Here is a 144,179-nt window from a genome sequence, read left to right on the forward strand (position 1 = left end):
ATAAATAACTAATTACTTAACTAGTTACTAATAAGAAACAAATAGTACCTAATCATGAGCTTTCTACTGTATGCATATGAAACACGATACACAACCGAAAAAAATAATTATAATAACTGGATTAACGGTGAATAAACGTGTAAATTTCCAAACTTACTCCCCTAATATACCAGGACTTCATACCCAGTGAGCAAGTCCAAACTCGAAACTAGGAAAAAAAGCACACGCTTCTGTTATCCCATTACACGTAGCCACATAAACATCTAATTCTTTCCTGCGCACCTGTGCCGTCCCTTTCCCTCACACGTCCCGCTCTCCCACTCGGGATTTGGAACACGAGAAGCGCCCAGTTTCTGCCGCCGGCTCGCACGGGACGGACGTGGCTCGCTGTGCTGTTTACCCGTTCCGACACGTTCTATCCGCGTTTTTAAAGGACCTTAATGAAAAATTGACGAAAACGCTCCTAACGACTCCTCAGAGGTGTCCCTGTGGTTTCTAATTAAACTTTGTGCGCTAGGATTTAAAAGAACATGTAGCGATGCCCGGTGAGTATTTTCAGTGGCAGTTTCAGGTAGATAAGGCAGACGATTTTGTGCGTTATGTTAATTTAATTTGCTCTTTGGTTATTTAATCCTGCTAATTGCGTTCGGTTTGCTTTGATAATTTTTAGCGCGTACCTGAGGTACCTGTTACAACATGTTACGGTCTAGTTGATTACGAAATTATTTATATGGACTTGTTTAACTACAAATGTGTACTGGACAGTAGAGCGTAAATAAGACTTGGAAAATCGTTGAAAGCTTATTATTCTTGTTTTATCAAGAAGTAAACAAACACTCGTAGGCCTGGGGCTGTACTGTTATCGTTCTCGCCATACCCTCCTAAGTCCCGATGTCCTTTTAAAAGGTCAAAATGAAATCAAAACTTGAACTAAAATGGAATAATAGAAGATTCCAAATTCAAAACTGCAACAATGATCCTGGGACTAAAATTTAAGTTAAATACAACAATACAAACAAATTATAAATATTTCAAAGAGAAATGTGCTCTTTCATTTATGCATTTGGAAGGAATTCTAGTAAATTCGTGATAGGAAAAGTGTCGTTATTTCTTTGCACTTAGTACCTACTTATTCATACATCCTTTTATATTATATAAATTGTATTGGTAATAAGCCGAGAGTCCTGTAATAAACATTTTATGTCTTCATCTCTTATTTAACTTGTAGAATTTCCTTTCCAAACTCCGAAGAGCTATAATACTTTTTATTATTCCCTCACCTCCATTTTTCCTAAGCTAATATATCTTCAGGGTATTTTTTATTTATTCTCTGTGGTCATTACTTTATTTTGTCTTTTATTCATCTATCTACATACATAACAAATACAATACACTGTGTTGGCATATTCTAACGCTCGTAGAAATTTATTTTTGACCCATTTATAACTAAAGACATTCAGTATTTTGTAGCAAATTAGAATACGGTCATCAACCCACTAAGTAACGGCACGATTCGGGAAATGAATTAGAGATTAACTAGACACGATATAGTAAAGATATGTGACGTCCTACGGGTAAAGATACCATATGGCGGTTGACGCTTACGCTATTATTAACGCCACTCCAATATTATTGCGGCGCTATGCGACGTAAGCGCCAGCCGCCATAAGGTACCTTTTGCCGTGGAACGTCACATATCTTCACTATTTCATATCTAGTGAGTCTCTAATTCATTTCCCGAATCGAGCCGAAAGTCTAAGTACTGTAAGTATTACATCTTATAGAGTGTCACATGCGCGTGACCTATGCTTTAACCACGTAAAGTACTTACCTTGTATTTAATTTAGTTCTCAGAAAAAATATCTAAAGGAAAATTAATTCATCAAATGCAAATATTTAGGTAAAATATTTGCATTTCTAGGTTCCTCCTGTAAAAGTAGTTATGTACGAGTATAATAAATGAACCGAACCTCGTAGCTCTAGCGTAGCACTTGTTTATACCTCACCGCTACGCCGTAGACGCAACCCACATTTTATTTTATTATTATACCTCCTTCACATTGTTATTTTCATTATTCTTTCATCGTCGATTCTTTATAGCACTTTTATTATGAGATAAAATGGGTTACTGTTCTGCGTTCCCATCTTTGTATTGTATTTTTTTGTGGGAAATGCCGTAGTCAATCGATTTGCCGTTGTGGTATACTACGACAGATTAGCTGACTTGTATGTTTTTAAACCATTTTCATTTAACACTTTTAGGGTCGGTTGTACAAAAGAGAGTTTAGTGCGAGTTCATATAGTTAGTTGATTTTAGTGGCGAATAATATGAACTCGGACAAAATACTTATCATCGTGTAAGGGTCGGTTGTACAAAAGAGAGTTTAGTGCGAGTTCATATAGTTAGTTGCTTTTAGTGGTGAATAATATGAACTCGGACAAAATACTTATCATCGTGTAAATATGGCTTTAACTTAATTTTATTGCATGGTAACTTTCATAGTTCACTGTTGAATGACGTTGATCAGTTCGCTTATTATTGTTTGTGCAACTGGCCCTTATCTCCAATTTTACTATCAATGTAGGTATGTATTTTCTAGCAATAATTATATTACTCGTATTAATCATATAAATATTTATTTTGATTTCTGAGAAAAAACACATAAGACATTCTATTATTTTACTATAGGTAGGTATGCGGGGTCCCTTTGTTTCCCATAAAGTTTTAAGTCATAATGTATTGTTTGTCATATTATCGTTAGTCATAAAACTGAAACCGTTAACTTTTCAGGATTTTCGTAAGGTTATTCTATAGATAGGTTAGGTTAGGTTAGGTTTGTATTATGGCAATCCTGAAAAGTTACGGGTTTCTGAAAAAAAAAACAATTATGACTAACGAAAATTCGAACAAACAATACATTATGGCTTAAAACTATTTGGGAAACAATAGAGACCCTAGGTATGCATATCAAGCAGTAATGTCATCATCTTCAACGAATAATAACAGCCGGTTTTAACGATCATATCTTCGCTTATTACTTCATTTATGACTAATACGTAATTTCTGCGCAACCGTGGACTTGGGCCAATAATGCATATTCAGAATCGCAAAACATGATACCAACTCGATTTCAATATCGGTGTCGTGCTCATATGAACGCGAGTGTGAATGCGTCTAACATAATACATTGATATCAAATTGATATTTTACGATCTAAATACGCCTCAATGTCATTGACATGATATCTGCCAGTTCTTATGAATGTATTATTGCAATGATAAGAAATGGCGGCCAAGGGTGCGATAAGCTTCCGTTATAAATGACTCATCATTGTATTTTTTTTAATGCATCTCAGTGCAGCCACTGTTGACTGGTAAAAATAATTAAAAAAAACATTTATTCAAGCGAAATAAACCCTATTTGTACAGTTTTTTCTTCTGCCAAACTGCAGGACAGTTTGTTGGCAGGGGGAACTCCCTTAAAATATTGATGGGTAGACTTGCTAATTGCTAATAGCTAATTGCCTAATTAATTGTTTACTTAAGTAGGTTCATCTTATTGCTTATGGTGGTAACTTTAATTTAATTTTGTTTAATAGAAACATTTTCATACTTAATATTGATTTATCTGAATATATTTTATAAAATGAATTGTTTAAAATATGCATTATTTCCCTAACTAAGAACTAATTTGGAGCAAAATAAGACCATTTTACGTAAATAGACATTGGAAATTGCTCATAAGGATAATTAGCGAATCCGAAATGGTGTAATTTCCACTACGACAAAACAAAAAAAAGCATTTTCGACTCTATTGCAACGTGGTAAGACTGGAATTGGAATAGGTTAGTGCAGGTTAGTTGCACCTCGGGCTCTGCCTGGCTGCGCAATTTGGCAGTGAGCTGACATTTGCCGCGGCGCAAATTTACTGCCAGCACATTGAACATGACTTATTCGCGTATCTTGCCTGTGGATTCATATTAGTAGGGGTCGGAAATGGAGCCTACAATTATTTTCTTTTTCTTTCTTCTCGGTTTTTGTATTGCACGCAGGTACTTATAATATATATGTATTATATTATTTAGTTTATTTTTAGGACCGATAACGCAGTTACTTAACGCAGCGTTTACGCATTAACCTCCTAAGGCCCAGCCATGCAAATGAAAGATTCAAAATTTGCCACTCAAATTTGAACCTACTCTGTAGGAAATAGAGTTGACTTTTCGTTGTTGGAAAATTGAACGAAACAAAGCAAAAGCGACTCTGTTCCAATTGAATAGGATTTAAATTTCATCGAACTGAAGAGGTACTATAGGTAGGACCTTGGGCCGAAATGATATCTTCTTTTGTGAACGGTTCATTCAGGCACCAAGCAGCCATTTCTCTTTTTTAATGTTTGCTTGTAGATATTAAAGAAATTCTGTAACTTTGTAAATAATGTATAAATAAACTTTATGAACGAATGTCGTAGTAGTTGCTTGAACAGGTAGCTAGCATGTCCAAAGCACTGACGAAACCCTCCCGAGTGCGGAGACTCTAATCCTTTTGCCAGTTTCAAAAGAACCCACTCAAAAAGCCTGAAACGTCCCCTTTGTCTGTCGATTTAAAATCCTATTCGAATGTGATTGGAAATGAAGGTATACGCTTTGCCTTTTTACACCCGTGGCAGGTAGAGCTGAGCGAAAACTTTCGTATAATAATAAAAAATGCAGCTCATCTTACAAAATATACCTAACACCCATCTCTAAGATTTCTCCGTTACTTATATTATTTTTAGTTGCAATAATTTAGTTACAACGCAACTCTCAAGGCGGAACTGTTTCTAATGTTCTTTGATTGTAATGTGATTTAATTTGATTGTGGCATAAAAATAACATTATTTTAAAATTTATTGGTACTCGTACCTACTACGTAAAAAACCGGTTACGTTTCGTTTCACAGAAAACCCGGAACGACCCAGCCCTAGCGGCAGGGAGTGCAGTGAAATTTGCGCTCCATTATGGAGACCTGACATAGCGGAAATGAATTTAGTGTCACGTTCAATTTACTTCTTTGGTAAATTCGCCACGCATGATAATTTTAAGAACCAACAGGCATTGTGTTAGAGGGAAGAAAAGATGATTTGTAACTACGAAGTAAGTGTGAGCTGCCCTTTGTATTATTGGAAGTACTTTGACTCAATTTTTTTTTGCGATAGTAGGTATTGTTACAACGCTGTCCCTCTAGCACATTAAAGGAGATTGACACTGCCACGCGTTGTCCGGTTATGGTTTACTCAACTTAAGGTGACAGTCCATTTCCAACGACAGCAGCACTACCATTCATTTTAATATGGAAATTCACAATAACACCGACGCGTTCGTACTAATAGTGCAGCTGCGGTCAGAAATGGAATGTTACCCTTAGTGACGGAATGAAAGTAGGAACTGCAATAATGTGGTGGCGAACGTCACTCATTTTATCAAGGAAATTGACAGACACAGCGGCGGCAACATCGACACCACAACAGTGATTCAGCTGCAGTTGACATCTTAACATCACTTAAAGGCGTCGACCAAATAATTACCTCTTTCTCTGAAGTCCTCTTACCATGCCATTTTTTTCTAGAATTATAGGGTCCTAATATTATTTAAATGTATAAATTAATGTCATAGATAAGGTATAACAAGCTAGCTTTAAAATTCCAGCCATTCTCTAGCACATTAGAACTCCGAACATCCATTAGCTTATCTCGTGCTGATTTACAGTAACGTTATTATCATATTTCCACTCCTCTAACGCTCCGATGGAATTTTAAATCGCTTTGAAATTGCACTTTCAGAGACGTCTGTTTTGTAAAGGAGTGTTTTATGGCGATATAAATATTTCCTTATTCTTGATTCTAGAAAAATACTATTCATTAATAATATACAATAATTAATTTGGAAAATATTAAAATGTATTATTTGGAATTGACATAAATTCAATCATTTTTAACTGACAGGTGCTTGTTACAATTGCTAGTGTCTATTTCACCAGCTCCACTCTACCGGAATAATAATAATTACAAAAGTCAACAACGCTCAATTAAAAAAATTAAATTGATAAATTTCATATGTACCAAAGAGGTATAGGTACATAAGTACGGTAGCGGCAACATTTTATTTACTCAGAAAATTCAGAATTATTCCAAGGTTGCGTCAATCCCTTCAGTGTATCGGCGTTATGCCAGTCACGACTGCACAGCCATAAAGCGCTGTTTGCTGAAAATTGAAAGTGACTTTGGTTGTAAAACGTATCCCAGCGAATGGCTTGAAGCGCTTACGGAAATATCAATTTAGGGTTACGTTTTTGTATTATCTTTTTACTTACTGTGGGGGGATAATATACTTGTAGTCTATGGGATATTTTAGGATTCAGTTTTGTTTTTAATATTGCACCTAATGATAACTGTAATGGATGGATTCTTAGTTAGGAGATAAACTGTTGTTTTCGAAACTTTAGTTTTCATTTGTTGATCAAGCGAAGAGTTTTACCCAAACTGTTTTAGTTTGGGTAAAAATTATTTCGTATGGCTGTCCGGCTATTGTGATTCCGTTATTGGCTAGTATAATAAAAATTATTATTGCTTTTGGTTGTTTCTTGTCCGTTTTTTAAGGTATACCGAAATATGGATAGTAAGTAGATTGGTTAAACATGCATAATATTTGACAACTCATCAACAACTCCAGGCACATGATGGAATAACGATACAAAGCACAAACCTAGCTCCTTCAGACCAGACGACTTTTGAATAACTCAGTTAGCAAACCTAATAAATTGTATTGGTTTGAAACAAGCGGTTTATTCGAAGGATTATTATTGCAGCATTACTTTTCGATGCCAACTTAGCAATACTCACGGTATAACTATATTTATTGATGAATCTTGATATTTACCAGAGCGCCTCCGAGAAGGATGCTTAATATCGTGAGAAAATGTGCACAGTGCACACAGATGTCAATGAATTCAAAGGCGTATGAAGTTCCCAATCCATCACTTGTGCAATGAGCAGTAGGACGTATGCCATCTGTGATATTTCAATAAAGAAGGCTAAGGGTTATGTAAAAGTTATAGTTTTTGGAAATCATATCGCATTATGCTTCAGGCATCCTTCAAAATAGTGCATAGGTACCGTTAAGTATGGGCATGGGAACGAGACATTTTGTACTTTAACTAAAAAAAGCGTTACTAGCTTGTGATTTAAGTATTAGATATGATGTTATGATACGTTTTTAAATGTTTATTAATAAATTTAATTAGGCTGACACATTTGGCACTAAAACTGGGTCACAATACTGTGTTTTTCCGACAAACCCACACTTTACAACTTAAAATTCAACACGTTTAGCCGTAATGCCTCGTCAAAGCATTTAATAAACGTCGCTTTAAAACTGAGAGAGATTTCCGCGAGTGGAGTGGCGACGTGAAAGCATTATTCTGCAAGGTGAGAGTTTCTTTGCAAAGACGAGTGTGGACGACGGTGGTGGTCTGAGAGTCGAGAAAATGGAGGAAAAATAAAGATACATCAATAGAACTGGTTCAAAATGTTAATAAAGATATAACAGCCAATAATAAGCACATAGTTAACCTTAAAATTAATATCTAAATCTAAGAATAAATAAAACTAACCAAATTTTTTTTTTTTTTTTTTTTTTTTTATTATCAATAAAACATTTATTTACATACAATATATATACAGTGGTACTACTAAACGAAATTAATAACTAGCTTAAATCTAAAATAGGCCCTTGAGGCATTGTACCAAGGATGCTGGCGGCATTTCCTCGCTGTATCGCAATGCTGATACGTTGTGCGAGGTAGCCGCCAGCTCTTCGGTCACCAGTTACGTCAACCAGACGCTTCGCGATTTCTGCGAAATTTAAATGTTAATCTAAAAATAAATGAAGCTAAACTTAAATGAAAAAAGATGTAGGTACATAGTTGATACATTAGCACACAATTTTAAGTAAGTGAGTAGGTAAGTGAGTAAACATAATTATTTATTGTACGAAAAGACAATATTGGTTACATCAGATAAAACATAAAAAATGTGTAGTACAAAGGTGAACTAATCCCTATTTTAATGACTAACAAACATTTTTATTCAATTTTTTTAGGAACTCCTAAAGCCCGTGTTTTATGTTTTTTTACAAGAAAAAGTTCCTGTGGAAGGTTTATTATAAGAAATAAAATGATTGTTAGAAAAAAAATTCAAACCGCCATTCGCTTTTGTTTCGCTCCGCACGGAACATCTGCGAAGATTTATTCGTGGCTCGCTTTTGACACTATAAAGGTCTTTCATACTTCTAAAACGTTGTTTACTCGTAATATTTACGGACACCCGCTAGCAAAGCCAGGTAAATACTGACTTCTTGTAGCAAAATAGGTACTGTGTAGTTTTACTTTAGGATGGAGAAAAGTTATGCATGCGACCTCCGTGCAAATGCCCTGAATGACGGCATTCAATATCTTTCTATGATATACTCAAATTACCAACCAACTGTCATCATTAATGCTTTAGTGCAGTAGACTGGTCAACTCTAAGGTCTTTGTAATTTATCTAAAATATATATAATTATGGTATTTTGATGGTAGGTAATATTTAGTCAACTAAGTAATCTAATAAAGTCGGTGTAAACACTGTGCCACATAAGTCAAAATTAAGTCATACAAACACCAGTGTGTATCAGTTAATTTTGACTTGTTTTTTTTTACTTGTAAATACAAAAGGGTAAATCCCCTCATTGGTATAAAAGGGATTTACACGACCACATTTACTTTTTGACATACCTACCTGGCCAATTTGGATTTCGAGATAATCACAAGATCTTGAGACGATTTAGAGATCAACTAGATCTACATTAGATATCGACTAGATGTGACTTGGATATCTAAGTCATAACTTGTCGAAATCGTTCAAGAGGATCTCCAGAATCGCGGAAACGTCACATTTGACATATCTATCTTACAAATATCCCTATCGTAACTTGTTGAAGTCTAGTAGAAATCTAATTCATTTTCCGAATCGAGCCGTACGTTTATTTGGCTAATCTATACATATAATAAAGCTGAAGACGGTCGAAAGTCTGTACATGGAAGATATTTGATAAAAAGTTGGCTGGGGATACTTAGAATCGATAACAGAACACGTTCCAAAAGTTTTTAGAATTTTTGTCTGTTTATCTGTTTATCTGTTTGTCTGTTTATTTGAACGCGCATCACGTGAAAACGGCTAAACGGATTTTGATGAAAACTTTACTAATCTGTCGAGAAAATCCCCGGCCAGGTTATAGGCTATAAAAATTCAACCCCTAAAAGGGGGGGTAGCCACAACACTCGATTGACTTAAGTTTGCCCCTGAATCGTATGGCGCTACTTAGGAAGGAGAGGCAAACTTTTTTCAAAAATGTGCACCCTGGTAAACTAACAGATGGCGCTGAATTTAATACGATGTGACATAATTAACTCTAAGTTTAGAAGACCCCTTTTCTAAAATTTCAATCAATCGTACGGATATCAACAAATTTAATAGAATAATTGTGTTGATTTAATAATACAACAAAATTAAACGACAGTAAATTAATTGCCCCTCATTGCACAAATGCACAGTGCCATCTTTTGGGGAGCTGAGTAAACATTAAGTAACCAAGAAAACTAAAAATGGGTTTACACAGTTACGAAGTGGTAAAAAAAACACACATATCAACACACGTATAATTGCATAAAATTATTTATTTTCTCCGTGGTGAATTATACCTAATCATAATTATATCGCATCCATATCAAATCCATATTCATACGTATCGCCTCCTTAAGCACTTAATAATGGCCACGAAGGTGGGTACTTTGAAAAAAAAAAAACATTGACCTCTGTCATTTGCAGTGCCGGATTAACCCTTTTAAGCAAAATAAGCACTTGCTTAGTGCACCATGTCTAGGGGGCACCAAAAATTATCGAAAAATTGTCGCGCTCGCTTCGCTCGCGTTTTCAATAACTTTCTAAGATATGATAAAGGTGACATTCGGGTGGCGACTGCAGCAGCATTAGGTACTCTGTTGCAACGTTACTGCTGCAGCACTGTCAATTTTCGTGATAAAATGATGTGACTGATTTCCATACTAAAAGTAAAAATGTACAACTATCTATCAAATTGCGTTTTTATATCGAAAAAATTTCGCGCTCGCTGCGCTCGCGTTTTCAATTACTTTCTAAGATATGGCGACTGCAGCAGCATTACTCTGTTGCAACGTTACTGCTGCAGCACTGTCAATTTTCGTGATAAAATGATGTGACTGATTTCCATACTAAAACTAAAAATGTACAACTGTCTATCAAATTGCGTTATTATATCAAAAAAATTAACATTCTAAGATATGATAAAGGTGACATTCGGGTGGCGACTGCAGCAACATAGTAATGTTGCAACGTTACTGCTGCAGCACTGTAAATTTTCGTAATAAACTAATTTCCATTCTCAGCTGTAATGCGACAATGAACGTCACTCAACTTACCAAAAAAATTCAATGTAATCTCGATGACCCTAGGGAGAGTGGGCACCATGGTCTAGAAATGCTTAGGGCATCAAAATATCTTAACCCGGCACTGGTCGTTTGCGGAGTCAAACGATTTGGGACTCGCATTTAACATGCATTACCATGCCTTCCAGAAAAAGTCCAATCATTCGCGAAAGTCTCGCAACGCATTGAGGTTACAAGGGGCACGTGGTCTTCCTCAGGAGTGTGAAGAAGATCACGTTGAGTGGCGCTCTAGCCAGGCAGGCCGCTTCGCTTTCGCTCGCGCGCGTATACCTTACTGTATCGGCAGGGGCGTATTTACCCTAGGGCCATCCGGGCCATGGCCCGGGGCGCCAACCTCCTGGGGCGGCATATGCCAACCCCCAGGGGCGGCATATGCCGCCCCTGGCGGATTGCATTTTGTTTTTCTTCCTTTACTTCTGGGGCGGCGAAACGTATTGACCACCAAATTTCAAAATACGCCCCTGCTGTATCGTCCGATATACATCTACTACTCTGTCGTTTAAATCACGTGTAAAATTTGAATAAGGGCGAACAAAACTATTGATTTTGGAGTGTAGTTTTATTTAGTGGTACCTAATTGTAAAATATTTTATCTGGACTGCAGTCCTCTAGCATATCCATCTGTCAACTTTACTTCAAGTTCCGCCTCCAGGGGAGAGGGGGAGAAATTAGGATTAGAAATTAGCCGCTTACTGACACAGACCAAATTCCACGCGGGCGGAGCCGCGGGCACAGCTAGTATCTTATAAAGGTTTTAACAAAAATGCTTTTATTTTATGAAGCAATAGATAGATAACCTTAAAACTACGTAAATCAAAAGCGTTGAACCCACAAACTATGCGACACACTGCCGTATTTGAACTTCAAGATATTCACAAGAGACGACACGTATTAGATCCATTCTAGATACGTTATAGTTTAGATATCAACTAGTTCTCTTTTGCAGCGCAATTCGGGCAACCAATGTCACTTTTACGTTAGATAGAGTAAGATACTCGTATCTATTAGATGTGAATTGGATCTCTTAGTCATATCCTGTGGAAATCGTTCAACAGTATCTCCAGAATCGCGCAAATGTCAAATTTGACAGGTTAGATCTTAAACATATCGTTATCGTATCTTGGTGATGTCTAAAAGAAGTCTAATAGATGTCTATTCCAAAATCCGAATCGGGCCCACAACCACGTGCACTCGATCAGATTGAGCGAAAGCGACTGCAACTCACAGTTACGAGTCAGCAGGCACGCATTTGCATTTGTGAGATGCTTGAAATGAACCGTCAGTGTAAAGACATTGATAAACTTAAGTATGTTGTTTGATTAAGACAGATATTTTAAAATAATGTGCCATAAAATAATGTTACTAGTTGAATGATAATAAATGCTTTAATTTATTTATTTATAGGTATTGTAGTGGAAAAAATTACAATAAAAGTTTGGAAAGTGCTAACATCTTATTACTTATAACAAAACTGGAAACAATTATGTTGTAAATTGCATTGTATTATGACTAAACTTTAAAAAATAACACAATCAAAATTATATTTCTACTCGAGAACATTTAGTAACTACTTTAGTTTTTAGTTTCTTTGAAACAAATGTATGTCTACTTTTACTCGTTAGTGCTAAAGTTTTACGACAAAGTTCTGAAAGACAATCTAAAATTCGTAGAAAAATTACATAGGTTTTTAAATTAAGTTGTATTAGGACCACTTGTTTTCACAACTTCGTATCCTTTCTTTCAAAAATATAATTGCACGAAATTGGGTGCTTATTGTGCAAAAACAATAAAGATTATATTAGTACAAAAACGTAGGTAAATAACAGTGAATCAAAACGTTTCAACTTTGACAATATAAATAATAACATAGGCCGTTTTTTTAGAAATAAGTAGTGCGGCATTTTAAGAGCCCTCATAGTAGGGTGATTCACTTTTGTATGGAGAAAAAAAAGTTGTAATATTTTTCCTGACTTTGCTCACCAATGGAGTCTCCCCACCCTAAAAACTATCTATTTCAATTTTCAAAAGAATCGAATAACGTTTAGAGGTTGCACAAGTTGAAAAGGTAGAGTGAGAACCCCATACATTGCGTGAAAATGAACTATGTTCTAAAATGACAAAATATAATGAACTGATACAAAAATCGAATGAGAAAACTGAATTTTGCGTCTAAAACACGATAAAAGCACTTTTCCTTTGGAAACAGGTGGAAAAACTGAAAAATCTTAATTAGAACATTTATCGAGTAACCAAAATCCAAGTTTACTACTAATTTTAAAATTTATGTATATGTAGAAGGTTCAGTATCACACTACTCTCCGCTTTGATGGTAGCCGCTTAAACCATTTTCTACCCTCCGATGTAGAGTCGTTGGTTATTTGAAAAATCTTTGTTGATGTTGTGCAACCTCTAAATGTTGACCGATTTTAATTTTTTTTAACGTATAATATTTTTTTATCAGTTAGAACAAGAATTCGAGCAAAGTCAGATGAAAATCGAAAATTCGGAAAAATGAAACACCCTACCTCATAGTCTATGTTATTTAAATGTCTTATTTGAGCCCTTTTCTCGCTGGGCACTGCTCATCTCCGGTTTTGTGGTTGGAAGGTGTTTTGAAACGCATACACGTAGCGAATTTCGAAGGTTCAGACAGTTTAGTGCATTCTTTGATGGTGTGTCCTGATAATCCGCGACGCTGCGCTATAGGTGCCGGAGAGGGCACAGTCGGGTCTGTATTCGTAGGTCTTCCTTCGGGATGAGGAGTCCTTAAATAATTCTAGAACTTCTATTAAATGCGTCTCCCATGTTTACGTAATTTTATACCCATTACACACTATGATTTGCAAAACGTAAAATTCACAGTTATTGAAAAGTGCTGTTGTTGGTTTGACACAGTTACACAATTATTGTTATTTAAAATAAATTCAGAATTTTAGATGACACGATCGGCCAACGACGGCGTCCGCGAATTGAAATCGAATGAAAATAATATAGAGATCGAAAAAGTAACATTATAAAAAATACAGACCGAAATATTCCTATATGTATTTCAATTTAATACATAAAGAAATAAGTAATAGTAAAGTTAAAAATAATAGAGCCTATAAATGTGGGGATCAGAACAAGTGGAAATCCGGTATCTGCCTATTCTCCTCTTTCAGGAAATGGGCGTGATTGTGTGCATAAATCAGTCCGTTTCATGGAAAAGTCACACGTTGCGTTGAATTTTTACGCTGTGCACCTCGCGGCGAGCGATCTCTCGGTCGATATCTTAGAATAGACTCAAAATGGGTCATCGCTCGACGACAACAGACGGCCGAAGCTCCGGATAAATTTATCGGACGACTCTCGTATGAACTAATAGATTGTTTTGTCGCGGTTCGTTCATGCTCTTTTTTTGGTGTTCCTATCGAGTTAAAAGTTGCGGGCCGAAAATGGGTTTTTACTTTTTCGCTAAATGAAAAAAGTCGGAGCAAAAGCGATAGTTCGAAAAGTTTTATCGTTGGCGTTGAACCCGATTGTTTTATTGAAATGGGCATGGAAGTTTAACCTGTTATTAACTTTAAATATATTTTTAGTTTTATATATTGAAGCTTTTATATTGCGTGAGTATGAATATATTTAACTTTAGTTTAGATTTAAAAAGGCGAGGCCTCCTCTCACTCGCGATAGGGCTTGGGCTCTCGCGAGTGAGAGGAGGTCTGTGCACAGCAGTGGGACGCATAAAAGCTGAATAATTTTATTTTTTAATTTATTTATTTTTCTTCATCAGAAACCAGCTTTATGCGTTAGCTAGCTCTATGCGTGGCAGTTACATTAAAATTACTGGAATGTCAACGTAATTTTGGTGCCAGCAGCAGTTTGTCGTAATATCATAACATAATAACTCAGACACAGATCATAACACAAAGTCGATTTGTACCAAGGTCGCATACCTCAGATGTTGACAAAAGTTTCTTTCAGTAAACGTTAATGAGATTCTTATATGCAGAGATAATAAGCCACTTGTTTATATTTAACGATGTCATTTTTAATGTCATCGATGTCAAAAAAAATAGAACATAGGTAATCCTGTAACTACAGTTAAGTAACTTTAGTAACTAAATGTAAATAATCTACAATTGCTACAGAACCTTCATTTTGATTTTCCCTTACTCCTTTCGACTGAACTAAACAATCGAAAATCGTAAGAGTCCATTATTTCGACGAATTGCCTGTCAATTCTGTGAAAGCTTTGCCGTGTAGACCAAACAATAGGTATTTTTCCCCACACCAGCCGACCATTTCGATTTTACATTGTTCCCTTGATAATTAAGATAAATGATCGGAGTATGAACGATTTTATCGTACAATGGACAAATTTGACAAATCAATTTGAGCCTTTTGTTGATTGACGTAAGGTGTAAATTGGTGCTGATTGAAATGTTGACGTTATCTGTCTCAATTAGTGGCCAGTATTAAAACTAGCTTATGCTCTATTAGCAACATTGTATGCTTTTGGTGGGGATGTGTTTTAGGTAAGAATGTCAATTATCGTTACATGTCCCTTTGGGCACAATTCCTCAATGTTTTGATAGCACATTAATAATAGCAATCATTTTTTGCCAATTCATAACCACTTCCTGATTTTATGATAATAATGCTTCGAAATGCAAAAATCATTACTATTCGCCTGTGATTTACATAATATGGTTATATATTTTAGTAATTGGAGGACTTATCATGTCAATTCAAATCCAATTATATCGATTTAGATTTTATTCTCAACGTGACAAGAATTACCCTCAAATATTCCACATTAATATTAAGCAAAGGCTTGCAAAATAGTATAAAAATTGAAACTTTAAAATGTCTATATACCCAGCGAAACGTTTAAATTCTTAAAACAGCTTACTCAACAACCGAATCAATTAACATTTTAAAGTTCCCCGTAAACTTACATCCCCGCAGTTTGGGAAATTTTGAATTATTAAATCTTCATTAGACACAGTATCTCAAACTTGGCATCGTAACTTGGCGCTAGTATTTTAATATGCCGGGAATATTTACTGTGCAATTTTGAATATTGCGTCTGGATTATTTAAGTTAGATGGAAGATTTATTAGGTTGTACAGGTTGCTTTTAATTTAAAAGTTTAGGGTTACAGATGTTAATTAAATTAAAAGTTAAAGAAGTAAGATGACAACTCGTTTTTATGTATAGACTTTCCTTGGAATAGTAGTAAGTCACCTGGGTTATTATTTTTTATTAACTTAAATATTTTTTGACATCATATTTATCTAAATTGGCTTATTCGTATATTGATACTACTCACTAGGTACTAACTGTAGTACATATTCAACTGCTGAAACCACAATCCTTCATTTTGGTATTTCTATAGTTCAATAAACATTAGTAGTACCTAGTATACAACTTTTTGATTCGAGTTCGATAATATGTATTTTTTGTTCTGCAGAAGACTACATAATATATAATCTGCAAACCTACACATAATCTGATATTTTATGACTTATTTGTCTATGATTAATGCGATGTGATTAATTTAGTAAAATATACTTAAATAGATCTATAATCATACACTATCAATAAATACAAAATGACCTATATGTATTACAAACAATTGAAAGCATGGTTGTAAAAAAGTTCGGGCTTATAATACAAACATGGCTGACCGCAGTTTCACATAGCTTAAACTATGAATACTTGACGGTGTTTTTTTTAACGTGTAACTATAGACACATATTTTATAGTAAAACTTACAAACTAAGGGGTTAGTAGATAGGTAGATATAGCGAGACTTAAATTTAAAACAAAACAACACTGACGGGAGAATGCAATATCTCGCAGTAACCCTATCCGCTAAGATTGCATACTTAGTTAAAAAGATAAAAACATGTACTCAATACTACACCCATAACTCAGGAACAAATATTCGTAATAAACACACAAATAAGTCCTTACCTTTAAAATACATATAAATACTGATTGTTGACATTATAGTGTTATCGGTAACCGCGGGCGTTTTTTAAACAAAAAGGGAGCGTAAACTTGCCAACAGCGAGGGGAACTGGGGTTTATGGCACGATCATAAAATAGGGGCAAAGTGCATTACATACAAATATTGGTGGTGGAAATTTGATGATTTTATTAAGAAATATAAATTGAGGTTCGTGCTATTTGGGAAAAAGGGTTGGTTGGATTAATTTAATTTTGGAAAATATATATTTTTGCATTAATATTTGTACAACAAAGAAGAATTTTATGAAGACCTAAATTTAATAAATAAACTCTGTCTTTTGTGTCACACTACCCCTATGTCAACTCCTACTTACAGGTGCAATGCACTTTTATACTGACTAACTCAACAATAGTACTTTGCAGGCATCAGCCATCATTTTGTGTTCTAAGTACATATTTATGTCGATAAAATACGCCGTCTTAAGTAGAAGTTATCCTAAAAGTTTAGGCCAGTCACCACTAGATCAAAAATGTTTATAAACTGAAGCTAACGCAAGCAACTAAACTGTGTTAAACGCATACGAATTATTGATCAAATCTTTATTTCCCTAATTATTCTCCAACTTCCGATCGACTTCCGACTTTAAAGCCCAGTCACGCTCACGCGCTCGTTCCGAAGTTGTAACGTTCAAATTGAATGGTGCCTTGTAACGCATTCAGGGGTGATTACAGCTTATTGCTTTCAGTATAGGCCCCCAGATTTCATTGAAAAGTTAGGCCTGGTAGAAATCTTGGCTGCCGAAGCTTTATTTGGTTTAATACTTTCTTGTCTTTCGTAGTCGAAATAAAGTGGCAGTTTTTTCTGTAGTACTCTACTCATACATAGTAGTTTCTCGAAAGGTTCTCGAGTGGCGACCACGTACCGGAAGGCGCAAAATGGGTAGACCCCCCACAAGGTGGACTGACGACCCGGTAATGGTCGCGGGAGTCCGCTGGATGCGGGTGGCGCAAGACCGGTCATTGTGGCACTCTTTGGGGGAGGCCTATGTCCAGCAGTGGGCTAGGTACTATAATGACTGATACTATAGATAGGTAACTGTAGTGTTTTCCATTCCTTGAGATTCTGTTTGAAGTCCAGACAGTAAAGAAATGAATAATATTGTTAGTCCTTAATTTTTTTTCAATTCCATAATATATCATTTTAATTCAAACAATATAGCTACTGTCTATAGAAATAAAATTACTTCAAGATATCAGTTAGGTACCTATTCTTAGGTAAAGTACCTAACTAATAGACACTAGTCTAATCCGCCATAAGAAATCTCGGCTGGTAAATGTACATAACTTTCATATATTCTCATTCTTTGTATTCTGTTCATAAAAACACCGTTTGAACAGTGCGTGGCTTGGCAAAGGTTTGGATTTCGAGATAAGCCGATATCATTAATTTTCAACATACAAAAACAGTTAATTTATTTAGTAAGTAAAATAACAAAGAACTGAATGAATGTCGTCTAGCAGCTGCTAGAACTTTTATTAAGGTTAGGTTAAGTTAGTAAACCTTAGTTCATTCAACCTATGCTGATCTTATCAAATAAAACCGTAACACATGCAACCGTCCGTTGACCTGCAGAAGTGAATGAAACTCAAATAATGTTACTTTTACGGAAAAAATTCACACTTTTCAGCATTTACTTGTTTGATATTACTTTAACCCTACCGTTTTCCATTAGCGTAAGCTGTTCACGTATAAACACATAGTTCAGAAAGGGTGAATAGGATTAAAAAACCCCATGCCGTGACGTCAGCAGTTTACGGAAATATTGGAAAAATATTGCTGCGGAACAGAACAGGCTTAAGCGCCTCAGCGTTTTAAAAGTGATATTACCTAATCCCTTTTTATTAGCTTTAAAACGAAAGGGGTTATACCTACAAAGAGTGGATAACGTCTCGTGTGCAAAAAGGGACCATTAGGCCATTCTGCGGCCCTCACCGTGGCGCATGGTGCTTGGGCCATGCTCCGCTGGCGGCGGCAGCCTTGGTTAGTTTATTTATGTGATTATATGTATTGTGTATTATTATTATATTTTACTTTTATATTCAAATAATAAATGATCTACCTTAAGAAAAATAAATAAATGTAAGTCTAAGTACTTACAACATTTTAGAGGTGGTGGCTGATTAGTGATTATTAACTCTCATAAAGTAACAGTTATATTTTTATACATAAATATTCGCATTACAAAATTTGTATCTCCACAAAACGTCGTGTCTATTGATTTTAGAGCATCGTTGATAATTAGGTAAATTTTCTTTGAGAACAACACAAAGTCACTTGCGCTTTTATGGTACCGGGTCCCGTGGTCCAGGGATGACCCTTTAGGGCGGCTCATCTCGTGATATTTATTGCCCTTATGTTGAGTGCCTCGGTTTTTTGGAATGGAGGTTTCAGGTGCCATTTGTTTTAGGTGTCTATGTTTTATGTAAAATTTACTGGGCGGTAAGAATGCGCCGTACTTTTAGGGACTAGTATGGATTTATTTTTATTTACTTATTTGACTTTAGAAAATCGAGATTGGTTCCAATCATATCTACAAAATCGTGAACAGATTATTGAAGTGGATCACTTCAATACCATAAGCAATACTGTAACTAAAGTACGATCGAACAAAATAGTAACGACGTGTTCTATACCTCAAGGAAGCGTACTTGGATGCATCTTGGTTTTACTCTACGTAAATGACCTTCCTGAGGTAATAAATACTCAAATCTCAGACGCAGAGTGTTTCCTCTATGCGGACGACATATCTCTTGTACTGCCTTGCCTAACCAGTACTGAGCTAACTGATAAGTTGGAATCTACTCTGAATGTCATGTCAACTTGGCTGAGCGAACATAACCTATGCATAAATTAATCAAAAACAAACTTAATCGAGTTCAGGCCTCACCAAAGAACAGCGTTAGAAACCGAAATATCCTATAACGACACCAAACTGGAGGTTGTTAAAACATGCTCTCTGCTTGGTATTCAAATTGATCAGCATTTAAATTGGAAAAACCATATAGATAAGATTTCTTCAAAGTTATCCCAATTTACTTACGCCCTGAAAGAAATTAAAAAAACTTCGGACCTAACTACAGCAACTTCCGCTTATCATGCATTTGCGCAAGCGTGGTTACAATACGGCATTATTTTATGGGGCGATAGTACTAATGCCCCTGACTTATTCTTAATCCAAAAAAGATGCATTAGAATTTTGAGCAATATATACGTGGACGAATCATGTAGACCCCATTTTATTAAACTCAAAATACTAACACTGACATCCTTGTACATTCTCGAGTCATGCAAATTCGTGCGGAAATATTTTTATCTCTATACCCAAGCTAAAGACCTTTGTAAAGGAAACCATAACTTGAGGCCAAGGAACAAACTGGTGCCGATTGGAATAGCCAAACTCAAAATGATCTCGAACGGACCACATTCCATGTCGATGAAAGTCTACAATAACTTACCTAGTCACATAGTAGCTGAAGAGAAATACACTATTTTTGTTACAAAATTAAAACAATATTTAATATCTAAAGCTTTTTACACTCTCGAAGAATATATGAATGACGGAGCTGAAAATATGTATTAGTTTTAAGTGTATTTTTTTTTTTCCTAGGTTAACTTATATTTTAAGATTTGTCACGCCCTAGCAGGGTCCATGCTGTACTTTATAATGTTATTATTATAGTATGTAAACACCTTGTAATACCATGGTTGGCATTCAATAAATGAAATGAAAATCACAGTAAAAAAAACAGCTAATATAATTATGTTTCACGTGTAGTTTTCAAACAAACTAGCTTCTTCTTGCGACTTTGGTTGCGTAGAATGACGATTTTCGTGATAAAAACTAGGTAACCTACGAGTAGGTAAGGTCCTCAGGACTCAATATAATCTCCATTCCAAAAATTTCATCTAAATCGGTTTAGGTAACAGGCAAAGTTACTTTCGCAGTTTTAATATTAATTTATAGTAAAGATGTGTTTACGTCATCTCATCAATCATATTATGTTCTCTAACCAGTTTATAATGCTCTAGAAAGCTCCATTTGCCTTCGGAAATCATACGAGTCAGGAACTATGTCACATCGGGCATTGAACTTATCTATTTTAGGATGATATATTCGAATCACTAACATTGTATCGTTATTATAAAATATATAGTAATTTTTGAGGCATAATTAAGTGTTGATAAATGGGTCAAAATTATTTTCGTTGTTTTGTTTTTGTCCCCAAAAATGTGACTGAGTGGAGCTTTTTGTCGTCATCATCATCAATATTTAAGAGCTATGCTCTTGTTAGTGGAGTAATCGCCACTCTTCTCTTTGCTGGGCCAGCCTTTTAACTCCCTCGTACTTTTGGTATTTGGCTGAGATATGTGAGCCTGGGCTTTCCTCTGCGTCTTTTCCCCTCAATTTTGCCCTCCAGGATGTTGAAAAATAATCTGTTATGCCGTATCAGGTGGCCAACCATCTTGCCCGTCCTGTTAGCTTTTGTGTCTAACAGGCATCTCGTCCCTCCTGCCGTGCTCAGTACCTCTTCGTTCGTCTTTCTTTCTGTTTTTTTGTATGGAGTGAAATTTAGTTTTTATTTTTTCTCAAGATAATTATAATCTACAGCTAGAAACACATCCAATAGCACTAAACTTTTTTTTAAACAATAAATCACGATATCAGGTCACTAGAAAAATATGAAAATTAATTAATATGAAAATTATAAAAAACTACCAAACTTAAAAAAAATCAAATAATTCTTGTAACTACCAAAATGAAAACATACAAAACCTACCATAAAAACTAAACCTCACGATGTTTCATAAATAAGTATACATGCTAAAACGATTAGTAAAAAAATACTAAATTTGAAAACAAATCATGTTCCTCCATAATATAACTGTAGAGGAAACAAATTATTGCATAACAGACTACGTAATTGCATGCCGTACAGTACTGGCCAATTAAACAATTCTGTATCGACGTTTAGCAACAAATTGGGCTATTACAAAGTAATTGACAAACTATTAAAAAGATGGACATTCCGTATCCATTATGGACAAAATATAGAATTGTCGACTTTATAACAAGTGCGTTTTGACTCAATTTCCTTTAAAATGATACGACTGCATTAGACACCGTTCTATACAATTCCACATTATTGCGAGTAGGTGTGGCAGTAAATGGCCTGATTACCCTCACACTAGGTCTCGCATTAAGAAGCATTTTACGACAACTCACCACGTATATGAACGTTAGCTCATAACGTAGGCCTTTCTTACAATTTTTGCATTTGTAGGTAATTATGAATTTGTACGCGTAAAAAAAACATTATTTAAAAAAAAATACAATGATGGAGGCCGATCTTGTTACGGTTTGATCTGGTTTTGATGTGACCTTGAAGTTCGCTCGCGCTAATTAGTGCATACAAAATTAAGTGTAAGTAGTGCGTGAGACGATAGTATAAAATAGTGTGCTATGCAACTGCAAGGCATATTACAGCATATTATATTTTACATGCAACTTTTTTTAAGTGAGTGAGTTTTTTTCGTCAGTCTTTCTATTCCATCTATGTATTTTTAAAAAGTTATTTCAGTTATCTGTAGTACGACCATGAGAAAAAATGTTCGGCTAAGTCCTTATTTGATTTACAGTAAGGTCAAATTATTGTCTGGCTCAGTCGCTGGAACTCTTTGGTTCGCTTTAAGTAGATTTCAGTGTAAGTTCTTGGAGAGATTTTCTCTCTAGGGAACCTGCCATTTGTTAAAATTTTCTTTTCACAACAGGATTGTATTATGTACAAATTCCTCTTATGTTTATTTCTTTCAAACGGAAATTTGTTATAACGTTTGTTAGGTAGTGTACCTTTCTTATAAGTACAAAAAATGTACAGGGAAAAGTTTGACTTTGTTTCATCTTTTCCGTCCTTTAGTGCAGTTGTAAAATAGCACCTTTTAGCTTTCTGTTTACCTCGTTTAGTAAAAGGAATAATAAAATTGTTATTCACTATAACGGGACTTAAACGCTTATTAAATTCACTTGAAATTTACCTCCGAACGACATTGTCCTTGTGGTCTCGGGGAAAGACAAACAAATCAATGTTTTAATAGGAACAAGTACTTAAAGTAACCCGGGTATGTCCTTAAACTACGTCCAAGACCATCGGTGGACGGGCAGCAGCGTCCCTCAAATTCGGTGTACTCGACTGCGATCGTCAACCCGCCTGCCAAGCGTGGCGATTATGGCATTCACCCCATCATACAGAATGGAGGTCCAAGGGGGAGGCCTATGTTCAGCAGTGGACGTTTTATGGCTACGCAACTCTACGACTACGTCAATTCTTGGGTTTAGTCGTCAAGCGGACTCCAGGCTCCCATGAGCCATGGCAAAATGCCGGGATAACGTGAGGAAAAAGGAAGGACGTCTTATGGCTGAGATGATGACTTAAAGTAAAATATCTAAATCAAAATAAGCTAGGTATACTTTTGACATGAGCTAAAGCTTTATCTTTATTTAGGTACATCATATTCTTGTTTCTGCATTGAGACTCATGAATATTCAAACTTCACACAGAATTCCCACTTTAACAAGCATGTTCCATTGTTTCAGGTACAACCGTCATAATGTTGTGACAATGAACACGGATTAGTGTTGTGCACGTGGCGATATCCGTGTCGATAAAATGGCCCGGTGGTTCCTGTTGCTGTTGCTGCCCGCGCTCGCGGCGGCACTGCAGCCGACCGACAGTGACGCGTGTAACCCGGATAAGATGACCGTGTACCGGATGGTGCTGCACACGTATTGGACGAGGGAAAAGTTTCCGAAACATTATCCGGACTGGCGGCCGCCGGCGCAGTGGTCGAGGGTTTATGGTGAGTACAGTTCGTTCACTCAATTTCATGCACTGCTATAATCCTTCCGGCCGATTTCAACCAAGGCGACCACTTCGACTCCTAGTTAGCTCGGTGCTCACATAACATATACGTATTATAATTATTCACAAGGCACTATACCTTGCGGTAGAAAATCGATTTACTTACTGTTTTTTTTTCCGTTCATAGAATAATGTTTTCACAAGGTAATAGGTATTTAAATACCTATTACAATTATCCCAGGTCTCATTTTACAAAAGAATAAACATAAGTATAATATAGATACCCATTGGACATGCAATACCTTCGACATAGGCTGGACTATAATATAGTTGTAATAATTTTATTTTGAGCTAAGTGTTTTTTTCATTCATAAATACAATTCGTATAAATAACTACTTATTTTACGTAATGTAACTAAAAAAGCCTTGAATAATGATGTTATCTTAATTATTTATTACAAATGTATATTTTCGAAAGAAGAACAGAAATTAATTAGCAAACTAAAAGGAATAACCACTTACGCTTATTCAATTACTACGCATCTTAAACTGCTCATTTTATAAAGATGCAATAATAAATAAAGGTAAAAAGTATCATAATTGCAAATTATCCATTCATTCGCAGATTTGCGATGTTCAAAGTTTTGAGTTGATGCATAAATTTTCTCAATTATGTGAATTCGGTCGAAATAACTAACAACGAATGAAATTTATTGCCCAAATTTACATTCTTAAAAGCTTCGTGTTGCTTCTCTTACTTGTTCGGAACAAATTTAATATATTCTTCAAGTTTTTTTGTTGTATATTTTAACGATTATCCATATGTTTTACCTGACTGTGACACTGGCTTACATTAGATATATTAAGAACAGGTCACTCACGTACACTACTGGCTACATGCTGGGTACGTAATGGCTTATATTATGTAGATATTTGTCAGTTGATAATTGTCAAATAATACAATAAAATGCTCCATGAACATTTATATTTTTTCTACGGCTAGTGCTGTCATGTTTTAGGGCGTTTCTCAGAGATGACCTTCGGTGCCTGACTTCGGTGCCAAATTTTTTTTTTTACTTATTTGATATGCGACTTTATTTCCTAAAATCTAGCCTTAGAATAAAAAATATTGGTAGTGGAGGCCTCCATTAGAACCTTATAGTTTTTAAGATATTTGAGATTGAAAAAACACCGAAATCATGTGCAGGCACTGAAATCAATTGGCGTCACCGAATTCAATAATGCATACACAAGAATCACATTTCAATTTTATATTTCAATCATATTACATTTTAATCATATTTTTCATTCTTATTTGATTATAAGCGATGTAATAAGGCTAATGATCTCGAAAGATTACATAAATTTAATAGATATAGACCCAAGATTTTAAAATAACCTAATTACGGCTTGTAAAATAACATCTCTAGAAGATATCCCACACTATTTGACTGTCCTCTCATATAATAGGGTGGTGGGCGATGTATGGTCCTGGAACGAGTTTCAGACATGTCGACCACAAATTCGCACATTAGTGCCATAAAGGAGAAGATGTTTGTTTCACACAATCCGACCGCACACGCATCAAAAAGAAACTTATGTTACCTACACTCGATAAACAAGAAACTTTTCAGTGGTGTTCAATGCTCAAAAAATATTTAATGCACTTATAAAGCAATGTGATGCAATACGGAAAACAAGTATTTTTGAATAACAGAGTTTTAAAGCGTGAACTCCATCAATTTAAAACTATTTGAAGTGGTCGACTAATGCTTGAAGATCTAATAACCTGTTAATTATTTGAGGGTGCTGGAGATCTCCAGCATTCTGAAACACTTGAGCTAATTTGTAACTCCTATATTTAGACATAAAGACGTAAGACATTGAGGATTGTTAAAACGTTTGCTATGTTCAATTTGTGTCTATGGCTATCCTTTAGAAATATCTATCAGTAAAGTACGCTCAGTGCCTTTGAAGCGATCTCGACATTAGAAGGCCACTTTATTTTTAATCCCTTGTTCTGAACATCCCGTCCCTTGGGTGCATAATACTTACATACACAAGTTATTGTAAAAGAAGTGGGATCTGCATTCATTTAACACGGCTGACACGTTTAAAGTTATCGAGGTGTAGGGCCTCAGGTGATACAGAGGACAATTAACATAATTTACTTCATTGGTTTGAAGAGAACATCAAGACAGAGAAAGAAACATTGGGTCTACAAGTTTCAACACACGTCTGGTTTAAAAAACTACTCATAGTAAACTAGTGATTTTTTGTACCTATTATGACTTAATTTACTTACAAACATAATTTTACGTTTATACAACGTATCTTGCACTTTTTAGGTGTGATAAATTAGTACAACAAGCTAGTTTACAAAGCAGGATTTGAATTCAGTGATTACTTTTTTGATATCGGTGGTCAAAAAATCCACCGAATCCAAGGAAATCAACACCAGTGATGTCAAAATTAATCGCTTTTTAGCAATTACAGAAATAGCATGAGTGATACAGAGGAGATGTAATAATGATGGATTTACGTACTTTCGAGGATTTCTTAAGCACTTGCATAACGATAAATGCACTGAAACTTTCGGAGTAAATTGCACCACCGATCTCAAAAAAACATAGAACCAAACCCACCGAAGGACGGTGAAACCTTTAAAAAATCACTTTAATATACTGTGACTGTACCTCTACTCTATTCAACGGTTAAGGCACAACTAAAGCATACTATGTTTGAGACACTGAGTTCCTGGTTTACAACTTTGAAGGAGTACCGACATGTTTTGCAAATTACACCGAAATCAGGCACTAGCCCGGGACACATCGTAAATTTGGTTTTATTCAATGAGTTGAGCAAACACATTATTGTGATATAAAGAATATGATAAGTTAACTAATACCTTATGCGTGAATACCCATAATAACTGCGATCTAATGCCCCATCTTGAGTAATAATTTTTTGTTTCATAAAATCTGGGTGCGGGACACTCCCACCGAACATCATTTTTGGCATTTGAATTTTTTTTTCTTGTATTATATAAATAATAAATAAATAATTTGATAGTGTCCCAGACAGAACATAGGCTGAAGATCATGCCTAAATTAATTCAGATTTATTGAACAGTACATTCAATCATTTATTGCCCCGGACACGTAAAAATGGCCCTCCTGAGAAATGCCCTTTAGTTCCCCCCCCCCCCTCATTTTTTTATTATATATACTTAATCAGAATCACAGTCATACATTCAATTTTAATAGTAGCCAGATCTATAAAGGATTACTTATATGATGAATGGCGAGAAATCGTACGGCAAGCAACATCTGTGCCTGGTGTCAGCAGTTGACCACGACACTCTGCAAAGAGTATAACGACTAAAAAGATAGTATAATATATTTGTTATTCAGTTACTAAACTGCAAGTGCGACAAGTTTCCATTCTATGGCAGCCACTTATTTTTAACTACAACTATTGTCGATACACGTATACGTACCTAAGAATCCTTTGAACTAACAATTACATTTTTTAATTATACACCGTGTTTTTATTGAATTCCGTTAACTTCGGGGTATGGTTAAGTACGTTTAAGAGAACTAAATGGCATAGTTAATTTTCAAAAAAAATATTTTTTTTTTCAAAGGATTCTTAGGTACGTATACGTGTATCGACAATAGTTGTAGTTAAAAATAAGTGGCTGCCATAGAATGGAAACTTGTCGCACTTGCAGTTTAGTAACTGAATAACAAATATATTATACTATCTTCTTAGTCGTTATACTCTTTGCAGAGTGTCGTGGTCAACAGCTGACACCAGGCACAGATGTTGCTTGCCGTACGATTTCTCGCCATTCATCATATAAGTAATCCTTTATAGATCTGGCTACTATTAAAATTGAATGTATGACCGTGATTCTGATTAAGTATATGTAGTAAAAACGTAGAAAAAATGTAAATGTTCATGGAACATTTTATTGTATTATTTGACAATTATCAACTGACAAATATCTACATAATATATTTAAGCCAGTACGTACCCAGTATGTAGCCAGTAGTGTACGTGAGTGACCCGTTCTTAATATAATTAATGTAAGCCAGTGTCACAGTCAGGTAAAACATATGAATAATCGTTAAAATGTACAACAAAAAAACTTAAAGAATAAATTAAATTTGTTCCGAACAAGTAAGAGAAGCAACACGAAGCTTTTAAGAATGTAAATTTGGGCAATAAATTTCATTCGTTGTTAGTTATTTCGACCGAATTCACACAATTGAGAAAATTTATGCATCAACTCAAAACTTTGAACATCGCAAATCTGCGAATGAATGGATAATTTGCAATTATGATATTTTTAACTTTCTTTATTATATTATCTTTATGAAACGAACAGTTTAAGATGCGTATAATTAATTGAATTAGCGTTAGCGTAAGTGGTTATTCCGTTTAGTTTGCTAATTAATTTCTGTTCTTCTTTCGAAAATATACATTTGTAATAAATAGTTAAGATAACATCATTATTCAAGGCTTTTTTAGTTACATTACGTAAAATAAGTAGTTATTTATACGAATTGTATTTATGAATGAAAAAAACACTTAGCTCAAAATAAAATTATTACAACTATATTATAGTCCAGCCTATGTCGAAAGTATTGCATGTCCAATGGGTATCTATATTATACTTATGTTTATTATTTTGCTTTTGTGAAAAAAAAAATTAAGTTAAAAAAGTAATTAAATGTAGCATATAGCGTTGTTGTAACACGGGCATTAGATTTAACTCAACCAAACAATTGAAATCTGTGACATATTAATGTCATTTCGAACATCGATCGACCGAGATTGTACTTAAGTTTAGTAGCAAATGCATGAACTCATTCTAAACATGTAAATATGTAAACCGGCCCTAAGGCAAGTGTACACGCTTGTAGAGGCCTTGTAGGAAAAAAATTAATTATTGATTATCTCCGAAATGGAGTTAATTAGAATATCGGTGTCTTTGACAACGTTACTTGATTTAAGCTCAGGAATGCACCCCTGAAATTAACGGAAATCAAAAAAAAACACGGTGTATACAAATTAAATTATCCTTCTTTCAATCACATTTATAAAAATATTGCGTCCGATTTGATATTCCTTGCAGAGTTATTCCGAGAAGCTTCTGAATAAACAATAGGATATGATTCAATGCCGATGCCGCTATGATTCATTTTGCAGCGACCAGAGCGGCTCGTCTTGATTAACTGCGTACAAAATGCATTCAGTTTCAATTACGAGAGGGACTAATATATATTATCTTGTGGACACGCCTTTGTAGTTTCCGTTTGGGTGCTTCAATGATGTTTTTTTTGCTTATTTGTCACACTTAGACATAGATGGTCAATCAAATCTTGTCAGTAGAAAAAGGCGCGAAATTCAAATTTTGTATGAGACGATAATAATATCTCTTCGCACCTACATTTTTCAAATTTGCCGCCTTTTTCTACTGACAAGATCTACTTGACCAACTATAGTAATTATATCTTTTTTTATGGATTAAATCTTAACACTTAAATAAGAAATGTATTAGGTAGGTACTTAGTATCAGTAATTTTTTGCACTTTTTGATACAACCATTACTGGTCGATTTTCCATACTTACGCAATAATTCAATGTTTTGTTTACACAATAGAGTTATATATTTTTCACCTCAGCAGCTCGAACAAGGGTACTTTGCTTCTTAAAAACAGTGAGCAAAATGCGATTTTGCTCACTGAGTCATTTTGTCTCACTCAGTGAGCAAAATCGCATTTTGCTCACTGAGCGTGTTTCACTCAGTGAGCAAAATGCGATTTTGCTCACTGAGTGAGACAAAATGACATTCAAGTGACCTTTATAGTCAAATGTCATTTCAACATGCGGGGTCTAATACAAGTTCGATATACTTGGGTTCTATTATCTCTGTCCCTCTAGGTATGTTCTCACTGCTTAGGGTGAAAAATTTTGTGTACTACACGAGATCAAAGTTATTTACATCTCGTGCGCTTTTGAATCCCTTACTACGCTCAAGATTCTAAATTAGATTCACTCGCTACGCTCGTGAATCTATTATAGAATCTTTCGCTTGCACGGGACTCAAAATAAGCACTCGAAGAAATATCAAACTTTGATCTCTTGTTGTACAAATAACTATTGGTATAGTAGGGCCATTCCATAAAACGTAAAGTAGTTTAAACACTTGTAAACATCAAAACTTCATTGTGCTGCAATATCGTAAGAAGTTTGTTGCACAACTGTAAAAAACACTCGTAAAAATGAAGCGGCATCGTACTATTATCTAATCTTTTGATCTATCATTGTTATTTTAAAATACGTGGCCGCATACTCAAAGCAATCGTAGTAAAAATAACCGCAACGCCCATTATACAGTTTAAGATAAACCAATACAAATACGCTCCATTCATAAATAACTTCAAAGCTACAAAAATCTCAGAATAGACGATTAATTTCCACACGCTGCCTAAGTCGTTCGGTTTGGCGCCGTGCCAGCGGCAGGCGTTAAAATAGCTTCACTTATCGATAGTGACAGGAAATACGGCACTGTCACAACACTATTATATGACGGGAAGCGTTGTGAAGGGATGCACATGGAGACAAAACTATCGACATTGTCGGAAGCCTTTGAGACAGCTCTATTAGGTTACACGGGGCAATTTCAACAATTTCAAGTTTCAGAATAGGACAGATTTGGTCCTGTAGAATTAGGCTAGGATAACTATGAACTACTGCATCTGGAAGATAGATTTACCTACAATAAAACTTTATGTTAAACTATACAGACACAAAACGAATGAGAAATAATGTTGTGAGCGTAGATACACTTACGTATCTAGTTTGTAAATTGCAACTCGTAATTCGGTCATTCTAACGTTCAATCTGTTAAAGCAGACAATAAATTATAATAATATAAGTGAATTTGCTTACAGAAGTACCTTTACAATATCACGCATATTAGAAACTAAAATGTAGAAACAAAATGTAAAATTCTTACTTAACTGTCGACTGCCAGCCTAAATTGAAAAACTTACTCTTATTGCTAGAAATACGAAATATTATAAATCTTGGTACTTATGGTACTTTGGTATAATATTATACTCTGAGACCCTACATAATTTATCGCTAAACTTATCACTGATTTTTCTTAATAAATATTCCAAACTCGCTGCAAAAGCGTAGCTAATAAAATTTAATGTAAAAGGTAGGTAAATCACTAAACGATCTTTTAGTCTAAAATCCCATAAAATCGAATGAAAGCTTTGAAGTTGCGAAATCTATTTAACTCTGAGATTTTCCCGGGTCGCTTTGAGGCCAAAATTATTATTTTATTAAATAACTACGCTTCGGATTGAGTACTGTCGTAACTTTGTAGCTAATTAGTGGATTAATTCCTGCGCAAAAAGTAGCTGCGCAGTGCGTTATATGGAAGTTCTAATGAAATACGCTCAAAATAGGGCTTATACCAGAAGAAATAAGGTTTTCAAACGCTGGCAAAAAATACATTTTACAAGATGACCTAATTACGAACTTTGCTTTACGCTACTCGACAAGTAGGTGAATAGGTAGTTAAAAATAAGACCGTGTAGGTAATTATGTCTGTGAAACATATTTATTTTCTGTGCGGTTAACGGCTTGTAACTTGTGTTATTGTTTTTGTGCTATTATTGAACGTATGACCTGCTGTGTAGGTTGTCATTGAACTAAAATTTAGAACTTTGAAAATCATTTTGTTTCTATTCAGTCACCGTTTCATCGTACATGGAGAATTTCTATTACATTTTTAAGTCATAAACCTTATACGGGGCAGCTTAGGTCAGCACTTGTTTACCATTTATGTTTTGGTATTCTCTGAAGCATACTCTATGACAGCAACAAAACAAACATCACATAGGTACAGTTAGCATCAAAAGTAGCGGATCAGACTATGCGTCAATAGTAGATTATTAACCAAGGGTGGAAAGGCACCCATTTCTGTCGAGGTAGTTTGGCGCTCGAACGCTGTGAGAGCGCCAATAGTCCGAGACGGAAATGGTGCCTTTCACCCGAGTTAAACACTCTACTTTTCATATCGAATGCGAGGAAACCAAACAAGACAAGGCAATTTCGCAAAATCAGTAATTGAAGTACCTAATAGACCTACGGCCATGATTTTTTTCCTTAGGACTTACTTGCAATCGGAGACTTTACATGTGTGAAGATTAATAACCCCTAGCGAAAATCATTTAGATTGCAATATATACGAAAACACACATTTTTTAACAAACTGTAGTAATTTTAAAATCAGCGGGATTGCCTCTTACTTTTTAATTTTTTTATACTTTTTCGTTCTAAATGCCGCAACAGACTACCGGACCGCACCGCGACCTTGGTGCGCCGCACCACGTAATAACATATTAAAAGTAGTTTAAATATTAAATAACAATTTAATTAATAATATAAGAATTTTTTATCTTGTATTTTATTTTATTTTCATGAATATAGTGCTAAATAACTTTAAAAACCAATTTAATATCGTAAAACGTTTAACTGTGGCTGTATAAGATTCTGCCTTTGCTCATTTACGCAAGTGTAAGGTTTAAAAAAATATTTTTGGTGTATTCCTTTTGGTTCCCGCCTTATGAAATCGAGTAAATAGAATTCAACGAAAGAAATCAAGAATAATTTGTTTTTAACAATTTACTTACATCATTTTTTATAAAAAAAAGGATAACGTGGGATTAGTAAAATTAAACAATTACCAATTGTTCCAGGCGAGGAAATAAAGACACTATTTTTCCATTTTGTTTCCACCCAGATGTTCGTGGGACGGGGACGAAGAGGAGTACACCACTTTTCTGCGCTAGAGTATAAACGTATCACTTTCTGCGCACCTTTTAGAACAACAACGACCCACTTTCAACGCATGAGATATGAAATAGTACATTATTGTCGAGGCTCGGAAGTAGCTACTTGCAGGCTGAGGATTCGTTTTAAACGGACGACCTTGGGAGTCCGTTTAATTGAATCCGAAGCCAGCAAGTAGCCTTCCAGCCGAGTCATATATAGTGCTTTTCTCAAAAATGGTGCAAGAAATATAAATATCATAGAAATATTTTACAAAAGCAACGTTCTTACGTATATATTTTCACAGAAAAAAGTAGAAACAATTGAAAAAATTAGCTTTGCCGCCTTTTTATTTTTTTTATAAAAAAATAGAAGTGTATTTTTCTGCCGAAAATACGCCAACCTATTTGAGACAGCTAAATAGTCGCGGTACTAATCATCTGTTTGGCTGTTTAATGGGCCTGTGCCTTCATTTGATATGGCCATTTCAACTTTTAAAAAGTTTGGAACTCGACAAATAATGGAATTTGTATGCAACATTGCAGTCCCAAAATCGAGACTGCAATGTTTTTAACTTTTTAATTTTTGACTGACCATAAACTATGCGCTTCGCGACCTATTTTTTAAACGACAAAGTCGACTTTGCCGTCCATTTTTGAGAAAAAGTATTTACTCTACTCTATATTTTTAGCAGCTAAACAAGAAGAGATATGTGGCCTATTTTATAAAGCTCCAAGTTACAATTTACAAGCGGAAGTCTCTTTCTAACCCTATGTGTTAGAACGAGATTTCCGCTTGTAAATTGTAAGTTGTAGCTTTATAAAATAGGCTACTGTATGTACAAAAAATAAACTGTAGCATACGAGAGTAATTTAGGAAGTTAAATAATTTTGGAGCGTTTTGATTTGCTATTATTGATTGATGATGACTTGATGACTGAACAATGTGTTAGAAATTTTCTATATACTTCGAGACCCTTATAGTCTTAATACTACGGCGGGCTGGACGATCATTTGATGACAACTGCATACTGTTTGTAAAGGACCAATAATGATAATAATGTGGGTTTTACGGTAACATAGCTCAAGTAAAATAGGGTTGAGTCTGAACGTGTTTGCTGAATGTATACAGAACGGTGTGCCAAATAATCTACAGTATGAAGGAAAGTGGAAAGAAGGTGGAAAGGACAGATGCAAAATTGGAAGCTTTTTTTTAGTAGCTTGAAGAAGCGTCTTCAGTTTGTATTAGTACACTTACTCGTAGGTATGTATATGGATCCTAATATAACGTATCTATCATAATTAATGTACCCAACAAAATAAAAACTAACATCAGTATCTCACTATCACAGTCTAAAAACAAGAACATTCTAGATTACTAAATAAATTAACGTCCCGACATAGACCCAAGTTTTTCCAACGGGAAAAAGAAAATTAGGGGAGTGCAAGGAAAAACACGACCATTAGTTTAAGGTAGCCGGTCCTAATTACTGCTGATATACTGGGGACATGTCCCTGGGATATACAGGGGTATGTCCCGCCATCCCAGGCGTGTAGTGGAGTTAAATAGACCCCTTGTAGTGCTATAAGGATTGTCTTAATTAAAATTGCGAGGAACTTGTACTATACTGTGTGTGTGTTGTCTTACGAAATTAGACCATTTTCACGGGTGTGATGAATTTACGAGTACATGATTGAAACCCTTACTACTACTGTATTGTTTTACTGGCCTTATACTGTTTTCTGATGTTTTTAATATTGACGTAATTAGGTTTTTAGTAGATTAGTAGTCTATTCGACATGAAATTAAGAGAGCATAGTAGGTACTTCTATTACACATAAAAATCTCTTTAGTAAATTTGTTGTTAAAAACTTAACATAAATTTAAATTGATGGGTAAACTAAATATAACACCTGTTATTAGTTCCTAGAAAACTAAAATATGGCAATGAATAATAATACATCTTCCACAAAATATTGGTAAACATACTATGAAGTATTTGAACAAATTAAATTATTTTTCAGAAAATATTTTAATTTGTTTTTATCAAGTAGAAACACTACTATATAAATTATAAACTGAAATAAATGTCATATACTAAGAAAAAGTGACCAAGGCCTCCAGTGCCCCAGGCTGGAATCGAACCAGCGTCCTCTGCTATCGCGGCAGGTGCCTGAACCACTCGGCCACCGGGCCACAGCGACATTAGTCAAATTTTCCAAGTATATGCACTTCCTACTGAAGGCTTGTGGCGCCCCCTAGCCATCTCTAAGGTAGAACAGTATGGTTCGAACCTTCTATCTGGATCATTCTCATGATGATACCGAGCTAGCGAGAGAGATGGCGCTGCCAATCAATACTATGAAGTATTTGAACAAATTAAATTATTTTTCAGAAAATATTTTAATTTGTTTTTATCAAGTAGAGAGTTGGTAAACATTTACGAAATATTCGAAATTCAACATAATTTAATTTTACACGGAAAACAGGCGTACCTACCTAATTAGAAAAGGTCTCATAATAACGAGAACTATAAGTAATTTGGAAATGTAATCCCATTTATAAACTAAATAATTTCAACTTAATACTTAATTAGGTAGGTACCTATCCTGTTTTCTGCTACAACGCAATTTTCCACCCTGTAAAAACAACCCAGGGGCCGAAAGTAAATATAGGTTTGCCTTGTTTGTCGGCCTACTTAAAATGGCCAGGCAAACACTTTGCTGGCTTAAGTGGCTTTAATTGATGCTAATGAAATATTGAATTATTTATTGGTCCAATAATTATAATTAATTTTTCACCTCAGCAGCTCGAACAAGGGTTCTTTGCTTCTTAAAAACAGTGAGCAAAATGCGATTTTGCTCACTGAGTAATTTTGTCTCACTCAGTGAGTAAAATGACATTCAAGTGACCTTTATAGTCAAATGTCATTTCAACATGCGGGGTCTAATACAAGTTCGATATACTTGGGTTCTATTATCTCTGTCCCTCTAGGTATGTTCTCACTGCTTGGGGTGAAAAATTTTGTGTACTACACGAGATCAAAGTTATTTACATCTCGTGCGCTTTTGAATCCCTTACTACGCTCAAGATTCTAAATTAGATTCACTCGCTACGCTCGTGAATCTATTATAGAATCTTTCGCTTGCACGGGACTCAAAATAAGCACTCGAAGAAATATCAAACTTTCATCTCTTGTTGTACAAATAACTATTGTACACTAGTTTTATGAGTGACATAACATTTATATGTATTATATATTAAATAATACTCGTATATCCAGGTTTGGATTGATTTTATGTCAGTCAGTCAGGATTTTTACGTTTATAAAATGTAGATAAAATAAGTAGTTTAGTACAGTTCGTTTATTAGGCCAAGAATGACTCAGTTCACCGAAAAGAAATACAAGAACAGCACAATGAGGTTGCCAGTTCCGCAAGAAAACTTTAGTACCTATTTTGGGAGCACCGAAAAAAAATTTACTCTGAAAACAATCGTTCTGTAGGTAAAAAAATACAAAATAAAGATTACACAGTATCTATTACATTACTATATCACATCGCAAATAATTTTATTCTATAGAACCACCTAATAAAACATTAACAGTCTTTACATGTACATAAGCATAAGTAGGTACTATATATATCAAGTACCTACATACATTCAACGACAAATGATCATTTTAAAACATTCTATGGAACTACAATCAATGGGCAGAATGATAAATTCAAAATAAAACACATTTTTTGTAAAACACGTCAGTCACCAGAATAACAGATATATTTGTCGGAGAATGGCTGAAATGTGCCATCTATCGCCTTCAAGAGGCGTTTTGTCATGCAAACCTTGACAAATAGAGCAAACTAGAGTGTTACGTACACTTGAGTGGCGTTCGACACAGTTCCGCCAAGACGTCATAGAGTGCGCTCTTAAAACAATTGAAGTCCAGGACAATTGAAGTTATGCTGTCAATCAATCTTCAGAAGGAGCACGATGAGAACGAACGGGAGAAGATGACGTCTGTGGCGGCTCCTGGGTCTAATCCACTGGTTTGCTTAAGATAAGAAACGTAACGCGTGCTGTGATTTGTAATGAGTCTTGTGCAGTAAAGATTGTGAGTTGAACATCGTATTTCATTGAAGGCCCTCGTCATCCACGATTAAAGGTTCTGATGTGCTGCCGATAGTATGATACGCCCACAATTCCCGACATCAGAAGTGTGGCCGAACACACGGAATTCGCTACGGAATTCCTCTTGAAAGCTCAAATTTGCCAAATGAAGGTGGACTGAGGGTCCCAAAAATCTACCCTGATTTTGAAAATCCCTGGCATTCCTTAATTCAAGAGTTTTAAAGGCCTTAGAAAATGAAGAAATCTCATGCTATCGCTGGTGGAAAATAAAGAAGTATCGTGATGGAAAATATTTGAAGTGAAATGACAGTTGACATATTTGATATTTTATAAATTGTGATCCAGTTTTTGCATTGCTTTTTATGTTATGTTGTGTGAAATTTTCGTGAATGTTGTTAATGTTGTAACTCTAAGTAATACGTTTACAGTCCTTTGCACCATGAAGAATGAAGATAGTTGCTGCGAGATCTCCCGTCTCGCACGGGTTGGAGCTGCGGTTGCAGAAACGTGGGTGCCTTAGTTTGTTTACAGAAGCTGAGAGGAGCTGCATATTTACTGGTTGCCAGACTGTCGCTGGAAGTTGGAAATCGCGTGAGTTGCGTCCATTGTTTTATGATTTGTAACTGTGTTGAGTGTACTTCACAAAGCCGGCGTGATGGGTTCTAGTTAGGAAAATATGAGAACAGATACCTACGAATCAGAATGTATGTAAAAAAACTTTTGGTACGTGGACTTTTAATCTGCTGTTAAGACGATGTAAGGCTGTTTAACGATTTTCTGAGCACTATGGCATGTAATACCGTCACAACTTGAATAGCTTCTAGCAAAATGCACCTTAATTTTTTTGTGTGGAGACGTACTATTTCAAATTGTGTCGTGGACGAAATAATATTATCGTGAGAAGCGTCACGAGTGGCTGATGCCATTATTCGATCACACTGTGAATATAAAATTCTCACCTTTAAGTATGATTTCTATTTTGCTAGCTTGTGCCTATGATGGTGGTAAGTATGTGCGTGATATTTTTTTTGATATGAAAAGTAAACCGAGAACTTAGTGGTAAAGTTCATGACCGTTGACGGATAGTTCTGACTTAGTTTTAATCATGTGCAATTGTGCATTCCTTTGATTACTTAAAATGACTTCACATCCAAAATTAACTAGTCAAAACGAAACGTAAACGTAATGAGTGAAAATTGTGTGTTCCTATTTGAAGAACCTAAATGGTGATTATTTTAACCGCATCGAAGCCGAAGGAATCCTTTTGTGGTCATTTTTGCAGTCAGATTTTAGAGTTTACAGTACCTACGGAACAATTTTAAATTTAGACCCGACATTTAATTTTTCAATAATTCTGTGATTCAGTGATATGTTGTTTGCGATGTGTATCTGTCAAAGGGCCATTATGATTATCAAATTGAATTTGATGAACAATGATAAAATAATTTAAAATTAATTGATTATCTTTGGATTCGATTTGACACTTGATTTGACTTACTTATCACTCAATGGGTTAAGATAATTTTGCATATTGCTTGAATAATAATAGCTGAGTAAGCAGTTTGAGAAGGATATTATTCATTGATTTATTAAAACACTACCTATTTAAAGGGACACATTTTGGGATTAGATTTCTCTACGTAGGTATACCACTTTCCGCGTTGGTTTTATGACATTGTCGTAAGAAACGAAACGTGAAGTTCATGCCTCTTTGAGGATAGTTTATTTGAGAGGTTCATCACTTGAGTTGGCGGTCGCAACCGGAACCTGAGTTGTCCAGAGGGCGTTTGAGGACTGGGTGCTGGAGGGCACAGTCCTATTCGTAACTGCAATTCATGGGAGTTTCGGACCGGGCGATGAGGCTAGCTGTGTGTTGGAACCAAGCTGTTGTAAAGCCAAGGTGTTGGCACTGTTATTTGGAAGTTGGTGTTGACTTGTAGGCATTGGTTGATGTATGTGAAAAGAAAGTATTAATGATTAATTATGTGTGTATGCCAAAGAAAAAAAAAACGTGTCAATGATTATGGGCAGATAGACACATTTTTAGTTTTTCGCTCGACACTCAAAGCTGTATGCGCGCGTGCGTCCATTAGGGACAAAACACACGCAACGTGATTTAAAACAAATTTTAAAATTCCTCATATTATGGTTAAAATTATTGTTCCCCTTAAATGTGAAGGCAAATGACAGAACGGTTTTGGCATGCTATTTTAGTATTTTTCGGTAGAAGGCAGCAAAAATGAGACTTGAAAAAAAAGGGAAAATAACGCTTTGTCTATTACACTTATTATCCAAAATTATTAAAGTATGTTACTACGTACGCTATTACGCACGTTGTGGAACTAGTACAAAAAGTTGTTCGTACTCCTTACAGTAATTATAATGTTCCTTATGATCTTTTACGAAACTAGTTGTCGATGTTTAGCGAATAGAGTCGAACGAATTTATTTTCTGTTTGATCGATAAAGAAGTTAGCAAAATTTGAGTACCTACAGCGGTTTGATTTAGAATAGAAATTCTGCCACTTATACGCTAGATCGTTCGTAGTAAAACGAGTTGTGAACTTCTTTATTAATTTCATGCATGTTCAACCTTTTTGAACCTCTTTGAGAGCTTTTTGGTTTTTGAAGTATTGTGTCAGTCAGCTAAAGACAAGTCGTGTCAGTGTGTAAATATCACATAATGATCAAGTTTTCTTGCCTTTTTCTTAATAAAAATTATGAAAGCGATAAAAAAAATACAATTCGGTTTTCGTAGAAAGTATAATACTGGACTTACCTGATAATATATCAAGTTTTGAAAATTTCTCAAGCTGTCTTGTAAATGTGTTGTCCGTACAGAAGGAATAAAATAGAGAAGTCGGTTTAAACTGAACTGAACGCAATTTTGGTACGTGTTTAAACTATTTAATATGAGAATCGAATACGTAAACTGTCGTAGTCCTATTCCGAAACTTAAAATTACGTGTCGATTAATTACAATATGCTTCTTTTTGTTTATGGAATTAATGATTGTGTTTAGGAATACACAAATAATTAATGGTGCCAAAATTTAATCAAAATATTCAGGGTATGGTAGAAAGCTGGTTTGAAATCAATTGACCTGGCTCAATCTTTTTATACTTAGGCGGGTGATCGAACGAGCGAGCGAAGCGAAGTGAAGTTCTTAGATTCAACTTGGAACACACGGCTGGCTAGGGGCACGTCCCGGCATTTCGATGTTTTTAAGCTGAGCTATCAGAGGATAGTTTGATACACAATAACTTAAGTAAATTTGTTCTAATTTAAATGTAATTGGGTAAACGTGTAGTTGAGGGCATTGTATTTTTGTCATTAAATTATGAGCAGGCTCGATCAAGGTGTTATTGAGTTAGAAGAGCTTAAAAGGCTAGAAAGCTATTTGTGAGGGGTCTTGCTTTTCTGGTCATCTTATTTGCAAGATAGTATGGTCGAGTTTGGTATCAAATGAAAGTGCTCGGCTTTTATAATATTGTTTTTAAGTTTACCATTTTTAAATAATTAACAAGATAAAAATAAACATAATATAGGTATTTGACGTTTGACAAGAAAGATAACGGCTTACCACAGATACAGTTTATTTTAATCTCTATGGTGTTGTGATGGGCTCCGCAGACCTTGCAATAAATCACATGCGGTTTTCGATCCTTTGCCGACTAAGTAGCAGGTTCATTAAATTGATCTAACTTTTTGGCGAACCGCGAGTTCTCAGTTCGGGGCGAACTACTAGTTTAAATCAAACTTACTAAACATTTTAACCATGAGATAACGGAGATGATACACGCGTCTTGGGTGAGAGGCCATTGTGTGCGTGCGGCCAAGTATCTTTCAAACGGATAAACTAATTTCATCGCTGTTTTCTGTGATCCTAGCTAACATTTTGAGGTAATGATTAAAATGGCAAATAGATCTGGATCAAGGTATCAATGAAATCAAATAAGAAAATCTATTAGTGGGAACACTAAACTTTTAGGGAATACTAAACGTTTAAGTAAAGAATAGGTGCGCAGATAATGTTCATAAAATCAGTTAAATATGGAAAACCATTTATTTTCGAGAACTCAATACAAGATGTGTTTCAACTGAGGGGAATCTCTGTGGTGAGGTTCATTTAAAAGCTAGTTTGTATTGTATCTTTATGGTGATATTATTTTCACGCTGTTTGGATTATGGTGATATTATTTTCACGCTGTTGCATTTTAAGTCTCTTAATGAATTGTTCGAAATGTATCTCTACCCCATTTCCGTTGAAATATGGCCTGATTGAATATCGTGATGCTACCGATGCTGAACTTGTTCATTCACAACAATGATCTATGTGCGTGTTATTGAAAGAGTTGAGTTGAGTTGCCTGTCAGTATCCAAAAGTTATGGAGGAACTTACTTTGGTCAGGTAGGCCGAGCAATGAGCTTAGATACCTCAGATTGTTGTATTCTGTCCGCAGATGTATGCAGTGATGCATACAATGTCAGGATGCCGTGGTGGTGCAGATGATCTGCGCTCTACAGTCTCTTTTGGGAGAAGAAGATCTCATCTTCGCTCTAGTCTACCAGTGAAAATCATAAAGGGGGATGGATAACGTACGGAGGGACCCGTACAATGTCAGGTTGGCCGTGTCGGAGAATGGCTGAAATGTGCCATCTATCGCCTTCAAGAGGCGTTTTGTCATGCAAACCTTGACAAATAGAGCAAACTAGAGTGTTACGTACACTTGAGTGGCGTTCGACACAGTTCCGCCAAGACGTCATAGAGTGCGCTCTTAAAACAATTGAAGTCCAGGACAATTGAAGTTATGCTGTCAATCAATCTTCAGAAGGAGCACGATGAGAACGAACGGGAGAAGATGACGTCTGTGGCGGCTCCTGGGTCTAATCCACTGGTTTGCTTAAGATAAGAAACGTAACGCGTGCTGTGATTTGTAATGAGTCTTGTGCAGTAAAGATTGTGAGTTGAACATCGTATTTCATTGAAGGCCCTCGTCATCCACGATTAAAGGTTCTGATGTGCTGCCGATAGTATGATACGCCCACAATTCCCGACATATTTATAAAATTCCTTTGTAAAGAATCACTCAATGGGAATGAAATTCAAATTAATTAAAGTCCCCAAATCCCAATTACCAAGAATTAATTTCCTCTTAAAGCCCGCTTCATTGCACCTGTCACTGCGCACAAATAAATTATTCAAACAAGTCTTGCAACTAGTTGTAAAACAGCGCAAGTCCCCGACGTGTGAAGTGGCGTGTGTCGTTCTAGTTTAATTCGCGTATTGTTTATACCAAGTGCGCGCGCGACTGCCAATTGGCAGCGGACTGGGTTCACTAGCCGTTGATTCATCGTTACGTAAACATAGTGTTAATATATTCAACTAGGATTCCCTTAGGTATTATGACTAATATTGTCGTACGTTCGGCCTCATAAGTTTGTATGTAAATCACACATATACACATGTATGTTTGTATTTTGTATGACACAAACGGTGTAAAGGATTTAGCGTGTATCAGCATTGACTTATACAATGTAAGGAGGAAGGAATATTATTCCTTCGATTTAAATTCTTCATAGTTAGTTGTTGAGAGTGAGATGTTTTCGTTTTTTTTTTCTTTTCTTGGCTTAGGATCAGGGTTAGCCAACTAACTCGGAGTTAATCGTTTAATACATGATTAAACTATACTGTAACTCCGAGTTAGATGGTTAACCCTGGAATGCGCAAGTGAACCTAATAATCTTTGCTGTAACGTTAAGATACTCGTATCATGCAATTACCTTAGTTAAACTTTAATTATACAAAAATACTGATAAAACCTGCATAAAGCCCGTAATTAAAGCGTAACCGAGACAGAGCCCCTGATAATACAGGTGAGAGAGATTTTTATAGCGCTGCGAAAAATTTAATTAAACCTCGGTAAACTATAAAAAACAAGAAAGCGGCAAATCCCAACGCAATTTAGCTTTAATTTTATATTCATACGTCCATTTTGGCAAGTTTAGTTTTAATAAAGTTATTAGAGTTAAACCAACAGAAATCTGCAACGATTTTGATTTTTTTTTCATGGAAGTTTGACGTTTAAAATAACACTTGCACTGCGTGTGCTATCAAAATCGTTGCAGCCTTGTCTTGGTCTAACTGCAGTATTTTAATAACAGCATCCTGAGGATGGTAGCCGAAAGCCGTGACTGTCTTATAAAGACATTGGGTCAGTATTGTAATGAGCAGTGTAAAATAATGAGGTACTTACTTAATAAATTGTTATTTTTAGTTTTAATTTTGTTACAACTTTAGGTACTAGCATTTAGTTTATAGGGTTCCGAGTTTAAATGATACTAACAAGATATGGAATTAAAATAAATTGTCTCAATGAATATTTTTTAAATAATATTATGCATACAATGCATATTAGTAGGTGCCTAGTTGTCGGAACTGGTTGACCGCTTTATATGAACTTTAATCAAACATCTCGAACTGAACCCTAAACCGGATAGTACGTACTTACCCACAGCTCAGCGAATAGTCGTGGACCAATTGCTGGCAGCGTAAAGTTTTTATTGCTTTTTCATTCCGTCTTTGCATCTCAAAAGAGATCCAATAGGGACAGTACTTTCAGAAATCGCATTTTACTTTGCAATGTTTGGTGATTTCTATTTACGTATTTGAGTGCATCCTTACTTTTAACTAGCTACCTACCCAAAAATCCTTCGTCAATGTTGATTGGTGAATTACCGGTGGCTTCGATGATTTGGTGTATGTAAGAAGAAGATTGGATTAAATTAACATTTTTTTGTTTATTATTTTATACCCAATGTAAGTAGTAGATTAGTATACTCATTTCTAAAGTCTAAATTAAATGTCTCTATTTAACACTTCATTGAAAAAATGATACCAGGGACTAGCCGAGATGACAATAATTGATAGAAAAGGCCAATTGAAACTTAAATAATGTATGGAAACAGTCACGTGACTTTTCGTAGCATCTGTCATCCCGATAAATTTTTAGTGTTCCGTACAAAACTTTGTTCACGGAACACTTATGGGATCACTTCGGTCTTGCAAATTATTACTTTTCATTTAGCGCTCGTCGATGTACGATTGTCATCTTGGCTACGCCCCCAGGGGGCCTTATTGAATTATCACATGACTTTTCGTTCTGTCATCCCGATTCATTTATAATTTTCAGGCTGCTGCTTTAATAAGTTTAGCAATGCTTGTGTATTATGCATTGTAGGTACATATGTGTAGTAAAATGTTGATGAAAAGGTACCTATTTTAAATAATACTTTTTGTGTATGGATTAACTTTATATATAGGTATTTGCTTTTTTTTGTTCCAGGCGTCTCCCACGACCGCTCATACGTGTTGTTCCGCCTAGGCCGCCGGGTCTCGTCCCCAGTCCGTCAGTTCGCTGAATCCGGGCGCGCTGACGCGCTCGGTTCAGCGCCGGGCACTATGGATGTGTTCGGCGCGCCCGCTGTGATGCAGGGCGCGGGCCGGACGGAGGCTGAATTCTTTGTTGATGGGAACCACTCAAGGGTAAGTGACGTCAATCAAGCGAATACTTCAACTTGTCTTGTCTTATATGTAGACCAAAGGTTCTAGTCTGGCGCGCAGAAGTTCTTGGCTCGGCGCTTACCACTATACGTATTTAGGAATATAATCACCGCGGCGGCTGAGGGATTAATGTAGTTTTCTTTGTCGATGTCAACCTTTGTAAAGGTACTAAACTATTTTGTGTAATTTCTGGCAACATCACCAAATGCAACGTTTATCAAAGGGGCGTATTAGTAGATATTGTCTAGAGTCGCACCAAGAAAAGTCTGCAGCGGATTTGATAGCCCACGCAGTGTAAGTGTTATTTATACGTCATAATTTCATAGAAGTTTGACGTTTAAAATTCACGGTCTGACTCTAATGCTTTTCTTTCTTGAAATATACCTATGAAATTTGGGAATTTCGTAACTGCCCTCTTTTCGAATTTACTCAAATTCTCCATGCTTATTACAACATAGAGTGTCTTTTCAAAAATATATATGCAGGGAACACGAAACGAAAGCGTTCACGGAGTCATTAAAAGTTGCTTATATAATACAGAGAGATAACAACTACGCAAACACAGTACAATCTGAATCCGTTAACAAACATCCCCAAAATACAGAACAGTAAAACGAAACTTTTGCACGCCAATAACTCCCCAATTTAACCAACGTTGGTACTTATAACACAAAGCCTTCCACAATGCCTGGAAATATCATATTTCACCACTAATTAAAGCCCTCGGGAGCAAACAACAATTACGATACGTCAAACTGTTGTTGTCGAGTAAAAAAGTATCGATTCAAATTTGTAATAAAGGGGGAGGTTTTAATATGATGAGAATATTATGAGCAGTATTTTGACTCTGAACAAAAGGAAAACCCTGACTAATTCGGGAACAGGACGCTACCTTTCGTATGCCTTGTCCTGTACGTACGTACACGTCCCAGAGAATTTGGACTGTAATTTACAATTTCAAGGTAATTAATTCAGCAGCAAATTTTTGACAAGGACATTCAAAGGGATTAACCCGATTACAAATGAAATGGATTTAATAAATTACAAATACCAGTTGTATGGAATTTCCAAGCTATTTCTTTTGTCCCGGATATAATATATGTACCTACTTACTTTGTCTATTTTAACTTACAGGACTTTACACATTTTCCGGTATCGTAACTGAAAAAGCTTAAGAAACGGTGCGTAAATGAAATGAAGCTAAACACGTCTATAACCTGCATGCTTAATTCGGAAAAGTAAAGGTAAGTAGGTACTGTTTCTTAAAAACTTGCGGTTTTATCGCGTTCGCATCGCGTTTGTTTTATCTGTCCAATTCGGTTCGTTTACAATTAACGGCAATAGCGATGGCGGGAAATGTCGTGTGTTTAAATCGAACGTTGCTTTACTTGAATGCAAGAACGTTTATAGTATGACGCATGCAGTGCAGTGTGTATGACGCATCGATAGGTATCGGGTTGTAATATTGTATTAAATTATATGGTCTACAAGTATTTACTTCGAGTAATTATTTGTTCCTAAATAATATACAGACAGCGGAACGGTAAAAATTATGTTGGCTCTCCACAATACTTATATACGTTCTCTTTCTGCTTTCTAGCTTTGTCAAGTTGCGCTTCATACGTGCCCATCGAAACGTTCATTGCGTTACATAATAATAATATTGAGGTACATATTAATATTGAATGGTAAAATGACACAAAATAATAATATGAGTATCAATATTTACACATCTTATTCTTGGGTCTATGAAATACTATTTTTGGATAGCCTTGCGTATTTCCAACATTACCGCCCTTTCAGCTTCATCGCACAATATCCATAGGTACTTGTAGATAAGTACCTATGGATATTGTGCGATAGCGAAACGAACCAGATGTGATTACCAATAACTATCGGTAACTGCAGCCTACCGAGATTGATTTATCCGTATCAGAAAATACACTTATGTATCTGAGACGTATTGATATTGTTTATTAGGGAGCAAACTCAATAACCCTCAACCATAGACTACCTTCCATAGACTTCGTAACATTAAGGATACTTAAGGCTGATTTAGACGATGCGAGAACTCGCATGCGAGTTTCATTACATTGCGGTATTGATTGGTCGGCTGAATTGGATGCAACCAATAGTCCTCAAAGTAACTAAAATCGGATACGAATTCACGCGCCGTCTAAATCAGCCCATCTCGCAATCTCCACCATATAGTTAAGCGCTTTCATACCTCTCATACTTGTTTAGTTATACGCGACCAACCGTAGTTCTCAGTTTATTTCATAAAGTGCAGCTCATATTTCTTGAATATGCATTTTTCTTAATATTTTTAGCAACGTTCACGTAATTGAATCCAGCGTTCGCGTACTCATAAACAGTTGTACTTGTGCTACTCATGTTGTAACCGTTAGTCATGTTATAACCATCTAGTGATGAGCAAAATGATCACTGGCCTTCAGACCCAGTTTGACGGACATTTTCTGTACGTGAGTAGGGCCGGGCTAAATGGATTGGGCTTTCGGACGTAATGCCTGAAAGGTAGTGTATGTAAGTTCCACGTAAATTCATTGTTCAAACCGGAAATGGTCATTAGGCTAGCTAAATGGATTGACTGCGAAGTGGAATACTTGGGTGTATACTTGCATTAGGGTAGGTACCTATATGTAATTTGCTGCTCTCTTTTTTATGTCCTTCTATAAAGAAATTTTATTAGTTGAAAGATAGGGTCAATCAAGGTTATGAAAATGTATTTTTGACCATGGTGTTTCTTTTGGCTTGTTTTAATGATGTATTCTTTAAAGTAGCTCCAAGTTTTTTTTGCACCAGCGGATTACGTAAATCGTCATCGGATGATACGAATTTAGGACCAAATCAAGGCGTTAAAAATATTTCCAGCTGCTGCGAATGAATTCCTCAAAACACTTATTTTGGATATCATTTTTTCATATAATAATTAGGATATAATATTTTTGTATAAAATAAGAGTATGGCTTAAATTCATATACAGCCAAGGATTATCTTTAAACCTAGTTAAGACGGCAGACTAATTATAACTTTCCCAAATAACACATAATAATCTTGGAGTTCACACTTACCACTTAACCTATACGGCACACCTCGGTGTTGGAGACACCAACTCGGTAAACAAGAACTCGAATAATTCCGCAAACTTCTATAATACGCAAACAGCAATATCGGAAGTTGGGGCGACAGTTGGGACCTACTTAAACTAAGGTCTGGACAGTGTTCACTAAGCTCAATGAGCGCGCTACTCAATTAAACCAGTGTGTTATGTTATTGTGTAGTTTCTTTAGTGAAAAGACCAGACCATCGACTGTATGCCTAACTTATATCTACTTTTCTGTTTGTGATTTATATCGTGTATATTAGTGAGGTCTGAAATTATATCTACTTCACCGCACCGCTCGCCGTCGGCAGGGTGTTTATCCTCACACCCTAGAACCTAAATGGTCGCGTACTGTGCGATTTAAGAGTAATTTCCTCCCGCGGACGCTCCGGCTGTAGAATGAGCTCCCTTCTGAGGTTTTCTCGAGGGTCTACAGTATGGGGTTCTTCAAAAAAGGAGTGTACAGGTTTTTAAAAGGTCGGCAACGCGCATGTAACACCTCTGGAGTTGCAAGCGTCCATAGGCTGCGGTGACTGCTTACCGTCAGGCGGGCCGTATGCTTCTTTGCCACCGATGTGGTGTAAAAAAAAATATTGTGTAAGTATTTTATTGTCTAAGTGTTGTTTTTGAAGTTTCATTTCTCTACTACCTGGGGCCGGCTTCTCAAAAGCTTGTAACTTGTAATACAAGCGGATGTCACTTTTTGACAGCTTTTGTTAGAAAGGGACTTCCACTTGTATTACAAGTTACAAGCTTTTGAGAAACTAGCACCTGAAGGTAGTCTGGAAGAGATCGCTCTTAGCGATACGGCCGCCTTTTTTAGGTAGAGTTAGACCAAGAAAAGCCTACAGCGATTTTGATAGCCCACTCAGTGCAAATGTTGTTTTAAATGTCAAACTTCTATGAAATTATGACGTATAAATTACACTTCCACTGCGTGGGCTATCAAAATCACTGCAGACTTTTCTTGGTCTAGCTCTACCTCTGTCTTTATGTATTATGTTTGTTTCCTTGTAAAATTTTATTGAGGTTGTGCAATAAAGAGGTGTTGTGTTTTGTTATGTTACAAACTACAAATTCTAAAGAATCTTAAGGTCACGTTCACGTAGTTCTAGGCGTGTGCTCATCAGTCCACAAACTCATTTGCTTCTATATCACTAGAATACGCAAGAGTGATAGAGAGGCCGATAACGAAATTTCTTCTAAGAGTCTTGGTGCCTGTACAAGGGAGACATCAGAAAGCTTGACACTTTCCACATGCGTTGTTTACGCAGCGTACTCAGAATTAAGTGGCAAGATCGTGTGACTAACACGGAGGTATTACGTCGAGCCAATATGTCCGGTATGGAGGCCATTCTAATGAAAAGCCAACTAAGTTGGAGTGGCCACGTCTGTCGCATGGATGACTGTAGACTCCCTAAATCCGTTTTCTATTCGGAACTCAAGGATGGGAAACGTAGTCACGGGGGACAGTTTCTGCGATATAAAGACGTTCTGAAGCGTCATCTCAAAGCTTGCGACATCCCATCTGAGCGTTGGGAGGAGCTTGCGGTTAAGAGATCGGAATGGCGCAATAAGGTAAGAGAAGGTGTAGCTACTTTCGAAGAAACTCGACTTGAACACCTGGACCAAAAGCGCCTTCAACGGAAGTCTCGACCTAAGCCGTCCTACGCTTACACTTATAACGGCCAAGGGCAGCTTTACTGTGCACAGTGCGATCGGACATTTAAAACTAAGTTCGGTTTTGCGAGCCATATACGTGCTCATCAGAGGAATTTGTGAAGGTCGCCGTTGTCGGACACGACATGGAGGACTATATATAAACCGAGGAGGCATACATACAGGTTGACCTGAGCATTTGGGTCGCTTATGGTTGGTAGGCGATGGGAATGACATCCTTGGTTAGGTTTGTGGGTGTTGACGGATGTCCGGCGGGACCGTGATTTGTTTTTACCTTCAAGTTGGACAAAGTTCTCGAAGAAGAATAATTGTGACGTCCCACGGTTGGCGCTTTCGCTAAATATTATTAACGCCGCTCCAATATTATTGCGGCGCTATGCGACGTAAGCGCCAGCCGCCATAAGGTACCTTTTGCCGTGTAACGTCAGAATTAAGGATTTAATTCGAGTAATTGGTTTATAAGAAATAAAAAGAACTGCTTGCTGACTTTGAATAAATATTTAAAAAATGTGAAAATAACTCAGGCACATAATTAAATAGCGCTTTAAGAAATGGGTCCCTGCGGAAATAATTTATGTCAATTCCATTTTAATTATGTGAAATGAATGTAATGTGGGGCGTAATTTGACGAAGGCACCGTAAGTAGCATCCTCAGGGGAGGACTGATTAGGCGCGTGTGCCGGGACGGGAAGTGGATTAAAAACGGAGATTTAAAATGAAATGTAAAACGAATTTAATGAATTTTCTTTTTCTTTGAAGATTTTTTATCTATAACATACTTACCTTTCAAATTGCAAATGCTTTAATAATTTATTCTTGTAGTCCCTCTAATAAGTAAGTAATTAATAAAAACCAATATTAAGTAGGTATTTACTCACCCAAAGTAAAATATATATGTATAGGTAAATAGGTATTATATTATTTTCCCCGAGAATGTATTTTGTTGCAAATGAGAATTTAAAAAAATCGTGTAATATTTAAAACTATTAAAAATACCGCTTTTATTTCATTTATAATCGATATAAAAAATTGAAAAAATTTTATCCATTTAATTTCCTGAGTTTCGAGTGTGCTTATATATAATATAATATGATCAGTAGGTATCGTGTATTTTTGTAATATAAAAATCATGTTCAGGGAGATATGAACATGTAAGTCAGCATCAAAAGTAGCGGATTAGACTACGCGTCAAAAGTATCCACCATTTACTAACAGCTTAAGAAATAGAGATATGTGTCTGTAAGTAGAATAATTAGACTGTACACATACTTTTGAGCGCGGACTATAGAGATATATCTCTATTTGGATAAGTATTCCAGTGTAGCAGATACTTTTATTACTTTCGCATGCTTTGATCATTAAATGTAATGTAAAATATTCCAAGTAAAATATTTTTTAAACAAAAATCCCATTTAAATGCCTGGTAGCTAATTTCAACACAGAAATAAATAGGTACATGCTATTCACAGGGCGTAACAAAATACATCCGGTATTTGGTATATTTTATATCTTCGGGTATGAATATATTGGTACGCCCTAGAAAGGTTATAATTACTTATTTAATTTTAAGAACATCATCTGTGCAGCGAATATACAATTAGGTATGTTTTTATAGATGAAATGAATACTGTAGACTGAAGGAAATAAAATGATTGGAGTTTAGCGCTCATCATTAGTTTCCTAGATAAAGTAGGTACTTGGAAGACCGAGCTTTGCTCGGAAAACACATAACATTATGCTCTTTTTATTGTGAATTGACTGAATCACGTTCACTGTGAATTTTGGGTTCCTTATGATACTTAACTTAGATACTTAAGCCAACCCTGATTTTCAATAAATTTCAACTGTGATAACGGGTATGGTTACCTATATTACAATCCCGAGTTCCAAAGGCTCAGTAAGGCTCCGGGCAGGACGCGCCTGCCCCGGACATATTAATTACCGACTGTCTAAACCACGGCTCACCTGCGCGGAGCCTGCGCGCTTGACGTGTGATGAGATTTATTTAAGAGCCCATCAATGTGCACACTAGCGCCACTGCTAAATAATCGTGATTATTTAAATTTAACGACAGGTATTGAAAAAAGGGGGCCGCTAAAAGTACGTACTGTATTTTGTATTGAAGTACCTTTTGAATACATTGAACTAGTTTTTATGATGCTGAATTCGTCGATCTATGAACTCAAAACAAAAACGGCCGTTTTAACTTTGGACGCAAAATACAGTACGTAGCGGCCCTCTTTTTTAAATATCTTTCGTAAAATTTAAATAATCACGATTATTTAGCATGTGCACGTTGATGGGCTCTTAAATAGTACCGGCAAAACCGTCTAGAAATAATTGCGTCTGATCTTTTTTGTCTTTCATTGAGAGGGATTACGCTTTGCTACGGAAAAAACACGTAGAATTATGTACATACAAAAAAAATACGTAGACAAATATTTTTTTATGAATATTTATCTTACTTAAACGTTTTTTACAAAATGTTATTAAAAACTACAATCATTTAAGTATTTACAAAACGTATTATCTTCAAAACATTGTTCTTTAGCTTTGATACACAAACTCAAACGTTTGTTAATATTATCAACAATATGCCGCAGTAAATAAATCTCGACGCATTTTTGGGCCACCCTGCAAACAAACCAAATCTGACACATCTAAACAATAACATATTGATTTTCCTTTTAGTGCGTGACTATATACTTTCAATACCAATACTGTGACTTCCATACCAAACATAGCTTTTCAAACAACTGTCTAATTTCTAATTTATAGTAATCGAAGACGGGTGGATATTATAAGGATATAGCTGTTTATACATTTTTCTGCTTCTATTCATGATTTATATAATTTAAATATCATATCTTCTCGCTCACATGGTATGAAAAAGTCAATTATACATAGTTCCCATAAAAGCGATTGCTAACGAATATTCCGACATACCGAAGGACATACGACAACGACATACTTAGTGAAGACACCTAACGCGAATGGTACCTAATTAAATAACAAGAAATATTATAATAATATCAAATGTTTGTTTCAGGTATCAGTAATGGCCAGGATGATCCCCTCCCCCGACTGGTTTGTGGGGGTGGATAGCTTCGACCTCTGTGTGGACGGCAATTGGCTGGACAGCATTACGATAGAGGTATTAGAATTATCTAATTATGTAAAAGTTCGTCAACAAAAGACGTATATTGCTGGACAAAAGCCGTGCTATTATAGCCAATAAAATAGATCAATCTGATCGATCGATCAAATTGAGAAGAGATTTTAAGTAAAACCTCATGTTAGATACCACAATTTGTCCATTAACGGAACCGAATGGCTTCTGACTATTATTTCACGACATTTAATATAGCGGATGGTGCTGGGCCTAAAATACGGTGTTGCGTGAACAAGAGATTTCCTTTGGCAGGATTGCTCCTTAGGACCCAAGGATGGATTTAAGAAGAGGAGCCTCCGAGATTTTTGATGTAAATTTTTAGGGGGGAGGGGGGGGGGGGGGGGCTCTCAACTTGATCTTGATATCTATATCATTAAAGCTACTATGTCAAGTTTGGTATCGTTTTCGTATAAATCGGGGATGCCGAATTCATTTCTGATATCATAATGACACCATTCCGAAGTAAAAACACATAAAATATGAAAAAAAAATACTTTTTTTTTAATTCCTCTTCACGCTTAAACCGCTAAACCAATTTAGTTAAAATTTGGTACAGAGATAGTTTGAGTTCCAGGGAATAATATAGCCTACTTTAAATCTCAAAAATCATCCTTTAAGGGTGTGAAAAGGGAGGTGGAAATGTGTATGGGGATTAAATAACCGCTGAACCGATTTAGATAAAATTTGGTATAGAGATATTTTGAGTCCCGGGGAAGAACATAGGATAGTTTTTATTCAAAAAAAAATCTCTTAAAAGTGAAAAGGAAGGTGTAAGAGTGTATGGGGAATCAATAACGGCTGAACCGATTTAGATGAAATCTATGTCTACATCTTTGATTTACTTGAAAATGATACTAAACCTCACATAGAACCTAAACTTAAACAATTATTAACATCAGACGTCGCCGACGCTTAAAACCCCCGCACCCCCCACCTGCATCAAAAATCTGGGTGGCTCCACTTCTTAAATCCATCCTTGGGTCCTAAGGACCAATCCTGCCAAAGGAAATCTCTTGTTCATGCAATGCCGTGGTTGACCTTTTTATGCTCTGAGCACACTCAACTAATAATGAATGGACTTACTATAATTCGGTTTCTAATCAGACTGTGAAGGAGCATGCGAGTTTCATACCATTGTGGGTTTTGATTGGTCGGTTGAATTGGACGTAATCCACAGTCCGCAATGTAACTAAAATCGCATGCGAGCTCGCGCGCCGTCTAAATCAGCCCTTAATATAAATAGTATATAAATAGTATAAATATATAAAAAACATCCATAACTCAGGAAAAAAATTGCTTTGAAACACATATATGCAGCTTCGTAGGCAGGGCCACTACCGACTAGGCTAATGAGGCCGTTAAAAGGACAACTAAATACGCAAAACATTAGATAAAGTATGCTTTGGGACGCGCCCTGTTCAGCAGTAGGCTATTGTGATGATAATATTATAAAACCTGATAACTCGGGGCACATTCTAGGGATTTGATATCGATAAGAAAGATGTCGATATATAAGACTTTATGACTTAAGGTAAATTTCACTTTTTATGTACTTTAAGCAATAAATGAAGATGGAGTAATATTTGAGAAATAATAAATAACGATATAAAATTATTAGAATAAAACATTTAGTGCCAATGTGGAAATACTGACCTGGTGTAGAAATAAAATATTTGTTTCGAAAAAACACCTTTATAGAATTTTGTATAAAAATATTTATTTTGTAGAACATTTATGTTGACAGTAACAAAAATATTTTGCCACGTCACTTTAGTTTAAGTGCCCCGAGTTATCCCAGGTTTGTTAATGTACACTGCTTAACAATTTATTTTCCCTCAGGTGGACCCATTAGATGCGGGCACAGACAACGGGTTCACGTTCACAGCACCCAACTGGCCGACGGCTCCTCAAGGAGTCGCTTACCGCATCACCTCCAAGTATCCTTCACATCCCGCTGGCTCCTTCTTCTACCCGCACCTGAGGAGACTGCCGCCCATAGCCACTTTCCAGTTTATAAAGGTATGTACCTATTCGACTAACAAGGCAAGGATTTGGTCGCTTACCGCATCACCTCCAAGTACCCTTCACATCCCGCTGGCTCCTTCTTCTACCCGCACCTGAGGAGGCTGCCGCCCATAGCCACTTTACAGTTCATAAAGGTATGTATTCGACTAACAACCCACGCGTTCACGACCGCAAGGATTTACGTCCCACACCTCTTATATAAACGGCCGGGGGCTTATTGTACTCGTCTTTACCCTAAGAGATTAGTAGTAGAGGTAGGTAAGTACTTACAAGTAATTTTTAGGGTTCCATACCCAAAGGGTAAAACGGGACCCTATTTTAGTAATAGGGTCCCGTTTTACCCTTAGGACTCCGCTGTCCGTCCGTCCGTCCGTCCGTCCGTCTGTCACCACTCACCAGGCTGTATCTCGTGATCTGGGATAGCTGAAATTTTCACAGATGATGTATTTCTGTTGCCGCTATAACAACAAATACTAAAACCGGCCAAGTGCGAGTCGGACTCGCGTTCCAAGGGTTCCGTACATTACCCAACTTTTAACATTGTTTTTATTGACGTCCAAATTTTTTTAGATTCCTCACGTCGTGGGCTATCAGAATATACCCCATGTACGTCAGCCGATTTTTCATAGTTGTCGAGTTATGATTTTTTAAAGTTTTAACTTTTGTTAAGAAATTCCGGGATGAAGCAATTAATTTATTTAAAAAAAAACTTGAAGTTTTTTGAATGTTTCTTTTTGTAACATAATCCTTGACAAACGGCGCAGTTGCTAAAAAAATCAGCAACTTCACTTGGCTGTTGTGAGTTGGAAAAAAAAGGAAACGACAAAATTTTACGTTCAAGCATGTCAAGCTTAGACTTTGCGCTTACCTAAATAAATAAAAAATACAAGCAATTTCAAGGACATGGTTATTGTAGAAACTGCTAGACCCTAAGTTTTTAAAAAGGTAAAATAGTGATACTTAATAGTCTAATTTGACAGAGTCGCCGGTCAAAGGAACTGAGGTGGAAAGTTTCCAAATTAGTAATTCATTAAATAAAATCCTCTTGTTATTCCTAACGTTAATCAAACAGAAATTACCACGAGAAATTAATATTGTGCCATGTGATTGACCAAGCATCATTTTGCTTAACTTATTCATTATCTTAACTGGACCCGCGTCGCGACGGGTTGTTATCTACAAAGGGTTAATTTTTACCTGCTCCAATACCTACTGTAATTTTATGGGATCACTTCCCCATCGCTATTTCGTGTTATCAGTGCAAATACCACCAACAATAATTACCTAGAAGGCATAAAAGCAAAGCAAAGCTTCACCCCGGAATTTCTTAACAAAAGTTAAAAAATTCATAACTCGAAAACTGCTAAATATCGGCTAACATACATGGGGGTATATTCTGATAGCCCACGACGTGACGAATCTAAAAAAATTCTGTACGTCAAGGTTTGGACCACCTTGTATGTGAAACGCGATTGAATTGCCTTTAATAAACCCGTAGGGGTCGGATCAAAAACTAAGTAATTAGTCCGACTCACGCTTGACTGCATATTTCTAATAGGTTTTCCTGTCATCTATAGGTAAAGAAGTATTTTGTATATTTTTTTCAAAATTTTAGACCCAGTAGATTCGGAGATAAAGGGGGGGGGGGGAATGGTCATATTTTGGCTATTTTCTTAAATAATTTCTAAACTATTTATTTTAAAATTACAATAAATATATATTTGAGCTTCTCAAAATGAGCTCTTTCATTTGATATGTAACACGATATAGTTTAAAAAACATTTTTTTTTAATTTTCTCATTTACCCCCCAAAAGTGGCCTCCGTGTTTAAAATTAATTTGTTTACGTAAGATGTCCGTCTTTGGGTCACGAATTTACATGTGTGTACCAAATTTCAACTTAATTGGTCCAGTACTTTTGGAGAAAATGGGCTGTGACAGACGGACAGACAGACAGACAGACGCACGAGTGATCCTATAAGGGTTCCGTTTTTTCCTTTTGAGGTACGGAACCCTAAAAACAGAATAAAATAAAGATTTAAGTGGGGCTCCCATACAACAAACGTGATTTTTGACCGAAGTTAAGCAACGTCGGGCGGCGTCAGTACTTGGATGGGTGACCGTTTTTATAGATACTGGTACGGAACCCTTCGTGTGCGAGTCCGACTCGCACTTGGCCGGTTTTTCTGATTTGGTGGCGTAGTGTCACACTTTCTATTTGAAGACGGCGCTGATACTGCAAGCAATTGGTTGTTTCATGATTAAAAATGTTTTTATATAGTCGGTGATGATGTTTTATATAGGTCAAGATTTGAAAGTAATTTAATTATTACTTTTTTTGAGGCAGTGGGACAGGAATTAGTTTAATACTCTTAATCAGATCAGTAAAAATGTAGTGATAATTAATCAGTAACGAAAAACTTTGATTTTACCCAAACTTTTATACAGATACTATTATGTTATGTTTTCAATAAGCAAAACTGATTTCTGATTAAAATGATAAAAATACGTGCTGAATTCGTTAATGAATAAAATACACGTGCCAAAAATCTAAATCTTTTGTGCTGGTTTTCCTTATGCTTTATATTAATTTTAGTATAAACATGTGTAAATTCTAAATTCCATAACAATTTTGCCTGATTCTATGCATTCATCATTTTTGTTTTTGATTTGCCTCAAATTGCCTTTCTCTAAATGTCAAGTTTAATCCTCCTGTAATTTATTACAATTCTGACATAAGCAATACGAGGGTTTATATCAACGGTGTAAAATTTGCGATGTTTCTCAAATGTCTCAGCGTAAGAAGACAAACGATAATAGTAACATCATTACGTAATAAGCAAAGAACATTCTCGTGTATCGCTTTCAAACGGTTAGCGTCTCAGCCTTATCCTTGCAGGTTTCTTCTCCTTCGCTCTAATGCGATTGCTGTGTTTTTTAAATACAATTTTAAAGGAATGTCTAGATCTATTTGATATAAAAATATGTCAAGAAATAGGTGAAGTTAGTATTCTTTCACAATAAAAATAGAGTAATTAATAGAGTAGACAAATCTACTTTACTACTTAAAAGTTCGACTGATCCAAGATATTACAGTTTTTTTTTCGACAGAATATGGCCTTTATTACGTTGTTCTGTAGATATTCCTGCAGGAATGCTTTACTAACGAAATAAGTACATAGTGTAAATAAAATCCATATTCACTGTGTGTGTAGTTTCATGTATTTAATTCAAAGATTATTTTTAATAACCGAAACCCATTTGTTTTTATTATAAAGACTGTAATTCCACATTGCGATATGTAACGCTTAAAGCAACACTTATAGCACAAAAATGTTTCCTTTTGCGATAATCTAAAATAATATTTCGCCTGCAAGATGTTGTTAAATGTAAGTCAGAATTTAGTCAGAAACTATACTTTTAGCATTTAAATTATCTATCATAATATGTCTTTTAAAATTAATTTGATTAATTTTAAAAACATAATTAGAATAAAAGTTTTTTTTTGTTTACACCCGGTTCCAGTAGGAGTGGAATTCCGCAATACAGCTGACAACACATTAGCCCTGCGTCAGACAGATATAAATTGCGTAATTTGTAACGTTAAGTCTTCGCCTTACTCGTACCGATGGCTGCTACTGACGTACTGTTTCAAATTATACTACTGTTAACCTAATAACATTCGTTTTGTTTTTATTTTTAATTTTCTTTGGAGACAAAGGAGCATTGGTCTCGTGAACAAACTGAATTGTTGAGAGTTAGATTACAGTCGTGTACTGTGTGCTATAATTTAACCTAAGTTCGCTACAATTTTGTGTGCATCACTCTTTAATTTATCACAAAATTATATTGGAGTAATTTTATAATTAAATTAAATATTTTGACACCAAAGTTTTGGTATTTCTTCTCACGTTTAAATGCTAATTACACAATGTCTTAATAGATTCCTACTTTAAGCTACTACCGTAGATATTATCTGAAATAAGCGGTATTTGAGATTATTTATATACTAGGTTCTGCTGTTGCATAATGCATAAAAATCATTAAATTATAATTCCCTGATATTTAAATTTTGAGACATACATTGTCCAAAAAAAATGAGAATGTATACAAAAAACTCACCCCTCATCAGATATCGATTTAAAAAAATAGGGCAAAGATATATTGAGATCCGATCATATCTTATCCCTCAAAGTTACACGTAGAAAAGCAAAACTTACCAAAACATTCTTCCACAGCTGCGCGAATACGAGCTGTCAGAGGTGTTCCACCGCGACAGCGACGACCGACGATACGACGTGCTCCAGCTGGACAAGCTCAGCCACAACAGCATTGACGTTCTTGACGGGAACAGAGCGTTGTCCATAGCAGAGGAGGTCGAGAGAGAAGAACAGGCGCCTAGGATTTATTCCGAAGGCGCTATGACGACACCAGATGGAGCGTACTCCTATTATTTTCTGTAAGTTTGTTTCTTGGACAATTAAATACTTTGCCTAAATTTAAACAGCATTGAAGTCCTTGATGGAAACTGCTATTATTTTCTGTAAGTTCCTCTTTTGGGCTAAAGGACTAGCTTAAAATTTGAGGTAACACCCATTGAACAATAATCTTAAAATTAATAAGACATTGCTATGGCGGTAATTAGGACTGACTTTTCTTATTGAATAGCTGGTATGGTGCATCAAAAACTTTCACTTCAATTCGTCAAACAAAAATTAGTCGGCAAATTGTGATCTTGTAGATATCTTTTACATGTTATTTGTTCTCAGGGTAAACACAACAACTAGTACAACGGAAGAGCCGCGCTCAGCCAACGAGTTGCCAACATCAGGCCCCACCGCCAGCGAGAGATCGGCGCTCCGCAGTCTAGCGCGCCGGTACCGGGCGCGGCGGCGGCGCAAGCTGCGCGCCGACAACGCCGACCCGGCTGAGCGGAGGAAGCGAAAAAGAGCTAGTAAGTACTACAACGGAAGAGCCGCGCTCAGCCAACGAGTTGCCAACATCAGGCCCCACCGCCAGCGAGAGATCGGCGCTCCACAGTCTAGCGCGCCGGTACCGGGCGCGGCGGCGGCGCAAGCTGCGCGCCGACAACGCCGACCCGGCTGAGCGGAGGAAGTGAAAAAGAGCTAGTAAGTACTACAACGGAAGAGCCGCGCTCAGCCAACGAGTTGCCAACATCAGGCCCCACCGCCAGCGAGAGATCGGCGCTCCGCAGTCTAGCGCGCCGGTACCGGGCGCGGCGGCGGCGCAAGCTGCGCGCCGACCCGGCTGAGTGGAGAAAGCGAAAAAGAGCTAGTAAGTACTCTTACCAGCGGGCCACGGCTCAATACTGGCGCCGATCGCCATACAGTTGTTTTGACCAATAGTATGGCGGTCGATTTTGCACGCTCGGGGCGTTAAGGCGTCTAGCTATGTAAGTATAATTATACATAATATAGAACTAAATCTCTTAGGTTACATTTGTAAGTGTCAACGGAAAAAATAGAGATGCAAGGATTTGCATTCTACATGTAATTTATTAATTTAACTTTACAAATTACAAAGTAAAAAAATCTTGTGCAACATAATTTTCATTAGACGTTTTAATTAGATAAAAAGTAACTACGTAGTCCCAAAGTTTATTTCAGTTTTGCAATATTAATCAAATCAGACTTTATTTCGAAGACGTTCATTTGAAGATTTTGAAGTGCCTGAATTTGTTACATTTAAAAAAATAAATAGACACAGTATAACAGCTGTAGCCTGTATAAAATAAAACAAGTGCTTTACAATCCCTGCCAATAATTGGCGGTCTACCTCTCATCGACCGCAACCCCCAGACTGGCTTAACGCGAGGAAAAATGGGAAGACACGAGTTAAAATTACGAAACCTTTTTTGTTTAAGCTTACAGTTTATACCAATATTATGAGTCGACTATTTAAAATTTAAACAATGGTTAAATATTGTTTCGTTTTTTTTTTTCATTACTTTTGTCGCATTCGCAAAAATGTATTCTTATATACAGTTTAAGTATATTCATAATTAAACTATTTAAACTTTATGCATGTAAACATTTGGTTGTTAGGAATTAAAAAAGGACTATTACTGTTTAAAGTTGGTTTGAAAATGTAAATATCGACACTCACGACAAATTGGAATAGTTTCTGTTTTAACCCTCTGCAACTGTGGTGACTTTTTTAGAGAGATTCTACTGATGTGGTGTCTATCAGACCTCATTTTCGATAATTCATTAAAAATAAACTAATGGCAAAATGGTAACTATTGTTTTATATAACAATCAATCCATTTATAATTTAATAAATTCAATTGTAAAATACGTTTAAAATAAAATACATAAGAAATATATAATAAATTTTAATGAGTTCACAGATTCTTACAATTTGTTCTTAGGCTAACAAAAAAATTAAAAATAAAACTTAACAACCAAAAACTTCAAGTAACTTCATTAATTTTCCTTCTTTTGAACATAATATTTATACTTTAAAAAAAAATACAGAAAATCTAAAGACAGAATAAGGCACTAATCAGTCCTGAAGTTGGTACTTATTTTAAAGGATTTTCGTCTATCAACTATGTAAAATATAATTATTTATGTGGTGAGGTCTCTCAGACACTATAGAAACATTACTATTTTTGTGAGGTGACGTCTGATAGACCCCATAATCACTATGAACAAGTACTTATTTTTATGAGGTGAGGTCTGTCAGACCCAGGACTTATTGCTGTGCTCACGTCTGTGGGACACCCGCAGCTCATATCTCTCGATGCATGCACCACATTGCCGCTTGGGCATCAATGTCCGATGCCGCGAGTCGTGTGAGGAAGGTAATGAGCGAGACAGAACTATATCGCGCCGTACGCCGACATAGCAACAAAAAAAATATTTGGCGGTGTCTGATAGACCGCACATCAGTCGCAGAGGGTTAATAACCACATAAAACTTCATGTTCATAGTATAGTAAATAAATAAATAAATATTATAGGACATTCTTGCACAGATTGACCAAGTCCCACAGTAAGCTCAAGAAGGCTTGTGTTGTGGGTACTCAGACAACGATATATATGTATAATATATAAATACTTAAATACATAGAAAACAACCATGACTCAGGAACAAATATCTGTGTCATCACACAAATAAATGCCCTTACTGGGATTCGAACCCAGGACCATCGGCTTCGTAGGCAGGGTCACTACCCACTAGGCCAGACCAGTCGTCAGAAGTAGTAGAATTGTGTAACCAATAAAACAACTATGTATACGCGAGCAGACACTAACACGTATCCAGCAGTGTTAACAGGACTGTCAGCAAAACGTAACAAATTGTTGCGTGTTTTAACACCGTTCACCAAATTCTACTCAGTTGCTATATCTGTTTGGAAATAAATGTAGTCCATTTTAAATTGTATATGGACGTTTTAGTATTAATTGATATGTGAATTCCACTTCAATCGCCATGCCGATTGACTTCACGAATTGATTGTGATTCCAATACTTACTAGATGTAATTCAGTAAACGTTATTTGATATTGGCGTTTTGCAGTCCAGTCTGGATTACGGGTATGTTAATTATGGGTAGACATAGACATAGACAATATAGACATCCTTTATTGGTAATGATATACTACAGGTTACAACTTACATTTTATTCAATTATTATAAATTAGTCCTTATATAATATGTACATTATTATTTACATCTAACTTAATTATTTGTCCATAATATATGCTCCTTGTGCATAAGGACCCTTTTCTGATCTTACACACATGAACCAAAGAGCATAAGGACTATTTTTTTTATGAAATAGACAAAATTATTTATAAAGTTCAAATCACCCTCACAGACCTCTCAGATTTCAGACATTTGCCTTATTTTATTAACCTATCTTTTTTACCTGACTAGAAATTAATAGTAAATCTTCAAAATGAAAAATACTTTACACTCTTACGTATCTAGAAATTGCTTCAAATATGTATATTTCTATCCAGAGCTGCTAGACTGCCGGGTGTCGGACTGGGGCGAGTGGAGCACTTGCCGCACCGACGGCGGCTGCGTGGGCTCGGCGCACCGCACGCGCCGCGTGCTGCGCCGCCAGCGACCTGGCGGCGCGCCCTGCCCGCCCACCGCGCAGTCCCGGTGGTGCTTCACAAACTGCACCAACACGGACGACTGGCGGAACAATCTCACGTAATTCGGTTTCTTGATGGAGATCTTCTATTAATTTATGAGACCGGCGTCTAATGATTGTAACGGTCCGTGGTAGATTTTTTAGAGACAAACTATGAATGCAACTTAAATTAAAGCGTATACATATACACAGGCGCACATATAGAACGCGGTTTGTTATAGTCTAACATGAATACATACCATTATATTTGGTCGTGTTGCACGTATGTACATGGGTGAGGCGTGACATGCATATAACGATTTTAGCCGCAGCGCCGTCTAGACATCCTGGCGTACTGCTGCAGTCAGCGCCCACAGCAAAACTATCACTATAATAATACGAGTATTATTAAGCTTTTTAAGATGTTAGTCTCTAAAAATTATCTGTCTTGCGGTGCGTAGACGTCGCTCTTTTTGGCAAATATAATGCTACAAAAATTAAATCACAATGATAGATAAAAGTTTATACCAGTTCTTTGAGACCTTATATAGGTAATATTCTTTCTAATAAAAAAATATACCTGGAATAAGTACCTATGTTATTCAGACTTTCCCTGTTTGTAAGTACCTATTTGTTTTTTACGTCTGTGTCTGTCCGTCCAAAGAGATGTTTCTTCAATTAAGTTTCACTTCCTAATTCATTCGATGTTTTCACTTCAATGTAAATTGGAAAGGTGTAAAAATAAATTAAAAATAACATGTATAAAATACTTAGTAAGAGACTGTCGATGTTCGAAATTAGATAGAGGTGTCATTTTTTCGCTGTAACTACGTAAGCTTCTTATAAATCATTTTCATTTGTTTGTCAATTATTGTTAGAATAAGTGAAATTAAGATTAAGCAGAGTCGGAAATAAGTTTCTCTTAAGTTTCAGAAAATATATATCATAACAATGATTTAATATAGGATTTCCTTTAATCTATTTTCTATCTGGATATGTTCATTCTCTACATACATTACGTACCTACATTTTCAGCTCTAGTACAAAATAATATCGTGTCTTATGCTAGACTATATAAATAAACTTAAACCATTTTTTAGTTCATTCTGTCTTTAGCTGTAACTATTTCATATTTTTATTAAGGTTTCCTGACAATATACACTGGGGGTTAAATAATAAAATAAACATATCGTTTACTTAAGTGTTTCACTCGTGACAGTAACTCAATAAATATGATAGTGATCTACTGGGTTCAGGGAAGGGAAATAGCTCCAAAGATGCAGCTTTTATTTAATTAATATTAATTTAAGATATTGACGTTTCTTGCACTGACTCATTTTATTAAATAGAATAAAAACTCTAAAGTCTTTAAACACACAACTAACTTTGGAATTCCATTCAAGGTTAAACGATGGAAATTTTAATAGCGAGAGAATCTTTTGATATTTGTTAATTTTCGAGTAGTTTTTTTATTGTTAACAAATAATATATCACAGATGGTTTGGTGCAAGCGTCAATGATATTTAGTTAAGCCTGTACTTAGATTAATATATGTATAGATCAGCAATGCCTTTTGCGGGGTTCTCTATTTTGGTACCTTTAAAATCTATGTCTGTTTTTGTAAATTGCACCTTTTGCAATGCATGCATTAAATTAATATTGAGAATCCATTATTTTAATGTTAGATCATATCCAATAAATCGATTCCAAAACAGCGTAGTCGCTTTCAAATGCCAAAGAAATATCTAGGCTTAATTCGCGAGAAACTTTTGGTTGAAGTCAACTCACATATTTCGATTTCATCCTTGCAAATGTTTCCAATGTATCCGGGCAACGTCTGGTAAAGTTTTCGAGAATCTAATCCATCTCTACCATGAATGATAAATATGTCTTGTTTGTTCGAATATCCTGGGTAATAGCTGGCTGCCGTTTCTTGAATAAAAACATAAAAATAAACGAGGTATAATATAATAATGCTTCTAGTCCGGTGGCCGGCTGCATGAAACAAACCTCATCAAAAAATAGAATATACCTACCCTGTAGAGGTACCTGACATTTAGTAGCTTCCAACGCACTTGGTCGGCCTAGGCTTAACCTGGCAGATTTTGTACAAATGGCATAAACGTTGGACAAAAATTCATCAAAAAAAACCTCATCGAAAAATAGAATGAAACTTGTATGGTAGTATACCTGACCTTGAGGGCAGTAAAAAAAAAGTGGTCGGCCTCACCTTAGCCTGGCAGTTTTTGCAGTCCGACCAGATTTATTGGGTCACGTGAGAGCTACAATTTACCTCATCGAAAAATAGAATGAAACAAACGGATTATAATAGCTAAAATAAGCCTATTGACGTATGTCTTGGTCGGCCTCACCTTAACCTGGCAGTTTTTGCAGTCCGACCAAATTTATAAAAAAATCATCAAAAATTTTTTATCGAAAAATCGTCTGAAACTGGTATGGTACGATGGCTGCCTTTGAGGACACTAAAAAAAAAGTGGTCGGCCAAATCCTGTGTTGGCAGGTTCCTGTGCCCGACCAATTTTGTGGTACCACGTGAGAGCTACAATTTTACCTCATCGAAAAATAGAATGAAACAAACGGATTATAATAGCTAAAATAAGCCTGTTGACGTATGTCTTGGTCGGCCTCACCTTAACCTGGCAGTTTTTGCAGTCCGACCAAATTTATAAAAAAATCATCAAAAATTTTTTATCGAAAAATCGTATGAAACTGGTATGGTACGATGGCTGCCTTTGAGGATAGTAAAAAAAAAGTGGTCGGTCAAATCCTGTGTTGGCAGGTTCCTGTGTCCGACCAATTTTGTGGTACAACGTGAGAGCTACAATTTTACCTCATCGAAAAATAGAATGAAACAAACGGATTATAATAGCTAAAATAAGCCTGTTAACGTATGTCTTGGTCGGCCTCACCTTAGCTTGGCAGTTTTTGCAGTCCGACCACATTTATAAAGAATAATAATTTCTATATTGAAAATATGGTTTCTTCGCAGCTTGAACTTAACTTAATAATGCTAACTGAAAAAAGTCATAAGTAAATGAGTCCATGGAGGTCTTAGAGAGCTTTAAAAAAAAAGAAAACATTCAGTTCAAATTTTATTCATAAATCTATCTAATATCTAAATAACGTTTTCTAACTACTGACGTGGTTTTAGAGTAACACTTACGTTGAGATGATGTCTCACAGATGTCAAAAATAAAAAGGTTTTCATCGATTTTTGACAAGTTTTGAATCGTATATCCTACTTTTCCACTACAGATAGAATGAGGAGGCATAACTGACATTTTATCACGCCAGGTGGCGCCTCCATAGTGGAGTTGCTGTCACTGTCAAATCACATACATTGTTTCCAATAAATTGTAAACATTCTCCTTTTTTAACCGCCTTCCAAATCCCAAAGGAGGAGGTTATCAATTCGGTTGTATGTTTTTTTTTTCTCCACAATACTGCAATAGTGTGCGACAAATTGTGAAAATATACCTATAGGATCTCCCTTTTTTCCCCAAGGACCCGATATGCATAAATCGGTGAGAAAAAGCTTTGAGTACCAAAAACTAAGGCAAATGACAAAGACCGTTTGTGTAGGCTGCATTTTAAGGAAGATAAATATTTTGGAAAGAGTAAATACACAGGTAAGCTAAGTTTTAACGAAGTAGTACATAATTTAGGGCATAATGGCTTGGCCACACATGCTGTATTCCATACGCATCATGACTTTGTGTACCTATCTGATGGGCGGGCGTATATGAAACGCCTACTTGTACATGCAGGTGATCCAGGTATACACCAAAGCTTAGTTTTCAATCGAACACTTGTAATGTAAGAGGAAAAACTGCACGTGAGCCTTCCAAAATTTTAATAAACGGTAAAATACACAAGATAACCTCACATATATTAAGTGATTATCTTTGCATCAAATCAGCCTTTTTTCCATCAACTGTAGCATTTCTCCTTCGAAGCTCGGTTTGTAGAAAAGAAATTCCCACCTTTTACCAGTGGTAACTACTGGGAATAAAAATTCCCAGTAGGTACCACCAAACCGAGTTGGTGGTAACTACTAGGATTTTTTTTTCCCAGTAGTTACCAGTGGTAAAAGGTGGGAAAATAATTCCCAGTAGTTACCACTGATAAGAACTTGGTGGTAACTAGTGGGAATAACCCTTTTATTGTTAATAATTACTGTTAATCATAATCATCTTCGGAGTCGAAGTCTGACGAACTTTCCCCAGACTCCGACTTATCTATTGTTATTTCTTCGACTCGCAAAGGCGTTATGTGTCCTTCAAACTATTTGATCTTATACATTTCATCTCTTAATGTCCAGCCACAATGTGTTGCATCAAATTTGATGCAAGTGGATTCTGCCGCACACTGCCACATTGAATTTATGAAAGCCGTCCGTAACAAGCCATACGTCAACAGGTTTATTTTAGCTATTATAATCCGTTTTTTTTTTCATCCTATTTTCGATGAGGTAAATCGTAGCTGTCACGTGGTACCACAAATTTGGTCGGACTGCAAAAACTGCCAGGCTACGGTGAGGCCGACCAAGCCATACGTCAACAGGTTTATTTTAGGTATTATAATCCGTTTGTTACATTCTATTTTTCGATGAGGTAAATTGTAGCTCTCACGTAGTACAGTCACCTGCAATAATATGTTACACAACGAAGGCCGCAAAAATATCTGACACGGTCTTATTTGTAGAGCCATAGGAGCGCGTCATATATTTTTGCGGCCTTCGTTGTGTAACATATTATTGCAGGTGACTGTACCACAAAATTGGTCGGACACAGGAACCTGCCCAACACAGGATTTGGACGACCACTTTTTTTTTTTACTGTCCTCAAAGGCAGCTATCGTACCATACAAGTTTCATACGATTTTTCGATAAAAAAAATTTTGATGATTTTTTTATAAATTTGGTCGGACTGCAAAAACTGCCAGGTTAAGGTGAGGCCGACCAAGACATACGTCAACAGGCTTATTTTAGCTATTATAATCCGTTTGTTTCATTCTATTTTTCGATGAGGTAAATTGTAGCTCTCACGTGGTACCACAAAATTGGTCGGACACAGGAACCTGCCAACACAGGATTTGGCCAACCACTTTTTTTTACTGTCCTCAAAAGCAGCTATCGTACCATACAAGATTCATACGATTTTTCGATAAACATTTTTTTAAGTTTTTTTTATAAATTTGGTTGGACTGCAAAAACTGCCAGGTTGAGGTGAGGCCGACCAAGACATACGTCAACAGGCTTATTTTAGCTATTATAATCCGTTTGTTTCATTCTATTTTTCGATGAGGTCAAATTGTAGCTCTCACGTGGTACCACAAAATTGGTCGGACACAGGAACCTGCCAACACAGGATTTGGCCGACCACTTTTTTTTTACTGTCCTCAAAGGCAGCCATCGTACCATACCAGTTTCATACGATTTTTCGATAAAAAATTTTAGATGATTTTTTTATAAATTTGGTCGGACTGCAAAAACTGCCAGGTTAAGGTGAGGCCGACCAAGACATACGTCAACAGACTTATTTTAACTATTATAATCCGTTTGTTTCATTCTATTTTTCGTTGAGGTAAATTGTAGCTCTCACGTGACCCAATAAATCTGGTCGGACTGCAAAAACTGCCAGGCTAAGGTGAGGCCGACCAATTTTTTTTTACTGTCCTCAAGGTCAGGTATCCTACCATACAAGTTTCATTCTATTTTTCGATGAGGTTTTTTTTGATGAATTTATGTCCAACGTTTTTGCCATTTGTACAAAATCTGCCAGGTTAAGCCTAGGCCGACCAAGTGCGTTGGAAGCTACTAAATGTCAGGTACCTCAACAGGGTAGGTATATTCTATTTTTTGATGAGGTTTGTTTCATGCAGCCGGCCACCGGACTATTCGTTCATATTTAAATAGATGCTGTACTTTTAAAAACAAGAACAATTTAAACTAAACACGTCAGCAATTCTAAAAAAAAGCAGTCTCATTACAGTAACTCCATAGAAATTGTCTATAAGAATAAGTAGTCGTGGTAAAGAGATGTAGGTACGCTACTTGGTAATAATAATTTATAATTTAATTGCATAGTTTTGACGAGATATCAGACTTGTACTGCACTGAGAGGCAAACGTGGTTTTCAGTCAGGGATTAACGTAAGTCTGTTGAATTCATGACGTACGCTCATATCAGATCATTGGATTAGAAAGGATAGAGCTGTGGCCGAATCCATTTATGGAGTCGGCGTAAATTTGACGTTTTGCGTATGCGTTTTATATTGGTTCTGTGTTTATGGCATATATTAAAACAAGAGTTTTCAACTTTTCATGGCTGAATTATATCCACGTACCTAGTTAATGGATAATTCACGATAGAACGGTCCAGGTACGGGCCGAGGCTTCTGCACTTCTGCCTCCGGGCAGACGCTTCTATTCTAGAGCGACCCATTCTTGTACATGCGGCCCACACCAATTTTACTACAACACCAGGTCACCAGTAGTAGTCGCCTTGCACCGCTACGGAACGGACGCCTGCTCGCGCTTGCGCCACCTTGCGGTCATATCTGTCGTAAATGTCGTAATAGACGCGTTTTGTTAGAGAGTGAACCTTCTGTACCTAGTACTATTATTTATGGTGTGACCAAGTGACAAGACGCAGTGACTGCAATCCATACATATCGAACTCCGCAACGCGACAACGAGAGCGGTTTTTTATGTTGCCCCGGTTACATTATATTTCACTTCAGCTTAGGCAATACCTTAACGCGAAGTCACTAATATGTGAGTTGATACACAATTCTAGTTTAGAAAATACTCAAAAATACCTTGTAATGTCAAAGAATTGTAGATTATTCAGAAATGAGATTTAAGCTATAGTGAAGATTGTAAAATAGAGCCAAATATTAAAGCTAAAATGTTAACCTTAGTGTTATAACTATTGGAGTCCGTGTATTTTTTACAATGTAAATTATTCTCATTTCAATAATAAAATCTTAAATAACATGAATCGAGTTTTATTTGGACCACATATTTGTTTCGCGCACATCAAACCAGTGATAAGATGAATATACAATACATAATTATCAGTATAAGAAAATTCTTTGACGTCCTTCAAAAACGGCGTAATTTTGAAAATCACTAATATCTACAAACGAAAAGCAGTTCATACTTTGGCAGCACTTACGCTAATGCAACGCTTACCAATTTCTAAGAAACTTACAATAAAAATAGTTTTTGAAAACCCACTACTGATAAATGTATATTTAATAGCTATTAAGCAGCTGGCAGGACTCATTTAAAAGTCTCAGTGCCGTTTGTACCATCCCACTAACCCCGGGTTAACCAGTTAAACCGTTAACCGAGTGTCCAATCGTACTGGTAACTATGGTAACTCCAGGTTTAACCGGTTAACCCCGGGTTAGTGAAATGGTGCAAGTGGCGCTTACAAAAACCATTTCAGGTAAAATGACAAAATAATCTCTTCGTAGAATAAGGTCAGTGATACACCTACTTCGCTCGGAGCCACTGAAGAAAATTAGGTTGGATAATTACGTTCCCAAACTCGAGGCTCGCGGGGCGCGGCTTGCCGAATTTTCTTTAGAAGGAAGTGGGTAATAAAACTGTAATGATCCAAGAAAACGTATTGTTCAGGGGTAAATAATGCGTAAAGATAGCCGTTGTGATGGCTCAGATCACAATACGGAAAACATCAAGCATTTTCAAGATATAAGACACGTAGGTACAAATAAGTAACTAAAACTAAAATTAACTAAAATTAGTTAGGTATTTTTAATGTGAGTTTAACGATAAAGTGGGATAAGAAATTAAGTAAGAAACTATTATAATTTTATGAAAGCAGTACCTATTCTATGTAACGGTTTTGGTAATTTCAATAAATTATAATAAAATTATTCGAAACGATTATTATTAACTTACCTACAAAATAACTTTATTAATTTTAAAGCTTACCTATTCAATGAAATTAAACATAAATAAAGATGATACATAGGATTAAGGATCATAGTGTCCATTTAATGCATTGTAAACCGCCTTCTTTATATACGAGTAAATTCTTAAAAGCTGACACAAGAGATAAGGTCCTCCTCTCAATTGACCGCTCGTTCCCTGACCGCTCACTTCACCCGAGTTTTTACGACTTCGCTCTATCGTACGTAGTCAAACGTTATACTTTCAAGCCTTTCTTTAATCCCTTTACGAATATAAACTTTAAAATGTGAGCAGAGCCTTCAAAATGGCATGCACGTTTCAAATCTCCAAGTTGCGTCTTGTTTAATGCTCTGCCAACTCGAGTTCGTTACGTAGATAGAATCTTTAATTTCCTCCAGTTGTGTCACTGTCATTCGTTCTACAAAAGGTCGTTTATATTAGAATCGCTCAGAAGTGAGAATTATTCGGAGTGCTATTAGGAAAAGTTGTGACATTAAACAACCCTTTTATTTCTGACAGCGGACATTTGAATTTATTCGAGTTGTGCTGTAATAACTGTTTCAAATCGCATGGAGTAAGTATAAAACAAGCAATAGAGTGTTAGGTATGTACTCGTAAGTCCCTCGTCTGGCTTTAAACGAATACCTATACTGAGACTTCGGATAGGTTTTTTAGCTACGAGTTAAAAGTACCTAAGGAAATAGCTTCATAAAAAATATCGACTAGGTCAGACCAAGAAAAGTCTACAGCGGATTTGATAGCCCACGCAGTGCACTTGTTATTTTAAACGTCAAAATTCTATAAAATTATAGGGAGGCCTTTGCCCAGCAGTGGGACACTCCTATAGGCTAATAAAAAAAAAAAAAATCACACTTACACTGCGTGGGCTATCAAATCCGCTGCAGACTTTTCTTGGTCTGACTCTATAGACTTTTATTGTTGAAGTGTAATGTATGTGTACATTAATAATTAAACATCATGATATATGAATATGTCGGAGCGTGACTCCAGATGGACGTATTGCAGCGTTATAGTTCATAGTTTTAGACGCCTGTATAAAGTCGATTAGCAATGTTTGGCTACGTATTACTTGGTTGTATTGTTGAACTAAGATGACAGGTAGAAGGCTTTGGAACGTCAAGTGATTTAACTTGGGTGAACGTAGGCACGAGTTGGCAGTTTTGTCGTTATGTTGGTAGACCGGTCGAGCAGGTTTGCCAACTTGACTTAAAGGCGGGAGCAGTGAGGCTCCGGGAGCAGAATTGATCGAGCCGCGCTAGTGATCGGACGTTAGCTAACCTCGTGCCTAATTCGCCACGTTCCTGAAGGCTTATACCTGAAGGATTATTCTGAAAGCTTATAGATTCTAACGTTCTTTAACCATTGAGCTAAGTGTTTTATTCCAAGTGTTATTTTGATTTCTTACGTGTGATTAGAAGCTTACCTTTGTAAAATAAATAGAAGAAGTGTTGTTTTGAAAAGATGTGTCCCGCCGAGTTTGTTGCCGGTCCCTATTGGGATACCCTCCTCCAATTGAGAAGGAATTAAATCTTCTCGGGTCAGAGGTGTAGGGTTGGAGCCGGTCTAGTTTGACTTGAATAAAGACTTGAACGATTTTATGTTATCCTTTTATTTGAGTGCAATCCAAATACATCCCAATAGCGACTAGATATTTTAATCATTTAGTAAATACTGAAATCTAGTAGGCACTAGTATGGTTAACAAGTCCGAAAGTTTATTTCATGCACTGGTAGCATACTGAGTTAGCTGTGAAGTAATACATTGAGATACTACGCCCACCCGCCATCCTGTGTACTACACCCATGCCCCTCCGTCAAATACTTATTAACTATCATCAAATAACAATATTGTGTAGCAACGTGGTGGGTGATTCGTTAATTTTAGAATCCCAATCCGACGTCTAATAAAACTGTCCAAAAACCCCTTAACCCTTTTCCAGGCCGCACCAATCTACAAGGTTTTCCCGAAAAATCCAAATATATTCCAATTAATCCAGCTTTGATGATTCTTTTGAAGACAAGTCAAATTTCCCGAAAGTGCAATCTAATTTGAATCTTAAATCGGAATGCTAAAGTTGAAATTCTAGTGGCGCGTACCTATGTGGTCGATAAATCGTACTATGCCTGGAAAAGGGTTAATATTTATTTTCCCGCTAACTTGGCTGTTTTACTTCGATGCACCAACGTAGTACCTTTTAATTTAATTACATAAATATATTATTCAAGAAGCAATTACTTATATTATTTACATAATAGCTTAATTTAAAAAAGTACACTTTAATTCGGACAGCGATGATAATCCTCCACATAATGGCTTTATCCGATTACATTAATATATAATGGCAATTAATTTTAAATTAATTCGTAGAAGCAATTATGGTATGGTTACCCGTTTCCGATATTTTAGTTCACGAATTATTATTCAGTGACACACAACACAACACAGTATAACAGTTAATTATTAATTTGAATTATTGACTTTCTTCTCTAGAGAAAATGTACCTATTCTTTTAAAAGTATGAATTTTAATTTACTGGATATAATTTTCCGGTAGATGACGGCACATATGTATGTATGTCCTTCCTCTCCAATGTATCTTCATAACTAACGGCTGAACCGATTTTGATTAATGATTATATTGCTAGATTCGTCTGAACTGCGAAATACACTGGTACCTTTAAAGTTTAATCTTTACAAAAATATTAATGGTACCAATGAAATAAAAATATGAAACAGAATGGGTTTTAAACCGTTGGTTAAAAATCAAACCGATTGAATAGGTTATCAAAATAAACAATTTTAGAAAGAGATAATATATTAATAATTTATCTCCTAAGGAGAGGAAATCAAATTTAATTAAAATTATGCTTTTTTTTTGGTAAACAAAACTATAACAAACAATAGCGTAACGCAAAATAATATCAATAATAATTCATAATATCAATTTATACAGTATTAAATTACCTACTAAAGCTACAAATTCACCCCACGGCGTTTCGTTGACATTTCCATTTCAGGTTCCTCAATTAGACCCCGGCTATTCCACAAGACAACAATTGGACAAAGATTCCACCTTGGATATCTTAGGGAGACTCATTGGAAATTAATCAAGGACCGACAGAGGCAAAATCTTAAGTCCGATTCTGTTCCGGCAATTTGATATGGTTATCTTTTTTTATACCATATCCGTAGCAATCAAGCATACGGCCCGCCTGATGGTAAGCATCACCGTAGCCTGTACGACCCCCATACTGTAGACCCTCGGGAAAACCTCCAAAGGGAATCTTATGACCTTGATCATAAGCACCAGGAGTCCTCTCTGTAGGCATCTGGCTCGCACTTATTAGTCGGCGTGAGACGCCAGATGACATGATTCAAGGCCATATCACAACAAGGTGAAAACCATATAAAATTGTTAAAATAGAATCTGCCCCTTGTAGCCTCAGATTGAATGAAACCCTTTCACTGTCATAAACATTGATAGGGGTCCTTTAATTAATAAATAATACGTGGATCTCTGAAATCCGAGTTTTGGATGTTTATTTATCGTGAGTAATCAATGTGGCCGGTAAGAGAGGCTCTACTTGAAAAGGAAATGTGGTTGAGGGCAGGCTAATTGACACTTATTTCCGTTGGGAGTATAATAAATGTTATAACTACCCGAAAATGTACAAATTATATAACTATGTACTAATGTACTTTCGTAAAAAATCATATGACTAATCTCATCGTAGATATGTCGCAAGCAAATTGTAAGAATCCGCCGTGTAACACATATATATACGCGCGTTTGGCGTTTTCACGTTGTAAAATGTATTGGTAAAATGACGACGCCGTTTGTTCTTACAATTAGACTGCGGCAGATACATAAGGTAGGTATGTATACTAATCTAATCTCACGCAATTGAGTAAATTATCACCCAAACAAAGCACGATCAGCAAACCCATTTGACTGCATCAAATGGGTTATGTTTAATTTATAACGCTTCCCCCAAACTTCCCCTTTCCTTTATCACGTTATTACCGGCGCGCCCTAATCGGGAGGAAACGTCATATCTTGTAGCGGCTTTGCATTCCTTTCTGCAGTTCTATTCCCTTTGGTTGTACGAGTGCGGTAAGTTAAACTCTCGCACGACCAATGCAATATGACCTCTTAATCCATAACAAGTATACTTGTTATTTAGAGGTCACGTGCAGATGTAACAAAAATTTTGTGATCCGTTTCAGGGCCTATTCGGCATCGCGTTCTGATTAATTTTTTGTATGGGGCAGGTCGTCCAAATCATCAAAAACCACAAATTTTTCGCGCAAAAAAAATACTTTTATATAAACAGCACAGTCATGCGAAGCCCTTAAGCGGATCCCCACTATTTTTATTACACCTTGTATAAACGGTAACGTGAAATACTTGGTGTCTAGCCGAGATGACATTTTTAGTTTAAACTTGATTCATTGAAGCCGCAAAAACAAGATTAGAAGCTTCTAATCTCGAAACCATATTCATACTGAACAAGGCGAATTTCGCTCGTGTATCCAAGTTAGCGGAAGTTTTCATTCATTCATTCATGGCGGGAGCATGAATAATGCCGATCGTGGAACGGAAGTTTCCGCGAAACCGGTCACCGCTCGTGACTTCGGCGCCTTATCGCATTCGAGTTTCAAATATATGCCGTTAGGTTTGAAATGGTTTTGTAGCCAGTGTTTTATTCACAACTTAAGAGGGGGCTTACGTAAAGTTGTATTGAAATAAAATTTACATGTTTTAATTAGGGACAAATGCAATGAAAAAATTCAAACGGAATCTGAGTAGACTATATTTGCTAGGATTCTAATCAATAAAATGGTAAAGTTGGCTCGACAGAAAAAAAAAATGTCTAATTTCCATTTATTTTCAATTTTACCTATATCGTTACCCTGCATACTATAGCAGTATAATTTTAGTATAAAATGCTAGTGATATAGCCGAAGGATCTGACGAGCAAAATTTTAAACAGAATTATATTTTTATAGTAATTGAGATAAAGGATAAACCCGCGCTACGGCCAAATTATTTTAAATATTTATGAGCATTTTTAATACTCATTAAGGTAACAACTAATATTTTGGTCGGTAAAGTAGTAGACATGACATTTTTGACCGAGAAAGAGTAAGAGGCAAAATAGTTTTTGACTAATACAGAATTTGTTTACTCTCAGCAACGCGATATTGGATAAAATCCAAAAGTTCCGTTGGTTTACGGTATCTATTAAGTAAATAGAAACAAACTTAACAACAGTGTAAACCACATCAGCTTTGGCTACTATCGCATAGTATCCGCAACCTGCATTTCAATGGGCTAAAAATAGGGCAAAATGTGAGCCTAGATACTTTATGTGCAACATTATTCTTTTGTGTTCTTCAGGAAACCATAAAATATGGCGTCTTGTTCATGGCCACAAATCAAAAAGGCTTACCTTCCATCAAGTATTGTTTTCTACAATCCATAAACAATTGGCACAACTCTATTACTGGTGTCCACGGGTCAAATTGGCTTGGTTCCGCTTTGAAGAGCTGCACGTTTTAAGTTTGTACACCTGTCTAAAGGAGTTGTTTATATGTTTGGTTTTGGCTGTCGTGTTGGTGTCCATAAGTCTTTGTATCATGTTAACACGGCAATCATGAATTATTGTTATGGAATCTGTAGGAAGAGCCTTTAAAAAAGTCGTGCTAAAAATTTTCCCACGACTGTGTTCGAAGGATCGGGAGATGGATTACATTGCAGTTCCAACATATTGGTAACTGCATGCTAACTGTAGGTACATTTATTCGTGCATTTCTCATAGGTACTAGATGCTAAAATGCAGCCCATCAGTCTCAGCCCCGAAATGTAAAGATCATCTTTAATGAACGGCGCAGTACCTTCATTGCTATAAGTCTATTGCATTTAAACGTAAGTATTTGCAATAAGCCATGCTATTTGCCAGTTTTCCAAACTACATAATTGTAATTATGTCTTAATAATTTTGTTACAATAAAATAAAAAAGATCTTAAACTAGAAAGCTAATAAAAAGCACTTTCTAACCCTTTAAGTGGAGATTCATCAATCGGATACTAAAAAGTTATGGATACGATTAGCCCCTCATACGGTTAAAACATACTTGTTTTTTTAAAGCAAAATAAAAAATAAGTAAAACCTCGAAACCAATATTCAAAAAAGTAACACCGCAACCGCACATTCAATTTTATTCAAACAACACGAAAACATACATGACGACTTCGTTATTTTTCACAAAGGGACAAAAAGTCTCAAATTCCTTTGTAATCATTTAGCACTTTGTGCCTTTTCCAAATGGAGCTACAAAAATCCATCATACGTTCAAGTTCACGTGCTCATCTGCATGCGTCGCACACTCCTTCATTAGGATATATTTTGTTTCCCGAAAACATTAATATAAACAGGAAAAGTGTGCGTACGTAATAGGCGAATAAATGCGGCGGTTTTTTAAATTGATTAAATTTGTTCTTATGAATAATTATCCAATCGTGTTATTAATTATAAATATATTTAGGTTCAATTGTTTGGATAACTCCATAAATATGCATATTAACCTCAACGTAATGGGACATGTGACCTCATAGCTGTTTGAAACCCTCAAAGTATTTAGTTTTAATAACGCACATTTATTTTTTCACAAATGCGTTATCGTCGTATGTCCTACTGATGGTCACAGGCCTCTTTTTCTCATAATAAATTTCAAAATTTATACTATAAATAGGCCAACTAACTACAACTAGGGACTGTGAATACACCTTTCATTTGCTTTGGTGTACGTTCAAAACATTAAATTATATTGCTTAAATAAGTTCTGAGGAAGTCAATCCAGAATTTGATTCAAACCACGATCTGCAGTTTCGAAACACGTCTCTCCGCCCGGCTACCACTTCTAACACGTAAGGTAAACGTACTAGTGTTCGACATGCTAATGCCCAATATATGACACCTTGCTGTCTCCTCTATTGACAATGACTTAAGATTAAAGATGACATGTACTGGGACCGCGTCGAGCACCAGTACGTTTACCTTACCTATCTACATATACTTACTTAAATGAGGGTCGTGAAGTTGGAATCTCGACACAGTGTGAATTTTAATTCTTTTGTGCTGAGCGTTCCGACTGAACATCTAGCGACCTTCACCAAGGAGGAGTTTTGGCCGAAGGGTGTCAAGTTCAGGCGGTTCCGCGGCCGGCTCCCTGACACTGCGGGGTTGCGAACTGCATCGCAGCCATAATTGTGTTTTTAGTTTTAAGATATATTTTGTAATAATATGTATGCTAGTTTTAAGGTATTTATCTATGGGCCAATAGTTGCCTGAAAATAAATGTTTTCATTCATTCATTCATTCATTTATGCGTCTGATAAAACGCTAGTAAAACAACACAGCGTTTTAAACTCCAATGCGGCAGTATCCAGCGTGTTCATTATCATTTGTATTCAGCGCGGGGCACACCTGGAGGGCTGTCAGCTCCAAGATTTATGTCCCCGCGAACAAAACTCGCAGCTTTTGTATGGAAATGTCCGTCCCGTTGTTTCGTGACGGGTCCTTGAGGATCTTTTTGCCCGTTTTGAAATTTGAAGCGGATTTGCCGTTATAAATTATCTTTTAGTTGTCGGTGGAGGTAGTCATTTGTTTCGTTTTACCTGTGCTAAGTAAGATAATGTCGAGATATTCATGAGACACGAGTGGCGGCGCGGGTAATGAAAATTATCATGAAGTTAATATGTTAATTTGAGTTACAATTTTGTTACAATCGGTTTAATTTTAATTAAAACCTTGATAAAATCCTGATCTAGAAATATACCCTAAAGCACAGAATAAATAATAGTACTAGGTACAGAAGACTCACTCTCTATCAAAACGCGTCTGTTACGATCAGCACAGATATGGCCGCTAGGTGGCGACAGCGCCACGCGCGGCTTATGGCTTTCCCCAAAATTGGTGTGGAACGGATGTACTTTTAGCTACCTGTAGCAAAGCGACGAAATCGCGGAGTGAGCCACGCCTGCCTAAAGCTAGAGATGACTGATCTGAGGCAGACACACCTGAACCTAGGTACGTTCTTAAAATAGTACATTACGAGTGCGAAAAGTAGGAAATTCGCAACGAGTGGCGATAAATTCAGTCACGACCGAAGGGAGTATTTTAAATCGACACGAGTTGCGAATTGCCTTTTCGCACGTGTATTGTACAACGTTTTACAGTACATTTATTTTTTTTCTTATGTTTTACATAGGCACGTATTGTCCTTAATCCCGCTCTAGGGCGGTAAAGTAGCACCATATGTACCTACTGTAAAAAGTATTACAACTCTCATAAAAATTAAGGATTGTATAGGTGGGTTAGATACTTAAGTATAAAAAAAGTTTGCAGTAGGTACTTGAGTTCTTGAAAATATTATTCCATTCACTCACCCATGTATTTTTGTTATTTTAGGTTTTGCGTTTGATCTTTGACTCCTGTAATTAGATTACAACTTCTAAGAGATCTAAGATTATGTATTAAGTATTTCTCATTCAATAAATACATCAAAATAAATTATCTATATCGAATATTATTCAAATTGTAGTTCATAACAAGATGAAGATTTGTAATCGGCCGAAAACATAATTTTCTCAAAAATGGACGGCAAAGTCGACTTTGCCGTTTAAAAAATAGGTTGCGAAGCGCGTAGTTTATGGTCAGTCAAAAATTAAAAAGTTAAAAACATTGCAGTCTCGATTTTGGGACTGCAATGTTGCATACAAATTCCATTATTTGTCGAGTTCCAAACTTTTTAAAAGTTGAAATGGCCATATCAAATGAAGGCACAGGCCCATTAAACAGCCAAACAGATGATTAGTACCGCGAATATTTAGCTGTCTCAAATAGGTTGGCGTATTTTCGGCAGAAAAATACACTTCTATTTTTTTATTAAAAAAATAAAAAGGCGGCAAAGCTAATTTTTCAATTGTTTCTACTTTTTTCTGTGAAAATATATACGTAAGAAAGTTGCTTTTGTAAAATATTTCTATGATATTTGTATTTCTTGCACCATTTTTGAGAAAAGCATTATATATGACTCGGCTGGAAGGCTACTTGCTGGCTTCGGATTCAATTAAACGGACTCCCAAGGTCGTCCGTTTAAAACGAATCCTCAGCCTGCAAGTAGCTACTTCCGAGCCTCGACAATAATGTACTATTTATTATTTATTTGAAACTTTATTGCATATATAAAAAGTACAAAAGGTGGACATAATGCCTTGTGGCATTCTGTACCAGTCAACCATAAGGCCAAACAGAAAAATTTCAAGGTGGGTGCAGTGAGAACAGTTTAGAAGCAAACAAGTATTACAGAACACATAACTATACCTTAACTTTATCATAATGTATAAATATAATATATAGGTATACAGGTGCACGTGCTTAAGGGTTACTAATATAATAAATCCTATTAGAACTGGTTCTAGCTGGTTCTACCTGCGGTAACCTGGAGCAGATGGCTCAAACAGAATTGAAAAAAAAACAGACAAAGAACTCTGAGAGTCCGTCGTTGATTAACCGTGAGCCAATTTAACTAGCAACGGTAGAGAGAGATGTGATCGTATTTGCGCAGACCGAAAATGAACCGCAAACTATTCAATTAAACGATCAAGTTAATTCAAGTGGTTTTGAGAAATATTTGTAGTGGCTAGTGGCAGAATTAGTGCCAGTACGAGTAGTTTCAGGTTGGTAGGTATCGGAAGAAAGTTTTTAAGAGGATAAAGAGCCCGTAAAGTTCCAGTGACCACCTCAGAAAGTTGCCGATCCCGAAAGAAATTTATCCAGAATAATGCCGAGATCCTTCACTTGATTCTAGATCGGGATCACCACGCTTTCAAATCTGATCGGTGCGACAAAAAGATTACTTCAACATTTGACTCGGACTCCCGACAATGATGGCCTGACATTTCGAGAGGTTCAGAGATATACCAAAATTGAATTTTACAAGAGATACAATTATTTGTTTGACAATTTTTTTTTCTAATAAAACCTAAGTAAGCATAGTATATATTTTATTTTCGTAACGCAATACACACACACACACTTTGATTTGAGTATATATCACTCAAACTTAATAAACTATAGAAGACTAAGCTATTGCCTAAAATCAAAACAGAACCTTCTCATTAGGACCCACACTAATCAACACCAACAAGTGCGTTCTAATTGAGCCCTGTATAATTCACCGTATTCACCAGAGACGTCCCCATACAGGCTGAAAGAAACCGGTTCATTATCATTTCCATTCACTGTGGACTACACCTGAGACCTCTAACATTCCTCGAGCATTCTAAATTCAACTTTAAATCGTTTCAAAACAGTTTGAACTCGTTTGTCAACAGTTAAGCTGATATTCCTTTGATGCGTAATGCTATGAGATATATGGAGGTAAAATCGTGGACAGTCGTTGCCTGAAATTATGTATACGGAGCATATAAACAACCTTTCTATTGAGTAGGTATATGTAATGTTAACGACAAAATAGGTTATATTTTACGCCAGAGGTTTACTTTGTATTTTGTTTTGGTATAAAGCGCTTTACATTTGCTTATTACTATGTATGAATGTGAGTAGACATTACACACATACATTGCATGTATAAGGAATTATATTGTATTATTTTTTAATAAACGTCCATAGTTGATTTCATAGGATTAGACTTTTATCAATTAATTTAGGTACAAACCAAATAAATAAAATATTTTTGTACATCCACGCCCCCCACAAAGCAAGATTCCGTTTTGGATTTTTTTGGTTAATCTGACAAATTTAATAACTGTTCGGCATTTTCATGTAAGATCGATGTGTGATATTTATTCCATTTACCTTTAACGTAACTATATCAAATTTAGTGACATATTTCTTTGCTTTGTAGTAAGTAGCTCATGAAATTGTGTAAGTACTTAAGTCAATTTAAAGACATAAAAACTGTCTATTACGATTGAAAAAAACGGTTAATTTTTATGCTAAAACATCATTAGTCACTTTTCTTTGCTTATAGTTAAATTTTAATGAACTCGATCCATTTCCACGTTGCTAATTACTTTGGAAATAATTAATCACTAGTTTTACTCGCGAATAATTCACTCGGGCCCTAAATCATAATTATTTACTTATTAACGCGCCTTACAAAAGCGGAATAAATGGTAATTATGACGAATTGCGCCTCAAGGTATCGAGAGGGTTGAAGAAGGGAGATTCTTGTTTAATTCAGTAACGTGATGTGCTTTTAAGATTTACAAAATATACAACCTATTTAGAAATGTTATTACTTAATTAGGGGCACAATATTTTTCGTAACACTTATTTATTTATAAGGTGCGACATGCTTTCAATTCTGTATTTTTCTAACTTTAACACGAACTTAGCCGCCGCCATGCAATCGAACGCTCTCATTTTAAAACAACATTCTGAAATAACATGAAATTTGATATAAACATTCAAGTAACATATATCCATGACTGGTAGGTACTAGTTTTCGTTGTTAGAAGCTACACGCTTTATTTTCTTTGTAATAACAATTTTTAGCAACAAAAACTTGTATCAGACAGAGACATGTATAAGTATATGTCACGTAAATGTTCATCCTAAGTTTCATGTAATTTAAGCATGTGGTTTTAAAATGAGTCAAAGTCAAAGTATTTATTTGTAAACATAGGTAACAGTGTTGAGTACAAAAAGTATGTGAGAACGCTATGTTTTTCCAACAGGCATACAAATTGGAGATTAGGTATACACATACTTACCAATTGAGAGCGTAACTTCAATTGTATGGGAGCGGCATTCTGCAGCTGGTTCATATGGCTCTCGAGGCCAATATTTAAAATGTGGAACCACACAAGTAGGTACACAATGTAATAATAAAATGACTGATATAGAAACTAGTATCATAATTATTTAACATATCTGAATACATATAACTCGTAGTTAAGCTCGGTCACCGCTATATACCTAACTCACCCACGCTCTTTCCAATAAATCTCAATACACCCACACTGTATACACCGTTGTACATAATATCCGTCTCAGAGATACCCGGTGATGGCATACAGTTGACTGGTTCAGATATGACTTACGTGACCTCGTTGCGTTGCTAGCTTGCGTTTGCCCGTGGGCCTACTCGCCTGTGAACATTTCCTACGAGCAATTTGCTTTACGTGAAATACAGGAAAATTGAGGTGTTAAATATAGTGTGAGACTTGGGATGTCAAAGCTTTAGAAAACAGATTTAAACGTGTGTAGTATGTTGCTCTATTTTGTGCTAAGTATAATCCACTGTGCTTACTCTTTTATGTGCCGACGCAAAATATTTCTACTTATTAATTGGGGACAGAAATTATAAAAAAATATTTTATTTGTGTCAAAAATTTTATTTATCGCTAATACATATATTTGCGACCTGAGACAAATCCCAGATGAAATCAAATGCTATCGCAATTATAATTACGAAGATGGAAAATATTTATACGTTTTAAGTCATCGATTCGGGCTACATAGAAAAATTACTAAACAATTAAAGTACCTATATAAGTAAACTATTTTAAAATAAATTATACCTAGAAATATTGCCATGTAGGTAACTAAAACTCAATCTGTCAAGCTTTTTTAACTTATACCAACTGATTTCCCTTAAATATCATATGTTTATTTTATGATACCTTATTTACTGCACACCGAAAACACAATTTTAACGCCATGATAGGTACATCATAAATATCATAATATATTTACTATAATAAGGTAAACGTACCGGTGCTCGACGCGGTCCCAGTACATGTCATCTTGAAACTTAAGTAATTGTCAATAGAGGTGACATCAAGGTGTCATCTATTGGGCATTAGCATGTCGAGCACTAGTACGTTTATCTTAACTTCCCTCTTGCATTAATTGATGAATTAAAAAATCGATGAATGTATGTATAAGAACTGTCCCCGTAAAAACCCGGAGACCTAAGGAAAAGCTCCGGTCCCGGAGGAAGACTCGCTAAAGTTGACATCAACATCTTCCCTAGTAGCATTTTCGTTGGGGCCCACGGTGCCAACGGTAGGGAAAACGTTGGGATGAGGTTCGTTCCGTAGCCAACATTAATTTTGTATTGGCCCACCATCGCATTTACCAACATTCGCTGTGGCACAGATGCCCAACAATGGGCCTTTTTGTGTTTTGGTACCGTTGGCTAAACAACGATAATATTCGTTGGCCCAATGATGACATATATCGCATTTACCAACATTGGCAGTGGCAGTGATGCCCAACAATGGGCCTTTGTGTATTTTGCTACCGTTCGCTAAACAACGATAACATTCGTTGGCCCAATGGTGACGAATACCGCATTTACCAACATTGGCTGTGGCACGGATGCCCAACAATGGGCCTTTGTTTATTTTGGTAACGTTGGCTAATCGACGATATCATCCGATGGCCCAATGACGACAAATATCGCATTTACCAACATTGGCTGTAGCATTGATGCCCAACAATGGGCCTTTGTGTATTTTGGTAACGTTGGCTAATCAACGATATCATCCGATGGCCCAATGATGACAAAAATCGCATTTACCAACATTGGCTGTGGCACTGATGCCCAACAATGGGCCGTTGTTTATTTTGGTAACGTTGGCTAATCAACGATATCATCCGATGGCCCAATGACGACAAATATCACATTTACCAACATTGACTGTAGCATTGATGCCCAACAATGGGCCTTTGTGTATTTTGGTAACGTTGGCTAATCAACGATATCATCCGATGGCCCAATGATGACAAATATCGCATTTACCAACATTGACTGTGGCACTGATGCCCAACAATGGGCCTTTGTTTATTTTGGTAACGTTGGCTAATCAACGATATCATACGATGGCCCAATGACGACAAATATCGCATTTACCAACATTGGCTGTAGCATTGAGGCCCAACAATGGGCCTTTGTGTATTTTGCTACCGTTCGCTAAACAACGATAACATTCGTTGGCCCAATGGTGACGAATACCGCATTTACCAACATTGGCTGTGGCATGGATACCCAACAATAGGCCTTTGTGTATTTTGGTAACGTTGGCTAGTCAACGATAACATTCGTTGGCCCAGTGAGCACAAATATCGCATTTACCAACATTGGCTGTAGTACTGATGCCCAACAATACCAGTTGAGTTTGCTTGTGGCGTCACTAGATGGCGTTACTGTCTCCAAACATCGAAGTTATAGTTATTTTCTCGATTATTCCGGATATAATCATAATATTTTTTTAAAGTAACTTATAAATCTAATAGCTATAACTATAAAATTTATACATAAATTTAAAAAATTGTATTTTACCAACATTTTCTCAATTTAAATCCCAAAAAACATAAATCTCGCTTACGAAGTTTCGAATTGCGGTTAGTATATATACAAATTAGAGTGTATAGTAAGTGTACTTGCTTCGGCAGTACATATACTGAAATTGGAACGATACAGAGAACATTAACAACAACTGCTGCCTAGCCTAGGGCCTTCATGTGGATACAACCAATGCCTACCGTAGTGTAATTGTAATATTTATCAGCAAAGGCCCAACGTCGTATTACACAACCACTTACTTAACGTAGGGTAACTGTAGGACTCGTAAACAAAAGCCCATTACATAATTAGACTGTAGGCACACTATAAATTACACAACTATTTACCTACGGTAGTATTGTAAGAATCCTACACAAGGCCCAACGTTAAAGTTACAATGTTGGCCCTTTGTGGGACAAGCTGTGGTGGGCCTTCAACCTGGTGCACGACTACCTACCGACCTACCTGACTTGCCGTTGGGTAATTGTTGAATTTGCAAACAGAAGCACAACGAAAAAATTGCCCTTTTTTATTTTTTTGCAGTTGGCCCTACAGCAAGCCATACGGCCAAATGTAACAATTAACCAACCATCAAACAAATGTGTATAGGCCCAACCACGGCCCAACCAAAACCACCACCGTTGAATAATTGTATGATTTATTTAAATAGGCCCAACGAAAAAATTACTCTAATGGCCCTCTGTTGGGAATCTTCGGGAGGGCCTTTGTAGAGGGCCCTCCAGCAAATCGTACGGCCAAATGTAACAATTAACCAACCATCAAACAAATGTGTATAGGCCCAACCACGGCTCAACCAAAACCACCACCGTTGAATAATTGTATGATTTATTTAAATAGGCCCAACGAAAAAATTACTCTTATGGCCCTCTGTTGGGAATCTTCGGGAGGGCCTTTGTCGAGGGCCCTCCAGCAAATCGTACGGCCAAATATAACGGTTGCCCAACTAATACGTAAACAAAGGCCCAACAAAATCCCTACAAGAAAATGCTATTAGGGTTAGTTGTCCGATTTTTTCAAACTGCCCGTACCTACTCTACTTGGCATTGTTTATCAACTAATAAGTTGTGTCTACAGAATTATAACAGTGCCATAGCCATAGGTTTCATTATAAATCAGACTTCACCATCGTTATTGCTGCAGTATCCTGTTTCTTTTCTTAAAGTCTTTTTTCAGAAGGTTAACAAATACTTAGGAATTAGAAATGACTCGAAGTCGACACTATCGCCGTCCATAGAATATTAATAATCGAATATATCCTCGTTGGGAGTCGTAGCTGTTAACGACTTATCGATTGGGTCTGGCCGTGTTTGTATCATCTAGTGGTATCACGCTAGCTGACTGATAGCTTGCAGCTACACATCGCACTTCTGTAGCACGGGAGTCCATTAATATTTCTTATTTATGATCAATTATGAGTGAAGGAAGGCCCTCAACTATCCAGTTTATATTGAAAAAAAAAAACATGTTTCATTTCTAATTCAGTCGTAGTTGCTGCTTAGCGTTATTTAGCTCTGATTTTCTTTAAGGTAAAGTTGTTACCTATCCTTTTACTTGAAATGTTTACGAAATTCGACGCTAAGGTTTTTCGTCCGCTTAGTCATTACGAAGCTAGTAATAATTTAATAGGTAAGTAACCTATTTAATATTTATGTGTACTTCAAAGAATCCATTAGGAATGCTACTCTAAAATTTAACAATGTCTCAATAATGTAAAATTTTACGGAATAACTTTTTAGCTTCATACTCGTAGTAATGTGAGATCGAGATTAAAACTAGACGTATTTAGGTAGATCGTAATTTTTCGCAGGTACCTTATACACAATATGCGTAGCGATTGCTAGAGCTCGTTACTACTTTTACTCCCCTGCGGCTATGATTGTATTTCTCTCGCCGGCCGCCAATTAGGCTAAAATTGGCCGATCAAATTACCACCGCCCATAACGCCGCCAATTTCAGTGGGAGTGAACGGGAAATTTGACTCATTCCGCACTAACTACTGAATTGAACGAAAAGTAGTCACAAAAGTGTAAGAAAGAGAATAAAATCCAATAATTGGAAAAGGAATAATATAATTTTATCATGGTATAATAATATACTCCGCCTGGTACTCTATTCCCGTCTTTTCTAGGTCACCTAACTGACACAAGCCTACGTCATCATGCGACAGCGCTATATGATAATATGAGATAGCGCTAATATATATAGCGGCCATGTTATTGTGACGTAGGCCTGTGTCACTCTGGGAATAGAAGACCATGTTTTATTAGACCATGCATTTTATTAAATTCCGGACGATATTGAAAGGGGAATTTAAACTTTAAAACATAACATAAATACTAAGTAATCAAATCGATAAATAATAATAATCGATAATGTTTATTTGTTTATCTTATCTAATTTAAGAAAACTTGTAGGCAGGTGACATTAAAAAAAATACCAGTGCCTACACAATTGTTGCTGAACAAAATATTTAGTGACACCACTTAGACTCGCAGGATTGGTTTGATAAAATAAAATAAGTAGGTACGAGTACATATAATAGATTTATATTATGAGTCATTGAGAAGATAGCTATCTTTCATTTTAAGATACATCTAACTAGGTACCTACCTAGTTAGGAGTACCTACTTGATAACCCTGACATGTTCTTAAAACCATCATAAGTAGGTAGGTACGCCTAATAATATTCACTTTTGCTTAAGCTTGTATACACTTCTATTTGCAAATCCATCCTATCATACTGCAATGGTGTGTGGGGTGGCTCCACTAGCTCTGCTCTGCTGCCTCTCGAAAGGCCCCAAAGGTTTGTGCTCAAGGTCATGCTCGGCAAGCCCCGGTGGTTTCCGACGGTATCCCTTTATAAAAACGCGGATGTTCTTAGTGTAAGGCAATTATTGATTCTACGAGTCGCAACTCACGTACATCAAAAAACCATAAATTCGGAAGAATACCTTACCCTAATCCGTAATCGAGTCTTTAGAATTCCTACGCCCATCACTAAAACCACATTCGCGAGGCGTCTTCCTAACTTCCTGCATCCGTATATTTACAATACAGTAGTAAAGGCATGCAACATATCTGAAAAGTCTCCTCTTGAAGCAAAATTCTTAATTAAGAACTGGTTGAAAGGTCTTAACTACAATCAAACTGAGATGCTGTTGAAGGTCATCACCTAATCACTTATAACATTCTCTGTAGCCTTACACACACTCGCGCATACACACCCGCCCACCCACCCACCCACCCACACACACACACACACACACACACACACACACACACACACACACACACACACACACACGCACACTTTCTCATTCCTTTTTCTTTATTTGAATTTCATAATTTCATTAACCACCTATTAGATTACTTTTAGTTTTTCTTAACCTTAGCCTACGAACTGCGAAGTCGGCTGCCACGTTACAGGCTTGCCTAGTGTGGGGCCACAGGATACGTAAACAATTTGTAAACAAGGTTCTTTCAAATAAATATATTCTTATAATATATTCTTCTTATAATTTTATTAATTCATGTCTAAAAAGTGAATAAAGTATACAGGGTGGAAAGGCACGACGATCCTTCCCGGAAGTATTAGGTCGTTTAAGTGATACAGAGACTATTGGTAATGGTAAGAATCGTTAATTGAGTAAAAAATAAAAATTGCAAAAATACTACTTTTTAACTGTGGTGATAACCCTATAGCATGTGCACATGACGGCTAGATTAAGGATCTCCGTCGGGAAAGCTCGGGACTTTACACTTTTTTCCGATCGTTGACAGTATCGAAATGATGTATGAATGACGCATAAATGTCAAATAAATCAAATGCATGCAAAAATATTACAAACTTTTTTATTACTTTCTTAGATAATTACTTTTTTCCAATATTTAATACTATCTTCTTTTCACATACGGTGTTCAAATGTACCTCCGTGTATTACAACGCCGCCGCAGCCCGTACCCGAGTATGTCGATGCACATGCGATATAGTGTATGCTCTTCGTCATTTATCCTCCGCAGAAAGCACCAATTAGCCTTTGTCTCATTTCGTCCGCAGTTTCACATTCCGTTTGGTTTGGTACACCATATCTTTTACACAGCCCCACAAATTTAAATAGCCACGAGCATCTAACATTTTTATTTGAAGAATATGACATTCAATAAGTATAGTTCAATGAAAATTTAATTTCAAACATCAGACGTCTTGTCTATTTCCTACCACGCAAGAAGGTTTGTTAGTTTGGTATTGAAGAAGTATTTATTCTTGATTTATTCTTAGTATTTCATTTTTGCAAGTTCATTTGGTGCAACTAACACAACCTACATGTATTTTTTTATTATTTTAAATAGTTTCCAATTATTCGAAAATAATTTTGTGAAACGTGTTAAGAAACTAAAACCTTTTTATCAGTCAAGGAAACCAGAGATATTTATAAGACGATTGCGTACTTTTGAGTGGTTGTCAATGTCACCATTTGAACTGTCGTTGTAAACAATGTTGTGGTTAGTATTATTAATATTAAGGAATAACATAACTATTTCATTCAAGTATTGAACAAGTGGAACCACTAAGAAAGCGAAAATCCTGCAATGATTCTTACCGTGCTGTAAGCAGACCTAAAAATGGTTAGATGGCAACAAATTAGCATAATTTCCTGTCGAATACTGATTGTTTACAAGTAAGTTCATTGACCCTGTCACCTGTTAGGGTTAGAACAAAGTAGTTTTTTGCGTGGATGTTTAAAAGGTCATAATTTAGAAACGGTTGCCCATATTAACATAGTTTCTATGGAGAAAATATAGAGCTTAGGCTAAATTATCTCCCATTTCCGGAAAGGATCGTCGTGCCTTTCCACCCTGTATAAATTATTATAGGAGTGAGATAACTATCTTAAAGCTCGAAAGTTCGTGCATATGGCTAAGATTTATTTATTTGCAACTTCCAGGAGTTTTATTGATTCGGATATTTATCATCATCATCATTCTAGCCTTCAGTCGCCTACTGCTGAGCATAGGCCTCTCTTCGTGTACACCACTTATCCCGGTCCTGGGCTAGTCTCATCCAAAAGTGCCCCGCGATTTTCCGAACGTCATCCACCCAACGAGCCAACGGACGCCAGGCGCTTCTTTCATCCGAAAGCGGCCACCAATCTGTCAACATTTTGGTCCACCTGCCATCACTCTGCCTAGCAACACGTCCCGCCCAACTCCATTTAAGCTTGGTGATGACGTCACCCACGCCTCGCACCTTGGTGCAGCGTCGGATTTCGACATTCCTCACTCGGTCTTGCAGTTTAATGCCGAGCATGGTGCGCTCCATGGCTCTTTGTGCTACTCGTATTTTATGCACAGCTCCCTTAGTGAGCGTCCATATCTCGGCACCGTATGTCATGGTGGGCAGGACACATTGATTAAAGTGGCGAGTTTTCAGGCATTGTGGAAAGTTTTCCGATTTAAGGTTGTCCGCAATGTTGAATGCTGCCCAACCCAACTGGATTCTTCTGGAGATCTCCTTTTCCTGTTGTTTTTTGTCGAAAGATAGAATATGTCCAAGATACAAGTATTGCTCGACCACCTCCAGCTCAGCGGATATTTATATTTGAGATGTTGTGTTTTTAAGTAAGCGTCCCTAATAAATATATACCATAAGTTGGTGTTATAAGTTAGATGATTTAACCAATTCTGTGTTAAAATAATAGGTACGAAAGTATGATTAGTTTTCGTGAATGGCGTATATGTACAGTCAACAAAAATAATTAGCTTGGCACCCATACATATACCGGGTGTGGCCTGTAACACGAGCAAATAATTAAAACATAGATTGTACTCCTCAAACGATGACACTTTTGTTCAACAACTTTTAAAAATTATGAAGTATTTAGAGTCCCTATTTTTCATACAAAATAAATATTATCTTCAATGGACGCCATCGCCACGCCATATCATTATGATTGACGTTGCTTGTCACGCCTTAAACATAACAAAATTCGCAATACATTGCGTCATCGAACAAACTTTGAAGTGTCTTAACCCTTAAACAGGCCTGACGCATTTTTTACTTTTGATTACTGATTCGGGTAGGTAATAGCTTAAAAAGAAAAGTAATTTCTTGATTTTTTTTATTACCCCTAATTCAATAAAAAAAAACCCGGTGGTTTTTATATGCCCACTACTCGTGACCAATGGTGCTACGTGGTCCTTATATAGCCACTGCCTTGTTAGCCATACAGAGTAGTTTTAAGGGCAAGTCATGTGCACATCACATTTACACTTGCGTCACAAAATGCACTAACTGCCAGCACTTTCTTGGCTCGCGTGGATGTCGGGGCTCGTAAGATTGACCGTTGAATAAATATTTAATTTAAAAACCAAAGGAAAATATATTACATTTGTACTATGAGGGTTCATTCATAGTAATGAATCTTACCCTTAAATGTCATGTAAACTCCCTGCAGGGCAGAGGCCACTTATAAACCACTCGAACGTGCCCCAGACGGGCAGAGGGTTCATACGAACCACAAACTTTTAGATCGAATATTTTATCAGAAAACAATAACTAAGGTAAGTTATGACTTACTACACATACATTATCTAATAATCTACCATAAAAATACAAAACAAAATACTTACCGTACTTTTTTTCGTCGTAGCGAACTTATACAGCGGGAGAAACGTACAAAAACTGCCATTTGTTGATTTGAACTTGACAACTAAATTTTCAAAGAAAAATTGTTTTGACACCTGTCATTTTTTTACGTTCAGATATCACACACTTAATAGACATTACGGCAATGACATTTTGCGGTCGTTGTATTGACTCAGCTCGCCAAAAAAAATCATTTGCTATGTGGTACTTATAGATACACAACCTGTTTAAGGGTTAAAAATCAAACCACAAGCTATTTTTAAAAGTTGCTGAACTAATGTTGGTCAGTATGAGGAGTACAGTCTACAGTTAAATTTTTTGCTCGTATTACAGGCCACAGACTGTATATTTCTTTGCAGCTAATTGTTTTACTGACTGTACTTTATGCCCGCTCCCGTGCTAACATCATAGGGGAAGCGACGCCAACGCCCGAAAGCTCATTTATCCGAAAGTGATAAATAGACTGAGCCGCGGTACCCGAATAATGAATTTATTATAAGCAAATCTTACCTGCTTCAATGGTTTTACTCTATGCTATGCAGTCTTCCCTCAACATTTTTTGACAAGACGGAAATTGAATCCTTAAAATATGGCCAAAATATGTTTGGACACAGAATAAATAATAGTACTAGGTACAGAAGTCTCACTCTCTAACAAAACGCGTCTGTTACGATCAGGACAGATATGGCCGCTAGGTGGTGACAGCGCCACGCGCGGCTTATGGCTAGCCACCAAAATTGGTGTGGAACGGATGTACTTTTAGCTACCTGTAGCAAAGCGACGAAATCGCGGAGTGAACCACGCCTGGTTTGGAACTGTAGATACTTTGTGTAGAGGAATAATAAATCATTATAATATGTTATTTATAACGTGGTGTATGTGTTGTTTTTTAGAAAGAGCCATTTGGAATTAGGTCAGCACATTTTGTAAAGTTAAACTTTAACCTTTGACCACCAAAAACGTTAACTGACGCGCGCGGCTACAGCCTGCGATAGGCGTGGAGTTCGAAGGGTTGATAAACGAATACAAGTATTATGATATACGGATATTTTTTTTTCTGACACAAGGTGCGGCGAGCAACATAATCCAATTTAATAATTATATAACTTAGGGAATCTGATGAGTTGGTAGTTGGAGGATCGAATGGAGATCAAGTGAAACGAGACATTACCGAAGATTGTTATATTTTCGGCATCCAAGTATATAGAGAGAGAGATAAATCTAAACATAACATATTTATAGGCTATTATTGCTTACATGCTATTTATACAATTACGTGCGTCGCATATTTATGTTGCAGACAGTAACGTGTAGTTACTGTTAATATGTTAACTTAGGCATATAGTACAGGAACAAATCAAATTATTTTATTAAATATTTTGATTTAGGTAATAGCCTGCTCTTCCTAGTCAATGTCTTCCTAAGATTGCATACCTACCTAGGTACTCGAAAAATTTGGACGGGTACCTACCACCGGGGTCGGGTAACCCAGAGGTTCAGGACGTTATGCGAGTAAGCTGAAGACATTCTGAAGGCGGTTCGAATCCGGCTCCCGTGACTTGCGAGCTTGGTCACTTTTTCTTGAGTATATGACATTTATTTAAGTTTAATCCATTTACAAGAAATTTTTGGTTTCTTGCAGATTTCCTCAAAATTAAAATTAAAATTTAATACCAAAGCGTAGTAGCTGAGGGTGCAACCGCGATAAACGCTAAGATGAGAACGATCATCTCTGCTGAGCCAGCAAATTAATACCGTAAGTTCTATGCAGACGCGGTTACTTTCCTCTGCAAGCAACTGTACCTAGGTATAAAAAAGTCTCATCATTTAGAGAGCGGCGGCGGATTTACACAGTATATTAAAAATAAAACCTCTTAATTAAAAATTACACTAAAAGTGACCAGTATACACAATATAATATTATAGTCGTGCTTGGCCGCTTTCTAAATGACGCAAACTTACAATTTGTACGCAAATAAAAAATATACATTAGATCGGTTATAAGTATCAAGAAAAAAAAATGACTACTTTAGTAACTACTTTATTAATATTGAATAGTTTTCATTGCTAATTGAACTAAAATATCACTGCCAAGGATGCATGTACCAATATGTAATCTAAGTATATCTACGAATGAGAGTAACACTTGACTTTGATATTCATTAATTGACATTTCACAACATTTTATAAAAATACGACCCGGAAACTTTCATTCGTTATTGATTCCAATTTCGCTACTAGATACTTCACACATAGCCAATGGAGGATGATTTAAAAAGTTCGTTAACTCGATGAGGGCTGCACTTACGTTTAGTGACGGCCAAACCAATTAACCTACATCCTCGCTTGAACCTAGTGCTATTTTATCAGTTTTATCACACACAAATACATGGTAAATGAGATTTACATAGACTCAAAATGTAGGTAACTACTTAATATGCAAGCAAAACGTCTTACATTTTTATTAGCAGCTATATAATTCTTAAGAAATAAGCATTAGTAGTAGAGTTAGACTAAAAAAAGTCTGCAACGATTTTGATAGCACACGCAGTGCAAGTGTTATTTTAAACGTCAAACGTCTATGGCATTATGACATAAATAACACTTGCACTGCGTATGCTATCAAAATCGTTGCAGACTTTTCTTGGTCTAATTCTAGCAGCTATATAATCCTTAAGATACAATCATAATATATCTCTCCCTTATAGGCAATGTTCAAACAACAGAAAAGCCACCTGTTTTTCGAAACGTTTTTGATTGAACAGTTACCTACTATTCGTTTTAGCGGTACAATTCGACACAATAATGTACCAAAATAGCTCACCTGAAGATGGTTTTAGTTACGCTACCATCACCATTTTAATTACGCTAAGGTGCTTTTATTCCTATCGCTTAGTCATTGTAGCCGAGTCGAACGCTCAGGGGGAGAATTGCTCGAATATCACTGGGCCAATAGGTATTTATTACTGTCGTTATGGCAACCTACACGATTTCAAAGTTAGATGAACTAATACCTAAGTAGGTATACATAAATACCCTAGCCGAATAGCGTTGGAAAATGGGCTTCTGGGCGCGGTCTAAAATTGTCCGTAGTCTGCCTTGTGAAAAGTGATACTGATAAATGATTACGAGGTTTTAAGAAACAATTATGTATATGAAAGTATCAAAGCCAGCCCAATGAAAAAAACGTGGAATTTACAATATAAATATAAATAAAGTTGAGAAATAAAATATGTTATAATTCGCCGTGATGATATTATGATCAATATCATTATACCTAATTACTAGAAGAAAATTTGAAGTCACAGTTAACAGCGGTTCGCCTCAACGTTCGACTCATTTGCAGTCATCCGAATAGGTTTTTTTTGGACAATGGTTAACAAAGTAATACGCTCCGCTCACAAATAAGCCCATACTCAATTCCAAAAACATTCAGCCCCGATTGTTTTCCGGCTCCTATAATATGATATCCCGATCCATAATAAATATATGTAATCTAAGATCTCATTTACCCTGGTTCGTGTGAAACCATGCGCCGGATAACCTATTCTAATATGTAAGGGCTCCTCCTAATGTTCCATTCTAATAACTCTATTCAAAGCCCTATTCAACGCTTTACATCAAAATTAACGTCGCTTATGAAATAGATTTTACAAAGCGAGTATTATATCAACCTTAAGAATGTAAGTTAATTGAATGTTGTACCTTTAAACGAGCAATTCTTGTATATTTATTTATGTATATATTTCGGGGATCTCGGAAACGGCCCTAACGATTTCGATGATGTTGCTATATGAGGGGTTTTCGGGGGCGATAAATCGATCTAGCTACGTTTTATCTCTGAGAAAACGCGCATGTTTGGGTTTTTAGATGTTTTCCGAGCAAAGCTCGGTCTCCCAGATATTGCTACATATTTAGATATTCAATACTGTAGCAGTAACTTGTACCTTTAACTAAGACCTTTGCTAAGACGGACTATGTCACCAGTGATGATCTCGATAAAACTACAAGTGACATGAAACGATGTTAATACATAACAATAATCAATAAAGTCGATGTACGAACCACCTTTGGATTGCGGTGTGCAATGTTCAGAATAACTGTTATTAAGCAATTATGTACCTATTCGGATAAGAGATGTTACCAACAATTATCGATGTTCGTGTTATTGATAAATAAAACCTGCGTTCATAATATGTAGTACGTCGATCAAACCTTAGCAGCATTAACCAAAATGTGATAAAATATGCAGAAACACACTGGAAATCCTTAGTGGAGACTCTTTCTCAGACTTTCAGCTGATAAAATATTATTTATAGATACGAGAGAGCCTCGTTGGGGACTTACGGCGCGATTCGGGAAATGAATTAGAAATTCACTAGATATGAAATAGTAAAGATATGTGACGTTCCACGGCAAAAAGTACCTTATGGCGGCTGGCGCTTACGTCGCATAGCGCTGCAATAATATTGGAGCGGCGTAAGCGCCAACCGCCATAAGGTACCTTTACGCGTAGGACGTCACATATATTTACTATTTCATATCTAGTGAATCTCTAAATCACTTCCCAAATCGCGCCGTTATGCACATCAACAAATACATAACTCTGCCAATTAACCAAGCGTAAGTTTGTATTATGGTAATCTAGAAGCATACATTTTAATCAAAATTGCTCACATATTTATATTAAAATGTATGGGTATAGTTGATGTAATAGGTCGCCTTAAACTAGAAAATATAACTACATATTTGACTCAACGAAAATGTATTTGCTACATAAAATACTTACTAACGAATTAAACGATATATTGAAAAAATCTCATTACTTAATCGTAGAACAATCATTTAACAATTTAACAACTAGAGTTAGATCAAAAAAAATCTGCAGCGATTTTGATAGCCCACGCAGTGTAAGTGTTATTTTAAACGTAAAAATTCTATAAAATTATGACGTATAAATAACACTTGCACTGCGTGGGCTATCAAAATGGCTGCAGACTTTTCTTGGTTAAACTATTTCATTGTTAGTAGTCGATAAAAATATCAAAAAAATTTCCCATCCCTTTACCATTTGCTGGCAACAACTGGCATCATTAAACGCACTGGCGAGTTCCACGACACGAACATAGCTATTACGGCTAACGTCAAGTTGCACTTTGGAAATTTCGAATACATTTTCCAAAATAGCTGAGGTTGATTTAGAGTAAACATTCAATTTGCTCAAAACGTTCGTTTGAATTTCATTAACTAGTCGATTTTTTTTAAAGAGCTTCAATTCAACTAGCCTTTACACGTGAGATGTAAGTAAGTATAAAGTAAATGCTGTTTATATGTATATAAAAAAAATAACGGGTTGCACTCCGGGAGTACCGGCAGAAGTGAAAACTCAATGACATTGTAACAGTTTTTCGATCAGGGGGGCGATTTTTGAAATTGGATCGTTCGATTTCGTCACTCGAAAATCGGTGGAAAACGGCGAAATGCTAATTTTTGAAATACGAGCGATGGAAATTTGGAATCGAGTGGTGTTGACCACTCGTTTTAAATTCTACTGGTAGAATTTAAATGCCTAGTAGTGGAGATGTTATTGAACGAAATACACGAAATCGAGCGGTCGAATTTCAATAATCGGCCCCCAGGTCACGTGTCTGTCTTACGTCTTACGAATCTAACGGTCACGTGACCTGACGCGAGTTTAAAAAAATTTCCCCATCACAAAAAGTGCACAGCGCCGCTAAAGAAGTTTTCACTTAAAAAAAATTTTGCAGATAAAATTATGCCGTTTCCTTAGCCCTTGTACAAACTAATTGCTATTCAAACATAATAATATCTGGGGGCCTAGCCAAAATGACAATCATGCAATCTAATTTTAAAACATCTTTTAAATGTTTAATCGTAGTCAAAATATTTTTACTTGCGTCTTTGACAATCTTTTTTGGTAGTTTTGGTTAAATCGTTTAGAATTTCGATATCTTTTCTTCTTGTGTATATCGATGATATTCCATGACTTTCAACCTCTGTTGTCAAAAAGTCTCCTGGTCAATGAAAATCCGTAACATGGTGAAAGCCAAATAAAATCTTGTCAGGGTATACCGCTCCAACTTAGGAGTTAAATTGGCTAAAAAGTTAGGACTTGATACTAAGTAGGTACTTTTTTACTTACATTACATCTAAATAAATAAAAAAAAAATTACATATATCCGTGTGTCACAAATGTGGCACTGAACGCCAAGCCAATTGATCTAGCTAAAATTTTAAGATGGAACAATTCACTATTTCAACAGATCCTTGCAAGGCATGACCTTACGCCCGGCTCTACATAAATGCAATCCAGTTGCGTTTAATGGCATACAAGGCATCGGAGCATTCGGAGCGTTACCTGGCAAACATCCCTGAGGCACTGCAGTGGCAACGTATTGCCAACAGCTTTTGAATTATATTAGATTCAAGGTACTGCTTTTTGGGTGTTCGTAAAGAAATACTGCAGCTTTTCTCGCCCTACTTTCAAAGACTAAATATTCGGAAAGTGGTATATGATACTCGTTAGGCTAAGCGTATGCTTAGACGCAGGCGGCGCAGTTCACGCAGCGCAGCGTAGAGCAGATTTTGTAAAGTATGGAACGTATAAAGTAAAGTATGTGTATAAATAAAGTATGCAGCATTCATAGCTAAAGGACGTTCTATATCTGCTCTACAAGTATAAGGTCAAGGTGATAAAGCCATTTTCGAGGCAATAATTATGATACTATTTAACTGATAACCTATACTTCTATATCATTAGCCTAAGTTAGTAATAAATAGAAGATTGTTAACCAAGGGATGAAAGGCATTCATTTCTGCCGAGGTAGTTTAGTAATAGTCCGAGGCTGAAATTATGCTTTCACCCGAGTTAAACACTTAAGGTACTGCTTTGCCTTAAGGTTGACTGGTAGAGAATGCTTTTGGCATTAAGTTAGCCTTTTGTACTATAAGTTTTCTTTTGTGCAATAAAGTTTAAATCAATAAATAAATAAACACTCCACTTCATCTCGAATACGAGGCAAGTAAAATGCATGTGTTTTTTTAAAAACATGAATACACTGAAAAAAAAACCTGGTACTGGTAACCAGAATCTGGTTAGCTGTACTATATTGTCTTGTTGTATATGTGACGACAGGACACTTTGTAAACATAACCAGACCATTCTTGTTAAATTAAATTTGTTAATTCTATGAAGTGTATAGTAGTGGGTATAAGACTTTTAGTAAACCCAACTAGCCGGTCTGTTAATGGTTACTAAATAATACAGTAATATATACGTTCCTGTCCTGTTGTTATAACAAGGTATTCAGTATATGTAACTGAACGATTTGTGCGGTGTACTGGTTTTATATTGTTCACGTTACCAGAACCCACTGTGCTAATGGGGCTTCTAAGCGAGCCATATGTTCACTGCAATATGTGGCCGGCAACTATTGGTGTCCTCTTACTCACATGTTAGAGAGGGACACTAATAGTTGCCGGCCACATATTGCAGTGAACATATGGCCCGTTTAGAAGTCCCTTCAGCACAGTGGGTTCTGGTTACGTGAACAATATATAACCAGTACACTGCTCTTCTAGTAAATACAGACAAGTTTTTAAGCACACTTATTTTTTTTATTTTATTGATCAAATAAGTAACACAGCATTACAGTAAAACCAAGGCACTGTGACACTACAAAAGAAAAAAACATTTTGTCTCCACAAAGAAAACAATAGACACAAAAATGACATACAAATTAAACATTGGATTTGGGCGACGACGTAACAGCGTGGCTCCGTAGCGTCATCTGACTCGGCGTAGGATTCGGCAGGGTGCCCCGGAACCACCGAAACACCACACCCTTCGGCCAGAAGTCCGCGCTTGCGATGGTGTCCTGCAGAGGCCGCGGCACGCGCACTACAAATGAACTGAAGTGCACATAGTGACGCGACTGTAGCTGGTGCACCCTCAGCGTGTAGCCAGTCTTCCGGCGGACGTACTCCACCACCTCGTCGGCCCCGGCGGAGTAATGCAGGCGAGACACGTAGAGGACTTTTCCTTAATCGGAGCCCGCACATTTCACTGTGTCAGAAACACGCAAACAACACGCACTTATACTATACACTTGTACTAGTTTACAATAAAATTATGGACAGGATCTACGTAAATAAAACATCGACCGGCCGGAACGTAAGACGCTGGCGTAATGGCTGCCGTTCTGTGACTTGCGCAATTCCTTTCTCCGCCCCCCGCCACCCGCGCATACACCGTGGTGTTGGCACAACTGTTTGATTCGTTCAGACTACAATGCATTATAGTAACCACAACATAATAACTTGTAACGTGTACACTCGTATCTTTATTTTTACATATCAATAGTTAGTGTTACGATGCATATATTAAACGAGACAAACGTTTAATATTTACAACACTTGCATCTTTACATATACAACGAAATTGTAAGCAGTACTAAATTGCATTTAACTAGAATTAAACAGTGATGTTTAAAAAACAAGTTTTACACGATACAACATTTTTTGTTATTACTACCGGATTTTAGTAGGTATAACTATATTTTTAATTACTATACGTTCTGGTAGTATTGTAGAAAATTATTTTTTTCGGTGTAAGTATACATTTTTATAGTATTTTTGAGGGTACTTTCAATTAACAATTCAGGCAAAAGTATCGTTATTTATGAAATGGGGAAACAAATATCAGAATGGAAATTGTACAACAAATCTATTTATACCCAAATTTCAATTGCTTATATTGTAAAAAAAAATCTTACTTGGAACATAAAATGCTCTAGTGCAGAAACGTATCATTTTCTGCACACCTTTTAGAACAACAAGGACCCTCTTTCAGAGCATGAGAAATGAAAAATCAATATTGTCAAACAAGTGATAGGTAATGAAAATATTACAAAATGCACATTTAATGACTGTCTCGCTTGTTATAAATATATTTTATAATAAGTAGATATAACTACCTAGTTGGTGTCTTTCGAACCCAATTGTTTCATCTGAATAATATTAGGAGTAACTATTTAATATTAATGGTTAACAGGTCAATAAGCACTTAGGCAGACTTTGTGTCTAGACCAGACGTTTTGCCTCCTACGGTTGCCCGGCTTTGCTCACGAATCTACGAGTAATATCTAAAGGCAGAATTGCCACAACCTTTTAGTCTCGGGCAGAAAGTACCGAAGCGAGTTTACTCGTCTTCCATTATGGCTAATCATTAATAAATAGGTTTCAGTCTTATGTTTAAATATTAAATGTTTGTACTATCTTTAAGCAAAAACTAAAGCAATATTTGTTAAGAGGATGCTTTTATAGCCTGAATGAGTTATTTGATACTGATTTAGTTTAGAGTGTATAAGCTTTGTATAAGTAATTCATAAATGCCTTATATTTTGATCTCATTATGTATACCTACTGTGAATGTCGTCCTATAATGGCTAAAATATGTTACTAGTGCTTACTATTATTGTTATATTATTTTCAAATGTTGTTTTTTCTATTGTATTTTATTGTAATCTTAAAATCTACTTAAATAATTTACATGCAATTTCCTAACTTAAAATCTAAACATATTACTAATATACTATCCTACTTACACTATCAGCCCCATTCCGACCCCCACCCAGCCCAAAAGTGCCAAAGATGCTAGCGGCATTACCGCGCTGGATGGCAAGCGATATCTGTTGGACTAGATAGGAGCCTGAACGGGGATCGCCTCCTCTGTCACGTAGACGCCGCCCCAAGTCTCTAATCAACCTCTTGGCCTCCGAACACCACGGCCCCGCAGTTTCCACCGCGACCGGAACAAAATCGTACGCTGGTTCCAGGTTGGCGTATTTTAATCGCTTGAGCCTCGCGGCATTTGCCGCGGCTGCGCCTGCCAGCCGGCTACCGGGAGCAACATGAGTAGGCGCAAAAGTACTCACGCAGGTTGCATCCCAGAGCAAGCAGCGGCCTTTGGCCCACGGAACCAGCGTTAAGCCGTCCGGGCGCTTCCCGTCTGTACGGCTTAAGCCTTGAGGCTCCAGAATGCAATTATTGTAATTGTATTTTATGTGCATTTCAAACACAATCTTGTATTGTTGATGAATAAATATGATATATGATATGATATGATATATGTTTTTAGACAAAAGTTTGGGTAAATTGTTGCTGTCAATAAAGTAATTCTAAATCGGTCTTATAGAAAACCAACAAGTTTCCCTTTTAATGGTTCATTTGGAATGCTTCGAGCCTGACCCCGTTGTTTTTTTTCACTATAGTTTTGAGAAAGAAATGACATATTTGAGAAAAACGTTTTAGTAGGTATATACTCGTAAGATACGCAACGAGTACGTTCGCGGTAGCCTCGGAGTACGTGATATCGCCGATAAGCTACAAGAGAGCCGACTGAGATGGTTTGGGCACGTAAAAAGAAGACCTCCTGATTACATCGGGAATGTTGCTATGGATCTGAACATTGTCGGCTCCAGAGGAAGAGGAAGACCGAAGATGAGATGGGCAGACACCATAGCAAAAGACATGAGGGCCTGCGACGTTTCAGTAGACGACACGTCCGATCGCGCGAAGTGGAGAGAAAAGACCAGAAAAGCAGACCCCACAATCAGATGGGAATAATAATGCTGAGGAGAGAGAGATACTCGTACGAGTATTCAGTAATTTTTTTCCCGCTAAGTCACACAGCCTTTTGCGGATCGAAACATTAAAAATACATGATATACCTATCCGTAAAACTGGCTTTATTTTCTGGTCTCCTGCAAAAATTTTGTAAAAAATAATGAGTTACTTTTTAAATATCGGCGATTCGTACTACCAAGAAATGGCACTGTTAACGGCAAAAATAATTATGATGTTTATAGAAGCATTCACGTTGTCACTGCAAAATTATGTTAAAGTTAGTGCAAACTTAGCTTAGACGGACTCTACTTAAAGTACATTATTCTATCTTTTTTTCTATTTGCCTCTCTCTCTTCTCTCTTGCGTGTTCAAGCCGTAAATAAGTATAGTAAATAGGCAAACGAAGTAAAGAAGTAGGTAAGTACAGTCGCCATCATCATGTACCTGATTTGTAATAAACGGTTGCGTTGCATACCTTGATGAGACGTTTTAACTGAGGCAGGCCGAAGGGGGAAGAATACGAGAGGCTACTGGTTTAAACTTATTCCGCCGCGAAAGTCAGTCGTATCCAAAACGATTTCATATTAAATATATAGATGTGCAGTTGAGTTTGACTATGAGTAATGCACCTCCGTGGACCAATGTCATGCCATTCACTATAGTTTGACATGACTTTGACAATTGACTTGCTTTAATAAATAAGATTCAAAGAGTATTTTCATAACGTTCCGTATCATGGATTTCATAAATCATCTTTTAATAATGACAAGAATGTTCTGTAAAATAAATAGCAACAGTGCATCCCAGTCTACAAATCTGCACAAGGACAATGAAATTAAACATAAACAGAAGAATAATAAAAAGAAAAAGCGTAATAGTGACGATTTGAACCACTGCAGATCAAGTTCTGCCGCCGACGACATAGTTGGAGAGTCCAATTCTGGTGACGCTCATCCAAACATATCCTTTAAAGATTTTAATGTGCCATTGGATGCCATCAGTCTGGAACAGAAGCCAGCTAAGAAAATTGAAGAAGCTTTCCATAAGCCATATCAGTTTTGGTGTACTCAGCCTGTACCTAAAATTGATGAAAATATTGTTTCTAACGAACCTATCCTGTGGCTTAATGTGGAACCATCAGATTTAACAGAAATCAGCTTACCTGATGGCTTTAAATGGGATACCTTAAATTTAAACGAGCCTTTGGTCTTGAAGGAGTTGTACATACTGCTAAATGAAAATTATGTGGAAGATGATGACTGTATGTTCCGCTTTAACTACCAGATGGATTTCCTCAAGTGGGTTCTCCAGCCCCCTGGATATAGACAGGATTTACACTGTGGCATGCGTTCAGTCAAGTCTGGAAGGTTAGTGGGCTTCATTTCAGCTGTCCCTGCCCAATTAAGGATTTATGATCAAGAACAAACTGCTGTTGAAATTAACTTCTTTTGCGTACACAAAAAACTCCGTTCTAGAAGGTTAGCCCCATTTTTGATGAAAGAGACGTATAGGAGAGTTAGATTGAGTCAGATATATCTAGCTGTTTACACGGCTGGTATCGTGTTACCTAAACCAATTGGTGCATGCAGCTATTGGCTTAGATCCCTCAACCCTAAAAAACTGATTGATGTTAAATTTACTCAACTGCCAAGAAACATGACCATGAAAAAAACTCTCACACTTTATAAACTCCCAGATTTGCCTAAGACGTCAGGTTTTCGGAAACTAGAACCACAAGATTGTGATAAAGCATTTCTATTGTTAAAAAACTATTTGAGTAAGTTTGACTTGGCTCCTATCTTTAATGAGGATGATTTTGAACATTGGTTTACGCCACAGACAGATATTATTGACAGCTTTGTTGTGGAAGCATCAGATGGATCTATCACAGACTTTGTCAGCTATTATACACTGCCATTTACTATGGTAGCTCAACATCCAGTACACGATACAATCAAAGCCGCTTACGCATTTTATAATGTGTCAACGAAAACCCCGTGGATAGATTTAATGCATGATGCGTTGGTAACTGCAAAGAACTCAGGGTTTGATATCTTCTACGCGTTGGACCTGATGGACAATAAGGAGTTTTTGGAACCACTGAAATTTCGCTCAGGTAATGGTAACTTGCAGTACTATCTGTATAACTGGCGGTGTCCTAGCATGACATCAGATAAAATTGGTTTAGTCCTACAATAACGAAATTATTGATTTGTTTTTTGTCGTATATTCACAACATGTTTGTTTATAAGGTTTGTTGGAAATTGTTATTTATTTAATCAGCCTATCCTTTCAAAATTATTCTGCCCATCACGCATATCAATTTAATTTGTAATAAGTTTCCAAGTGTTACGCATGGTGGAGCACTTATTCTAATAAAATTATTAATTATTGAAGTAGTTTTAGATAAATTTTATAATACACTAAAAGGTGAATTCCAAAATGAATAAATATTTGGGGACAATCTTACACAGATAAACCTAGCCCCAAACTAAGCAAAGCTTGTAGTATGGCCACGATATGCATACTTATATAGATAAATGCATACTTACTAAGATACATATAACCCAATCCATAGCTGAGGCGCAAATATTCGTGATGAACACACAAATAAATGCGCTTACCTGGAATCGAGCCCGCGATTCGTAGGCAGGGTACCTACCGAGTAGGCTAGGAGCTCGTCATTGCAGGTATTGTATGTATATTTGTATAACTCGTCTTGTTTGTGCTCACTCCAGTCCATTCAGGCTTCCTGTCACGTGTTCACAAACAAGCTAGTTAATTTGAAGCCAAATCAATACACCTGAAGCTCTAATCGATGTGTATAGGCAATCAGCGATATACAGGATGATTCATGAGACGTGAGCAGGACTAATCCTGTACACTCAGTAACTGATAATTGATCGATCACCGTCGTATTTAGGCGAAACAACCACAGTTTTTCCTATTTTTTTACTAGTTAGGCTAGTTTAATTCTCTACAATCATGGTCACCCTACAAGACCTAATCTAACCTAATCGCTGAACTAAAAACTCTTTAACCGTAATGACAGCGTTATGATTACGAAGAAAATAACTGTCAAACTTGAGTGAGATACGCGTTTTCAAAAGTAACCAGCCGTGATGACAGTGATGACATTAAATTTGACACAGAGTATCGGTAGTTTAGTATTGTAATTTTAGGGTGACCATGCATGTCGTAAATAAATCAATAACTTTTTTTTTCAACATTACTAAAAAATTAACGTTAATCTCACTAATACTGATACGAAACAGTTGCTTATAATTTACGAAATGCCCAGTGTTAGTCCTGCTCACGTCTCCTGAATCACCCTGTATACAAGTTTAGCACTAGCTTAGTTTATTGAAAATCTTCAAATAGTCTAAGAGGCTTTAAAAGTAAGTACCTACATATTTAGATTTAAATTTTTAGATTATAATATATATCACACAGTTATATTATAGTTTTATTATATTATGGAGATATATCATTAGATCATTATAGCATTTACAGCTATCAATACAAAGCGTGTAGAATATTTATTTTATATGCAACTTAAGTAGTTTCGTTTTTGATTTATAATCAATGATTCAAAAATAAGTAGAAAATAAGCTTTTATCGTTTTTGTGTTTTTAATTAGTAATTTTTTTCTGATATTACTTGTAAGTGCACATTTAACAGAAAATAGTGAGGCATAAAGGTGTGTGGGTTACTGTCGTTGCTGCATTGTTATTGTGGACTCGTTTTATGAAAGACATTGTCGAGCTGCAACTCATCTAAATGTTACCTTACCCTTAAATTAGTAACAGGACACACTGGACATTACCATTGCCCGCATTTTTGTTTTTTTCATAAATCATTTGCACTATTGAGCTTCAACGAGGCTTAGGGCTCATTTAGACGATGCGAGAACTCGTATGCGAGTTTCATTACATTGCGGTGATTTAGCGCCAAATTAAGGGCATAAGGTGGCCACTTAAAATTAAAGTTGTATCTACACACTTATTTTTTTTAGGTTTGGCAATTTTTTGATACTTCTACTCAGAATCACGAGCTCTTTCGGTACTTATACGAGGAAAAAGTGTCCCAAAACTTTCATACATATTTCGTTCCTTGCATTCCGTTACCGTCATAAAAACTCTATGAAAAATAGTAACGGAATGGGAATAAAAATCTTGGGACACTTTTATTCTCCTGTTAGGATCGTAGGGTCCTATCGGGAGAGCTCGTAATTTCTAAGTAGAAATATATAAAATTTACCAAATATAAAAAAGTGTTATAGTGTAGGTACAGTCGACGTCAAAGATTATGTTTACATTTTTCTCCTTATTACAAATGAGTAAGGTGCAAATGTGTAAACATAATTATCTTTGACGTCGACTGTACAACTTTTAAAGCGACGACTTTATGAGTGTTCGTTTAAAAATTAAGTCTAAGAACTTTAGGAGTTGAATGCGACTTATAGTCTCACAAAAAAGAGTAGAGATTAAAAAGTGGCAATAGGTACTATAGTGTCCCTTTCAAATCAATCTAAGAAAACGGGACGACATTACAGTATTGCCACTTTTTAATTTCTACTCTTTTTTGTCAGACTATAAGTCGCAATCAACTCCTAGAGTTCTTAGACTAGGTACAAATTAAGTGAGCCAGATTTCACTAACAATTGTTTGCTTCTGATACCAACTCTAATCCCAGGAAATAATTATCCAAAAACAAATTAACAAAGTTCGTTCACCTTCCAGAATCTTTGCGGATTTAAACTTACAATACAATGAGATTCCATTTCCCTTTTGTACACCAATTTTAAGGCACATAAAATATGTTAAGAAAACTTTCGTCTCTTTTTGGTTAAGTGAAGTAGAAAGGGATGGGGTGCATTATTGTTCCTAGGCTAGTAGGAGGGCTTTTAATTAATCGTTTGTAATCAAATCAACAAGGGTTTGGCCGTTTAATATAAATTGAGAACAGATAGTGTTGTGCCTCGGGGATCGCGCAACAATGCTGCTTTCAAAAGATCGTATCTCATAAGAAATTTATTGTGGCTTTTGACCTTTTGAAGGATAGAATGAACTACCGGAATATAGTACAGTCAAAGTATTATAGTATAATCAAAGACCCCCACTAACAGTTTTTTATCTAAAGATTACCTCTCAGAATACTATTGGATTGGCACACTAGAAGGTATCGTTGCGTTGCGTTGCGAGGTAAAATACGAAAATACAACCGCACAATTGCTGCTATCCGGGAAGACAGGCGTTATTACCTACGTATTTCCTGTCTTATGCAGTACATAGATTATATCCAGTAATACTTAGGGCAAAGACATATGTAACTTCGTATAAGACGAATAAAGTCTAAGGAAAAAACGTGCCTCGGAATTCAAGTAAAAGTCATTCTCGAATAGATGCCGCACACACCTTTAGCCTATCCTCGGCTAGATGGCGTGACGACACCGTTTCATATTTAACAATTTTAACACATAGATATCAGTGAATGAACATGGATCAAAATGATATAAAAATAATAAAATCATTTATCCATATATATACATTTTTTGATAAATTTATACGTTTTCATTTTGAGTTTTAGTCGTGTGTCGATAGATGGCAGTAAATTTACAGTGACTACAAAATTTACAATGACAGGACCCCTCTATACTATCTATTCTTTTTGCTTAGGGCATACTGAAAATTCCTGGAACTGGGCACTTAGAAAAAAGAAGTCGTCTCATATATCAAAATCCAGAAACTTTCAGTATGGTCTACCTATAGATAAGAGATGTGCAGAGAAATAAGATCTAGCCTAAAGTAAACTCCTTTAACTGCCCAATTCTCGCTCATTATTTGTAGGTAATCGAACCAGCAGGTATCAAGGGAATTTTAAGCGAACATAACATAAGTACCTATTACGTTGGAAAAATTTTACTTTTCATGGGACCAATTTTTCACACCATTTGAGAAGTGTCATTGTTAGATAACAGATGTGTCCCATAGGCGCTAGAGCGGCGTTGGCGACATGGACAGAGCAAATCTGCAGCATCACGCAGGATAGAGATATATGACGTGCCACAATAGTTAGTTTTAGTAAAACACTATTGTTTGATCAAATAGGATTTACATTGTAAAGATAAATCTTAGATCAGTAACTTAAATTCCAGTTTGTAAAGTTTCCTTTTAGTTCTTCATAAACACGATAACGAAATATAACGTTGTAACAAAAACGAAATTATAGTTACAATGTGTTTAAGGGGCTTAGTAAAAAACGACGCTGTTACCTACTGTTTACAATTTAAGTACCAGACATTTCCCTCGTGCGATCGTTAAAGAAGTCCGGGTTCGGAAACCGCTCCAAGTGTCTAGGAAATCTTTTTGAAAACCTCCGACCGGCATTTATTTAATAAATATAAAGTACCTGTTCTTATTTCTAATGAGCGCTTACCATGATTCAATTTGTTATCATTAATTTTTCTTCTATTGAAAATGCGAGCGAAGTGTCTACGTTTCGGACTTAGGCAAACATGCGTTCGTATTCCCTGTTTTGTATGCGCTGTTCTCCTTTTTCTTATTCAGTTTTTGGAATATTTTAAATGTTGAAGCCAATAAAGTTTAGGAGGTCTGCAGCTCTTCACTCTACAGCTCAAGTTGCCTCTAGTAAACGTAGCTACGTTATTAATTAAATTTAAAATATTCTTATACAAACAAAAATATCTGTCGTAAGTTTCATTGATGAAAAGAAAATCTCGAAACCATCGTCGTTTTAACATAAAAATGTAGGCCCTATATTTCATAATAGACGGACCCAACCAGCTCATTACTGCAACAAGTAAGCAGAATAATGGCTCCAGAAAAACTCTCAATGATACTCCAACTTTTAAAGATGCCTCGGAGTTTAATCGTGCATAAGTGTCGGGAGTGTCGCCGAGAGCGCTCTGCGCGCAAATTGCGGGCATGTTTGGTGTCTGAGAGCTGTTATGGGCAACTTCAGAGCGTATGATATTTTCCCCCTTTTTTCCTTTTTTGCTAAGCTTCTGAATACTAAAGTTGTGCCCACAATTATGTTTATTTTTATTCTTGATGGTGCATTTTTATGAAAAAACCCCTAATTTAAAATGTATGAAGAATTATTGGAAAGAGGAGACATTGTATACATAGAAGGATGTTTTGATATTGATTTTATATGACTGCCTTGAATGGAGAAAAAAACTGTAATTATGATTAGCACAGTAGGTAAAGCATAATAGATATTATTATATTATATAGTTAGTTATAAATGTAGACATAACAATTTTTTTCATGTAACGTTCTCATCACAGTTCCCAAAAAAATCATAAAGATTATTGACAGTAATTTGATTGCCTGTGTAATCTTGATAAAATTTTATTTTATTCTCCTGCCTACCAGAGGTACTTTTTTTGGAATATCTTTTTGAAATATTCAGAAAACATTTCTTAGGGTTAGAGATGTCTAGGAAAAATGCAGAAAAAAATCTCCCGTTTTTCCTACTAGTTTTTCCTTACGTCCTTTACAAAGGACATCAGTGCCCAATTAAGTTGTCCTGTGCAAAGGACATAACACTTTGATGACCATTAAAAGTAAAAAAACTGAGGTACCTATTATAAAGAATAATAATACGAAAAATTTAGAAACAAATCAACGTTATATTAAAAATGTAAAATTTTAAAAAACGAGGCACATTTCTTTGAGATCCTCCTCCTGCCTACATTCTTCCTTTGGAAGGGACATAAGAAATAAAAAAATGCTGTGGAGTATTTCTCAATGGTAACCCTAATGCATTCCTTGTAACTCATTATACAACTGTCAAAGTTTATAGAACAAAATAGAAATGTCAATGTCAAGCTGTCATTTTTCAAAAATGGCGACGGCAAGTGGACGCGCTGGCCTGCGCCCGTGCAAAGGTAAGTCTAATCGTGATTAATCTCGTTTTTTAATAACAATTATCTCGTAAGACGTGTAATTTATCGATAATTAAATGATGTATTTACGTATTAGACAGTTATTTTCTTTAACTATTCAAAATATTTTGTGATACCATGTTGAAATGTCGGTCGGGACGGGAAGGACGATCCTATGTTTCTCCCATCAGAAATGGTAAGAACGGCCAGTACAGACTGAGTTACTCAGTATTCAGACTGAGTCTGGATACTGGCCGTTCTTACCATTTCTGATGGGAGAAACATAGGGTCGTCGTCTGAATCATCTCCCGAGAAGTCAAATTCTGAGTCATTTAGGACGTCCTCGATATCTATGTCTGCTAACGCTGAATACAACGGTCAATAAATAAAAAATATACCCTCCTTTGTTAATGTCCTGTGCAAAGTACATATATAGTCTCAATTTCTTAAACTCAATTGCCTACATTTGTACTCTGCAAAGGACATACATACATTTCAACATGGTATCACAAAATATTTTGAATAGTTAAAGAAAATAACTGTCTAATACGTAAATATATCATTTAATTATCGATAAATTATACGTCTTACGAGATAATTGTTATTAAAAAACGAGATTAATCACGATTAGACTTACCTTTGCGCGGGCGCAGGCCGGCGCGTCCACTTGCCGTCGCCATTTTTGAAAAATGACAGCCTGACATTGACATTTCTATTTTTTTCTATAAACTTTGACAGTTGTATAATGAGTTACAAGGAATGCATTAGGGTTACCATTGAGAAATACTCCACAGCATTTTTTTATTTCTTATGTCCTTTCCAAAGGAAGGATGTAGGCAGGAGGTTAAGTAACTTTTAGATTCTAGCAACAAACTTTAACCACTAACTGCAACGTATAACTTAATTTTATATTAAAGGAAAAAAAATAAAAATGTACGCTTCGTTTTTTTTAACTATTCAAAACTTGGAAAATCGTTCGCAGACATATCCGCTTGTTTAAAAACGTATAACTTACAGCTTTGCAGTGAATCGCACATAACTATTTGAACTGCTTTAGTTCCATAACAAGATATGGGGCATTATCTATGAAAAGGGACCTTATTGTCGATGGCGCTTACGCCGCCGCCGCACAGCGTCGCGCGGCATTGTATTTATATCGGAGCATCGTTAATAATGGCGTAAGCGCCATCGACAATAAGGTCCCTTTTCATAGATAACATCACATACATATATGTATTTTTACTCACTTTGTATTGTAAAAAAAAAGAAGTCGTTAAGTAAGTTATTATTAAGTCATTAAGAGTTCTTCAATTAGTTGCATGCAGTAATATTTCCTACAAGTCATAGTTTAAATGAAAGATAGGAAGAAACCTACAATAACGACCAATTTTAAATAATAAGTATAATAACTTTACTAGCTAACTTAGCTAAACGTCTACGGATGCGAAAATATTTCCCATAACTGCGCATTTCCAACAGTGTTCAAGCCCTCTTGAGTCTCCAAACGGACATGTGGAGACTGCGGATCATAAGCAAAGGCTTTGAGGGTTAAGTAGCTCTTAGGCTGACTTCACGCCTAATTAGGTCCCGGCCCTTGCGTCGTCTTAAAGGGCCTCGTTAGTTCAACTAGCGGCTCGGTTGAATTGTAGTGGCTTTTTATTTAACTTCGTTTACAAAGTAATCTACCAATTATATCGCTGACGAGAACACGAACTTTCGATTAATTAAATGAAATATTTAAGCAAAATTAACGAAATCTACAGCAATCCATACTAATATTATAAATGCGAAAGTGTGTCTCTCTGTCTGTCTGTCTGTTACCTCTTCACGCTTAAACCGCTGAACCGATTTAGGTGAAATTTGGCATAGAGATATTTTGAGTCACTGGGAAGGACATAGGAAAGTTTTTATGTCGGGAATCATCCCTAAAGAGAGTGACAAGGGGTGTGGAATTAAGAGAGTTAATGAATTGCCTGATCACTGATTGAAACTTATGCTCAAATTGAATGATTGCTTTTACACTTTATTCAGGTGCTAACTATGCTTACACTAGCTGCTGTTACTGATTCCACTCAGATGAAGTCGCGGGCAAAGGTTAGTCTATGTATAAAATCACCACAAAAGTTACTTTACCTCTATATGCCTAATGCCGCGCCACGATGTGACCCGACCGGATGGTACAAGTTCGATCGGTTAAGAGCGCTCTTACAAGAAAAGTCGAAATAATGCAAAATTGATGATACTAGTTGACGAAATTCAGGACTTTGCGCTCATTATTAGAAACAATGAGTACTTGTTCCAGTAAAAGCGTCTTCTTATCTTTATAAATATCGTTGTAAATATTAGAAAAAGGACTTATTAAATTAGTAATGATTTTTTTTCTGATGGTCGTTTCCGAAAAACCCCGTGAAGCACTGAATGGCGAGCTCTTATTTGGAAATGTTGAGAATTTTACTCTGCTAAACCTGGCTATTTTGTATTACTAATACCCTGTACTTTAGGCATATCAAACTATATTTTTCCTACATACCTTTGAGAAAGAGAAAATCAAAGTAAAACGAACTCGATTTTCTCTCCGAAACAAGTGTCAATTCCTACGAAAATCTACTTAATATCGAAGTCATTTTCATACTCAAGCAATCTGCAACGTTTGCTTATACTGTTGGTATACATTAGTGTTTATGAAATTCTACTATAATTTTTTGGCAATTTTTTGAAAACCACTCTATATTACCGATGACGCGCGCTGCGCCAGCTCAGTGCCGCGGCAGAGCTTGTAGAGGCAGGACGTGTGTCGGTCGGCTCCGCACATTTTCAACGGCGACGACGAGGTTTTTATCATTGTGTGCGGTGGGCGCCGTGTAAAACGCTATACTGTGTGCGTGTAAACCGCAACGAGAGACTTTGATCCTAGCACTGTTTTTATAGTATTATAATTTATAATGGTACAGTTTAATAAACTACCGGACAGGATTAAAAATATTTGAAACGACCTGACATTCTATATGTATTTATTTGACTCAAGATAGTACTCAGGGTCTGATGATGGAGCCGGAAGGTGGTCACCGGTACCAATCAACCATGCAACTAAACCACTTCGTGTTTGGGCTCGTTTGATTCGGCTCAACAAGATCTTTGACTTAAGATAGTACTCAGGGTCTGATGATGGAGCCGGAAGGTGGTCACCAGTACCAATCAACAATGCAACTAAACCACTTCGTGTTTGGGCTCGTTTGATTCGTCTCAACAAGATCTTTGGCACAAGATAATACTCAGGGTCTGATGATGGAGCCGGAAGGTGGTCACCGGTACCAATCAACCATGCAACTAAACCACTTCGTGTTTAGGCTCGTTTGATTCGTCTCAACAAGATCTTTGACACAAGATAGTACTCAGGGTCTGATGATGGAGCCGGCAGGTGGTCACCGGTACCAATCAACCATGCCACTAAACCACTTCGTGTTTAGGCTCGTTTTATTCGTTTCTATAAGATCTTTGACACAAGATAGTACTCAGGGTCTGATGTTGGAGCCGGAAGGTGGTCACCGGTACTAATCAACCATGCAACTAAACCACTTCGTGTTTAGGCTCGTTTGATTCGTCTCAACAAGACCTTGGTCACAAGATAGTACTCAGGGTCTGATGATGGAGCTGGACTGTGGCCACGGGTACCAGTCTACCATGTAACTGAACCACTTCGTGTTTGGGCTCGTTTGATTTGTCGCAACAAGATCTTTGACACAAGGTAGTACTGAGGGTATGATGATGGATCCGGAAGGTGGTCACCGGTACCAATCAACCATGCAACTACACCACTTCGTGTTTGGCTTCGTTCGATTCGTCGCAACAAGATCTTTGACACAAGTTAGTACTCAGGGTCTGATGATGGAGCTGGACTGTGGCCACGGGTACCAGTCTACCATGTAACTGAACCACTTCGTGTTTGGGCTCGTTTGATTCGTCGCAATAAGATGTTTGACACAAGATACTACTCAGGGTCTGATGATGGAGCTGATGATGATAGACAGGTACCCGTCGCCACCTTCGCGCTCCATCATCAGACCCTGAGTACTACCTTGTGTCAAAGATCTTGTTGAGATGAATAAAACGTGCCTAAACACGAAGTGGTTTAGTTGCATGGTTGATTGGTACCGGTGACCACCTTCCGGCTCCAACATCAGACCCTGAGTACTATCTTGTGTCAAAGATCTTATAGAAACGAATAAAACGAGCCTAAACACGAAGTGGTTTAGTGGCATGGTTGATCGGTACCGGTGACCACCTGCCGGCTCCATCATCAGACCCTGAGTACTATCTTGTGTCAAAGATCTTGTTGAGACGAATCAAACGAGCCTAAACACGAAGTGGTTTAGTTGCATGGTTGATTGGTACCGGTGACCACCTTCCGGCTCCATCATCAGACCCTGAGTATTATCTTGTGCCAAAGATCTTGTTGAGACGAATCAAACGAGCCCAAACACGAAGTTGTTTAGTTACATGATAGACTGGTACCCGTGGCCACCTTCCAGCTCCATCATCAGACCCTGTGTATCTTCAGTGTCAAAGATCTTGTTGAGACGAATCAAACGAGCCTAATCATGTTACTACATGGTTGATTGGTATCCGTGACCACCTTAATCATCATCAGATCCTCAGTACCAGTTCGTTTTTAAACCCTCGTTGATACAAACTTTACAACCTATAGGTACCAAATGCAATGACGAAACATGTAAATAAGCGAGTAGGTACCTATAATTTCTTTCGAGTAATATACCTTCATAAGTACGAGTATGGGGCTATTCATAAATTACGTCGTTTCAAATGGGAGGAGTGGGGGGGGGGGGTCTGGACATCGGATGATGGTAACATGACGTAGGAGGAAACAGATTCATCCGAAGCTTGATTTTTGGATGATTTGAGGGGGGGGGGGGGTCAAAAATCGTCAAAAATAGATGACGTAATTTATGAACAGCCCCTATGTACATTTGCACTGCATTTAGTATTTTCGTACTTACCAAATAACAGTTTTAGAACTTAAAAGTTAAGTACAGTTAGTGTTGTTATGTTATGGTTGATTTCAATATGCTTCGCGAAGGATCAAGAATGTTTAATCCATCATTGTAGTGCGAGTGTGGTAGAAGGGATCGGCATACTGAGCTCGCACGGCCTGCCGCAGCGCGTAAAATACCTAAACTCGCTCAACGCCGAAATGTAATAGCGCTCTTAATCCGTGTACTTAATTCATCTCTTTTTTGTATTAGCTGTGTAAAATGTGTGTAATCAATTTTTCGGTTTATTTTATGTTTCTTTACTTATTTTTTTGTCTGTTACCTTCCGTGATTATTTCTCACTTGATGGTCTAATCGGAAGATCAGCGCTGGAAGTCGCCAGCAACATGCTGAGATGGGACCATTTCGTGACACTTTATTTTTCACTATGTTCTTTCAATGTATGTCTGTTGTCTGTGTGTTTACGAATAAAAAACTATTCTATTCTATTCTATTCTATTCTATTCTATATGTAAACCCATCCTCATTTCAGTAGGTATTGTACGAGACGGACACGATACAGCTATCAATATCCATCGTATCAAAAGAGCGTCTCAGTGCATAATGTATTGCGATGCTCCTCATTAGTCCTCCCCTGAAATGGAATAAAATAAAATTCAAGGGCCTTATTCCGCGAGGCAGTATAGTAGGTACTTTTTTTTGTTGTTTCGATGTACGAATTTTTGTTATAGCTTAAATAGAGCAGTGTGTGTACATTTTAACTGTATATTTTATAATTTATAACTAACGGTTGATTTTGATGTTAATGCTGGCTAAGCTAGTCGGATATAGATAAGTCGGAGAGAGATATAGTGTAAATTAATGCTTTTCGGATGTAAAACCATAAAAAACCTTAGGCAAGTCCTTACGAGTATCAAGCAACTAATGTGTAGGGAAAGGTTTTTCCAAATCACATCATAATGAGTATTAAGAACCTAAATAACATCGAGGGAATAAATCACTTATTTATTCCAGTTTATAATATTTCGGCTTTAATTATTATAAAATATATTTGCACTTGCAGAATATTTTGTGAACTACAATGTCTCTCAACGGTAACTAAAGAAATACTACGCCCTCCAGAATAAGGAATCTCGGTCCTTTTCATGGGCCGGGTCCCTCTAATTGGTCCCATTGAGCCCTGCGTCACGTGACCCGCAGTATTTCTCTATTTACTTTAAGACGTCTTTCGTTGCAGGCGGTATTTGTAGCAACTTGGTGACCAAAGACGGAATACAAAATTACATACGGTGATATATCAATACATTGTTATCGTTGAAACCTTTTCAAGCTAAACCGTGTTATCAATTGTTAAAACTAGTTTTCTCAACTGCCTTGATAAAAATTACTTTTAACAAAATATTCTAAAACTCATTTCTTACAATTAGTTTTGTATGAAAAAATAGATTGGATATACAAAACATTTTTGAATAGATATAAAGAAATCCTTTAAAGATACATTTTCTTGAAAGGAAACTAATGAACAAAGTTAGACTGCTTATCCCTTCGAGTGGCATTGTCCTCCTCGAGGTCTCTACGGTAAGTGGCAGTGGCCGCGAGACGGACAGACATAATAAGCCCGTTGAGTGGCGCAGCCATTTTGGAAAAATATACGTCAAGTGGCGGGGCCTCAACGGGTGATCATCGCGAATTTGGCGCGTGTTAGAAATATGACCGTTTCCCAAAAAAAAATGTATGAATGATATATATAAACTATATATCACTGAATTCAGCATAAAATGGGTTATTTGATTGTATATCAATGAATTCTATTCTATTTATGTGAATTATGCTAGACTTGTTCTAGTCTCATATTACCATTTTTTTTCTACTTTCATGTAAAAATACGTATAATTACGAAATAAAACAATTGATTGTAAAAAAAGCAGTCTTTATGACAAAACAATACATTTAACACGATTCACACAGTTTATTTCACTTTTTATCAGTGCGATTACGTTTGAATGTTCGCGGCTCGACGACGGTCGGCGCGTAATGGGCGAGGTGGGGCAGGAACATCACGTCATTTCTAACAAACTTTGTTTTACGCGGGAATGCGACCGTTAGGGAATACCATCCTTGTTTATTGACGAATGCATCTTGCAAGAGTGAGCAAGCAAGGCATAGTTTTAACGATTTTATATTAGGCGCGAAATGTAGCGTCGCACAGATGCCGCGAGACGGTCTCTGCCAATTACGGGCTTGTTATAACCGAACCTTCTCGCGGCCTCTGCCACGCAGAGGCATATTTAAAAAAATGGCCGCGCCATTTCTCCTACCGTTCAACCGGAGGTGCTGCCACCCGAAGGGTTAAACATACGTTTGTTAAATATTTTCATTCCTCGATAACAACGAAGTTATAAGATGTTTTATCAAGAAACTTCGGCCGCGTAACTTGTTCGTATCATTTTCATGACATGAGATTGTTGGAAAGTTTTTAATACACGAAACATTCGTAAACTGACTAAAGTTTCAAAAGATTCAGTGTTATAGTATAGTCGAATAAACATCTCAGCAAAGCTAAAAAGAAACGGGCTAAGGTCTTAATGGTTATGTGGAGCTAACGTAAATAGAAGACTGCAGTTGCACCCACTAAATAACGATTTGGTCGGTTAGCGAGAATATAGTGTTATTGGAAGCAAAGTAAGCGCTTAGAATAGAGTTGTACCTACCCAGGTTGTGGATTAGTCAATATGTCAAATCATATTATAACGTTAATATGTTTTATATGGGTGTCATTCTGAATCCCTAACAACGTTTGTCCTAAAGTCACTTGCCCTAACTGGTTTGTCCTAATGTGCACATGCCCTAACGATCCATTGTCTTCGATTATTTTCCATAATGTAAGGTCCTGAAAAATGGTTAGGTTTTAGAACTTGCTGCCACAAAAGTGGGTTAGGATTAGGGTTAGAACTGCGACCCTCGCAAAAAAGAAAATATGCTTAATAACATTAGGATAAGTAATCAATAATTAGGGAAATCAAAATTAGGGTTTTTAGTGTTAGGACAACTGAACATTATGACAAACAATATTAGAGAATGCAAAGATAGGAGAAAACTTAACTACATAACTTACGTATCCGCAATAAACTTGTCCAAGCAGTTCCCGCCAACCTACATTTCTTCAACAAAGGCCTTACTCGATGTCCATTCGAATATATAACCACATCCCCCAGTATATAAAAAATGAAAATAAATATTATAGCTTTGTAAATAAGCTGAAGACTTACCTTTTAACCGAATGCCCATACACTCTGCAAGAGTTTATGGACAATTAAATAGATAAGATAATTTAATTTTAATTTAATTAGTTTAATTACCCAATAGAATATAAAGTATGTACCCTATGTACTACGTATAATATGTTACCACGCCCTTGTAGGGTCCATGCTGTACCCAATAACAATTTTTTAACACCTTTGTAAACCATGGATGCAATAAATGATTAAGATTATGATTATGATTAAAAATCTTTAGGGATTCAGATATAGATCCGTTTTTTATATAGGTAACTAAATGTGAAAAATTAGGTATTTATTTGTCAATACCTACGTAGATCTACAAACACAACGTCCATAATGTTTATTTAGGGTCGCCGTATATATAATGTATATAGATCTACAATTATAATAAATAAAATACAAAACAACAACAACAATACAATTTTAATAAATAGTACCATATTTTTAGGCCATTTGAGTCCTAATCTCGCCCAAATTGACGTAGATAATGATAAATAACCGAAGCTTATAGTTATAACAAGATAAGTTAGGCAACACGAAAGGAGCCGAAGATTCTTATGAATGCTTAGTGCCGTGAATTAATTCTATTATAAATAATTTACTGAATATTGCTCGTTTGAATCGAATGAGTTGATATTGGTAAACATCGATTGTGTTGTGTTACTTAAATGATTTTTAGTCCTTTATTGTCCCATTCAAGTCTTAAATGAAAACCCAATATTTTCGTAAAAGTAGATTGTGTTGCCTACCACACTCACACTTCATAAATTGTATTCAGCACAAGCCATTTTAAAATAATGAAACGTCTTATGCGCATTTGTTCGCCGTGTTTTGTTACGCTCATTTAGAATAACGTCAGCATTATCGCGGATTTGTCCGTCTGTCCGTACGATTAAAACCATTAGCACGTGAGTTCAAATGCTAGCTAATGGCCTGTATGTAGTTTCGTTTTTTGTTAAATAACAGTTTAAAAAAATAATGGTTTCTTTTTCGTAATGGAATACAACAGCGAATCAAAATGGGCACATATCAGTGCTTTGGAGAAAACTATACTTGACTGTTTGATAATACATTACACTGATTATTGAATGGAATATTCGTAGACAACTTCATTCTATAATGCTAATACACTGAAAAGCAATCAAAACAGGTCACTTTCAGTAGAAAAAATCCGTACAAAACAGTTTTCAGTAAAGTAGGTAGGTACCTATATGTGAAATTGGTTGAATTTTCCTTTCACTGAACTCGATAACCACAATGATACTGAATCAAGCAACAGTAATATACTCGTAGCTATACGTTTACTTGTTAATGAGGTCAGCAAAAAATTCGCTAGTCCAAGGCTGATTGATCGAACTCGGTTATAACAAAAAAGTTTCAAAGAACCCTTTCCGTCTGATTAGCGCAGCAAACTCCGTGGAAAAAGTTGTTCCAAATAATGAACCTTTTGTTTGTTCCCAACAAAAACAACGTCAATTAAGCGTAAGAGTTGGAACACCGTTTTTTTACATTGTTCTAAAATTCAAGACAGCGAAAGTTTGTGAAAAATTTTCAGTCCGTATCATCCGGCGTTAAAAAGAAAAGTAATTGTTAGGGACTTTCCGAGAATAATATTTTGAGTGATGAGATAGCGTCGAAGGCTTAGAGATTCTATTTTGGTATTCTTTCGTAGGCGTGGAAACTTCCTGATAATATCTTTCACGGGTATCGCCTTTACAATGTCGGTCGTTAATTATGTTATAGTTAGTCATTGAGCTTGCCCAAGTGAGAAACGTATCCTAAATTATTATTAAAACATTAAAGTCTAATATGAGTGTAATATACTAACGTGTTGTATATTACACGTTAAGATAATTAAAGTGTAATATACAATACAAAGTACTTAATTATAAAAAATGAGTCATGATTTAGGAACTAGAAAATATACGTGGACCGCTAAATTATAAAAAAACATTATTCATTTTGTGATTGCATCTCAAGATTCTGATACCTATAAAAGAAGTGGGTTGATAAATAATTGAATCCAGTGGGGATCATGGATTCAATTATTTATTTTATTTCAGTTCTACCTTTTTATTGCTGACGTAAAACGCGTGACTCAAGTCGTGAACCTAGAAAGTTATTGCACTTGATGCTGAAACGCCTCATTTTACGACTGGCCGTATTATACCGGGTTCATTTCATAACTAAAACCTTTAATTCTACGTAAGTGTTAAAGTTTCGCTTGAAAAAGTTATTCATTTCACATTTTAATGTGTTAATTTCACTCGTTATATTTTATTTGTATTTGAGCAGTTTCACCTGAAAACTGCTTAATGGAATGCCCTTAAAAGTAATTGTGCTAAAATTACCAGGGTGCTAAATAATGTTAATTTTAATATGAAATGCTTTGAAACGCTATGAATTTCGCCAGTCCATTATAATATTATTGTTTTACAGTTTGTAAATCAAGACACTGATTACACTCAAAATCAAGAAACTTTCGAGTTTATATGAGGACCACATTTTTTCTGTCATCAATCAAAATTATTTTTCCATGTTCATTTCATAACAGCGTACATGGATGACTTTTGCTAAAACTCGAGGGTTTTCCAAATATTTACTGTTAAGGCGCTCTTATACTCGAGTTTTACGTTTTCAAGGGGGTGAAGCAGACGCGTGGTAGAACGGGCAGGCGGGCGCCCCGCGCGGCGCACCGCACCATTCCCGCGCAGCACGTCTACGTCCTTATTCTGACGACATCGGTATTCTGAATTGTCAGTTCCGGGATTTTTTCCGGCAATTAATATTGAATAAGATTTATTAGCAAATTCGAATTTTGATGAGTACTTAATGAAATTAAAAATGGTAGGTAAGACGGTGAGTGTAAATAATTATTAATTATATATACAATATGAGTGTATACCGCGACAAACTGAGAATCTAATCAAATGATACCAAATTATTATGAGACAAATAATAGTTCTTACTAATAGACATTAAAAATGTAATAGAGTGTAAAATAACAACACCCTTGAATATATTATCCATTTATTTTCTTGTCTTATTCACAATAATCTCATCTTATGACAACCGTTTGCTAGCACAACTCAACAACCAACTGCGACCCGTCGGCCGAGTGTAGTTTCTTTTTATACCCAACCAATAACAGTCTTCAATTTCAAACTACCCTTAACTTTAAAAACGAATTAAGTAGGTATGCTAAATACCAAAAACCCTACACTCGTCCATCCTGACTCCGTGTATGTCCTCATACACGTGCCAGGTGGAAACCCTACACTTGGCCGACAGACTACGTATACTTAACAGTGGATACACTAATCGCAAACCGATCAATTTCTTGCGATCAGAGTTAATGTGTAGGATACGAACCAGTTCTATTCTCGCACCTACTACTTAATTGTGTCAGCACACGAACCGATCATTTCTCGTGACTTAAAACAGTTTCAATCAGTCATCAGCACGTCAAAATCTCAAAAACATCGTGTAAATAACCTTTCGTATGCCTGGTCCCGTATACGTACCACACAATTTGGACTATAATTTACAGTTTCAAGGTTATTAATTCAGTAGTAAATTTTAACTAAGGCATACGAAGGGTTAAAATTGTTACTCTTCTGCCGGAGACATCCACTCGACATCGACCAGAGGCCGACACCGATGTCATCAGAATGGACGACCGTCAAGCGGTGAGAAGGGCCTTGGCTTTGGAGGTCAGCGCGTGCGGGCTGCGGCGCGGCCGGGGCACGGGAGCGCGGAGGCGGGCTGCGGCGCGGCCGGGGCACGGGAGCGCGGAGCGGCGGTCGCCGTGCTCTAGACGCGCACCAGACTCTGGCGGCGCGAGGCGGGCTCCTGCTGGAGACGGCTCGCACCGGACTCTGGCGGCGCGAGGCGGACTCCTGCTGGAGACGGCTCGTACCGGACTCTGGCGGCGCGAGACGGGCTCCTGCTGGAGACGGCTCGCACCGGATTCTGGCGGCGCGAGGCTTACTCCTGCTGGAGACGGCTCGCACCGGACTCTGGCGGCGCGAGGCGGACTCCTGCTGGAGACGGCTCGCACCGGACTCTGGCGGCGCGAGGCGGGCTCCTGCTGGAGACGGCTCGCACCGGACTCTGGCGGCGCGAGGCGGGCTCCTGCTGGAGACGGCTCGCACCGGACTCTGGCGGCGCGAGGCGGGCTCCTGCTGGAGACGTCTCGCACCGGACTGTCGGCGCGAGGCGGGCTCCTGCTGGAGACGGCTCAGTCATCGCCTCGCCTGTTGACTTTACTTGCTTCTGGCTCCTGGTGTCACGCGAAGCGGGGGACGCCGGTAGAGGTGCGGCGCTCAACTTGCTAAAAATATCCAACATTGACTAAGTAATTCAGGGTAACAGATCAATAATTGCCATTTATTATTCGATTTTCATAAGTATTGATCATCTCTATTTGCAGGTAGACAGTACACGAACCAATTCAATTCTCGTGACTGAAACATCTCTTCAAATATCATGTCAAGAAATCAACAATTATAAACCTCACTCTTGAGACAGGATTCATTTTTCCTGAGAACCTTTCAATAACTTTAACCCTGACTATAATTTATAAAATATTACTATGATGAATAACAGCGATAATTAACTTCACATATTCATATGCACAACATGTGTAAAACTGGGACCTTATTGTGTTCAACTTGACCTATTATGTTTCCATTATCAATGCATCAATTCAATCATCAAATTGGTAACTAAAAACCTGTAATCCCAATGTTTTCAGAGAAGGTCGTATATTCTAGATTGTTAGGATTTATCCAAGCTGACAATTTATTCATCAATTGCAAGACGCGTTGGGATTTCAAGACCATTAATTTTATTTTTATAATATGCATATTGTTTTATGAAAGACTTGAACAGTATATTAATAATACACTAAACGTTGTTGTTAAATAGCTGAAGTCTATAAACCTAAATTTCAACATTACAGAATACCAAATCGCACAGTTCGGGAATAAACATAGCACCTAGGTCTGTTTCCGTAGAAAAAGGATCAGTAATATATTTTTTTTACACGTCGGTAATGTTTCTTTTCAGGAATTAAAATAAATTATACGTTTTAAATATTACATGGCATGGCAGACATAAACGATAGAACTGCAAAAACCTGTTATGCTTTACCTATCCGTACCATCTGACTTGTTCTAAAAATGCCCTCATTGGTAATCTACTATTATTTGATAACGTACAAAGTTATACAAAAAATAATTATAAACTAACCTATTTATTCAAGTTTGAGTGAAAACATATTACTATAATCAATAAGAGGCTATCAATCCTCCTTGATCTCGGTTTAATTGTGGTGTTCTGTTCTAGTAGCTTACGAACCAAATCAAGTTCTCGTAAGTACAAACAGGTTCAACCAACTTTAACTGCAGTAACCTATGAATTCAATAATTCAGTGATTCAATAATTCAGTGATTTAACAATTCAATAACTCAGTGATTCAACAATTCAATAATTCAGTGATTCAACAATTCAATAATTCAGTGATTCAACAATTCAATAACTCAATAATTCATTAACTCAATAATTCATTAACTCAATAATTCAATAACTCAATAATTCAATAACTCAATAATTCAATAACTCAATAATTCAATAACTCAATAATTCAATTACTCAATAATGCAATAACTCAATAATTCAATAACTCAATAACTCAATAACTCAATAATTCAATAATTCAATAACTCAATAATTCAATAACTTAATAATTCAATAAGTCAATAATTCAGTAACTCAATAATGCAATAACTCAATAAATCAATAATGCAATAACTCAACAATTCAAATAACTCAACAATTCAATGACTCAATAATTCAACGACTCAATAATTCAACGACTCAATAATTCAATGACTCAATAATTCAATGACTCAATAATTCAATGACTCAATAATTCAATGACTCAATAATTCAATGACTCAATAATTCAATGACTCAATAATCCAATAACTCAATAATCCAAAACCTCAATAATTCAAAACCTCAATAATTCTTCAATGACTAAGTAATTCAATAACTCAATAATTCAAAACCTCAATAATTCTCCAATGACTAAATAATTCAACTCAATGATTCAGTAAATCAACAACTCAATAATTCAGTAACCCAATAATTCAGTAACTCGATAATTCATTAAGTCATTAATTCGTAAATTCAAGTCTTCATTAAGTCATTAATTCGTTAATTCAATAATTCGTTAATTCAATAATCCGTTACTTCAATAATTCGTTAAATCAATAATTCGTTAAATCAATAATTCGTTAAATCAATAATTCGTTAAATCAATAATTCGTTAAATCAATAATTCGTTAAATCAATAATTCGTTAAATCAATAATTCGTTAAATCAATAATTTGTTAAATCAATAATTCGTTAAATCAATAATTCGTTAAATCAATAATTCGTTAAATCAATAATTCGTTAAATCAATAATTCGTTAAATCAATAATTCGTTAATTCAATAATTCGTTAATTCAATAATTCGTTAATTCAATAATTCGTTAATTCAATAATTCGTTAATTCAATAATTCGTTAATTCAATAATTCGTTAATTCAATAATTCGTTAATTCAATAATTCGTTAATTCAATAATTCGTTAATTCAATAATTCGTTAATTCAATAATTCGTTAATTCAATAATTCGTTAATTCAATAATTCGTTAATTCAATAATTCGTTAATTCAATAATTCGTTAATTTAAATAATCCGTAACTCATTAATCCGTAACTCATTAATCCGTAACTCATTAATCCGTAACTCATTAATCCGTAACTCATTAATCCGTAACTCATTAATCCGTAACTCATTAATCCGTAACTCATTAATCCGTAACTCATTAATCCGCAACTCATTAATCCGTAACTCATTAATCCGTAACTCATTAATCCGCAACTCATTAATCCGTAACTCATTAATCCGCAACTCATTAATCCGTAACTCATTAATCCGTAACTCATTAATCCGTAACTCATTAATCCGTAACTCATTAATCCGTAACTCATTAATCCGTAACTCATTAATCCGTAACTCATTAATCCGTAACTCATTAATCCGTAACTCATTAATCCGTAACTCATTAATCCGTAACTCATTAATCCGTAACTCATTAATCCGTAACTCATTATTCCGTAACTCATTATTCCGTAACTCATTATTCCGTAACTCATTAATCCGTAACTCATTAATCCGTAATTCATTAATCCGTAACTCATTAATCCGTAACTCATTAACACGTAACTCATTAACACGTAACTCATTAACACGTAACTCATTAACACGTAACTCATTAACACGTAACTCATGAATACGTAACTCAGTAACTCATTAAAACTCAATCCAATAACTCAATCCAATAACTCAATCCAATAACTCAATCCAATAACTCATAGTTCAGTGAAATTAGCTAAAATTACGGCATAATTAATAGAAGACTTTTTTTAATTGGGATATGTACGTTGTCGACCGAGGTTATTTTTCATCAACCCTCCCCTCCCCTCCCCCCTCTGCGTCACCCCCCCACACCCCCGCAAAGGGTCCAAAACCTAGTTTTTCTCAATTTTTAAGAAAACCGTTCAAGATACAGAAAAAGGGTGTAGGAACGAAGTGATCGTTATTAAATTTTCTACTTATCTCTTATACACACTATATTGCTATCACTTATAGTTTTTGCGCAATACGTCACGGAAGATGCTATTTTTAGCATTTTCAGTGTTTTTTTTTCTTCTAATGACTTTTCTCAAATAACACTTACGATATCTTTCACGCTTTTAGGGTTCCGTACCTCAAAAGGAAAAATCGGAACCCTTATAAGATCACTCGTGCGTCTGTCTGTCTGTCCGACCATTCCTCCCTCCCCTCCCCCCCCCCCCCCCTTATCTCTGAAACTACTAGGCCTAAAATTTTGAAAAAATACACAAAATAGTACTTTACCTATAAGATAATAGGAAAACCTATCAGAAATGTGCAGTCAAGCGTGAGTCGGACTTATGTACGGAACCCTTGGAACGCGAGTTCGACTCGCACTTGATCGGTTTTTTTTTATTTAAGTAAATAGTTAATATGTTATTTAAAATGGGTATTACATATTGAAAGAGTTTGTGTATCTGGGAACCTTGTTCACTAGGGACGGTAAGCATGATAAAGACATTGAAAGGAGAGTGAATGCTGGAAATCGTGTGAATGGGGCACTTAACGCTTTAATGAGCAGCCAGAAGGTGTCGCAAAAAGCACGGTTGGCTGTTCATAGAGGGGTGTTGGTGCCTACACTTATGTATGGTAGCGAAAGTTGGGTATGGCAGAAGAGGCATCAGAGCCAAGTGAATGCAGTGGAAATGAGAGCGCTGAGAAGTGTGTGTGGTGTGAGATTGCAAGATATAATTAGGATCAGTGTGATAAGGGAAAAGTGTGGACTGAATGTTGATGTAGTGACTAAAATTGAGAAAGGTATTTTGAGATGATTTGGACATGTGGAAAGAATGAGTGAAAGAAGGCCAACAAAGAGAGTGTATAAGGGAGAAGTGGAAATGGGAGTTGGAAGGGGTCGACCTCGGCGGATTTTCTCTGATCAGATCGGGGAAATCCTGAAGAAAGGCCAGGTCAAGAGCACCCTAAACCGACGAGCGTGTATGCGTGCGTGAATGTAATGAAAATGAAGGAAGCGAAAGAGGTATGTCAGGATCGTAGCAAGTGGAAAACCGTGGTCTCTGCCTACTCCTCCGGGAAATAGGCGTGATTATATGAATGTATGTGTTATTTATTATTAAACTACTTCATTTGATTTTCAATGTCAGCTAATATCGTTATTAACCACTTGTCTGTATATGAAACGGATCCTGACCGAAATTTATAGGTACAGCACAACCGAGGGTGAACCCACGATTTTTGATCACCACACACATCTTCTTCCTCGCGTTAGTTGTCGCTTTTCGGTGAAGGAAAACATCGTGAGGAAACATCCCAGTAATCCCAGTAAGGCCTAGTTTCCCCTCTGGGTTGGAAGGTCAGATGGCAGTCGCTTTCGTAAAAACTAGTGTCTACGTCAAATCATCAGATTAGTTGCCAGCGGACCCCAGGCTCCCATGAGCTGTGGCAAAATGCCGGGAACAACGCGAAGAAGATGATGAACTTTTCATGTGTGTGGTGGTCAAAAATCGTGAGTTCACCCTCGTTTGTGTTGTATAAAATTCGTTCAGCGGGCGCAGCACGGTTCCATTTTTATCGCCTATCACTATGCGCGTCCCTTTCGCACTTACATACTTGTTAGAGCGTAACAGGTGAGGCAACATAGAGGTACAATAATAGAGAGGAAACGGGGGAGGGGCCAAATGACCGAACGAGATACACTTATAGAACTTTCAGTAGGAGTAGCTAGAAAGCGGTACTATTGCTTGTCCTTGTCACAGTCTCACTTTCGTTTGTTCCCCACCATAAATTTAGTATGGGTTATGGTGGGCAACAAATAAAAATTTTCATTTCATTTCATTTCAATAACCCGACCGAAATACGTAGATTATTGTTTTTGGTATATTGTCAGGAATGTTAAAACGTGTTTTTAATATTGTCGCATTGCGTATATTTTGTCCCTCACGGAGGCACGCGCACACCACTTCTATAGGCTACCTTCTATGTGAGGCAAGCTATAAAAACGCGACCGTGCGATCTGTTTCACAGTCAAGTGGTTAATAGTAACGATGTTCGGTGAGCTTAAAAATGTTTGAAGACGATGTATGTTCAAAATGGCATAGCATCGTCAAATGAAGGAGTTTAATAATAAGTAATACACCATTTTAAAGAACATATTAACTATTTATTTAAATTAAACAAAATTTGGCGATATCGTAAGTATATTTTGAGAAAAGTTATCTTACAAAAGAAAAAAAAACGAAAATTCTAAAAAAATTGCATACATGGTGACAGATTTCACAAAAACTATAAGTGATAGCACTATAGTGTGTATAAGAGATAAATAGCAAATTAACTAAGGATCACTTCGTTCCTACACACTTTTTCTATATCTTGAACGGTTTTCTTAAAAATTTAGAAAGACCGCGTTTCGGGCCCTTTGCAGGGGTGTGGGGGGGTGACGCAGAGGGGGGAGGGTTAGGGAGGGTTGATGAAAAATAACTTCGGTCCATAATGTACATATCCCAATTGAAAAAAGTCTTCTATTAATTATGCCAAGTTTTCCATATATTTTTTTCCAGAAGCAACGTACTATCAATCCAATAACTCAATCCAATAACTCAATCCAATAACTCAATCCAATAACTCATTAATCCAATAACTCAATAATTAAAATAATCCAGCAATTTTTTAATTCGATAATTCAATTACTCAATTCAATAATCAACTCGATAATTCTAAGGGTCGAATAATTCCACAGTTCTAAAATTCAATAGCTCGATAATTCAATAATTCCATCTCTTTGATTGATAACTTCGATACACGATACGCGATACACGATACACGATACACGATACACGATACTCTATATTTGATCAATAAATAATTCAGTTTATAATTAGATGGCATTATAAATGTGGAGGTTCCTTGCAGTTTAAATAGAAATCACAAAAGTCGGTCAAATGGTTAGGATGAGAACCACTCATCGATCGTATCTATTATTTCGTAAGATAAGATAATATACATATTAAATTGATATATTTAGGCAAAATTTTCTCATAATTGGTACACAAGTAATAGGTCGGTCAGTAATAATCGGTTCATCAAAATTATTTTTCTTTCAACTTATCTTTTGGCAAAATATTCTTATACTTATGTTATATGTACTAGATTCGATGAATGAGATGAAGTCTCAGCTTTTAAATCAATTGACAGTATCCAACACATATTACAATATCAAATCATTCATAATATAGTAAAGGTAGGTGTACATGACCTGATGTCCTGTGGCGCGTGCCCCTCACTAAGGCTGTCGAAGCGGGGTTACTACCGACTTTCACAACAGGACTCTGCTTCGCTCTGGATTCCTTTTTCACTGCCGCTGTAATTCCAGCTACATACGTTTGCAAGCGCCGTTGATCATCATGAGTCATCGTCAGCCATATTCTCCAACAACTCGGCATGAAACGTAAAAGTATCCGGTGTTACATATAGGTACCTATATACTACATCATAATACCTTATAAACTTTAAAGGAATTACAGTACATAAAATTATGTTTAATGGTAGTTCAAATTATAACATTAATTTTATCTCAAAAACGGTGCGTCGTAGCAAAAAAAGGATTGAAAATTCAAGCCCCCTTTAATGCCCCGTTTGCATAGTAGCCATCTATTTATATTACCACAAATTTTAACATTAAGGATCAAAATCAAAACTTAAAATCATCAATTAATTTGCGAGACCTGGTTGTAAATCATAAATATCAATTTATCTCGGAAACTGTGCGCCGTTGTGAAAAAATAATGAAAATTAAGGCACCCTTTAACACTCCATAACCAACACATATCAAGACCCACGTGTTGACATATTCTGCCTAATTTCCACATGTGTGTGGGTAGGTAAGTAGCAAAAGAAGTAATTACCGTCACGTATTTATTAGGAAGAAGGTGTACCTACTTGATTTTGTTACTTTGAATTCTCGACCAACTGACGCATATATTCTTATGATTATGTCCATTTAAGGGTCATTTATGGGTCAAACTAACCTAAGTTTAACTGACATGCAATTAGATAGCCTATAATCATAATCATCATAATATTATTAATAAATTATGTAGGTACTTATTTAAATTAAATAAAAATGTTACCAGTACCATATTTCTTACGTAATCCATTATAATTTTGTATATTTAATTATCTCAAAGCTCAGAATAAGGGTCATGTTATTATCAGTTATCTCACTAAATCAATAAGTAATAACAGTAGGCGTGTACTTACGTTCTGCACACTTCTGAAGTGTAAAATAACAACACCCTTGAATATATTATCCATTTATTTTCTTGTCTTATTCACAATAATCTCATCTTATGACAACCGTTTGCTAGCACAACTCAACAACCAACTGCGACCCGTCGGCCGAGTGTAGTTTCTTTTTATACCCAACCAATAACAGTCTTCAATTTCAAACTACCCTTAACTTTAAAAACGAATTAAGTAGGTATGCTAAATACCAAAAACCCTACAAGAGCTAGACCAAGAAAAGTCTGCAACGATTTTGATTGCACACGCAGTGCAAGTGTTATTTTAAACGTCAAACTTCTATGAAATTATGTATAACACTTGCACTGCCTATGCTATCAAAATCGTTGCAGACTTGGTCTAACTCTAGCAGTCAATTTCGGGCAAGTAGGTAGTGAAAATAAGGAAGAATACTAGCAAAGCTAAGATAATTTAGCTATCTTCACAAAAAGAATTATAACAATTTATACCTCTAACTGTAATACTTACTATTTTTCTAATTTTGAATTGACGAGTAAAAGTCAAGCATTTAAAGATTGTAATGACAAAAAACACTTCTACTTCGACATTCGAGTTAGTTAATAGCTCAAGAAAATAAAAAAAATCTGCGGTAATAATTCGTATAATTTTGAAAATTGGCACAGTTATACCTTGTGGTGTCCAGATAACCATACTTAATGTCCTCGAGCTTAGCGGGTGTGCTGAGGGTGTAGGGGGGAGGGGGGTGAAGGTACCTTTTTCATATTTTTGCTCATATCTCGAATATTTGTACGAATAGCATAGGTACAAAACAATAACAAAAGTTTTAACATAAAATTTCCTACAAATTTGGATCTTTTTATTTTTACGTTACGATCAATACTTTAGGGTTGTTAAAGTTAACAAAGAGATAAAAAGTTAATTTAAGAAAACGTTTCGTCGTTTCAAATATTGATCCTAGAGAAAAGTGTTATGTTTTTCGTAGAAAATTGTATGCCGATTATTTATTTACAAGAACATTAAAAACTTATTTTGCTATGAGCCTTATTTTACGAATCATTTACGAAAACCTAAAAATAGGTACCTGGAAATTGATTCTAATTAACTTACCCCCTTTAATACCTCTTTAAATATTGATCGTAGCGCAAAAGTGTAAAGAACCTTTTTTGTGGACAATTTTATGTTCAATATTTATGTATAATATTTTTTTGCAACGGGCCACCGTTTACGAGTTATTTACGAAAAACTAAAAAAAAAGTGACCTGTGAACTGATTGTAATTAACTTTCTTCCTTTAATATCGTTTTAAATTTGATCCTAGAGAAAAAAAGTTCAAGATGTTTTTGGAGAAAATTTTATGTAAATTATTTATTAATTAAAACCTATTTTGCTATGGGACACCGTTTACGAGTTATTTACAAAAAACTAAAAAGGGACTTTAAAGTTGATTATAATTAACTTACCCGCTGCTTTGTCTTTTTTAATATTGATCCTAGCGAAAAGTTCTACATGTTTAGTAGGAAATTTTATGTTTATTATTTATGTATAAGATGCAATGAGTCATACTTTTCAAATTATTAACGAAAACATACAAACAATGAACCTTAGAATTTATTATAATTAACTTTCCTTCTTTATTATCTTTTTGAATATTGATCCCTGCGAAAAGTGTACTGAATCTTTTTGGTACAAAATTTTGTGTAGATTATTAACGTTTTATAACATTTTTTGATATTGGCCACCGTTTACGATTTATTTACGAAAATCTAAAAAAGGGGACCTTAGAATTGATTATAATTGAATTTCCCGCGTTAATATCTCTTTGAATATTGATCCTAGCAAAAAATTGTACTAAATCTTTCTTGTAGGCAATTTTATGCAGATTACTTATGTCATAGAATATTTTTTGCTATGCGCCACCGTTTAAGAGTTATTTACGAAAAGTTAAAAAAAGGGTCCTTTAATATCAAATATCTCACTTCCGGTCAAGAATTCGATCAAGCAACCAGCAATTTCGGATTCAGCGGGGTCTAATTAGGTTAAAAAACCCGGTTGCCAAAAAGTAATACGATTTGCCAATTGAAATCGATTTTATGAAAAATATGACCAGTCTAAAATATTTGAATCCTGTATATCTATGTTTAAAAATTATTCAATTTGATTAATTTTATAGCCTTTTAAAATATGTTTACACAATTTATCAATCGTGACTGAATTCCGGATTGGTTAGATGGGTGTGTGCCTTTGCTGCCCAACTTGCTATAAAATGACAATATGACGGACGAATGTCTGAAATGTCACCGTATTTAAGAATTATTTTGCTTTTCTTCGCAAGTATGTTGAAAAACATTGTGTGTATAACATATTTGCATATTTATACTGTGATTACCCATTTTATGAAACGTCCGCTAAACTAGCATAGGTCCGACGCTGACAGTGGTCACGGGCGTACTGGCGTGAGGAATGGGCGCAAGGTATTGCCGCGTAGGATGTAATTTAGTAGGCAAAATGTTGAATTCATCAAATGATGAATGAAAAAATTAACGTATCGATAAAAGGACAAGCAATAATGAAGATTTACTTAAAAGCTATCGACTGAAGTAAGTTTCATATACATTTTCGTCGTAGTACTTCTAACATAAGGAAATAAAGACAGTGTTAGGCATGTTTTCAACTTAAGATTCTATCGAGAAAATAATGAGCCGTCGTGTTTCTGACAAGCAATAACGTAGTTCAAGGACTGAAGTTATACATACTAGAAAATATTGCATGAAATCCTTGTAAAAGTCTGTAAATATGGTGACAAAAAAGCGCATTTTACTACACACCGCGCCTTAAGACGAAACGGGAGCTGAGCTAAAAGTCAATTTTGAGATTTCAAGCTGAATATACCCGTCGCTCTGACGGGGCGTGAGAGACTGTATTTGTGTGTGTAATGCACGCACACAGATGCGTACGCTTGCACCCGCGCGCGCCTCATTGCCGACAATTTGCAATGTTATTTTTCGTGCGTTACTGCCACGAGGCGTTCACTTATTACTTACTGTGTTGCGATTGAATTTTTTGACCCGGCTTACGTTTACGGAACTCGATAATCTTTCTACTACTGTGACTTGGCTTTGTTTACTTGACTTTGCTGATCAGCTTATTGTTTTGGACTCCGTGAGTTGTGGTTACCTATTGGACCGCACGCAATTCATCTACGTTTATTCAAGTAATTAAGCGTAATTAGCCGAAACCTTTATAAGAGTGTAATTCATAAGAAGTACATAAGATATAATTTATGTACTGGTTTGCTGTTAGCTTTTAATTGTATCACTTTACATATATGTTACTCAAATAACTAACACGGTTACACTGTTGTAAGAACATTATTTTTCAGGTAGGCCTTATTATACCTACTATAGGCCTTATTACCTCCTAGTACCTTAGTAGTAGTAGTACTACTACGGAAATTGATTCAAAGACTCAAGACTGACTTAAGTGGCAGTACTTAGGGTGTAGGGTTTTTTCTAGGCTTAATGAGTTCGCTGAAGCTTATTTTTTATACTTAGCGCACAGAACCACTAGTTTAACAGTATCAGCTCTAACCACATGTCACCATTTTGTCCTTTACGTAACAAACTCAGGGGCCCAGAATATCCGATGTACCTATCAAATCAATACTACCCGGGCCATAAATAAGGCCCGGTTATTATAGTTCGTTATTTTTTAGCATTAGAAAGAAGGTAAACAATCATGACGTGTCTTTTTATTAATAATTATTGAAAAACGCTTTCAAAAATTAGTTTATATTACTTATGAAAGCAAATGGGGATCTATGGTGAGAGACCTAAGCTCAGAGCTAGCGTCAGCATGGGCACACAGGCCTCAATCTTCCAGGCAGAAGTCTTCGCCATCAACAAATGTGCGGAGATCAACCTGGATAGAAACCTAAGACACCAGCATATCTACATCAACTCAGACAGCCAGGCTGCTCTACTGGCACTAGAATATCTTGAGTCAAACTCAAAACTAGTCCAGAACTGTAAATCAAACCTAAATGCACTGGCTTATTCCAACAAAGTCATACTTAGATGGGTACCAGGGCACTCCGACATTAACGGAAACGAAGAAGCGGATGAACTTGCTAGAAAGGGCGCAGACACACCCCTGGTCGGCCCAGAACCGTTTTGTGGAACCACAAAACGGGATGCATATTTTCTGCTCAACAACATAGAAAAAACGAGAGCAATCGATTGGTGGAAGTTCGTAAAAGGACAAGAACACTCGAAAGCTCTAATCAAAGGGTTCAACAGCAAAACTGCTAAGGAGCTTCTAGGGCTCAAAAGACACAAAACTTGTGCGGTGACTAGAATTTTGACTGGACACTGCAAGTTGAACAAACACATGTTTCAAATTGGGAAAAAACAAGATGCGACATGCAGGTTCTGCCAAGAGTCAGAGGAGACTGCTATGCACATCCTCTGCTCCTGCGGACCACTAATGTCCAAAAGAAGTGCCTACCTAGGGCGACATATACTGGAACCCTATGAGGTACAGAGCATTACGGCCCAAAGAATCTGGAATTTCCTGGATTCAACGGGCATTAGTAATGAACTTTAAAGGGCCGTCACAATAGATCACAGCTTGGTCGAAGCGACAGTCAAAGGCCCACATAAAACATAATAATAATAATAATAATAATCGCGTCACGACCAACTCTAGGCCACGATTACCACGTCTGCCTACGAATAGACGCAATCTAGCGCTAATGGGAGCCCTAAACGCTTTACTAGAGCCATATTTACGGACTAGTAAAGATTTAGATGATACGCACTCGATCATGTACTGCGGAGCCATCGCGGCGTGCCGTGTTGCTCGCGTCAAGTTTCCGGACGCTGAACGTGCACCTAGGACCGTCGGTGGTGTCCCTGCATGGCAAGTGCGGATCGAGCGACGTATCAGCTCGTTTAGGACTCTCATCGCAAAGCTGATCTGCTTCAGGGGGGGCAACAATCGCCCCCGAGTAATGCGCTTTGTGAACCAGGCGTTCGCGGGGACGGATATCAGGCCCCGCGACTACATGGCCAATGTCACAGAGCGCATCGACTTTCTAAAGCAAAAAGTCTATGCATGGGCAAACCGTATTCGCCGCTACAGAGAGCGTGTGGATCGATTCCAGCAGAATCGCCTTTTTCAAAGTGACCAAAGGAAAGTGTACCGAAGGTGGGAGGAAGCCAACCTTCGTACGCCCGACACGCGGCCGCCGGATGCTACTGCCATGACTGACTTCTGGCGTAGCATCTGGTCGGTGCCTGCCGGGCACACCGAGGGGAGTTGGATGAGTGTTGTCGAGCATGAGTGCGAGTCCATCGAACCCATGGGGGCAGTCATCATCAGCCCCGATGACGTGAGTTGTGCCATCCGCACAGCCCAGAACCGGAAAAGTCCTGGGCCGGATGGATTGCACAACTTCTGGCTAAAGTGGTTCCGATGCTCGCACTCGCGCTTGGCAGCACAATTTCAACAAGCCCTCGAGCTTGGTTCTCTTCCACCTTCCTTAACAACTGGTGTCACCTTCCTGCTCTATAAGTCCGGTAGTACCACGGAAGCGAAGAACTACAGACCCATCACATGCTTGCCTACACTATACAAGCTCCTTACATCCATTTTGAGAGCAAAAATCAACGCGCACATTGTTGCAAACAATATCCTGGCTTCCGCTCAAAATGGATGTAGGGTTGGGTCCCGTGGTACTAAAGAGCTCCTCCTTATAGACATGACCATCGGCCAACAAATCCGACGGAACAGGGGGGCCCTCTCGGCCGCTTGGATTGACTACAAGAAGGCCTATGATTCGGTGCCTCATTCATGGTTGGGGAGGGTCTTAGAGTTGTATAAAGTTGATGCAGCTTTGAGAGCGTTCCTAAGCGCGTGTATGAGGCAGTGGACCACAGTCCTTCGTCAACCAGGAGGCTGGGATGACCCCCCTGACCCGCAGGATTTTATAAGGATTGAGCGAGGAATATTTCAGGGCGACAGTCTGAGTCCCCTGTGGTTCTGCCTAGCTCTCAATCCCCTCAGTACCCTGCTGAAGGATTTGGGACTAGGTTGCCGGCTTCGGAGAGAGGGTGAAATCATTTCTCACCTTCTGTACATGGATGACCTCAAATTATTTGCACCAAATAGCCAAGACTTGTCGGAGCTACTGAAAACCACCGAAGGTTTCAGTAGTGCCATCAACATGGAGTTTGGTGTCGATAAATGTGCGGTTATGCATGTACAGCGGGGGAGGGTTGTAAATTCAACAAATTTACAACTCTCTGAGACAATGTCTTTCAGATCTATCTCTGAATCAGAAACCTATAAATACCTTGGCATGTCACAGTCGTTGGGTATTGAGGACGAGGGTATTAGACGGTCGGTGAAGGAGCGCTTTTTCAGTCGGCTCACAAAAGTCCTTAACAGTCTTTTGTCAGGAGGCAACAAAGTGCGCGCCTTCAACGCCTGGGTAATGCCCCTACTCACATACTCCTTTGGCATACTAAGGTGGACTCAGACCGAGCTGGACGCCCTGGATCGGAGGGTCCGGTCACTGCTCACCACACATCGCATGCTACACCCACGCTCGTCAGTTATGAGATTGTACATCCCACGTAAGTGTGGAGGCCGAGGCTTCCTAAACGCCAAGGATCTCCACAACCGCGAGGTGTACAATCTCAGGAATTATTTCCTTAACAACGAGTGTGGGATGCATCGTGATGTGGTGGCAGTAGACAGGAACCTCACGCCGCTCTCCTTGGCAAACGAGAACTGGCGCAAACCTGTGGTACTAAGTACTGCGGATCGCAAGGCGGCATGGGAGAGTAAGGTGCTACACGGGCGGTTCTACAAGGCCCTCACGGGACCCGATGTGGACCTGCTCGCGTCGGTGAACTGGTTACGATTCGGGGACCTCTTCGGAGAAACCGAGGGTTTTGCCTGTGCAATTGCGGACGAAGTGATGATGACGAACAACTATCGGAAATATATCCTGAAGGACGGTACGGTCGACATTTGTCGGGCATGCCGCCGTCCCGGAGAGTCACTCAGGCATATCATTTCCGGTTGTTCTCATCTTGCTAACGGCGAGTACTTGCACAGACATAATCTCGTAGCCAGAATTATTCACCAGCAACTTGCTCTTCTATATGGCCTTGTGGACCGCGAAGTACCGTACTACAAGTACTTACCTGCGCCTGTTCTCGAGAATGGTCATGCCACGCTCTATTGGGATCGATCTATCATCACAGACAGGACTATTGTAGCCAATAAGCCTGACATTGTGATAATAGATCGATCGCAACGTCGGGCCGTGCTCGTTGACATCACCATCCCCCATGATGAGAATCTCGTGAAGGCCGAGAAGGACAAGTCCAGTAAGTACCTAGACTTGGCTCACGAGATAACCGCCATGTGGGATGTTGATTCGACGATCATTGTCCCGATAGTCGTTTCAGTGAACGGTCTAATAGCGAAGAGTCTCGACCAACATCTTGAGAGACTCTCGCTAGGTGGTTGGATCAAGGGTCAGATGCAGAAGGCGGTGATCTTGGACACGGCGCGGATAGTCCGCCGGTTCCTCTCTCTGCAGCCCTGACCACCGGTAGCTTGGGCCTTGCCCCGCTGCTGGCGGCACCCTAGGTTAGGTTTTTTATAATGTGTTTATATTCATTTTTATTGTTTTGTAAGTGTTTTTATATTTTACTTTTATATTCATATTATAAATAACCTAACTTAAGATGAGAAATGAATAAAGAAGATAATAATAAAAAAAAAAAAAAACCGCTGACACTGACGGACGTCCTTTAAAATTTCTTTTCATAAATAATATTTTAACATGTGGTTTTTGCCGTAAAATCATGATCATTTACTCGTGTTTATTAGTAAATCATGCGGATAACTGGCGGATAATATATTTGGTTATAAACACCGCGACCATGGGTCGCAGTCAAACATACTACCGTGTTGACAGTTGTCATGTACCATCGGCAATACTACGTAATGAATAGAAATGATTACAAGGAGTCGAACTAAAGCGGCAACAACAAGCGCACGCCCACCACCCCCGCCCGCCTCGTCCACTTCCTCGTCCACATCGTCGTCAGGCGACGAGTTCGCAACGGCGCCTGACACAGACGGGTCCAGTGAAGAGAGCGGGCCGCCGCCGCCGCCGCCACGACCACCTGCGCGACGAGGGCGGCCACCGCTGCCGGCACGCTTGGGGCCTGCGGGACATCCTGCCCCGCCCACGGCTCCCGCTACCGGTGGCATAGTGCGTCGCATGCGTTGGACTCGAGACATGAACGAGAATGTCATGCGCGCCTATTATGGGGCTACAGAGGGGGGAACACAGCTGTCCGCCTACCGTTCGAGAATACTGCCTCTGTTTCAGGCTCTTGAACCTACCATCACCGTGTCGGAGCAGCGATTATCGGACCAGGTGCGCGTCATTCAGCGGCTAAAGCGCTTGGATGACACGACACTTGATCGGCTTCGCCAGGAGGCTCTCTCTGCTCGCGCGGACCCCACCTCGGTGCGAGATCTGCCCGCCACGTCGCCGGATCCGGTGCCCGCACCCGACCTGGCACCGGGGGCGCCACGGGTTGATTTCAGTACCGACGAGGGGAACTTCGCGAGTCAGAATGTGAGTACAACTGCTAATGAGCAACTGAGGAGGACTTTGGAAGAGGCGATTACGCAGTATCGCGCCACAACAACCTCTAGGCCCCGATTACCACGTTTGCCTATGAATAGACGCAATCTAGCGCTAATGGGAGCCCTAAACGCTTTACTAGAGCCATATTTACGGACTAGTAAAGATTTAGATGATACGCACTCGATCATGTACTGCGGAGCCATCGCGGCGTGCCGTGTTGCTCGCATCAAGTTCCCGGACGCTGAACGTGCACCTAGGACCGCCGGAGGTGTCCCTGCATGGCAAGCTCGGATCGAGCGACGTATCAGCTCGTTTAGGACTCTCATTGCAAAGCTGATCTGCTTCCGGGGGGGCAACAATCGCCCCCGAGTAATGCGCTTTGTGAACCAGGCGTTCGCGGGGACGGATATCAGGCCCCGCGACTACATGGCCAATGTCACAGAGCGCATCGACTTTCTAAAGCAGAAAGTCTATGCATGGGCAAACCGTATTCGCCGCTACAGAGAGCATGTGGATCGATTTCAGCAGAATCGCCTTTTTCAAAGTGACCAAAGGAAGGTGTACCGAAGGTGGGAGGAAACCAACCTTCGTACGCCCGACACGCAGCCGCCGGATGCTACTGCCATGACCAACTTCTGGCGTAGCATCTGGTCGGTGCCTGTCGGACACACCGAGGGGAGTTGGATGAGTGTTGTCGAGCGTAAGTGCGAGTCCATCGAACCTATGGGGGCAGTCACCATCAGCCCCGATGACGTCAGTTGTGCCATCCGCACGGCTCAGAACTGGAAAAGTCCTGGGCCGGATGGATTGCACAACTTCTGGCTAAAGTGGTTCCGATGCTCGCACTCGCGCTTGGCAGCACAATTTCAACAAGCCCTCGAGCTTGGTTCTCTCCCACCTTCCTTAACAACTGGTGTCACCTTCCTGCTCTATAAGTCCGGTAGTACCACGGAAGCGAAGAACTACAGACCCATCACATGCTTGCCTACACTCTACAAGCTCCTTACATCCATTTTGAGAGCAAAAATCAACGCGCACATTGTCGCAAACAACATTCTGGCTTCCGCTCAAAATGGATGTAGGGTTGGGTCCCGTGGTACTAAAGAGCTCCTCCTCATAGACATGACTATTTGCCAACAAATCTGGCGGAACAGGGGTGCCCTCTCGGCCGCTTGGATTGACTACAAGAAGGCCTATGATTCGGTGCCTCATTCATGGTTGGGGAGGGTTTTAGAGCTGTATAAAGTTGATGCAGCTTTGAGAGCCTTCCTAAGCGCGTGTATGAGACAGTGGACCACAGTCCTTCGTCAACCAGGAGGCCGGGATGACCGCCCTGGCCCGCAGGATTTTATAAGGATTGAGCGAGGAATCTTTCAGGGCGACAGTCTGAGTCCCCTGTGGTTCTGCCTAGCTTTGAATCCCCTCAGCACCCTGCTGAAGGATTTGGGACTAGGTTGCCGGCTTCGGAGAGAGGGTGAAGTCATTTCTCACCTTCTGTACATGGATGACCTCAAATTATTTGCACCAAATAGCCAAGACTTGTTGGAGCTACTGAAAACCACCGAAGTCTTCAGTAGTGCCATCCACATGGAGTTTGGTGTCGATAAATGTGCGGTTATGCATGTACAGCGGGGGAGGGTTGTAAATTCAACAAATTTACAACTTTCTGAGACAATGTCTTTCAGATCTATCTCTGAATCAGAAACCTATAAATACCTTGGTATGTCACAGTCGTTGGGTATTGAGGACGAGGGTATTAGACGGTCGGTGAAGGAGCGCTTTTTCAGTCGGCTCACAAAAGTCCTTAACAGTCTTTTGTCAGGAGGCAACAAAGTGCGCGCCTTCAACGCCTGGGTAATGCCCCTACTCACATACTCCTTTGGCATACTAAGGTGGACTCAGACCGAGCTGGACGCCCTGGATCGGAGGGTCCGGTCACTGCTCACCACACATCGCATGCTACACCCACGCTCGTCAGTTATGAGATTGTACATCCCACGGAAGTGTGGAGGCCGAGGCTTCCTAAACGCCAAGGATCTCCACAACCGCGAGGTGTACAATCTCAGGAATTATTTCCTTAACAACGAGTGTGGGATGCATCGTGATGTGGTGGCAGTAGACAGGAACCTCACGCCGCTCTCCTTGGCAAACGAGAACTGGCGCAAACCTGTGGTACTAAGTACTGCGGATCGCAAGGCGGCATGGGAGAGTAAGGTGCTACACGGGCGGTTCTACAAGGCCCTCACGGGACCCGATGTGGACCTGCTCGCGTCGGTGAACTGGTTACGATTCGGGGACCTCTTCGGAGAAACCGAGGGTTTTGCCTGTGCAATTGCGGACGAAGTGATGATGACGAACAACTATCGGAAATATATCCTGAAGGACGGTACGGTCGACATTTGTCGGGCATGCCGCCGTCCCGGAGAGTCACTCAGGCATATCATTTCCGGTTGTTCTCATCTTGCTAACGGCGAGTACTTGCACAGACATAATCTCGTAGCCAGAATTATTCACCAGCAACTTGCTCTTCTATATGGCCTTGTGGACCGCGAAGTACCGTACTACAAGTACTTACCTGCGCCTGTTCTCGAGAATGGTCATGCCACGCTCTATTGGGATCGATCTATCATCACAGACAGGACTATTGTAGCCAATACGCCTGACATTGTGATAATAGATCGATCGCCTATTTCCCGGAGGGGTAGGCAGAGACCACGGATTTCCACTTGCTACGATCCTGACATACCACTTTCGCTTCCTTCACATTCATAACATTCCTCATACACGCTCGCCGGTTTAGGGTGCTCTTGCTCATTAATATGATTAATATGATTTATAATTCTAACATATTTGCTATGACTTATTTTTCAATGGTAATTTTTAATAAGACATGTCAAAATCTGTTACCTTAATGCAAAAAAAACGAACTTTAAGCGTGCTAACTTTCAAAATTCCATTTTTTATAAGATAGTATAAGTAGATGGGCAAAAATTTTGCGTCCATGTCCACCAGTGAGTAAGTGATTGAGATACCTAAACATTTAACTTTATAATGTAAAATGATATAATTTACTAACCTACTCGTTTAATTTCAGGTAGGTTGAATAAGGAACCAAGTAACCATGGGGAGGAGCAGTATTTACTAACATTTTCTTTTTGGGTCTTCAGAGTGTATCGTTTCCTTTTTTTTTGCACATATTACACTTAAATATATATTCTCTGTGTAAACCCTTACGTCTTTCAATGACAAAGGCAAGATCAGCAAATGTACAATTTGTATGATCGTGCCTGATATTTGAGATCACAGAAAATAAATATTTTAAATCCACTATTCTGCGACCTTCTAAAATTTTGTTTTATCATGATTCATGATCAAAAAGCTCGGATTCAATAGTCATATCAAACGTCGATTATGCAGTTGATGATGAGCTTGCATTTTCTACCATTGGTGCTGCAAATGCATCAACCGGTGGCGATAAACTTTGCCCTCTTGTAAAACAAATTACTATTGTGATTGTGTCCAGCAAAAGGCCAAAATTCGGTTTACTTTCCTGTTTAAAATATTACTAATTTATTCATATTTCAGATTAGGTACATAGGTAACTGTCTGAATGTTACAATGCCAGCTGGCAAATTCTATCACATTTGTTTGTTTGGTAGTCATGGTAACATTCACTTACATTGATATCCTTATTAAGATCTGTATCTTATTATCCAGACCTTAAAATATTGCCACCGTTGCCCTTTAAAAAAATACTGTTTAAATAATTGGCTACTCAAACAATGCTTCTATAGTATAAATAATGACTACACAAAAATGGGTAGTATTGTATATAATGCACGAAATAAGGCCCGATTCTTAAGCGGGTTTAAATTTTGAGGCCATGTCCGCTAATACTATAGACAAAATATCAAGTTTAATAAACACAAAAAAAAAAAACATTGATGGGCCTTATTTTATAATTTAGGCCTTACTTTGTAATTTAAAGTAGAGTTAGGCCAAGAAAAATCTATAGCGATTTTGATAGAACACGCAGTGCAAGTATTATTTCAAACGTCGCTTCTATGAAATTATGACATATAAATAACACTTGCACTGCGTGTGCTATCAAAATTGCTGTAGACTTTTCTTGGTCTGACTCTAAAATATTCTTTATTACACCACAAACATAAAAACAAATTTAAAAAAAACCGGCGAAGTGCAAGTCGGACTCGCACACGAAGGGTTCCGTACCATTATTTATAAAAACGGTCACCCATCCAAGTACTGACCCCGCCCGACGTTGCTTAACTTCGGTCAAAAATCACGTTTGTTGTATGGGAGGCCCCACTAAAATTTTAATTTTATCCTGTTTTTAGAAATAAATCATCTGTGAAAATTTCAACTGTCTAGCTATCACGGTTCGTGAGATACAGCCTGGTGACAGACGGACGGACGGACAGCGGAATCTTAGTAATAGGGTCCCGTGTTTTACCCTTTGGGTACTGAACCCTAAAACCGATTTACAATGTAGATAAAGGTAGCAACAGGCGGTCTTATCGCTGTTAGTTCTTATTCTTCGTTTGTTTAGCATTAGAGTGAAGGTGACGTGTCTTTTTTAAGCATGCAATCGTATAATTATTTAGCTTTTTTTGTAATATGTAGTTATGTACTTAGTGGTTAATATTAGTATTTACTATTTTTTTTTTCAATAATGCTTAAAAACGAAGTATAGACATGACAACCAAATATTAACGCCATTGTAGGGCAGGATATACAGAACATGAATCATTTGTACTGTCACGCCCCGTGATTGTTGAGCCATTTAGGGTTCTAGCTAAATTGGACATTCCATAGAGCACGAGTAAGTATGGAACAACCAATTCAGCTAGGATCCTAAATTGCTCGACAATTACGAAGCGTGCCTGTAGGTACCTAAAAATTTTGTTAACCCATTTTAACCATGCAATAAAATATTTTTGATTTTGATTTCTAATTTGAAATATTAGAATCAAAAAGTTCATAATAGATTGTATATCATAACTACAAAAATGTGTTCCCTACTCTCAACCCAAAACCCCTTGTATCTTAGGATCTAGATATTTTCACACAAGACGGTTTATCGATAACTTCTTACATCACTAGATTATCGACATTAAATGTCGACTATTGCCCATCACTTTTCTGGCTGTGTACGTATTTAGAAACTTGACTCCGCCCCTAAAATTAGTGCGATAGGGACAACTGCAGCTGAGGCGAAAAATCCTGCGTAAAAATGACAAAAATCGAGGTTTCGTAGTCCTCTTTTTCCTCCCCCAAAACTTAACCAATCGTAACCAAATTTGGAAATCTAAATGATTATGAAATTATCTGTGTCGGACCGTTTTGCTTTTTTGGCTAATTGATATCAGTTTTGAATACCACGCCTCTCATTGCGGCATAGTCTATTAGGCCATTTTGGCCGTTTTTGAAGGGCTCTAGCGCCTTAAAAAACAAAAATATCAAAAAAAGCAAAACGGTCCGACACAGATATTGACAATATTAATCTGTGTTGAAAAAATCATTGCTCTAGCTTCAAAAACCACGGAGGAAAA

At 37.1% G+C, this 144,179-nt stretch overlaps 2 protein-coding genes across 2 annotated transcripts; both read left to right on the forward strand.

Moving 5' to 3' along the window:
* Positions 1-343: 343 nt before the first annotated feature.
* LOC134794391 (spondin-2) lies at positions 344-63,443 on the forward strand. The gene is made up of 8 exons (XM_063766199.1): positions 344-545; positions 23,172-23,434; positions 43,772-43,971; positions 51,843-51,947; positions 53,805-53,984; positions 58,228-58,448; positions 58,759-58,943; positions 61,979-63,443. The coding sequence occupies exons 2-8, from the start codon at positions 23,245-23,247 to the stop codon at positions 62,179-62,181; spliced, it is 1,284 nt and encodes a 427-aa protein (XP_063622269.1). The 5' UTR covers positions 344-545; positions 23,172-23,244; the 3' UTR covers positions 62,182-63,443.
* A 39,091-nt stretch (positions 63,444-102,534) lies between these two features.
* Positions 102,535-103,984, forward strand: LOC134794613 (glycylpeptide N-tetradecanoyltransferase-like). The gene has a single exon (XM_063766415.1). The coding sequence runs from the start codon at positions 102,544-102,546 to the stop codon at positions 103,978-103,980; it is 1,437 nt and encodes a 478-aa protein (XP_063622485.1). The 5' UTR covers positions 102,535-102,543; the 3' UTR covers positions 103,981-103,984.
* Positions 103,985-144,179: the final 40,195 nt, after the last annotated feature.

This window comes from Cydia splendana, chromosome 10, assembly GCF_910591565.1.
Source record: "Cydia splendana chromosome 10, ilCydSple1.2, whole genome shotgun sequence".
In the NCBI taxonomy this organism is placed as follows: domain Eukaryota; kingdom Metazoa; phylum Arthropoda; class Insecta; order Lepidoptera; family Tortricidae; genus Cydia; species Cydia splendana.

Coding starts and splice junctions, on each gene's coding strand:
- LOC134794613 (XM_063766415.1), top strand. CDS start 102,544: ATGACAAGAATGTTCTGTAAAATAAATAGCAACAGTGCATCCCAGTCT.
- LOC134794391 (XM_063766199.1), top strand. CDS start 23,245: ATGGCCCGGTGGTTCCTGTTGCTGTTGCTGCCCGCGCTCGCGGCGGCA. Junction 58,449..58,758: donor GCGTACTCCTATTATTTTCT/GTAAGTTTGTTT, acceptor ATTTGTTCTCAG/GGTAAACACAACAACTAGTA. Junction 58,944..61,978: donor GAGGAAGCGAAAAAGAGCTA/GTAAGTACTACA, acceptor ATTTCTATCCAG/AGCTGCTAGACTGCCGGGTG.